The sequence below is a fragment of the Podarcis cretensis genome, assembly GCF_951804945.1.
Source record: "Podarcis cretensis genome assembly, chromosome: 14".
NCBI lineage: Eukaryota > Metazoa > Chordata > Lepidosauria > Squamata > Lacertidae > Podarcis > Podarcis cretensis.
In genome coordinates, this window is record NC_137183.1 from 7,229,815 (window position 1) to 7,373,993 (window position 144,179).

Sequence of the window (144,179 nt, forward strand, 5' to 3'; positions counted from 1 at the left end):
ATTCAAGCAAAATTGCTTTGAACATGGTTAATAATGATAATAGAGATGAAAGTGCTCACATTTTACCTCCCAGACAAGCATCCTGGAATTGCAGCTGCCTTGTCATAAAGCAAATGATAACATTCTCTACCTTTTCTATGGCTCAGACCCAGCTGGCTGTTGCAGAGGCCCTGCTTCACATCCCTAGAAAAGAAGACACAACAATCAGCTGTAAATATTAACCTGCGTATCAACAACTCATCTAAGAGTACCACTTCTGCATTTCAAGCAGGTCCAGTACTTTGTTCTCTGAAGCACACTCATATGTAAGGTGAATCTAAGCAGAATGATTTTAATTGCAGGATGCAACTCTGTGTCTCTGACTAGGGATGCGGAACCCACCCCAAATGAATTTATCTCACAAATTCTGTTTTTACAAAACCAAGCATAGAACATACTTCAACACAAAGGGTTGCATTCAACTAAGTCTAAATCAGAGTAGACCCATTGAACATAACAAGCCTAATTTAGTTGGGTGTACTCTTGAGTAGAACTAGCATGAAATGCCCCTATCCCTTCCTCTACCCTCACATCTGGGTTGCTTCTATGCAAGTGTCGGTTGCAGATTTTGTAGTTCTAAGGTTCTGTAAACACTTTTCAGGCACATTTCACTCACAGTCACAGTGCATAAGGGTGATTACTTCCAAAAAGGCTCCAAGCCAGTGCACTCATCACTCCTTGGTTCAATTAACACACAGGTCTCGCTTCCAGCTGCCTTACCTACTCCAAGAGCAAAGCAGCTTGCAGATCCCCCTAATATTTCTAAAACCCAGGAACCCTGTCTCAGACAAATCTCAGACAAATGCAGCCAGCACTTTCCAGGCAGTTCCCTTATAAGTTACTCAGAATGTAAAGGCAGCCTATGTTCCCCGAGTCTCATCTAGATCATACTGGCCCCTTACAACTCTGCTTCTAAATTTCCAAGCATCTAGGCACACATGACTTTCTTTAGGCACATAGGGATTCTAAAACCACTTCAGTGGTCAAATTATGAAACTTTATTAAAAATAAAAGGTAGAGGAAAAGCAGGCAGAAGGTCAAAACGGATTACAAAATCAGCAATGGCTCTAACACTGGAGTTATTCTAGCCTACCCACTAAAATATAACGATTCTAACTTAAAGAACATATCAGCATTTAAACTTGTGCCTTTCTGCAGAGATGATTTGATATAGATGCAAATCCCATTTGCCTTGTGAACTGTCTGGTATGTTAAATTGCTCTGTTGCCTATGCCTTCTCAAGTCACGCAGCAATCATCTACCTACAAATTTATCTAACCCTCTCTAAAAGTGTTTTCTTATTTTCAAAAGCACTTGTTTACTTGTTGGATTAGTTTTTCCTTCAAACAAACCCCTTCAGCTGGAGGGGCATTTTGAACTGACAATGTAAGGATACAATAATGGAGCGAGCCTTCCAGTTAGTGAGTAAATACTTTAGCTAATATCTGTAATCCAAAACTACCTTCACTCTAAAAGTTGGGGGTACACTCATACTCTACCAGGCAATAACACTGGATTGTTATAATAATAATGTGCAATGTTTTGCACATTCAAACTCTATTGAACTGGCCTGATGTGTTTTGAGGAAGATGGTGGTATGTGTCTGCATCTTGGGTCTCCAGTACAAGGCTGGGGCAGAAATCCATAAGAGGTTTGCATTATGCTGAGTCAGACCAATGGCTTATCTAGCTCAGCACGGCCTACACTGACTGGCAGCAGTTCCCAAGGGTTTCTGGCAGGTTTCAGTAAGGCTTTTGACCAAGTCCCCCATGATATTCTTGTGGAGAAGCTGGACAAGGTTACTGTGAGGTGGATTTGTAGCTCGTTGACTGACTGAACCCAAAGAGTGCTCACTAATGGTTCCTCATCTTCCTGGAAAAAAGTGACAAGTGATGTATCACAGGGTTGTGTCCTCAGCCTGTTGTTGTTCAACGTCTTGGATGAAGGACTTGAGTGGATGCTCATCAGATTTGCAGATGACAGGGATCGGGAAAACGGAAATGGCATTCAAGGTGATCTTAACAAATTGGAGAACTGGGATCAAACTAATAAAATGAATTTCAATAGGGACAAATGTAAGGCAGGAAGAACCAGCTGCACAAATATAAGATGGGGGACACCAGCTTGCAAGTAGTGCATGTGAGAAGGATCAAAGGGTCTTAGCAGACCACAAGCTTAACATGAGTCAATAGTGTCCTGGTCAAGCCAAAGGAAGAAATAGTTCTGCTCTATTCTGCCTTGGTCAAGCCACACCTGGAGTACTGTGTCCAATTCTGGGCACCACAATTTAAGAAGAGTGTTGACAAGCTGGCACATGTGAAGAGGAGAGCGACCAAGATAATCAAGGGCCTGGAAACCAAGCCTTATGAAGAATGGTTGAAGGAGCTGAGTGTGTTTAGTCTGGAAAAGAGGAGACTGATAGTCATCTTCAAATATCTGGAGGGCTGCCACTTGGAAGATGGAGCAAGCTTGTTTTCTCTTAGTCCAGAGTTAAAAGTGATACGGAGGGGGGGGGGCATGTCTTCTTCACCTTCTTCTTCGCTACAATATATCCATTTATTTCCAATTGTCAATGTCAAAAGGGACTAAAATCTATAAAATTCATAGAAACTCAACGTGCCAATTTGCTCAATTTCTCTAGGACTCCATGACACCTCCCCTGCCTCCATGATCCCTCGAGCGAGGTGTCACGTACTCAGGAAGACCCTAATCTGGTCAAATCGCTCTGCCCAGCCTTTCCTCCGGGCAATGCCAGGTGGCAGACTATACATATTTGGCCCATTGTCTTCTCATCACCGGTACTCAGGAAGTGTTTATCTGCGCATATCTCCAACTCTGCATATTCCTCCCTCCCTCCTTCATATGTTAATCCTGTGTAACCCAACCTCTTCTTAATGTATTCATGATGTAATCTGTGTAACCCAACCTCTTCTTAATGTATTCATGATGTAACTGGGATGTATTTTGCACTGTATTCTGGGACATGGAGGGAAGTTTCAAAAGTTCATCTCATCTCTTTCTCGCTGTTCAATCTCGCCTTGAACCTGTTGCGCAATAAACTTGGATCTTCTGCAGCTTGCTCCTGTCTCCGGCTGAGCTCATTTTCCTCCGCAGGGAACCGCGGACTTAGTCCGACGAGCTGGGTGGCAGAGCAGCCTCGCACCCAGATTTTACCGTAACAAAAGAAAGGACATACTGACTAAACACCAGGAATAAGTGCTGTTAGACAGTAGAACAGACGCCCACAAGAGTTGGTGGACTCTCCTTCCTCGGAGGTTTTTAAACAGAGGTTGGGTGTCCATCTGTCATGGATGCTTTAGCTGAGATTCCTGCATTGCAGAGGGCTGGACTAGATGACCCTCAGGGTCCCTTCTAAAACTACAAATCTATTATTCTATTCCCTCTCCAAAACTGCTATTTGGAGACCAGGCCAATGTTCTCAGCCCCAGCTGTGTTCCAGGTAGATTTCTTGCCGTGCTAATTGCTCATTAGTCTGCTTCTTCAGTCCACCCTGGCACTCCCCCTCCCCCTCCCCCCCCAGCCCCAGCCAGCAGCCAGGAAGTCTGCCACACTCAAGGGAGAAGGCAAGCTATCTGCCTCACTTGACAGAAGCCTAACAATCACAACACCCATTAACACACCAGCTGCTGCACCAAAGCAGAGAAGCTCTGGATTTCAAGCAAAAGAGCTGAGGTCACTGATCTCAGCTATTAGCAGATCACAGCAAAGGGGAATAAGCAGCACAGAACCCATCTATCTGAGTATCCGCCATGATTCTCAGTAAACAATGGCAATGCTTGGAGCCTATGGCTGCTGAGCATAAGTAGAGCTGGGGACAAGGCCATGCCTAGTGGCACGTGTTTGCTCCATATGATGTGATACACACACACCCAGAGGTCTCAGGGCGGTTCCCAAAAGATCAACATAAAAACAACTATCTATCTCTATCTATCTATCATCTATCTATCACCTTATCTATCTATATCATCTATCTATCTATCATCTATCTATCTATCTATCTATCTATCTATCTATCTATCTATCTATCTATCTATCTATCTATCTATCTATCATCTATCTATCTTATCTATCTACCTATCATCTATCTATATCTATCTATCTATCTATCATCTATCTATCATCTATCTATCTATCTATCTATCTATCTATCTATCATCTATCTATCATCTATCTATCTAATCTATCTCTCTATCTCTCTATCTATCATCTATCATCTATCTATCTATCTATCTATCTATCTATCTATCTATCTATCATCTATCATCTATCTATCTATCTCTATCTATCTATCATCTATCATCTATCATCTATCATCTATCATCTATCATCTATCTATATCTATCTATATCTATCTATCTATCATCTATCTATCTATCTATCTATCTATCTATCTATCTATCTATCTATCATCTATCTATCTATCTATCTATCTATCTATCTATCTATCATCTATCAATCTATCATCTATCTATCTATCTATCTATCTATCTATCTATCTATATCTTCAAAATAAAAACGGCAACCCAATACCCCCCCCCCAAAGAAGAGCCACATTTTAAAAAGAGCATAGGATGTCAATCAGATCAACCAAAGGCCTGGTTAAAAAGGAACATTTTTGCCAGGTGCCTAAAGGTGTATAATGAAGGTGCCAGGTGAACTTCCCTGGGGAGAGCATTCCACAGACGGGGAGCCACTGCAGAGAAGGCCCCATTCTCATGTTGCCACCCTCCGGACCTCTCAAGGAGGAGGCACACAGAGAAGGGCCTCAGAAGAAGATCTCAGGGTCCGGGTAGGTTCATGTGGAAAGAGGCAGTCCTTGAGGTATTGTGATCCTGAGCCATTTAAGGTTTTATACGTCAAAACCAGCACTTTGAATATGGTAGCTTCCTGTGCATGGGCTGCTGCAAGTTGGGTGACAGATGCTGTGAGGTAAGTGGATGAGGAACCCCAAGACCAGCTGCAGTGTATGGCTGCTCTTTGGGTGTGGCACAAACTGGAATTGGGGTCTTGTATCACTTGAGACCCCAGGAGCTTCCGTTTGGTTGAGCTACTCTTTGCTTCTGGCTGTTTTGATGGGGCAGAATCCTTATCAAAAGCTGAACCAGGTTCATCTGGCCAAACCATCTGAGTGAAGGGGTTTACAACAAAAACAACACCCCCACCCTGCCTGACAAAAAAAGGTGCCTTGAGCTGACTTTAAGGAATCTCAAGCAAGGCAATGCCAGCAAACTACCAGAGAAAGTGAGCAAAACAAGATGCCCATTGCATGTGGCTCTCTTCTTGTTTCTCCTTTTCTGCCTTCCCATCATGCAACGCAGGCAGGAAAGAGGAGAAGCCAGGCAGTTTGGAGGTTTGGGGTGCCAAAGAGGTGGTGTGGACCAGAATGCAGAATCTGCAGTTTGAATGGGCCAGCTAAATCTTTGGCAGCTGGCAGAGGAGCAAAGGAGTCGTGTCACTGAGATGCCACCAACATCAGAGCAAGACAAGAAGAAAGGAACAGCGCCCTTCCAGCCACTCTCTTCTCCTGAGCAGGCAAAGGACATCAAAATAGTCTGAGGACTGCTGGGTCAGGTGAAAGAGGACTTCTCTAGTCCAGCACCCAGGTTGCCACTGTGGACAACCAGAGGCTTCTGATACACACTTGACCACCATCATACCGTATTTGGTCCATACCTTTACTGTCTTCCAACAATCCTTAGATGGAAAGACTGACATACCTCACTCCCCCACAACTGAATTTCCTCAGTGCCACATGCCACATCCATGTGGACTACTGGCACCCAAAATGGCTTCCACAGTCTGGCTCTGACTGACGGAACAGGTGGAGCGGCAGAAGGTGGGGGGAATCAACAGATTTCTGACAGCAGGAAACTGGCTCTTCAGAAATACCCACTTCCTTCAGTGCAGGAAACTATTTTGCCTTGGATTTTGATAACAAAGAGCAGCAGCCATTAAGTAACACCACATTAACCTGCACACCTAGAGCGAGCTTGTGCTCTTCTCCTGAGTTCACAGCCCTACCCAACGCCAGATGCCTGCAGACTTTCAGTGATTTCCTTACAATTACCCAGCAAGGCATTTAGGGGGAATTCGCATCTGCTTTATGCTTTGTCATCTCGCAATCTCTCTCCCTGCTCCTCCCCTGGGAAGAAGATGTTTACTCCTGTCTGCATGGGGACCGACTGGAGAGCCACGTAAAGCAGCCGTGCTAAGGAAGCAAAGAGGCTGGCGGAGGCAGCAGTTTTGCAAGGCTGGGAGTGGGGACCAGCATCATGAATGAAGAAGCAATCTCTGTGTTGTTGTTTTTTAAAAACATACCCACTATTGCCAAATTGTGAGATGGGGGACGGGGGGGGGGGGGCGGGACCAGAAATCATTTGTGGGGGGAGGTGCAGTCTTGTGTTACCATCTCTCCATTGAAATACTCGTGTACAGAAATGATGTAATCCCCAAGACCATTCTGCAGAGATTGGGAAGGGATGGTTTTGGGTTTTTTGTAATTTTTAAAAATTAGTTTTCCAATATATCGCCCCCTCAAAATAGCCAAATGATAACAACAACAATTAATTCCCAAATTATACCATTATCAAAATGCCAATTAACTTCCACTTAATACAGTTTCGTTAAAGTAACTCCCTGTCTGGTGGATTGGGTGCATTTCCGATCTTATATCATTGTGTTCCATAATCTTAATTAATATCAATTACATTTCAGTTATAATAATAATCCCTTAGTCAACAGCTACATAATTAATGATTTCCATTCATGATGTTATAATATATAAATTTATAAAGCTTCAAGTGAGGAACTCAAACTATTATCTTCCTTCTGCCCTGCATGTGAAAGCTGTTATGTCCATGGAGATTCCTTCTGTCCATATATGTTGTTGCCTCTTTCACTTCCCAGTTGTTGTTTTCTCCCATAGTGATGTGGGCCAGAACTGAATCTTGAAGTTTCTCAGAGGTCTTATCTCTCCATCCCTTGCTTTGTTGTCTTGGAGCAGGCAACTGTCAGGTGAAAACCATTCTATCTCACTAGTAAAACATGTCACAGATCTTTGTCATTTTTTTCTCAGCCTAGGAAAGGGTGGGCAATTTTCAAATGTGCTAAAGATTTAATACTACTTTCCAACTCCCAGAACTTTTGCAGCATTCTTATCTCAGCCCCATAATTCTTTTCCTTTCAGCTAGAGATTTATGGCCCAATTAAACTTTATCTTAGATTACATTCGTCAGTAGCACAAACAAATCTCAGTCTCTTTTTCCTTGTCTGTTGTTTTTAAACAGAGGAGAGGGGAATTACTCCATCTTTCCAACACAGTAATACTTGAGCTTCCCCACTCCTCCTTTCTTCATTTCAAATCACACATAGTTTCCATTTTTGCTTGTTAATTTCAATATTATTCCAACATCCCTTCCTCACTTGTAAATATCTTTTTATTTTTTGTTCTGGAGAGGGTTGCCAAATCATAAATACATAAAAAAAACTTAGAATAAACAAACTGTGGGCTTCCCTCTCCCCAGTGGACTCACACTGAAGAAAATCTTATCTCACTCCAAACCTTTGATCCATGTAACTGATATGTTCCACAGTATGTTGTTGCAACCCTTTCCCATCACATGCTGGTACCTTAAAGTCAATTAAAAATCAAATTAAACGGAGAACCGCTGCTTCTTAATCTTAATCTTAATCTTCTTAATTCTTAAGGAGGGTTTTCGCCAGACGAAGTGCTTTTGCACTCAGCGCCTTCCTGCCTCCCACATTCCATGCCAGAATGAAAGCCAGGTACCGAGACGAACTGCGAGTGAAGCCCATTCCCCCCATCCCTGGGGGGGAATTTGCGAAGATGATTTACCCTCTGTCATCCTTGTTTTTCATTCCCCGACAATCCCCCACTATCATGGGGGCTGCCTCCATTAAGGCAGGCTGGACTGGAAGCCTGGAAAAGGATGGGTTTTGACCAGGGGTTGTATCCCATACCTTCCAACATTCCTCAGATGAAAGTAGGGACATTTCTCACTCCCTGCCCAAATGGGCCCTACTCAATGGAGAGCCAGTGTGGTGTAGTGGTTAAGAGCGGTAGTCTCGTAATCTGGGAAACCGGGTTCGTGTCTCCGCTCCTCCACATGCAGCTGCTGGGTGACCTTGGGCCAGTCACACTTCTTTGAAGTCTCTCAGCCCCACTCACCTCACAGAGTGTTTGTTGTGGGGGAGGAAGGGAAAGGAGAATGTTAGCCGCTTTGAGATTCCTTAAAGGGAGTGAAAGGCGGGATATCAAATCCAAACTCTTCTTCTTCTTCTTCAACCCCCCCATGCCCACCCCTGAGTACTTGTTGTCAGAAGAAGGGCAAGTGCCCCCAGCACTATACAAACAGGGCCCAGCACCCACCCACACCACTCCATCCAAAGAAAACTCCTTAATCCCAATTTTATTTCATTTTATTCTTTGGTAGATGTACAAAAAGAAAAACACACACCAATAAATAAATTTTAGAAAGTGGCAGGATTAGACACGGATACACAAAGCTTTTTTTTAAAAAAAAAACAAAAACCAAGATTCCTTCCGTTCCATTCTGCTCCACTCTCTCTTTCTTCCCATCCAGCCTAAAGCGGCTCTGCCCTCTGCCTGCCCCTTAGAGCCAGCGCATCATGTGGGGCTGGGTCTTGGTGGTGGCAGCCTCTCCTCCTCCTTGCCCACTCTCCAGTAGCCACTACGCACTGCCCAAGGGAGGAGCCCAGCAATGGTGGCCATGGAGAGGCCATGGAGGGGGAACCAGATGTTGCCTTGCACCTGCTGCCACCCGGGACAAACACCAGCTCCACTTCCTCCCCAAGCTTGGTGGTGGCAGCACTGGCGGGGGAAATAGGGACATTCTGGGATCAAATCAGAAGCCAGGATGGCTGTTGTAATTCTGGGACTGTCCCTGGAAAATAGGAACGCTTGGAGGGTATGGATCCTTAGATAGGGTTGTGTGTCAGACCCCCCAAAAGATGTTCCATTTTTCTAATATTTGTAATAAGCTTCCCACGAGTGTCTATCACAAAAGCTATTTCATTCCTCCTTTCTGCTTGATCAAACTGGGCCAGAGGTTGGATGTCCACTTCCTTGTTCAAAAGTTTCATCTTGGCAGGTTACCAAATTACCTGGTTCTCTGCCAGAGATGGCAATTGAATTCTTATCTCTCTTCTGCGGACATGGATCACAACTGCAAGACCGAGATAAGATAACGATGACAGGCGCCAGCCATTACCTTTGTGGTTTAACTTTGGAATCTTCATACTCTTGCGGCAAAGTCTTTTAAAATATTGCCCTGAAGGTATTTGGAGGATTCTAACATGGCAGATTAACATAAAGTTGCCACCTGGCTTTGGATTTTTGTCCGAAGGATCTTAGAGAAGCCTTCAAGGCCTGCAAGGACTTCATTTGCTTACTTCACAAGATTTATATACTGCCTGATTGAAATAGTAAAACCGCAAAGCTGTTTACAAGACCTGATAGCCCCTTTCTATCTGGTTAAGGTGACCAGAGTGAAGTTGTGATGAGAAATTGAGGTAGCGAGGAAATTGAACTGAGGAGTTGATTATATGCTCCAAAAGAAATATATTTTATCAGCAGAGGAGCTGGAGCCCCAGACAGAATCTGCCAGGCCCTTTCTAAGATTTTCTTGGCAGACACGAAAGCCGGCTGCCACACTCAATGCTGAATTTGTGACCCAAGAGGCAAACTTCTCCTCCCTCTTTGGCTCCCACAAGTCCAACTCTCCACTTCCCAATTTCTTTTCTCCACCCAGCTCCGAAATTAGTACTCAGGTTCCAAACTTTTGCTTTCTGCTGCCTGGGCTGAATCTCCTTGAATTAATCGTCTCCTGTAGAGCTAGGAACGAAATCCCCACTGACAGTGAAATGAACCACTTGTCAGAGGCATGAGACAAAACCCAGCCTGTGATTGGCATTTCTGGAAATCCCTGAGCCACCCGAGGCCTGACAATGTGCCCTCTTAACTTAGCAGCTAGAAATGACATTTCAGCCAAAAAAGCATGGGGGGAGCATCCACCCCACTTTCAAAATCTTTCATGCATCAGATTCAGGGCACAGAAATTTATAGAAATGTGTTTCTTTTGGACTGAGAGACATGGGTTGTTGTTGTTGTTTTGCTCTTTTTGCAATTTTTTTGAAAAATCTCAAAAAAAGAAGAAAAAAAGAAAAGTTTCTGAGCTATTTTTAAGGAAAATTGCAAAAATTTACACTTCCAACACAGGCGAATCTCTCTCTCTCTTTTTTTTATAGAATATTTATTAAAGTTTTCAAGAAATAATACAATATAAACTGAAAAAGAATAAGAAAAAATAAAAAGATAGCAACAATACAAAAAAGAAAAACACAGAAATACAAAAATAGTTAAAAACACATAAATTTTCCATCACTTATTTTCTTTTAACTTATTTTCTAGACCTCCTCATACCTCCCTTTCTTGTATTCCAGTTCAAATTGTTAGTTCAACAAATCCTCACCATTAGTTTGTACTTTTTTCTGAACATTATTTTTCATATCTCTTGTTATGGAAGGGGGGGGGCATGTCTTCTTCACCTTCTTCGCTACAATATATTTGCTCAATTTCTCTAGGACTCCATCACCCCTCCCCTGTCCTCCATAATCCCTCAAGGTGTCAAGACCCTAATCCTGTCAAATCGCTCTGATCAGCCTTTCCTCCAGGCAATGTCAGGTGGCAGACTGGACCATTGTCTTCTCATCCCCAATACTCAGGAAGTGTTTATCTGCGCATATCTCCGACTCTGCATATTCCCCCCTCCCTCCTCCATATGTTAATCTGTGTAACCCAACCTCCCTTTAATATATTCATGATGTAATCTGTGTAACCAAACCTCTCTTTAATGTATTCATGACGTGTTTTGCACTGTATTCTGGGACATGGAGGGAGTTTCAAAAACTCATGTCACCCCTTTCTGACTGTTCAATCTCGCCTTGAACCTGTTGCACAATAAACTTGGATCTTCTGCAGTTTGCTCCTGTCTACGGCTGAGCTCATTTTTCTCCGCAGGGACCCACGGACTTAGTCCAATGAGCTGGGTGGCAGAGCAGCCTCGCACTCAGATTTTGCCGTAACACTCTTAAGCATTACTGCTGGAAACCACTTAATTCCTGTCCAACATCATCCTAACATTCCTTAATTTTACAATATTTCTGCAAATAGTCTTTGAACCTCTTCCAATCTTCTTCCGCCAAGTCTTTTCCCTGGTCTCGGATTCTGCCGGTCAACACAGGTGAATCTCAGCTATGTCCGGGAATTTTGGACATACGGCAACCCTTACAAATGGACTTTTGCCCAAGGGGTCTCCACAACCAGCCATCTCCCTCTTTTTGTGGGTCTCATAGGAGCAGCCACCACAGCCCCCTCCCCTCCCCAGTGCTATTTTCCTAGAAAAAAGAGTTGCCTGAACTCACCATGAACACCTCTCTTGTTCTGTTAGAATGGCAATGGTGCCAACCTGAGAGGTGCCGGAACTGAGTTCCTCTGAGTTCCAGCTGGAGAAATAAAGCCTGACCCATACCTGAGGCACCATGAGGTCTTATGTAATGGAATTTTAAGGTCATATATATATATATATATATATATATATATATATATATAATAAATGTTCATAAATGTACCAATGTCTGGAGCAGCACAGGAAGACCTTCCTGAAACCATTTTCACTCCCTGAAACCATTTTGACTCCCAAACTAACCAAATGTTTTCTCTGCAAGGAGGGAGGAGGTGAGGGAACTTTCCCATTGTCTCAGGAAGTGGGTAATCACCAGGCAATCAGATAAGGCAGTATCAGAAAACCTGCCAGACAGGAAAAACAACAACACTCAAATTTCTGCTGTAGACCGCCTTTTCCATGATGTAGGTATGATGTTTGTGGGGGGTGGTCTTTGGTTACACCCCTTCTGTGATGTATGTATGATGTATGGAGGGGTGGTCTCGAGCTCCAGGGCAGGGAATTTAAAATGTCTATATAAGGGCAGGCACACCTGGGTTCAGGGTCCTCCTCCTTTCCTGCATGTGAGGGGAGCACCCTGTTGCAACAGATCAATAAAGATCAGGCTTACTAGCTGCTTTGCTTCTCAATATTCTCTGGTTGGCCTCTGTTATTTTCTCCTACCAATAGGGAACCCACGTAAGGACTCTATACGGGCTCTTGGATACCCAGTAAGGGAAAAAGGGCAGATTTTGTTTACAACACTTGCAACCTGGCTGGGAATCCTGGGGGCAGTGCTTGTGGCACTCCACTGCCCCTGGCTGACCCTCCTGCCTGGGTCTGTCCCTCCACCCACTCTGGGAACCTCCACCCCTCTTTTCCCACCAACTGGCCATTAATGCAATGCTGGCAGCTGAAGTGAACTTGGGCTGTGCCACCAAAGATGCCCTCTTGGGAAGATGAAAAAATGAAAAGCATCAAGTGGAGGGGTTGAAATCCCCCCCCCCACAAAGGGTAAGGGGAGTATATGAGACGTTCTGGGATGGCATCTGATCCGCTTCCTGCCTGACCCCTAGGAGGCAGTTGATGGACCATGCGAAGCAATCCTTGCTGGCTTGTCTGTGACATCAGTTGGACAGAGGAGCCATCATTGCTTCTTTATACACAAGAACCAAAGAAAGCTCCTCACAACTGAACACTGTGTGGAAAGCATCCTGTGCATCCTTCATCAGCCAGTGGTTTGGCAGTCTACCATGCTCTGAGTCAAAATAAGTGGTTGCTTCATGGCTGCCATCATAAAACAGGATGCAAGTTGCCTCATCAACTTCTTCAGAAGTTTCTTTCTTCCTCTCCCTCTGCCCGCTTCTCCCAACCCCCTCACTCCTGTTGTTTGGCATCCAGGGAGCCCTTTAACCAGCCCCTCATCTTTCCGGAATGGACTCAGCCTCAAGGAGTTACCTGGCAGGCCTCTGCTTTGAATGCTGTGCTCAGCACCCTCGAGTCACAAAGAACAGGGAGACAAAGGCAGTTGAACATGTCCAGGTTTTTGTTGTTGTTGTTGTCGTCCTGATCCAAGTGGCAGCCTGATAAATGGATAATGTAGTAAAGCTGGGGGTTGGGGGACAGGACACCCAATATAAAATCACATAGTACCCAACTGTGGATGTCCTGAAATGCATTGTGTAAACAAGTTTTTAAAATTATTATTGAAATGGGTGTGTGTGTGTGTGTGTGTGTGTGGTGATTTTGCTGGGCGCCATCACCACACCCCCTACTTCTGTTGGGGAGGTCTCCTTGGTGGAGCCCTGGTGGGGTGGGGTGTGATACACCCCTCTTTTTTAAACAACAACAACAACCACACAATGATAACCCATTGTTGTGTGCAAGTCTGGCATACTGAAAAAATTGTATCTCAAAAGTTAAAAACTTGGCCACAGACACAGGTAAGCACATACCTGCCGACATGCCTCAGGTTCCTAGAACATTGGAGGGGGAGATTCTAATTGAGGGGAGGGGTCCCCAAAGACACCCCATTCTAGCAATGCCTGCTACTGGGGACCTGGAACACTGAGATCACTCAATGAAAAATGCTCATTTGATAAGAGCTCAGTTGAAAGTGCTCGTGTGTGGATGCACATGCACAAAAGCGCATATGGGGGAGGGAGGCTCAGATCTTTGTGACCCACAGACATAATGAACCCCAGTGCTGAATTCCTCTGGCAAACAGAATCATGTCTCCCCAACTGAGCCCTCGAAAGGTGATGTCAGAGTGACCTCTGGTGGACCTGCAGAGAATTGTGCTTTCCAGAAGAAAACAGGAAAACAGGTTTAGTGAAGAAAACAAAGAGCTGCAATACAAATAATGCACAAACTCCCCCCACTCCTGCAAAAGAAATCTGTTTGCCAGAATGCTAAACGCAAATACATAGCTGGACACAATCCTAAATCGTATTCAGAGTAGGCCCATTGCAAAGAATGTGCTAAGTTATGCGACCCTCGAGCCAAGGAGATAAATAACTATACAACCTTTAGAAGACATCTGAAGGCTGTCCTGTATAGGGAGGTTTTTTTAACGTTTAATGTTTTATTATGTTTTTATATATGTCAGAAGCTGCCCAGAGTGGCTGGGGCAGCCCAGTCAGATGGCCGGGCTATTATTATTATTATTAATAATAATAATCACCATCAACATCATTGTCATGGAATAGTATAGGTAAAGGGACCCCTGACCGTTAAGTCCAGTCACTGATGACTTTGGGGTTGCAGCGTTCATCTTGCTTTATTGGCCGAGGGAGCCAGCATACAGCTTCTGGGTCATGTGGCCAGCATGACTAAGCCGCTTCTGGCGAACCAGAGCAGCACATGGAAACACCGTTTGCCTTCCTGCCAGAATGGTACCTATTTATCTACTTGCACTTTGATGTGCTTTTGAACTGCTAGGTTGGCAGGAGCAGGGACCGAGCAACGGGAGCTCACCCCGTCGCAGGGATTCGAACCGCCGACCTTCTGATCGGCAAGCCCAAGGCTCAGTGGTTTAGACCACAGCTGCCCCTATTTGCATCGGAAAAATGTTGGAAGGTATGTTAAAGAGGGCACTGATGCCAATGGTCCACTTTGAATATGACACAGGGACCCTCCAGGCATCCCTTGTTCTTCATGACGATTTGTGTTCAGTAGGGTATTGGTGAGGACTCACTGCCAATACTGCTTGAGCCTGCAAAAGGTTCTGGAAGGACAAACTGATCCATTTCCAGTTGGTGCATGCCTGGTAGCTTCCTGGCAGGAAAGGAGGGAGGGAGAGGGAGATTCTGGCAAGGTCAAGGCTGGGCTCCTATTCTGAGGCTCTTCACTGCAAAATGGCACATGCCGTTTCTCCATAGCTGTCAACCTTCCCTTTTTTTGCGGGAAATTCCCTTATTCCAGCGCTGTTTCCTGCTGCTTCCTGCTGCTATCCCAGACTGTTAGATATCCCATAGACTCTCCCCAGGACAGGTGATGCTGCTGATCCCTTATTTTTGAGGCTGCTGATCCCTTATTTTCAAATCTGAAAGTTGACAGCTATGCGTTTCACGCTTCACATTGCAAGGCACAGGCTGGCTGTGATGATGAGGAGAGATGCACCCACCCCCACCATTTGTGAAATTCTATCTATTATCACAAACAACAATGAGGGTTTATGCCCTGGAGGGTTTCCAGGGCGAGAGTTGGGGAGCAGGCCTCCCATTTATGTTTCCAAAACAAGGTAGAATGTTGATACAAAAGGGGGGATTTTTCATCAATACTCCATCACATTCTGCAAAAGATGACACAATAAATCCTTTGCCCTTGACATGTCTTCCCTGAAGGAATTTGAGTTGTTTTGTCTTTCAGTAGTGTTGACATCTGTCAACAAGGTTGTTAACCACTAATTAGCCGTCTGCAGCCCAAGAAGCTACCCCCCCCCAACTTGTGAGTGAGGCAAAAGTGAGCCAGCAAGGGAACCTTTAGTAGAGATCCTCAAGGTTTGACAAAGAGCGCTGGGCAAAGTCATACCCCCTCAGCCCTCCACAAATTGCCCAGTGTTCAAATATGGAGCTCATCACAAAACTGACCTCCTTTTCAGATGCTTGGAAAGTAGAGAAGTCTGCTTCATTTGAAAAGGTTCCAGGATACACAAAAGTACAGTAGCAGGAACAGCCAAAGCAGGTGCAGGGAAACATACACCGTTGCACAAACATGCACAAGAGGCCCAGCAGCTGATTTTAAGAGGTTTATGGAAGGTTTAAACAGGCAATAAAGCAAAGGCACATGAAATAAATAAATAGCTCAGTTCTATCTGTCCTGACACAGCTACTTCACAAAGAGACTTCTGATCTCCTCGTGAATTGCATGTTCAGAAAGACATTGAGGGGAGACAGGGAGTTGGCAACATGTCGGCTTTTAAGGGCCCCTGAACCTGTCAGGCTCTGATTGACAGGTGGATCTGTCTAGCCAGTAGAATGAAGGCCAAGGAAGGTGCTGTCAGTGGTCCATTAAGGCAAATGTGTGCTGCCCCACCAGCCTTAACCTGCCCTCGGCCAGCCCCCAACTATGTGCCTTCTTGCTTGTGCCAAGTCCAGGGGATGGTCCTGGCTGCCAGCTTTCTCCTCCTCCTCCTCCCTGTAGAACTCAGAGGATGAGGGCAAAATGAGAGCCAGTTGGCTCTGTCCGCCACTGACTCTGCCTCCATCGACTGTTGGTCTCCCTGCCTTCTGCCCACCAGTCACTGCTGGGTGCTGTTGGCCCCTAGGGAAGTGGAAACGGAGGCTGTTGAAGTATTCCTGTCTGCTGGATTTCCTCCCCTCCCCTCCTGAAGGGCAAAGTGACTACAGGAAACTTGGTGGGACTCCATGGGCTGTCTCCTCTGGGAAGCTGAGGGACTTGGAGGTGTTTAACTGCAGGTGTCTCAGGCCGGAAGGTAGCTGAGAACGAGAGGTGGCCCAGGATACAATATATTGTGAGACATTTGAGCAGCCCTTCAAATATTGCTGGTGGCCAGCATGGCCAATGGTCAGGGAGGGTGGTGGTGGTGGGCCCATGGTGGTGGACCCCATGGTATCTAGAGGGAACCCAGTTGGGAGGGGAGCATGTGGCAGGGGCAGAAGGGCACCAGCTGGGGTGAGAAGAATCTGACTTCCCCCTGTGATGTAATAGATGATATTACATGTAATAGATGGTCATTGGCCGGGGGTTTACCACCATTCCAACTAAACTTCACCTTTTCCAGAATCTGCTTCTCTTCACCCTAGTAAGGAACTGAACTCTGGCTGAAAAAGGAAGGCACCTCCATGCTGCTTCATTTGTCAGAATTATTATTATTATTATTTTAAATAATAATTATTAAAGTTTCAAAAAAATTACAAGAAGAAAAGAAGAAAAATCAAAAAATAAGCAAAAAATACAAAATACAAAAAAGTAAAAACAATTAAAAACAAATCAACCTTTCCATATCTTGACTTTCATTTACTTGTTTCCCTGACCTCCTCACACCTCCCTTTTTTGTATTCTAGTTCAATTAGTTATTTCAGCAAATCCTTTCCATTTTTACTTTTATCTTAATAATTTATCTTAATATATTATAACTTTACATTCTCACCTGTTAATAATCCATCTCTAAATACTCCTTTATAACATTACTGCTAACACCACATAACTTCATTCCAACTTCCTTCTAACATTCCTTAATTTTACAATATTTCTGTAGATAGTCTTTAAATTTCTTCCAATCTTCTTCTACCGACTCTTCTCCCTGGTCTCGGATTCTGCCAGTCATTTCTGCCAGCTCCATGTACTCCATCACCTTCATCTGCCATTCTTCCCGGGTGGGTAGCTCTTGTGTCTTCCAATACTTTGCGATGAGTATTCTTGCTGCTGTTGTAGCATACATAAAAAAAAGTTCTATCCTTCTTTAACACCAATTGGCCGACCATGCCCAGGAGAAAGGCCTCTGGTTTTTTCAGGAAGGTATATTTAAATACCTTTTTCATTTCATTATAGATCATCTCCCAGAAAGCCTTAATCCTTGGGCACGTCCACCAAAGGTGAAAGAATGTACCTTCAGTCTCTTTACATTTCCAACATTTATTATCGGGCAAATGATATATTTTTGCGAGCTTGACTGGTGTCATGTACCACCTGTATATCATTTTCATAATATTCTCTCTTAAGGCGCTACATTTGTCAGAATTAAATGCACCAGTCCTGAAGCCCTGTCTTTCATCTTAGGAAAGAGAGAGCTTGCACAGTCATCTTGTGGTAGTGGGGGCCAAGATCCACCCACCTCCCTGGCAGTGCCAAATCTCCTCCAAAGCAGGCTCAGCTATTCCACTGCAGCTCCAGGGAGAAGCTCAGGGCTGGGTGAGCCAAGCCCAGTTCCGGCCAGCTGGGACTGCTGGCCCAGAAGGTGCCCAACCCTCAGCCAAGGTCAGTCTCTGTCAGAGCAGGCAAGGGGGGGGGAGGGAGCGTCTTCTGGGCTCAGCCAGCAGCAGCAGGTGGAGACCCAGAGAGAGCTCCTCCTCCTGTGAACTGAGAAGAGCTCTAAGAACAGCAGGCTCCCCACAGGCAGGCTGGACCCATTTCCCAGCACCTGGCTGAGGAGAGGGAAGAGCCTGGATAGGAGCACACGTCCCCAGCACCGTGAAGAGCCTCAATGCTGGTGAGTTGGGGTTGCAGAACCCAGTCCTGGGAAAGAGTCAGAATCCCCCCTCCCTCCCTCCCTCCCTCCCTCTGTGTCCCCCTGCCCCACAAAGCCTCCCTGGCTCTGGGTCAGCATCAGCCCAGGGGAGTCAACAGAAAGGGGGTCCAATCTGGACACTGAGGGACTCACAGCCCACCTGATACCAACTGCCATGAGCTCTCCTCTCTTTCACTCCCAGTGGCTGGCAAGGAGGCTGTGCTAGTGTTGGGGCAGGGGACTCCAGTGTGGGTTCAGTGGAGGGATTTGTGCAGGCCCCTACCTGACCCCTGGGCCCTGGGCCCTCCCCTCCCTAGATCTTTGGGGTGGGCAGGGGCAGGCTCTGGAGAGCCTCCTTGCAGGGCCAAATTCAGGTTTGCCTTTCCTTGGAAACTTAGTGCCAGAAACCTGACACATACACTCATCTCAGTTTCTGGCACTATTCTAATATTCATCTAATGTTTAGTGGGTGGATTTCCCCCCTAAATTGATTTTTGAATTCTGAATTTATTGTTATTCACGTTTTATACTGTCTTTTATGCTGTTTTTTGTTGTATCAATTAAGTGTTTTAAATTTGTTGTTACCTGCCCTGAGCCCGGTTTTCTGAACCGGGAAGGCCAGGGTATTATTATTATTAATAATAATAATAATAATCCACCTGATTACAGAGGAGGTTGTATAGCTGCATCCTTTGTTTCGGGAGGGGGCTCCAGATGCTCTATCTGTCAGTACCCACCTGGGCATAAATAAAAAGGCCTTCGTCTCTGGGTCCTCCTTCTAATTCCATGCTGGTGTCATGGAGGGGCTGTGTTGGCAAGAGGTGGCAGGCAGGCATTTTCATTTTGGGATTCCCTTCTAAAAAAGGAGAGGTTCTGAGGCTTGGAGCTGCCTGCAAGCCCCATCCGTCCCTCAGTCCCAGACACAAAAAAGCACTCTGCATATGTAAAGAGGCACTCTGTTCTCTGGGATTACTGTTAAACCTCTGGCTTTCAAACTGTTCTTTGGGGTTGGGGAGGCAGGGAGGTTGCGGGCTTGTAGGGTGTGGTTGAAATGACATTCCAGCCCTTTCCCCCTCTTTCCTCCCTGTAGGCAGCAGCCCTGCATTAAGATGCCTTGCAAAGCCCATTAGTCATCCTTGCTGAGTGTTTACCCTAAACAGTGGCTGCCTAACAGGAAGAAGGAAGAGAAGGGGGGGGGGGGGTGAGAGAGAATGCAGTTCAGTCCCAAATGGAGAAGAATAAGAAGCAGGCAGAAAACTTGGGCCATGAGAATTGCCAGATCAAAACAGTTGAGTTCTGATGATCTGGGGATTCAGTTTCCCCTCCCCTGCTGGACAGAGCCACAAGGTTGTGTGTGTGTGTGTGTGTGTGTGTGTGTGTGTGTGTGTGTGCATTTCAGAAGTGTGGCCCAGGCTTTGCTTCCTGCTCTCCCTTCCTGATGGACCATAAATGCTGCTCTTGTGTACTGTTTCAACATGACCGGATGCTTCTGAGGAGCAGGAACCAAGACATGGCCTGTAAGATCTGCTTGGCAGGGTTTGGGTGTAAAGAGAGTTCAAGGTCACAGGAAGGCTCCTTCTGGCACCTCTGCTTGACATCTGGGAGCATTTGGGGTCTTCTCACTGGGTTGACTTGCTTCAGACCCCTTTGCTTTGATTATAGCCCATTTTGTCCATTTGGGGTGCAGATATTGCTGAACTCCAGCTCTCCTCAGCAACCAGCATGGCCAGTGGTCAGGGAAGGTTTCCAACAACCTCTGATCAGTCCCAGGATCCCTAAACCTGTGTACTGTTGAAGCCTGTGGAAATTCGAGGTCCCATCTGATAGCTTAAGCATTTGAGAGAACATTATTTTTCCTTTATGAGCTTTTTCTTTAAAAGTTCAACATTTATGAATCATCATGGGGGAAACACTGTTAAACAGCTGGACCCTTTTGAATCATTTACCGGAATTCATCATGTTCAACCTGAGGCATAGCTCAGTTGGTAGAGGATGAGACTCTTAATTTCAGGGTCTGGGGTTTGATCCCCATGTTGGGTGAAAGATTCCTGTATTGCACAGGATTGGACTAGATGATCCCTGTGATCCCTTCAAACTCTTATTTATTCTATGATCATTCACCTTTTTCTAAAGCATTTTGTGTGCAAAGAGGTCTTGTAACAATTGCAAAACTTTGCATGTAGCCATGTGTGGGCCGTATGTATCAGCCACAGTTGAATTATATGGCGAGAGAGAGCCTGGTGTGTGTGTGTGTGTGTGAGAGTGAGGGGGGGGGGGACTTTGGTAGTGCCTTCCTGCAGGCTTGTAGAAGATGTGTTCAGAGATTCTTCTTCTCTTTTCACTGCCCTGTTCCCCAGTTTAGAAGCAACATAAACTATTTTAATTAATATTGTGTCACCAAAAGGGCTTGAGATGGCCAATTGAATTCTACCAAGATATAGTATTTTGATGAAAACATATCTTTATTGATTGTTGAAGATGAAAATCATTCTTAAAATGCAATCCAGAGAAAAATCATATCCCCCCGAGAAAATTCCTGAGTGGCAGGCCAAGATTAACATCATAAAATTGAATTTGTGCTTCAAACCTTTGATGTAATCAGCAGCTGGAGGATGGTCTTGCCCTCGCGGTGCTCCTTCTGATGGTGGGGAATTATGGAGGGGAATGAAATAAGTGTTTCTGGTGCCACTCATCCTAGAAATACAAACAAGATATTACTGGCGGACCCTGGCTGGTTGAAATAGCCTATATTGATCCCTGGATCCAGCTCACTGTGAAAGAATGAGGGTGTGTGTGTGTGTGTGTGTGTGTGGGAAACGGCACCCATGGATGGCCTGGAGGTGGGGGAGGGAGATGGCTGTCACTCAGCAGGGACTCCTCTGGCCAATCAAAAAGGCAGCCATTGCAGGGCCCCAGGAGCCCAGCAGGTTGGAGCTTCAGGCAGAATCCGAGGAGGTCAAGAGCTCTTGCACATGAAACAGAGACGGATTTAGGGTAACACAACTGCTGTGGTCACCCCGAGTGCCATGCTGCAGGAGTGCCAAAACAATGCTATAGAACAGAGTGCACAGGGTGCTTTGTCACACAGGACACCACTGAAATTCAAGAACCCCAAGTCCACCACTGCACAAAAGGAAGTGGAAAGGCCAAGAGAATGTGGCAAGGGCTCTTTATGCTCAGCTGCTGAGCAAGAGGTGGGGCAAGATTTGGGGCAACTGACCCATCGCTGCACCATTGCACACATGATTATGCCCCCTTCCATAATCTGAAAAGAGCCCACAAGAACTCCGTGCCATTCCTAGCCTTCTGGTTATCCTGTGGGTTTAGCCTCCCCCTCCCAGGCCATTCTTCTGTCCCACCTCCTCAGAAATCAAAGCATTTCCATCACAGCAACAACAAGATGGTGGCGTGTGCAGATGCTGTGTCCCCAAACACCCCGGTAATAATATCATTAAGTTTGCAGATGATACAATGGTGGTTGGTCTAATCGCGGCTGGAGAGGGGTAGGCGGCCTATAGGAAGGAAGTCAAGCAGTTGGGGGAGTGATGCAGGAAGGACAACTTACTCCTTAACTTAAAGAAAACAAAAGAGATTATTGTGGACTTTAGGAAATGTAAATTGAATATTCAGCCACTCATTATTGAGGGGAAGTGTGTGGAACAGGTCTCGGTGTTTTGATTTCTGGGAATGGAGTTGAGAGATGACCTAACCTGGGGAGAAAACAGCAAAGACCTGATGAAGAGAGCACAGCAGAGGTTATATTTTCTGAGAATCCTCTGGAAAAATAATCTCTCAAACGACCTGTTGATGGCATTTTACCATTGTACTGTTGAGAGTGTATTAACTTATGGTCTCTCTGTGTGGTTTGGGAGCTGCACGGTCAGGGAAAAAACAATGTTGTCCAAGATTGTAAAAACTGCAGAGAGAATAATTGGGTGCACTCTTCCCACCTTGGTTCAAATCTATGCTTCCAGGTGCCATAAGAAAGCTGCAAAGATAGTTCAGGATAGTGCGCACCCCGGAAATGATCTCTTTCAGCTTCTGCCTTCTGGAAGAAGGTACAGGGTTATAAAGACTAGGACTAGCCACCTGAGAATAAAGAGTATTGTATTGTATTGTATTGTATTGTATTGTATTGTATTGTATTGTATTGTATTGTATTGTATTGTATTGTATCGCATCGTGTGACTTCTAACTTCTTCTGCCTCTGTAAATGAAAGCTGGTGTGTTCCATCTTAAAGTCCCCCAACTGCTCACTTCTGAAGACACACACTTCTTTGATATGTCCCTCTCATCTACCAGGAGTTGACGTAACAACTTCCCTTTAAGTTAACACCCAACCAGCTGCATCTCCTGGCTCCACAGGTCTTAAGAGCATCTTCCTGGCTAAGAGCAAACTCTGCCCATTGGCTGTGGCAAGCAGGCAGCTCGTCACTCATGGCCACCTGAGCTCAAACATCATGCATATGGCTTATGGACAGTGCTCCTTTCTTCCTGCCTTTGACCAGCTAAGGATGCTGCCTGCTTCATCCCACTCTGGAGTCATAGAATCATAGAATCATAGAATCATAGAGGTGGAAGAGACCACAAGGGCCATCGAGTCCAACCCCCTGCCAAGCAGGAAACACCATCAGAGCACTCCTGACATATGGTTGTCAAGCCTCTGCTTAAAGACCTCCAAAGAAGGAGACTCCACCACACTCCTTGGCAGCAAATTCCACTGTCAAACAGCTCTTACTGTCAGGAAGTTCTTCCTAATGTTTAGGTGGAATCTTCTTTCTTGTAGTTTGGATCCATTGCTCCGTGTCCGCTTCTCTGGAGCAGCAGAAAACAACCTTTCTCCCTCCTCTATGTGACATCCTTTTATATATTTGAACATGGCTATCATATCACCCCTTAACCTCCTCTTCTCCAGGCTAAACATGCCCAGCTCCTTTAGCCATTCCTCATAAGGCATCGTTTCCAGGCCTTTGACCATTTTGGTTGCCCTCCTCTGGACACGTTCGAGTTTGTCAGTGTCCTTCTTGAACTGTGGTGCCCAGAACTGGACACAGTACTCCAGGTGAGGTCTAACCAGAGCAGAATACAGTGGCACTATTACTTCCCTTGATCTAGATGCTATACTCCTATTGATGCAGCCCAGAATTGCATTGGCTTTTTTAGCTGCCGCGTCACACTGTTGGCTCATGTCAAGTTTGTGGTCAACCAAGACTCCTAGATCCTTTTCACATGTACTGCTCTCAAGCCAGGTGTCACCCATCTTGTATTTGTGCCTCTCATTTTTTTTTTGCCCAAGTGCAATACTTTACATTTCTCCCTGTTAAAATTCATCTTGTTTGTTTTGGCCCAGTTCTCTAATCTGTCAAGGTCGTTTTGAAGTGTGATCCTGTCCTCTGGGGTGTTAGCCACCCCTCCCAGTTTGGTGTCATCTGCAAATTTGATCAGGATGCCCTTGAGTCCATCATCCAAGTCGTTGATAAAGATGTTGAATAAGACCAGGCCCAAGACAGAACCCTGTGGCATCCCACTAGTCACTCTTCTCCAGGATGAAGAGGAACCATTGATGAGCACCCTTTGGGTTCGGTCAGTCAACCAGCTACAAATCCACTGAGTGGTAGCATAGTCAAGACCGCATTTTACCAGCTTCTTTACAAGAATATCATGGGGCACCTTGTCAAATGCCTTGCTGAAATCAAGGTAGGCTACATCCACTGCATTCCCTTCATCTACCAGGATTGTAATTCTGTCAAAAAACGAGATCAGGTTAGTCTGACATGACTTATTTTTCAGAAATCCACGCTGACTATTGGTGATCACAGCATTCCTTTCTAGGTGCTCACAGACTGTTTGCTTAATGATCTGCTCCAGAATCTTCCCTGGTATTGATGTCAGACTGACTGGGCGGTAATTATTTGGGTTCTCTCTTTCCCCCTTTTTAAAAATAGGGACAACATTTGCCCTCCTCCAGTCTGCCGGGACTTCGCCTGTTCTCCAGGAATTCTCAAAGATGACTGCCAGTGGTTCTGAGATCACATCTGCCAGTTCTTTTAATACTCTTGGATGCAGTTCATCTGGCCTTGGAGACTTGAATACATCTAGACTAGCCAAGTATTCTTGTACTATCTCCTTAGTTATTCTGGGCTGTGTTTCCTATGCTGAATCATTTGCTCCAAATTCTTCAGGTCGGGCATTGTTTTCTTTATCGGAGAAGACTGAGGCAAAGAAGGCATTGAGGAGTTCAGCCCTTTCTGTGTCCCCTGTTTGCATTTCACCATCTTCTCCTCTGAGTGACCCCACTGTTTCTTTGTTCTTCCTTTTGCTACGAACATACCCATAAAAGCCTTTTTTGTTGCTTTTAACCTCTCTAGCAAGCCTGAGTTCATTCTGTGCTTTAGCTTTTCTGACTTTGTGTCTACACGTGCTGGCTATTTGTTTGAATTCCTCTTTGGTGGTTTCCCCCCTTTTCCATTTTTTGTACACATCCTTTTTTAGTCTTAACTCAGTTAAAAGTTCTTTAGCTAGCCACCCTGGCTTCTTTAGGCACCTTCCATGTTTCCGTCTCATTGGTATTGCCTGAAGTTGTGCTTTTACAATCTCCCTCTTAACAAACTCCCAGCCATCATGAACACCCTTTCCTTTTAGTATTACTGTCCATGGGATCTCACCCAGCACTTCCCTAAGTTTTATGAAGTCGGCTTTCTTAAAGTCAAGAAATTGAGTCCTAGTATGCTTGGCTGCTCCTTTCCGCTGTATAGTAAACTTCAGAAGAGCATGATCACTCGCGCCTAATGATCCTTCCACTTCTACCCCACTAACCAGGTCATCAACATTGGTTAGGACCAGATCTAAAATGGCTGTTCCTCTTGTTGCTTCTCCCACTTTCTGGACAATGAAGTTGTCTGCAAGGCCAGTGAGGAATCTGTTTGACCTTATGCTCTTGGCTGAGTTTGACATCCAACAAATATCCGGGTAATTGAAGTCCCCCATTACTACTATCTCCCTTCCTTTTGCATGCTTGGCCATCTGTTCCAGGAGGGCATCATCTATGTCCTCCGTTTGGCCTGGGGATCTATAGTAAACTCCAAAATGAGGTCACTGTTATTCTTCTCTCCCTTAATTTTGACCCAAATGCTCTCACTTTGGCTTTGAGGTTCTAAATCTTGGATCTCTTCACAGGTATACACATCCCTGACATATAACGCCACTCCTCCTCCTTTCTTGTCTGGTCTGTTTCTCTGAAATAGATTGTATCCCTCCATTATTACATTCCAATCGTGGGACTTATCCCACCAGGTTTCAGTGATGCCTATTATGTCATATTTAGTTTGCTGTACCAAGAGCTCAAGCTCATCTTGTTTATTTCCCATGCTTTGCGCATTAGTGTACAGACATTGAAGTCCATTAATCATTCCCCTGTGTCTCTTATTTAAGGATTTTTTCCTCCCACCACTAGGTCTGCGTGCTGTTTGCTCTATTTGGTCTATGACATTTGGATGATCATCTTCATCAATTGATAGACTCCTGCCTTCAGGAGCACTGTCTCCCTCCCCCACATTAGTCGGTTTAAAGCCCTCCTGATGAGGTTTCTGAGATTTTTGGCAAAAACATTCCTCCCAACCATTGTGAGGTGCAGCCCATCGCTTGCCAGAAGTCCATCTTCAAGAAACTGCAGTCCATGATCTAAGAATCAAAACCGTTCCTGTTTATACCATTTGTGAAGCCAGCTGTTCACTTCCACTATTTTTCCCTCTCTCCCTGGGCCACGTCGTTCAACTGGGAGGACAGATGAGATGACAATTTGTGCATTTAATTGCTTCAATTTCCTGCCCAGAGCCTCGTAGTCTCTTTTGATCTTCTGGAGGCCATTGCTTGCAGTGTCATTGGTTCCCACATGAACCAAGAGGAAGGGGTATTTGTTAGTGGGTTTTATGATTCCTTGCAGTCGTTCAGTTACATCTTGGATCTTAGCCCCGGGGAGACAGCACACTTCCCGAGACATCTTGTCAGGCCCACAGATCACTGCTTCTGTTCCCCTCAGTAGGGAATCCCCTATCACTACTACACGCCTCCTCTTAGGTCTGGTCGGGGTTCTTCCGTGAGCTGTCCGTTCCAAGGTCGAGGACTGACTTTGCTGCTCGTCTTCATATACCTGGTCGACTGTAATGAGGGAGAGATCCTCAAATGGAGTCTGCTCTTCATCTTCCATGCTAGGGGAGAGGACCTCAAAGCGATTGTGTATTTCTAAACAATCAGAGCGAACCCTGGGCCTCCTACTTCTTTGAGTCATGTTTCTCCATATATCTGGCTCCTGTGTTGGTGAACTAGCCTCCTTCTCAGGGGAGTCCCCTGTCTCCTCCTTGGTGGAGGCGGTGTGCTCTGTTGCTTCCAAGAAGAGCTCCAGCTCTCTAATTCTTTGGAGTGTAGCTACACGTTCCTCCAGTTGCTGGACTTTGTCTTCTAAGAGGGCAATCAACATGCAATTGCTGCAGGTAAAGCTGCCTGCAACCTTTGGCGAGATGGCAAAAATTGCGCAGGAACCGCAGGCAACTGCAGCTGTTCCCTCACCCTCCATCTTGAGAACGTGTCGTTGGGGGTGGCTACAGCGGTCCTCCATCATAAAAAGCGTGAAGACAGGACAAATAACTCCCCCCCCAAAAAAAAACCTAGGTCTCCCCCAACAAACGTTTGAGACTAGCTCCCCTAAATCTAAAAAATGGATCAAACTGTGCACGCCGCTAGGCACGCACCGCTGCCCTGCAAGCTCTGATAAGCTTCTCCCACAGCTAATCACCTGCCTCAACATATGAGCATTTTGGGACTCTCTGCTATAGTCTGCAGCTAGATAGCTGTATATATTCTTTTTGTCTCTTAGATCCTATACTTAATTCTGGAAAAAAATGTTTCTTTCATCTGGTATTGAAGTGAGTTTCTGATGGGCTCCTTCACCAACTAAGGTGGGGCAAGTCCATGAAAAGTGAACTGTGTTGTGGCCTGCAGAGCAGGAAGGGAGTTGTCCTCATCCAGGAAGGTAGTTCTACCTTCCAAGTCAAGAGTGAGAGGACTAAGGGAGGCAGCGGCGGCACAAACATTGCCTTGCTTTTGTTGTGCAATTGGTAAGCACCTTGGTAAGAAGATGGACTCTAAATATATTCAGCAATTAAGAGAGGTCTCTGGAATAACCACATTTTCTTCCTCAGGTGCCAAACCACCCAAAACAATGGGGCCAGGCGGAGGGGAGAGAGTTCCAAGGGGTGGTGCAATGACCGAGAAAACTAAATAATAATAATCTCTCTCTATTCAACTGACCACTGAAAGCCCTTTCCTTTTGTTTTTAGGTTAGCTCACCATGAAGACCTCAGTTCAGCTTGTCACGTTGTGGGGTAACCGAGCCCCAGCTCACAGCATCACAGCCATCCTGATCACGGAAGACCAGAGAACCATTGTTACTGGGAGTCAAGAAGGACAAATCTGCCTCTGGGACCTGTCATCATCAGACCTGAAGGTTTGTGGTATTGCAGGGGAGTCAGCCACCTTGCTGCCCCATCCTATCCTGTCTTCCTTTCCTCTTTCCATCCCATGAGGCCTCTTATAGCTACCGTGCCCAAGACATGACACATCCGTGGTCAGAAATCCCTGTGGAAGAAACCCTTCTCAAATAATATTTCCCATGGTATATAAAACTATTAGCAGTACTATTTTTGAACAGCCACTTTAGAACACGGGCTTGTCGTGAGATACCAGAGGTTGTATGAATCTCCTTCCCCAGAAGGGCTCATAGTAACCCCAGAAGCACCAGTCCCCCTCTCCTCCTCTCAGCAGCAGGAAATCTGCTCTGTGTGGCCGAAGAAAAGCCACTTCCGCCCTTTGGAGGAGTTGGAGTTGTGGGCTTCACGGCCCCACCACACACGCGGTAGCTGGAACCCAGCCCCCATGCGATTGGGGGGATTCCTGGCCGCGTCACCTCCTGGCCAGCCAATCGGCTGGCTCTGGGGGTGTGGCCTGCCCGATTTAAACCAGGACGCGGCTGGGGATCTCCCTCTTTGCCGCCTGCCACCTGTTCCTGCTTTTCCCACCCTCCCTGCCTATAAGGTTTTCGTTCCTTGACCTTGCTATGGACCTTGGTTGGTCGCTGTTGAGGGGCCTGGTAGGAATTTTTCCACTTAGCAAATTGACACCAGCCTCTTGGTTTTTGCCTACCTTGTAGCAAATCGTCACAACTTTCTTGGTATTGGCGGTTAGGCATTGGTATTGCTCTGTAGATGGAAGAGGGGAGGTAGCGCCATCACCTGCCCCGCATATTGAAGGGTAGTCTGATAAAGGATTCCAGGGGGCGTGGCCCTGTCCAAAGCCTGGGGAGGTGGGGACTAAGGCACGCCCCCTGTTAGTGACCCCGGGGGAGTTTCTAGTTGATGTGCATCAGCAGGACTCCCCCTACTGGTGGTTAACCCTTCCTGGACTTCAAGTGGACGGGCTGAAGTCGGATATAGTCGGTTATGACCAATGCCTAAGCCAATACTGCTCATCACCTGTAACCAATAAAGTTGTGGCCTTATTTAGCCCATTAACCTTAACAATTGTGTCATGTGTCATTATTTCCATGGGGGGGGGGCGGCGGGAACTCGCCACGCAAGAATTTTTACTCGTGTGTCCTTAGAAAACAGCCACTCTGACATTGCTGCATGGTTTTGCTATTCTAGATTTCATCAAAGCAAATGCTCTTTGGTCACACGGCGTCAGTGACCTGCTTGGCCAAGGCGAGGGACTTTGAGAAGCATCCATACGTGGTCAGTGCTACTGAGAACGGGTCAGTCGCTTTGCATTTCCCATGACGTGCAAACATCTCTTCATTTCAACGATGGGAATTCCCAGAGTGGCAAGGAAGGATACAATCTCTTCTTGAACAGTAGGCTGGTGATTTGTGGCTTTGGGGAAGAGCGGTCCTTGCTAGACAAGATCCATCAGGAACATCTGGAGGAGCCCCATGGAAGATGGTTCTGCTACTCCTTCCCCAGGGGACAGTCTTGGGGGGAGAGTCCTTAGAGCATGAAGGTCTGGCAGATGTAGCAAAACAAAATGAGCTCTCCAATATGCCACAGCCTGTAAACATAAGTGCATATATAAAAAGCATGTTTTTGAGCTCTTCGGTCTCTGAATATGTGCACCTGAGAATGATGAATGCTTGTGTGAGATAAAATATTTTAAAACCACCCTTCACCCAAGGAGTCCTAGGCAGTATACAATAAGCATGAATAAAAGTATTCTTACACAACATAAACACAATAAAATCAGTGGCCTTCATAGCAAACAGAAAGGCAAAAACCCTAAAAACTACTGAGCAGGACTAAAGCAACATAATAATTTAAAATTCCTGGGCATATAAGAATGTCTTCTTAATCTAACATCCAAAAGATGTAGAGACAGCCCCAGTCTTACCCCTTTGGGGAGGGCATTCTGAAGCCACCACAGAAAAGACCAGGTCCTCCTGTCTTCATGCATCAAGAATGTTTGCTAGAGCGTGGTATTGGTTGAAGATTGTGAGACATTTTAAGTCAAGCTGCTGGCACACCCAGAGGTGCTCCTTCGGGCATTTGGGTTAATGCCAGCTTCTTGACCTGAGCTCAGAAGCCAGCCAGCCAATGTTGTTTGCTTTCAAAATATGAAAATACCTGGATGAAGCAGTTTAAGTACTGTAACGTGCTTCCATGAAGTAGCTTGTGTAGTTATAATTGTATGTGTCCTAGCAAATGTGATGAAAGTTGATGTTTACCAATAATGTGATGAGATAGGAAATAAATGTTTGGGCTTTGGACATTTAGATAAACCACTGGATTTCATCATAATAGTCATCTTGTCTTCCTAATCTCACTTTTCAAAATGAATTTCATAGTGGCATTAATAATAATAATAATAATAATAATAATAATAATAATAATTTATTTATACCCTGCCCATCTGGCTGAGTTTCCCCAGCCACTCGGGGTGGCTCCCAATTGAGTATTAAAAACAATACAGCATTAAAATTTTAATTGAAGGATTATAAAGGGTGAAGATATTTAAACATGTTATTGAGGCCCTTCACAGAGGCTGGTGCATCTGTGGACATTTCTAACAGAAGGTCATTCAGGTGGTCGGTCTGCAAGGTCCAAGATGTATCTTTCTGGATGTTTGTGATGATGCTGACAATCCACATAACATCACAATGGGCTGAGAAAGAAACAGAGAGGCTGCCAGGGGTTTGCGTGTATGGATGCACTAGGGTTTTCTTGCTCTTCAAAAGAATAGTGCCAAATTAAATAGATTTAGGCTGCATTCCTATACTGCACTTATTTCCAAGTAAATGTGCATAGGATTGGGCTGTGAAAACATTTTGATAGACCTAACAGAAGGCCTGTTTACTAAATTTGAAATAATTTGCACATAAAACAATAAAGCTTCAGCAGTATGAGCTCACGACCCTTGAATTCACATTGATGGTTCTGCAATGAGGTGCACATCTCACAGCTGTCCTCAGGGTGTCACTGTTTGTTCTTTGCCCAGATTGACACGTTTTCTGAACAGCCCTGATCCTGGGCAGAGAGAAAGGGGAGGGAGGATGCTTTGCAAAGCAGGCAGTTCAAGTTTAGTGAAATGAAAATCACTTTCTGCTCTTCCAGTAAATGATAGCTGCAGTGACAAGTTGACGAGCTGTAATGGGAGCCATAATGGCCGCTTTTGTCACAGGCCTGTCGTGCCCTTGCAGGTAGCTATGGCAGCAGCCAGCTGCAATTTCCAAAGCAAAGTGAGGCTGTGCTGCTGCTGCTGCTCCTGCTGTCTGGCCTCCACCCCAATAAACAGCAGCAGTTTCCCTCAGGTTTCCCTCTGCAAGCCAGCCACACAAATGGTCGGTCCTCTGGGCCAAGGAAAATCACCCAAGCCAGAAGAAATTATTATTCTGACTGGATAAAGGTAAAGGTACCCCTGACCGTTAAGTCCAGTCGCGGACGACTCTGGGGTTGCGGCACTCATCTCGCTTTACTGGCCAAGGGAGCTGCCATTTGTCTGCAGACAGCTTCCAGGTCATGCGGCCAGCATGACTAAGCCGCTTCTGGCGAACCAGAGCAGCGCACAGAAAGGCCGTTTACCTTCCCGCCGGAGCGGTACCTATTTATCTACTTGCACTTTGAGGTGCTTTCAAACTGCTAGGTGGGCAGGAGCTGGGACCGAACAACGGGAGCTCACCCGTCGCGGGGATTTGAACCGCCAACCTTTTGATCGGCAAGCCCAAGGCTCTGTGGTTTAACCCACAGCGCCACCCATGGCCCGTTATTCTGACTACAAATCCTATCGGATGGAGAGTAACAACAAAGTAAATTTTTTTTTACAGGGAAATGTGTGTCTGGAACGTTATCTGTGGGCAGTGTGTGGAGAGCACGAGGCTTCCCTTTCGGCACACAGCGATTTGTGTAAGTACAGCCAACTTCACGGTGAAGAACTTCTGTCCATTTGCCCATTGGGACTCTCTGTACTCAGCCTGGATGATGCTTCTTCCATAAGTTTTTTTTAAATAAAAAACAGATCCACTGAAATGCTGTTCTTCCTGGAGCAGATTAGGTCACTAGAATCTTAGCTAAACAGCCACCATTAGTCCTAGCAACCTGAGCTGTCAGAATACAGGCTACCTCTTTATTTGCTGTTCAATGTCTCATTGGTGCAGCTGTTCCTTTTCTGCCTGCTGGTCCTTGTCCTCAGTGCCAGGAGTTAGCTGTTCCCAACACTGCAGGGGCAAATCATTGGGCTGGGTAGAGGTGGAAGCTCCACTGGTGGCCCCCTCCCCCCCATCAGGCCAATGAAGGCCAGAGAGGGAGGGAGGGAGGGAAACAGGTCAAGCTGGGCAACTGCTAGAGAGGTGGCTGGTGTGGATGCCACTGCTGAGGAAATGTATCAAAGTGCCACACCTTTTGCCCCTGGATATCCTCTCCTTCACACCCATGGGGCAGAGCAGATGCACACCTACTGGCAAACTCAGCTGAGGACCTCAGGATATGGCAAGGATGAGCACCTGGACCAGAGGAACCTGACAGTCTCTTTCCAAAGAGATCAAAGCAAGCCACAAGGGAGTCTCCAAAACCTCTCGGGGGCCATGCAGCAGGCAGGCGAGAAGTCTTACCTGCTGGCACCAATCCAGCTGCTTGCAGGAAAGCTGCAGGTGCCTTTTCTATGCAGCAGAGCACCTTTTAGCATTTTTTCGTAGGCTTTGAAGTGTGTCCAGTGTGGCTTCTGCCCATGGATTTGGACAGGTTGCAACCATTTCTCTACAAATGTCAAGCGTACGCAATGCTCATGCTGTTTATATGAGTTGTATTCCATTTGCCGCTTTGTATTCCATTTGCCACTTCCATTTGGGTCCTGATTCTGTCATAAGCTGTACAAGTCTATTGTACGGTGTTGGAGAGGGCTGGGGGTGGGCAGGGAGACGCACGAGCCATTTCCTCCACTGCTTGCACAGGACCTCTCTGCTCTGGGCACCAATGGGGTGTAAATCCATGGCATGGGCTTCCCTATGGAGGTCTATTCATTTGCCAGGGAGGTGCCAGGAATCTCTTTTTTGTCCACCTTTGTCACAGCACAAGAGGTTTGGGCTTTGGAATAGGAATGGTCACCCTAGGATAGTGGTGGCAGTTTTCCTGGGGAGTTCTCAGTGCAAACCAATGCTTTGGAAACCCTCACTGGAGTCAACCAATTCCCCATCTCCAGATCTGCACCTAAGAGTAGCCAAAAGGCATTTTAATGTGGGTGACAACATTTTGCTTTCTAGCATGCACATCAGACCCCCATGACCGAAAGCAATCCCTCAGTGGTCTTCTTGTGGCTAACCTGTTGTGGCTTTCCCCTTTGCTCAGTATTACCACAGCTCATTCCGCATGACAGGAGAGGGTTGGCTCCTCTGCTGTGGGCAATATAATGATATCCTCATCATCGATGCCAAAGCGCTGTCTGTGCTTCACACCTTGACGTCCTCCCAGTCTTCGGATTGGATCAGCTGCATGTGCTTAGTGCATTCCCCTCGCATCCAAGGTAGGTCAAAGCTGTGGGAATGTTCAGGGATGCAGGAGAGGATATATTGTCTGATTATATCCTTTTCCAACTTGTGTTAACAAGTTCACAATTTAGCAGAGTAACATTCCCCTTTTTAAACTTGCAGTGGATGTGTTTGCTCAGACTTGCTAAAGCCTCTATAATAACTGTGCTGGTATTTCCCCCCTTATTCCCTCATAAAAGATAAGACACGACACAGTCTTCTACAAAAGTATAAAAATAGTTTACTCACATATCATTCTGTTCACAATAGGATCCCGAAGGCAGACTTAGCTTAGAAAAGTAACTTACACTTGGAAACTATTCCATAAAGAGACAGTGCCTTTGTCCTCTCTTGGCTGGAGGCCAAGAGAGCATCTTTGGCTAAGCAGATGTTGCTTCTTTGACAAAAGTAGTCATAGAGAGAGAGAGATGGCTGCCCTGCCATGTGCTTTTGTCATTACCTGCACAGGTGAGGCCACGCCAACCTCTAGTCACATGCAGAGGAAGTCTGTCCCAGCCCAGAAGGAAACAGGAAGTTTACCTGCTGGCTGGACAAACATTCTTCCCCATGTGTAAACATGTTCACTCTAGGAATGTTGTACTTGGCTGCTCCTGTGTTTCGCATCCCACAAAAGCTGGATGTTTCTGTGGGACTGAGGCCAAAGGTTCTTCACCAGGCAGGGCCAGGACCAAAAGGACAGGCTGAGGCATCCCTGCTACAGACCCTGCGGCTGCAAAGCAGGATCTCAGCTGAGTGGGTGTGCAACTGCTGGCCAACCAGTCTGTTCCTTTGGCCCTCCCAGCTGGTTTCCACCTGAGCCCTGCTTTCTCCAGGCCTTCAGCTTCCTCCTTGACACCTTTTGCTACTCTCTGTTTTTTTTCTGTTTTTTTAAAATAATATTTATTAGTTTTCCAACAATTTAAACACTACAAACAATAAAAAGGGGGGGGGGAGAAAAAAAGAACAATACAATACAATACAAAACCACTACCTAACACAAACACATTAAACTAACAAAACAAAATAAAAACAAAGACCTTAAACCTTTTGCTACTCTCTGCTGCCCCCTCTTCACCTTTCTCCCTAGTCCCTGCCCTTCTTTCCCCACTTATTCCTGTTCCTTTCTGTAAGAATGGATTTCGGCACTAGGAGAGGATATATGGCTTAGTTCTTACTCTTCCTTGCTCATGTGAGTGAGATCAGCAGAGTACCGTACTTGAAAGCTAAGCTTTTGGAGGGTCTGAAAGGACCTTGGCCCCCATGCGTTGGCTTGTATGCTTGGGAGGCAGCTGTTGTCAGGGGAACAATTATGAACGGGCAGCTGCAAGAACCAATATTTCATGCAACCATAAGGAAAGAGCTGGGGGAACAGCTTCCAGTCAGGAGGAAAGGCATTAGCTAGAGATCCTGTTCTATGGCTTCATCCTATCAAGCATCTTTGCCCCTTCATTTCACGCAACCAGCCCATTTTCTCCTGCCTCTTCCCCTCGTCCATGCCCCTTGCCCTTTTGTTTCGGCTCTATCCCCTTGTTGTGTGGATTGCTCTTCCCATTGAAAATATGTCTCTGTTGCTTTTTCTCACAGAGGACTCCTTAATAGCTGTCTCTGCAACAGGAACCCTTAAAGTCTGGGATCTGTCCTCATCAGTTAGCAGGATACGGGTAAGGAGCTACAGTCTGGGCTGGCAGGCCCCATATGTCAAAATTCTAAATTCTATCCCTTGTGAAATGCTGTACTCGTTTTCTGCAGCTACTTGGCTTTTATTGAGGATCAGAATTTTTGACTCATCTGCAATGAGCAGTGGCTAGAAGAGGAGGAGGAGGAGAATGCAGATTATGGCTAGAGGAACGAGGAAGGGCCTGTCTGGACCTAGGACTCTTACTGCAGTCAGCACAGTATCACAATTCTGAATGCTAGATTTATATTTATTTATTTTCATCCAGACTTTTAGGGTCAAACGTAAGGAAGCCTAATTAAAACATTAATATGATTAATAGCAAAACAATCCATAAAATAGTAGTCTGCCAGCAAAAACATCACTCAATGGAGTCAAGACTTTTTAAAGCACCCATTTGAAAAGTACAAGGGAGGCAGGGGAGGAGGATATAAAGTGCTGGAGGGGTGTGGAGTCACCACCGAAAAAGCCCTGCTAACCTGATTGTAGCAGTGGACCACCAAGCTGGACCTCTAGGCTGGACAGCATCGTGTGGCTCTAGGTGGTGCTTCAAGTGGCCTGATCCCGAGGCATATTACGGAGCATATAAAGTGTCATACCAGCACTTTAATTTGAGCCTGAAAATAAATGCATTGTGTGTGCAATTCTTGCAGTGTGTGGATTGGGAGGGCCTTGAATTCAAAAAGTTGCGGCAACTTTCTCTCAAGACACCTTGGGATGCTGGGCTTTGATAGTCAAGAATCACATGAAAGCCTTGACTGATCCACTCAAGCCACAAATAGTAACTTAGATTGGCCTCTTTAATGAGAGAATTCCTCATGGAGAGCCACACCTGAAAAGGCTCTGCAGCTCCCTGTAACAACTGGCCCTGAGCACCTGGGGAGAGCCACATGGGAGCAAGAGCATCATCTTCACGGCTTCTTGCAACTTCAGAGGAAAGGATGGAGATGTGAGGGAGAGTTTAAGCATTCATGATGGAGCTTCAAGACCTTCCTCCTCCTCAGCCTCAGGCCCTCTGGCTACTTTTTTGCTAAAGGTCTGGTGCTATAATAATAATAATAATAATAATAATAATAATAATAAACACAACATAAACACAATAAAATCAGTGGCCTTCATACCAAACAGAAAGGCAAAAACCCTAAAAACTACTGAGCAGGACTAAAGCAACATAATAATTTAAAATTCCTGGGCATATAAGAATGTCTTCTTAATCTAACATCCAAAAGATGTAGAGACAGCCCCAGTCTTACCCCTTTGGGAGGGCATTCTGAAGCCACCACAGAAAAGACCAGGTCCTCTTGACTTCATGCATCAAGAATGTTTGCTAGAGCGTGGTATTGGTTGAAGATTGTGAGACATTTTAAGTCAAGCTGCTGGCACACCCAGAGGTGCTCCTTCGGGCATTTGGGTTAATGCCAGCTTCTTGACCTGAGCTCAGAAGCCAGCCAGCCAATGTTGTTTGCTTTCAAAATATGAAAATACCTGGATGAAGCAGTTTAAGTACTGTAATGTGCTTCCATGAAGTAGCTTGTGTAGTTATAATTGTATGTGTCCCAGCAAATGTGATGAAAGTTGATGTTTACCAATAATGTGATGAGATAGGAAAGAAATGTTTGGGCTTTGGACATTTTGATAAACCACTGGATTTCATCATAATAGTCATCTTGTCTTCCTAATCTCACTTTTCAAAATGAATTTCATAGTGGCATTAATAATAATAATAATAATAATAATAATAATAATAATAATTTATTATTTATACCCCGCCCATCTGGCTGGGCCTCCCCAGCCACTCTGGGCGGCTTCCAAAAGAATATTAAAATACTATGATACATCAAACATTAAAAGCATCCCTAAACAGGGCTGCCTTCAGATGTCTTCTAAAAGTCTGGTAGTTGTTCTCTTTGACATCTGATGGGAGGGCGTTCCACAGGGAGGGCGCCACTACCGAGAAGGCCCTCTGCCTGGTCCCTGTAACTTGGCTTCTCGCAGTGAGGGAACCGCCAGAAGGCCCTCGGTGCTGGACCTCAGTGTCCGGGTAGAACGATGGGGGTGGAGACGCTCCTTCAGGTATACTGGTGCTATGCTGGTGCTATGCTGTGGGGGTTTTTTGTGTGTGTAATTATTGGTATGTTTTAAACAGATTTTATATATGTATATAGTTCTAATTCTGTTTGATTGTGTATGTGAATTTTTTTTAAATTAAATTTCCAAAAAAAATCCAAAACATTTATCGTCATATACAATTTCTCCCCAACATAAATTTCTTCTTGATTCCCCACCCCTCTTTTCCCAATGTTTGTTTTGGGTTGTTGTTTTTATTTTTATTATGTATTTTGTGGTTTTATACAGTATCTTGATTTTATTCTGTGAACTGCCCTGAGACCCCTGGGCATAGGGCGGTATATAAATGCAATTATTATTATTATTATTATTATTATTATTATTATTATTATTATTATTATAATAATAATATTATTATTATTATTATTATTATTATTATTATTACTTCTTATCATCTGTTTTACAAGACATATGTTTTTATTATCTAAACTTCACTATCATTAGATCTTTCAGTAATCTACTGCTTATATTTCAAATCCTGCCGACGACTTCATGTATGAGTGATAGATAGGGAAGTGTTTAATTGCTTTTTAATGATTGCCTTTTTTATGTTTTCCGCCATTCTTGTTTCTATCTGTAAGCTGCTTTGAGTCTCGTTCGGGGAAATGGCAGGGTATAAATAAACATACAATGTTGTTGGCATCTGTCTGTCTCAAGGGACAATGGAGGAGTGTGCCTTTGGGGCTAAAGTCAAACCATTGAGAGTTACAGTGCCTGCTATGGCTGTAGATATTGATAGCGGAGAGACATGTTTTATTGCAGATGAAGGGCGTCTGGTTTCACTGTTACCAGATACACCATGGCATTTCTCTTCTCTGTGCTCCTCCTAGCAGACAACAACAACAACAACAACAACAACAACAACAACAACAACAAATGTCTAGCGGAAATAATAATAATAATAATAATAATAATAATAATAATAAATGTCATACAAAATTAACTGCTATAATAAGAAATCAGTCAAATCAAAAATTTAAAAAGGAGTGGAAATGTTTTGATGAATATATGGCAAAATATTGCTAAAAAAAAAAGATACGCTAATACAGTATGCCTAGATTAAAATGTGAAGTACTGGATGGAAGAAAAATTAGTAATGAAAGATAATAAGAATATATAGATGATATGAGAAGGTTGTAGAATGCAAAGATTATTGTCAATTGTATATTGTGGAGGAAATCGAGTGGGGGTGGAGGGAAGTGGGAGGAAGGAGAAAAGAATAATATGATGGATTCAGGAAATATAAATGTAAATGTATGGAGGGATGGGGAGGAAATGGTGTTGGCTCTGGCTTTGGCACATCTTTATTGTAATATAATATGAGAAAACCAATAAATAAATACATAAATAAATAAATAAACTCTGAGGATAATAATAATAATAATAATAATAATAATAATAATAAATGTCCTAGCATTAGAAGAAGAATATTGCAGGGGTGGTTGCTGGGAGCCTTAAAGGTGGGGACCCCCCCCCCTCAGCCTGTGCAGATGCAGCCTGTTGCAAAGGCAACCTTTACATCTTCCTGCAAGGAACCACCTGAGTGGTTGGACACCCCTCCTGCTGCCTCTGGGAGTTCTTTGGCTGCCCTGCTGAGAGACGGTGAGAGTGCCATTTGGCTCATGCAATTCTGTTTGCAGACTCTGGAATGCCTTCAGTTGTTCCCTCGTTCTTTTCATAGCTAGGCCAAGGTCTTTATACCAAGAGCACCCTTTTATTAGGATGACGACTGGCTTTTTCTTGTTCAACGCAGCCATGCCTTGTTTTATTTTGCTTTCAGGAGAGGCAGAATATTCATGAAAGGGAATCCAAATCTCTGGACTGTGCTCCCTGCCGCACCGTCAGATTTTGCACCTTCACGGAAAGGCTTCTTCTCGTTGTGTTTTCCAGCTGCTGGAAGGTACATGCTACAGAATCGTGTCATGGAATATTCTCTTTCTCTCTCTCCTTTCTGTAAAACTTCAAGAGCTTGTGGAATACCAGATGATTAGTGAACTCTCCATGGGTGAAATTGCAAAATAAAACCCCAAATCCATATATGTTGACAAACTCATGCAATCTACTGTTGTTATGTTGCTTTAATTTTAAAAAAGATCAACATTTGCCCAAGTTGGAAAACGAAATAAAACCAAAATAAAGGCTTACATCTTCAGTTGCCATTTCTTTATCCATCACTGAATTGAAGCAGACTTTCCGCTACGTGAACTGTATCAGTATTACAAAATCAGGCCTGTGACTCTGCACAGCTTCTGTGAGAACCGATTAATGAGTTGCACAAGAGGTTTTCACCTTGACTTGGCAATTTGCTCTGTCCAGTGAGCTCAAATGTTTGCATGATGCTCCCTGGCCTGAAATAAATACCCCCCCCCCTTCTCCCACCTGCCCCTGTTAAGAGGAGGAAAGCAGAGGAGGCAGCCCAGCAGCTCACACAAGCAAGAGCTACAAATTATTATTTATTAGCTTACATACCACTTGTGGAGCTGGGCAAATACGTTTTGCCATTGCCAGATTTCACTTCTTTATGGACACTGAATTATCCATGGAATGATTATAACTGCTCCTCCTGATGTAATGAATGAATGAATGAATGGAGCAGCCATTGATAAAGATCCTCCATGTGGGGCTCTAGGTACCAGACATCCCATTTTACATGGAGACTATTGAGCCTTTGCTCATCAGAAGCTGCTATTAATCTCAGTGTCTCGATGGGGAAACCAGTATTTCTTTCTTTGACTTTAGATATACGATTACTGTGACTTCTCCTTGCTGTGGACTGAATTCAGCCCGAGTGGACAGTCCTTTGCTGGAGGCGAAGTCCTCGCCGCTCACAGGCTCATCATCTGGATGGAGGATGGCCGTGGCTTCATCTACCAGCTGCTGAACAGGTGGGCTCAGATGGGAAGCCCACAAAGAAGTTTCAGGCACCAGATGAACTTGGGGAGGCTCATGATGAAAAGCCCCCAGTCATAGCAATGGAAGCACAAGAAGCTATGCTCAGCCGCCAGTCTTTGTTTGGCCTGGCAGGGGGTGAGATTAGCCATGTCAGGAGCCATGTCAGCTGGCCAGGGGTGGGTGTATGCCTCCAAGAAGGAAATGCCCCATAATTACTTTTAGGTGAACTTGGGAGTCTCAGACACTCCGTAATTGTCGTCTTGATGCATTTCCAAACTTTTGACCTTCACTCCTCCCACCTTTCTCTTTGACTTATCCAGTGGTCTTTCGCGAAGCATCCAGCCATGCAATGGACGACCGCTCAAAGAAACCCTCCACCCTCAGTTACTTTGTTCTACTGATGTGGGAGATGAGAAGGTAATGCAGTTGGGCTCCAGAGCCACCTTGGCAGCAAGTAGCAGCAATCTGTGGCAAACCAAAGGCAATTCGGCTGGGGCACTGCCCACCAGCTTAGGGTATCTTCTTCATTAAGGACTTTGAGATTGCTTTTTGAATATCTTGCCTCCATGCATGGAAGTAAAGAGCAACACTGAACACAGCCCACCTCAGCTTGAAAAGTGGCTCTCTTCTTCCTTTGTGGAAAGAAGAGCTACCCAAATGATTTCTGCATTAAAGACTGAAAGGTGACAAGAAGTCATAGGTGCCAGCTCCCTGGGGCCCTGGGTGCGTGAGCACCTACAAAATTCCCCATCAAGGGGCTGGGCACCCACAAATTTCAGTGCCAGGGCCATGCACGCTGCTTGGCACCCATGGCCCTGGGCATTCACGGTCATGGGGCCAAGCTGGCACTCCTGCCTGAAGGTGATTTCACAGGTGGCAGACTCAGACATCGACCCTTCCCAAATAGGCAGCTGATATAGAGCTCTATTTTCCCCCTTGAGGTAACACCTAAACAAAGAAAAACCCCTCATCCTGAATCCTTTTACCCCCCCCCCCCCCGTGAATGCAGAGTGGGAGTGGGATGCTCTTTGACCACCTGAGCTGTGTAGTTATGGGGCATTCTCTGGTATAGGTGGGTTGCTTCAAGAACCCTTGGCCTCCACTGCATGCGATGTTCTCAGATTCCATGATGACACTGGTGAAGTCAATGTGGGATCAGAGAGTTGATGCTGGGCCTTGCTGCAAGATCTAATTCTTGGGCTTTCAACTCTGTTAGGCGGTCCATTATGGGTGAAAAGTTTCTCCAGACTGGAAGACCATTTGCAGACATGTGCTGGTCTTCCTTCTAGGCTTCTGGGAGGGAAGGGTAATCTTCCAAGAGAGGCTATAGATCCTTTTAGATGCACTGGAGAAAACTTCAGCAGGGGGGGCTCTAGCATACCCTCCAACGTTTGACAGAGGAAAATAGGGAAATGCACAGGATGGCTTCTGCATTTCCAGGAATGCCGTGGTTAAATTGTGGCAGTTGGAAACTATACTTCCTCTTTCGGGCTTGTCGTGGCAACTTGCTGGGGCTACTGTAATTTTAAGAATGCTGGAGATAGATTCTCCAGGTGATTGTCCCAAACATACTGCCCTCCACCTTAACTGCTCATGAGCAGCAATGGGCCATCCCATAGAGATAGAGACCTACAACCCCCCCGCCTTGCAACAAACCCCAGAGCCGACTCCATCCCTGCCAATAACTTGTTCTTTTGCACATCTTCTAGCATGATATATGCCATCATATGTGCAAGCAGGGACCTCCTGCTATTTACATTGGCCATACCATTTACATTAGTATTTACATTGGTCTATTATTCAGTATGCATTATGCAAGAGAATAAATGGAGGCAAACGAGACATTAAAAATGGTGATACTCGGAAACCATTTAAATCTCCCTGGACATTCACTCAGAGACATCAGAGCTGGCTGGGCTTAAGCAGAAAGTTTCAAGAGGAGGCTCGTGAGGTGCATTTCAGATGCAGGTTAGAGCTCACGCAAGACTGGCAATGGCTGCCTCACAGTCACTATATCTGGGAGTGGTCCTGCAGCAGGTGTTTAGCAAATGGTGTTCATCTTGCTTTGGCAGCTTATTATCCACTGGGAACAGCCATTTCACAGTGGTAGACCACTGTGCTTTGCTTTGCTTTGCTTGTGAGAAGTCCCAGATTCAATTCTTGGCAGCCCCAGGGAGTGTTGGAGAAGACTACTGTCCAGAACCCTGGAGGGTGGTGATACATGATGATGATGTTAGGTGGTCCAATCACTGAGTTAGCTGGGCGGCTTTCCTGTGCCCCTGTGATTGGATCTTCCACCTTTTCCACTGGACTTTATTGGCCTTTGACTAGGCGTAGTAATGGGGCATACATCCCTCTTGAGTTGCAAGCAGTGGCGTAGCGTGGGGGGTGCAGGGGGGGCCAGCCGCACCGGGCACAACATTTTGGGGGCGCGCGCTCGCACTCGCAGCTCTCTGCCCCTACCTGGCTCACTCACTCTCTCTCACTGCAGTGCTGGCTGTGCGAATCCAGTCCGAGCTGCCGGGTCGCTGCCCACTGTGGAGGGGGAGGGTGCCAGGCGTGCGTTGCGGTGCGGAGCGGAGAGAGAGCGAGGGAGGGACTATCTTGGGGAGGGACAGTGCAGCGGCCGCCCAGCGCAGCACTGAGCGCGGGAGAGAACCACACCCGACCAGCCCAGGCAGCAGCAAGAAGAAGCTGGCAGCGGCGGCAGGTTAGGGGTTAGGGGCGCAAATTACTTGCCTTGCCCCGGGTTAGGGGGCGCAAATTACTTGCCTTGCCCCGGGTGCTGACAACCCACGCCACGCCGCTGGTTGCAAGGTCTTTCAGTTTCACTTTGTAAGGACACACCTCATGCCATCTTCTGTGTTCATTTGATAGGAATAAGGCCCAAATAGAATTGCAAGACAAACTGTTAGAGTATATAGAACTGGCTAGATTAACAGAGGCAATTAGAGATCACGCTAGACAAGAGTTTCAAAAAGCATGGGGGAAAAGCAGCGAACACTTCGCAAAACAGTGCCCTAAAATACATACCTGGACTTGTTTCAATTAATGTCTGCAGGAGACTTTGTGGATATTTAAGTTATAATTAGAAAAATCTTAATAATTATTCATAAAGGAAACAGCTTATAAGAAGTAAATAAGGAGACCAGATACAGGATAAAGGAAGTATTTTATCTGGTTGTTTGTATTGTTGTATGTTATGCTTATTGTATTTCTGTATTGGGGTGGGGGTGGGGGTTTATGTTATGTTGTAAATGAAATTTTCAATAAAAATTAAATTTAAAAAAAGGAATAAGGCCCATATTGATGTGACCCTTTAGCCATGCTCCCGGGACATCTGCACAGATGCTGTGGGCATGACCAGTTGAGCATGCTCACAGAAGGGAGAGGACTAGTGGGCAAAATCCTGCTCCCCATCTGAATAGGGCCATGGATAGATATAATATGGATAATTCTTCATGCATCTGATAAAGCGGCCCACAAAAGCTAAAGCAACATTAAATCTGGTAGTCTTTAAGGTGCCACAGAACTCTTTGTTGCTTTTGCTGCAACTGACTAATACAGTTTAAACGTGTGGTTTGTTTGTTTGTTTTTAATAAACAGAGTTTTTCTTACATTATGGGCTTCATCAATGAAAGAAAGGAACCTTTTTATAAGATCCTTTACTGTGGAGCAGCATCAGGCAGAATCACTCTGTGGCATATTCCAGATGTGCCAGTTTCAACTCTGGATGGCTCTCCAAAAGGTTGGCTCAACTTTTGAATCATTCAGGAGGGCTGGGGGGGGGGGTTTAAAAGGATTGTGAAATGGGAAAGGTTGGGGTCTCCAGAAGGGGGAGGAGGAGGAGGAGGAGAAGGAATGCCACCTTGCCCTGATTTGATTGAAGGCAGGATGATGACTCAAACAAAGGAAAACATTTGCAAATTTTCAGACTCTGGGATCCCACTGCACTCAAACAACGAATGGCCTCTTGTCAACAGATATAATATTTTATGCTTCATTTGCCTGCTTTACTAAGGAGTTCCTCAAATTGGACACAGAAGACTGTTACATAATACAGAGGGTGGCTATTACTGAAAATGAGTTGTTCACATATCACCAACATGTCATTGAAAATAGTGTTGTTGTTTTTAAAGACCTTGCTGGATTTAAATACAGAAAAAATACAGACTGGCATACTGATGCCAGCAATGTCCTATGAGTTTTATGAAAATTATAGAGCTGGAAGGGACCCCCCCCCCGGTCATCTAGTCCAACCTCCTACAATGCAGGAATCCTGCCCACATGTGCTCCCACCCCACCTCACCCACAATCTGGAAGCAGCACTTAGAAAGAAAAACCTGCTGGGTTTTCCCGGAGGCAAAGAGGCATAATGCTTCCTTTGAAAACAGGATCAGAAAGACCCCCATCCTAATTTCTATAGCCGTGGCCTACAGGTTGCAAAGCAAACATCAGCAAGGTCTTTGAATTTTGCCTCCGTCTTCTCAAGCAGTTGGGCTCTGTGGACAACCCCCTATTTCTTTTTCTCCCTAGAGATCCCTATAGCAACATCCTGGACTCTTCAGAACAGCTTTGACAGCTGCATTCCTGCGGCCGAAGGCATCATCGACCACCTCTGTGGAGCTGAGAATGGGATGGGGAGTGACGCCATCACTTCCTCCATTTATATCCCCAGCCTTGATAAACTGGTGTGCGGGTTTGCGGATGGCAGGATATTCATCATGTTGGCTCTGCAGGCTGCCAAGGCCAGGCTGATGGGAAAGGGCTCCTTGCTGAAAGGTGAGTGAGAATCCTGCAAACACTCCGGTTGCCTGAGTTTCTGGCTGGCATGGGTTGCTCATTTTATTAACTAAAATGCTACACTGCTTACTATATATCTGTCTAAGTGCTTTGCATAGGTTTGTGTCCAATGAAGCTCTACTCAGAGTAGACCCATTGAAATCAATGGGCCTGTCAGTTACGCACATCCATTGTTATTATTATTTATTAAATTTACATACTGCCCGTCGTCAAGAGACCACAGTACGGTTTACAACGTAGAATTTCAGTATGTCAAACGTTGAAGACAACACATTAAAATGACAACAGCATTCCATAAAAATTCCTAACAACTAGATAAAAATGAAAGAAAACCCAAATGCACCTGTATTTAACAAATAAAGCTGAGCAGTGTACAAAAGAATTAAAAATAAAGAGTCAGGGTCCAGGAAAGCTTGGGTGAACAGGCACATTTTAAAGAGGCATTTAAAGGTCATTAAAGGTAAAGGGATCCCTGACCATTAGGTCCAGTCGCGGACGACTCTAGGGTTGCGGCGCTCATCTTGCTTTATTAGCTAAGGGAGCTCCCATTGCTCACTCCCAGCTCCTGCCAACCTAGCAGTTCGAAAGCACGTCAAAGTGCAAGTAGATAAATACTACTTCCCAGTGGGAAGGTAAACGGCGTTTCCGTGGGCTGCTCTGGTTCATCAGAAGCGGCTTAGTCATGCTGGCTACATGACCCGGAAGCTGTATGCCAGCTTTCGAACTGCTAGGTTGGCCAGAGCAGGGACCGAGCAACGGGAGCTCCCAAATTACCCAAGGGAGGGTATCCCAGAATCCTGTTCTGTTCTGCTTTTGGGAGTGAGAGCAAGCTGCTCTCCCCCATGGCAGCCAAAGCACCAACCTGGGTGGTCACCATCCTAGTCCTGGGCAAACACTTGGAGGGGGTCTACTCCTCTTTACAAGAAGACGTAATCACGGAATCATAGAACTGTAGTGTTCTAAGGGACCTTGAGGGTCATCTAGTCCAAGTCCCGGCAATACACAAATCCTTTACCCAACTTGGGGCTTGAACCCACAACCCTAAGATTAAGAGTCTCATGCTCTACTGACTGAGCTAGGAAGAGAGAGGGATGGACTATCCTATTTAAAGCAGGAAACATTTCACTAATTTTACAATCATTTCAACATTTCAAAACTTGACTACCTTCCCTCTCCTTCTGCGGCTCCTTAAATTTATTTTTAATATCTTCTGCATATCCAAATTAACTTAATTTGCTCATATATTCATCTACTTTCAATATATACTCATAAACCTGCAGGTTATTACAATAATCCTGCCAATGTTCTTATCTGTTTACAACAAACCATTTCCATCCTTTTATAAAAAGTTTGTTATCTTGATTTCTTATTCTCTCGGTAAGTTTCACCATTTCTGCATATACCATAAGTTTTTGTATCCATTCTTTCCTTTGCTGGGACTTTTTCTTTTCATTTTTGGGCAAGTAACATTCTTGCCGCTGTAGTCGTGTACATAAATAAATTTCTATACAATTTAGGTAGTTCTAGGCCTATAATTCCCTATACAGTCCTACCTCGGGTTGAAGTTGCTTCAGGTTGAGCGCTTGCGGGTTGCACTCTGTGGTGACCTGGAAGTAATGGAACGCGTTACTTCTGGGTTTCGCCACTTGCGCATGTGCAGATGGTAAAAATGACGTCACGCGCATGCACGGAAGCAGCCAATCGTGACCCATGCACGCGCAGACGCACAGACGCGGGTTGCGTTTGCTTCTGGATGTGAATGGGGCTCCAGAACGGATCCTGTTCATATCCAGAGATACCACTGTAATTCTTCTTCTGCTAATGGTGCATTATTAACACTTCTCCTGTGCAAAGGTGGCCACAGTTTCTGGCCAGATGACCTTCACTCTTTTCTGTCAGGAGAGAGTTAGCCCCTGTTGGACTCGTTGTTGACTTCTCTCTCTGTCTCCTTGTTCTTTCAGACACCCTGCCCCACAGAATACTCAGCCACCACAGCACCAGCGTGACCTCCTTACTTTACCTCCATGGCCGATCAGCCCGGTTTGATCCCAGCTGGCTGATGTCCGGGAGCCAGGACTCCAGTGTGGTCTGGTGGGACATTTTTACCGGGGAATTATTGCATTGCTTTTCACTGCAAGCTGGTCCCGTCACAAATCTGCTGTTGTCTTCAGAGAACTACAGGGTAAGTAAAGAGCATAAGGGAGATGGGTCTTCCTGGAAGGAGAGAAGAGACAGGGCTTAGTCTACCCTCCTGCCTGAGTTCTTGGGCAAGACTTAGAGGACAAGAGCAACAGGCAGGGTCAGATTTTATTTCCCCCTGGGGAAACTCAGCAGCACTCAGCAGCATGACAGGTGATGCAAAGCCCCATTCTTTGCACCCACCAGTCAGTAAACAAAATAAATTCAATTAATAATAATAATAATAATAATAATAATAATAATAAAAAATAGCAGCATGCATTGTCCACACATGACACTACTGTTTGCTCAGCTCACTGACCTAAGATTTAATTGCATCTGGCTTTTGACATATGCCATGAAGCTTGCAATTAGTTTTTGGTTTTTTGTTGTCCTTAATTTTATTACGTATTTTCTACTTTTTCTATTGTAAAATAAAAAACATTTTTATCTGTCTCTTCTTTGCGTGTAGATGACCAGGGATGCAAACTCTGCCAATTAAAAGTGCCTCTGTTTACTAAAAATCTGTCAGTGGCACCCCTCAGTTACCCCAGAGAAGCAGCCCATACTATTTAAAGCAATTTCTCTCTGCCTCTCAGCAAAAAAAAGAAAGAAAAAGAAAAACAGCAAGCCCAAGGCATTCCCTACCCACTGCAGATAATCCAAAGCACAGGGCATGGGGATCCTGCCAGGCCAGCTAGCCCCAAGGGGTTGGAGGTGGTGAAGACAGTGAGCTTTGGGTACAATGAAGTGGGAGGGGAAAGAGGGTGGCCACCCAGACCTTCATCTCACCAGAGCAGGCCCAGTTGGCTCTAAAGCTGCTTTTGCCTCTTTGTTCTGAGCCCTTGGCACAAGGAGGTCTATAATCAAAATATGGGTTGAAGGGCAGGGTTTCATGTGGAATTTATGAGATGAAGCCTTTGCGTCTTCCTGTGATTCAGCCTTGCCACAGTGCCCTCATCTGGCCAGATTTAGACTTCACAAGGCTTTAAATTAGATTTCACAGAACCAACCAACAAAGGAGTGTTCTTAGGGAAGAGAGAGGTGTCTGTCATCTTCTTGCCATTGATGGTTTCTTTTCTACTGAGAGAAGGAGTCAAGCAGTTCAGATGTGGGGTCAGTTGCTAAGGGTGTTCAGTGGCACTGTCTCTTCCCCTGATATTTCAAGAAGTGGAGGGACAGGCAGTTGCCCAGTGGGGGAGCTTTGTATGGAGCTGATCCTGTCTTAAGGCAAGGAATGAGCTTCACAATTGCATTTCCAGTGCCTCTAGAAGACTAAAACCCCGTGCTCAGCATCCATTAGGTAAAGCTGTTAAGGGTGTGAAATTGGACTCATTTTGCACAAGTGTGCTTTGTTTACAGGTGTGTAATTGGAATCCCAGTGTTACGGCTTTATTATTTCCCCTCCTGTCCTATTCCAAGGGCAACAGGCTGTATGTATACATTTCCTTGTAGCAATTTTGAGAGGGGGACAGGAGGAGCAGAAATCTGACTGGATCCTGGGAGACAGAAACAGGCAACCCTCCTCAGACCTGCTCAGGCTGCCTCTGCTACTTGTAAATGATAATGATGATGATGATGATGATGATGATAATAATAATAATAATAATAATAATAATAATAATAATAATTTATTATTTATGCCCCGCTCATCTGGCTGGGTTTCCCCAGCCACTCTGGGTGGCTTCCAACAAAGATTAAAAACACATTAAAACGTCACACATTAAAAACTTCCCTAAACAGGGCTGCCTTCAGATGTCTTCTAAATGTCAGGTAGTTGTTTATCACTTTGACATCTGATGGGAGGGCATTCCACAGGGCGGGTGCCACTACCAAGAAGGCCCCCTGCCTGGTTCCCTGTAGCTTTGCTTCTCGTGGGGAGGGAACCACCAGAAGACCCTTGGTGCTGGACCTCAGTGTCCGTGCAGAACAATGGCGGTGGAGACACTCCTTCAGGTATACTGGGCCGAGGCCATTTAGGGCTTTAATGGTCAGCACCAACACTTGGAATGCATTAAATGCATTTCTGTTCCACCTGGAGTGTCATGCATAGCACAGTCCATTCAGAAACTCTAGCATTTGCCTTACTTACAGTGGTTTCCTACTGAGAAGAGAAGTCAGCTTCCTTTATATGTTTCACACATCCACACACACTCCCCTTAGCACACTTTGGTGTTTGTGGAGGCTTCTGAATGACTCACCTTGGCATTATCCTTCTTTGCAGTTCAGAGGGCACCGGATCGTGTGCTGCTTGTGTAGCGATGACCATGCTGTGGTGCTTCTGCACATACAAGAGCGAGCCTGCCTCATGCATGCCAGGAAACACCTTTCCCCTGTGAAGAGGCTACGGTGGCACCCTGTGGAAAATCTCTTGGTGGTTGGATGCGAAGATGATTCCGTTTACGTCTGGGATATTGAGACCGGTAAGGCCTCTCTCTTTCCCCTCCATCTTTGTAAAACACAAGGGACCCCACCAGCCTGGAGAAGCAGCTAGCAGAGGCAAACTCTGTTTGAAATGCCAGAGTTAGAGAAAAGGCCAATCATAACTGTCAGCAATTTAACTCGGACTCTGGATAGTGAATGATTAGCTAGACTTCAGAGGCCTTGCTGTGCTGGCCAGTTGCCTGAGGTAGAGTGAGAGGCACAAGCCCTCTCCATTTCTGGTGGCACTGAGTTAGTCGACACTGATAAAGGGTGTCTCCAGGCTGGCCCTTTATTGCAGGAGTGATTCAAGCACATACTGGAACTTTCTGCATTTAAATCAGGGGTCGGCAACCTAAGGCCCATGGGCCACAAGCAGCCCACGGGGGTTGTTTAACCGGCCCACAAGCTGCCCCTGAACCAAGCAGCCCGCTCGGTGAGTCCCCCTGCACTGCACTAAACTGGCATAGCACAGCACGGGGACTCGATTCCGCAGTGCTGGAAATCGTGTATGCACGGGTGCAGATACCGGAAATTGCAAGGGCGCATGCGATCTGGCCCACGGAGGGATCTCCGCTGGAGCAAACCAGCCCAGGCGAGGTAAACCTTGCTGACCCCTGATTTAAATTAAAGCACTCTTGACACCCTGCCATAACAAATCCACTTTAAAAACACAACAAAACACAACACAGACTTTTGGGTGTTCAGAAAGCAATGGGGAAATGCATTGAAAAGTGTGTCTGAATGAATTAATAATGGGAAGACGAGTAAACACCCCATAAGCAACTCTGCAAGATGAAGACTCATTGCTGTATAGGCATCCCTTAGACAAATGCTTGGAAAAGGCTGAGCATTGGGGTCCATCTAGCGTTTTCCCTCTCCTTTGGGTGCATTCTGCAGCACTGTGACACTGATACAACAATAGTGCCTCAGTGGTAGATTTATACTGGATCATCCACATGTCATTCTGAGTTGCTCTGCAGTGCTTCCCCAATGCTATCATGCTCTTGCTATCTGGAAGGGCACCAAAAAACCCCTTCAGGATGAATTTGAACTAGTTCGTTTTGTAAAAAGAGGAACTAGTTCCTTTTTGGAAAGGATGAACTTGAACTAGAACCAGTTCCTTTTTAAAACATACTTTTCAAGTATTGTGTGCAGACAGTCTGCTCTGCTGCAAGAATCCATGGATCAGGGCCCCTGGCTGTATTTTGCATGGGAAAGAAGACTGGTTGAGAAAATCATATCCTACATAAATATAAAATTTGAGTCCTTTTATAGTCTGAATGATTGCTATCGAAACAGTTTACTTACTGTTTTGGACATGCTTGCGTATCTACTACATAAAATATAGACTTGTAACAATGAGCTTTTTAAAATAAATAAATAAATAAATAAATAAATAAATAAATAAATAAATAAATCCATGTATGTTCTGAGATGATTGTGACATTTCCTGCCAATTTGCAAACATCCAGCGACAGACTCATTTGAGCTACAGTTCTCCTGGTTCCAAGTAAATGACAGGCCTTTATGACAAGCCTAGCAGTGGGTGAAAGAGTCAGACCTCCGCCATATCACACTCAGGCTGTGTTTCTAAATGAGAAATATTGGGGTGCCCAGGAGGGGGCCACATGTTTGGGGCTTATCATGCCCACCCCATCTGCGAGACACTCTGGGACCCTAAGAAGAGGCATGCAGGAGCTGCTTGTTTGCAGTCAGCACTTCAAACTGCCCACCTTCTGATCAGCAAGCCCAAGCTCCTGCCAGCCTACCAGTCTGAAAGCATACCAGTGCGAGTAGATAAATAGGCACCGCTGCAACAGGAAGGTAAATGGCATTTCTGTGTGCTCTGGCACTCGTCACAGTGTCCCATTGCACCAGAAGTGGTTTAGTCATGCTGGCCACGTGACCCAGAAAGCTTGTTGTTGTTGTTTAGTCATTTAGTCATGTCCGACTCTTTGTGACCCCATGGACCAGAGCACGCCAGGCTATCTGTGGACAAATGCTGACTCCCTTGGCCTGAAAGTGGAGATGAGCGCCACATCCCATAGTCAAGTTTGACTGGACTTAACCATCCAGGGGTCCCCTACCTTTACTTTACCTAGTCAGCAGCGAAGGAAATTAACTCTGTACATGCTCAGATTTCTGCTATTATTTCTCATGCTCTGGACCCAAGAAAGGGTCAGAGCATGGCACCAAAGTAAATTGCAACATCCCTTCTAGGAACCAAGGGAATTGTCTTTAGAAACTGGGCACATGCCTCCATCTCTCCTCCTCCTCTCCTCACCCCCGCCCTCTCCCTCAAGTTAACAAACTTTGCCTTGAGGGAAAGCTGACATTCCTTTAAAGAGGCATATAATCCAATTATGGAACCATTAGGTGTTTTCAGGGAGCTCTGTAAGCTTATGGCACCTTCCTGCACTCTGCTTTGGTTGGAACGAGCATGAAGGAAATATCTGTGCTGGGATGTTTGGCTATGAGTCTGTCTGCATTCTGGACATTTGGGTTTGCGGGATTTTTAAATGACTTCTTTGCACTTTTTGCCATTATTTGATCATTTGTATTATCAGTATGCATGTACACACACACACACACACACACACACACGAAATACAGAGGGCTCAACGACAGTTCTGCTTGTCCCACGCCTAGAAAGCACAGGTCTTTCTGCTTGTCTCGCCACTTTCCCAGGGGAAAACCCACTCTTTAGTGCTAAATCAGAGCAAACATTCCCTGCACACTCACTGCCCTGTTGGAAATGGAAGCCCATGTTTAAGAAGAACAGAAGCTGGCATCCGTTTGTCTCAGGAGACAATTGAAGAGTACACCGTTTGGGAGGGTGAAGTCAAACTGTTGGAAGTTTACAGTTTCTGCTGTGGTGGTAGAGACTCATATGAGAGAGACATGTTTTGTTGCAGCTGAGGCAGATAGAGGCGTCTGGTTGTGCTGCTGTAGATACACCATGGCGTTTCTTCTCTCTGTGCTCCTTCCTCTGGTCACTGCTATGGATATATGACCAGCAGGGCCGTCTTAAGCATATCCGGTGCCGTGGTGCAAAGCTCCCTCCGGTCCCCCTCCCCCGGTTTCTCCGAGGTTTTTTTAGGGAGGATGGCACTGCCGGCGGGGCTGAAGGAGGCAGACAGTGGCTGGAGGGTGACTCCTCCGGCGGGGAAGAGGCGGAGGCTGGACGCAGCGCTTCTGGCTGCTTTGTGCCGTGGTGGCCATGGCAGACAGAGGCTCCAGCTTGGCTTTGGCGCAGCATGGCAGAGGCGGGTGAGGGTGGTGAGCTGATGATGGGAGGTGCTGCATCCAGCCTCCGCCTCTTTCCTGGCACCCTCCAGAACTTGGTGCCCTGGTGCCCTGCACCACTAGGCTCTATGGGTAAGGTGCCCCTGATGACCAGACTGTCAGTCTCCAGATCAGCAGAAAACTCGGCCATTTCCTCTGCGTTTTAGTTTTAACTGAAGGCCTTTTGTCTTACTGGTTTATTTTCCTGTATCAAAACTTCCTTAAATGGATAGATAAGTGCTTGGTGCCTTCTGAGATAGTTCACTGTTGTGCTATGATTTTCATGCAACAATATTTTTGAAAAGAAAAAAAAAAAAATACCAGCTCAGAATGGCTGTAAGAAAGTCTAGCTGAATAGAGGGACCTTCCACATTTTCATTTGTTCCATGATTTCAAGTGATGGGTCTGAGTGTTTTGTTTGTTTTGTCCCACTGCTTTCCCTGGGAAAACCCACTGTTTGTTGCTGAATCGGAACAACCATCAATCGGGTTTTCTGTGGGTTGACATTTGTTCCGATTCAGCAGTAAATTTCAGGTTTTCCTGGGAAAAGTCACAGGACAAAAAAAAAAAATACCCTCTCAAATTTGTGACTTGAAATCAGGGACAAATGAAAGCGTGCATGGTCCCAAAGAGGAAGAGAGGAGGAGGAGGAAAACCTCTCTCAATGAAAAGAGGGGTAGGATATTACAGAAAGGGAGGGAGGAAAATTGAGGCCTTCAATGGCTTTGGTCTTCCAGTGAAAACAATTCAAGGATTCAGCCAGAGAGTCTTGGTTTCCTGAAGTCAGAGGCCTGGTCCCTCCTATTTGTGCAAATGTAAGCAGGATGGAGCATAAATGAGTGATGGGAAAGATGCACTTGTGAAGAAAAGAAACAGCAAAAAAGGGACCATCTGCCTCTTGTCATTTGACACCTGGAACACTAGGGGACAGTATTCAAATGCTGAATGGATGCTGACTATTGATTGGAGTCTCCAGGCTAACCTGTAAGTTATGAAGTGTTTCTGCTGAGAGACTGAAGGCGATTTGGGCAGGCAGCTTTCAGGGTAAAAAATAACTGGGAGAATGAAACAAGCCTCTCTTACACTCTGGTTGCCTTGAGCAGCATTTCAGATGCTGGAGAGCCCCTGGAAGCACACAGAAAACATGGAACCAGGTGCACCAAATGTAAATGGTTCCAACTGCTTTTAATGTTGCATTTCTATAGAGTTGCAACCCACCCAGGGACCTTATAAAGGGTGGGTAAGAAATCCTGTTGTTGTTGTTGCTCGTTACAATATTATTTGATATAAGGTAGAATCCTATGCTGCTTCTACATTACAATTAAATTAATCAGCTGCTCACCGGAAAGGAATAAAATGTGATGATTATATCCATTGATTTCTTATCATTTAAGTGTGCGTCTATAACTATCCTCTATTACAGTTATTAATTATGCCATTCACAGCATAATGTGTATGGGGACCAACCATGTGGGTGACTTAAATGGTGTGATTCCTGGCATAAACTGGAGGCAGGAATGGCAATCGTGAGGGGTGGTTCTTCTTAACTTTGTGACTGTAGTTATGCTATAGGCCTTGTATGTTTATATACCTGGCATGGGTTCAGCTTTTGGCAGAGAATCCCTTTGGGAAGTTCTTTAAGCCCCTTACAGAGCTGACAAAATCCTATACCAACTTCCTTCAGAATATTGCGCTCAGTGGGACTTCCCATCTGAGCAGGCAGGTGCAGTATGATTCTGTAGCTGGCTTTTTGCTTGGTACCATTAAACAGCTATCCATGGAGCAGTCTTAATGCTCACCTTGGTGAATGAACTTGTCCAGCTGCAACTTACCTTCTTGGCCCTGATTCTGCCCCGGAGCTCCTGCTCTGCTTATGTGAAGTCATGCTCCGCTGCCTGTAAATTTCTCAAACCACTATTTCTCCTCTGCCCAGGAAGTCTCGAGCGTCATGAAACTGGGGAAGTTGCTCAGGCAATCCTTGCTTGCTGTGAGGACTCAGTCATGGCAGCGGCAGATTCTCTGTCGGCTGTCTTTGAAGAAGACACACCTAAGCAGGAAAACCTGGATGGCCAATCTTCCAACTCCTATAAAATCGGTACTCTTTCCTACAGCAGCCTCGCTCATCGAGAAAAGTCTTCCCACCATCAGGTGAGTGCACAGAAAGGGGAGACTTCGGATCAAAGAATTGCAGAATTGTAGAGTTGGAAAGGCCCTAAAAGGCCCCCTGGTCCAAACCCCTGCCACGGATCTTGGACAGCACTCAGCAAACCTACCTTGATGCCACATGACCCAAAGTTGCTTTCCCATCCCCCTCTCTGGAAGGGATGGTGTTACAAAAGCACCATTCAGGAGAACATTAAAACTTTAAAGCAGGTTTTGCCTGCAAGAGCTGAGGCACGTGCTGATCTTGTTACTGGACACTTTAGCCCAGGCTCCACGCTGGCTAGAAGGCTGAATCCTTATGGGTTCAGGATGTTGGCTGGGAGTGAACTTGCTATGTAAATTGATAACAAGTCCATATACTGTATTTTTCTGTGTATTACACAACCCCATGTATAAGACGACCCCTATTTTTGGGAGCCCTCAACAGTTGTTGAGCTTCTTTTGTAAGTTCGCTGAGCTGTTGAGCAGCTTTTTGACGATCCCCCACTCTGGCTGACGGAACTGGTGCCGTAATACACCGCATACTGGCACTCACCAAATACTCTTCCTAAGCCAGGAAGAGCGGGTAAGCAGCCTCCTCTCCGACATTTCCCTGCTACTGCCGCAGCACCAGCCCTTACTTACTTAGCATATTAACCCGTGTATAAGAGGACCCACAATTTATCACACAAAAAATTCAGAAGAAAGGTTGTCTTATACATGGAAAAATATGGTAAATGCTACTTAAACTATAGAAGCCCCTCCAATTTGTTATTGATCATGCCCCAGAACCACCAACTACAGATGAAACTAGCACTTCTAACAAGACATCTTGACCAGTAAATATATGAAATATAACTATATTGTGCTTGATGAAAAGTAAGTCTATGAGTTTTACATATACAACAGTGGCTCAAAAAGCTTTGGCTTTTTGGTGGGGAAGGAGCCTCGATTGTTCCCTATCTTTGCACATGTAGAAGGATCATTTAGTATTTAGGTATTTAATGGTGACTGCCCATCATCTCCTGTTGATTAGGAGCAGCTATTAGACATGATAATCACCCTATTTGACATAACACTATTTATATAGACTAAACGATGAGTGATGAAGAACAGTAGTAGTAGTAGTAAGATGATAACACTATTTAAATGTATGTGGCTAATGAGATTTCGAACCAGGTTCGGTGCTTAATTCTGCAAATCGTAAAATGGATCTGCTGGGAGACTGAAAAGGTCTCCACTGAAAACAGAGCTCTGAAATAGCAAGGAGTGACCTAGCCACACTCCAGCACTTTAAAGTCTCATTGAATTCCAGAAAAGGGAGAGTTAACCATGTGCTTAAATGCCTCCCATGGAAAACAATGTTTAAGTGCTTGAGGCAGGCTGTGTGGCACCTTTCTTGTACCTCATGGCTGGCCAGCCTCTGAAGCAGATTCTCTGTATCAACATATTTGTCCTCATGGAAATTGCAGCCACCAGGACCGAGGGCTGCTTGGGTGATTTTTGGTGTGGAACTGGGACGTGGGACAAGTGCCGTCAGTGCAAAACGAAGCATGCGTGCCGTCAAATTCCCTTGATATACAGTACTTAAACAGGTTTTAATTATTTCCAGCATCAAAAGGCCCCCTCATGTGCGGCATCATTGTTTGCCAGAGAAAGCGCCACTCTGAACAGGGGTGAAAGGGTCTCTCCCCAAAATCAGACCCTCAGCATTTGCCTCAGTCACTGACAGGGGGAGAGGCGGCAATTTGTGTGGTGAAGCCTATTTGAATAGGGTATTGTTAGAATACTTATGGTCCACTTGACAAGGGCTCTTGCTGTAAATAGCACAATTTGACTCCAGCTGTTAAAGGGAGGTTTTGACAGTCGCTGAATGGGATTGGGGGGGGGGGAGGTGCTTTGCTGCAGAGGAGAGAAAATCAATACTGGCCTCTCGTTCAAAGCAACCTGCTCTTTTTCTTGTTCAGTTCTCCTTCCGGGTTTATATAAGGTGATCTGCCATTTAGAAAGGAAGACCTTTCTGTTTAAAAGCAGGGTTGGTTTGTGTGTGTATGTGTATGTGTGCATGTGCAGACTAAACCAGGCAACAAATGCTGGCAAAGTAGATATTTTTCTATCGGTAGAGCTGTGATCCTAAACGAAATTGCACATAAATCCACATGAAAGCAAAGAGATCCACTGGGTTTCAGGCATTACAATTGCACTTCTGCATACAATCGGTTGCCTCTGTACTTCAGTTTTGGAGCTGGAACGACTGTCTAACTCTGCTTGTTTTTCCCCTGGCTGTTATTAAAAGTCCTACAAAATCCACAGCTGGGCAGTAAGACATTTATTAGTACCAAGCAACTTTCCAAAAGCCTGCCACTATTCTGTGATGCTGTCATTGGCCCTAATAAAGACATCACCCAACTGTGGATTTTTGAATATTTTACTGGGCGATTTTTGCTTCTTAGAACAGATTCCTCTTCTGTGGACCTCTTGGGCTCCCTGACAGTGTAGCTTCCTCTATGGCCTGGTGCTGATCATTGCCATCTAGCCAAGCTGTGACCTGACACTCCTTAGTGACAGAATACCTGGCTAGGGGTAGCAAGAAGGCTTGGGCATGGGGCTTCCATGGCACCACATGAGGGGTGGTCTTTGGTAAATTTTCATAATATGGCACCCTGTGCGAGGCCAAAAATTGATGGACCCAAACTGATCTCTCAATTATGGATGTGCTCAATTATATGGCTCTATGCTCTGTGCGGGGCAACCATCTAAATCATTTTGCAGCACAAGGGCTTGATTGTGCAGGTACCAGCCTACCTTTAAAAATGATCGCTGCTCCCCACCACCCAAAAAAAGAGGAGGAGTTCCAGTGCTGCGCATGCAGCAGAGGAAAATATTTACTTTGCTCAATTCTTTGCTCAATCCAGTTTCCATTTTCTGCTTCTATGTAATGAAAAATGAAAAACACAGAAGCATAGCAATAGGGAGAGGACTCTTGGTTTAAGAGATTTTTCTCCTAAACAAAGAGTCCTGATTTTTCTCCTAAACCAAGAGTCCTTCCCCTATTGTTATGGTTCTGTGTTTTTCATTTTTCATTACACAGAAGCAGAAAATGGAAACTGAATTATTATTATTATTATTATTATTATTATTATTATTATTATTATTAATGCTTAATTGTGAGTGAATTTAACATGTAATAAACTGCAGCTTGCATGTCAGTGCATTGATATAGTTCTCTAACACCCCGGAGTTAAAATGGCTTCAGAAATAAATGTGTTCAGCATCTAGGCCCACAATGTAGTGGCACTTCCAAGATTCAAAGCTCCCAATTATGAGCATCTCTTTCTGTTGTCAGGAGCTGCTAGCTTTAAGTGCCTGGCTGGGGAGGAGGTGTGTGAGCCTCACTGAGAGAAGGAAGGAAAGACTATCCCTGACAGCTTCAGACAATGCAAAGGGGGGAGGCAGCAGATCGATGCTCCCTCCCCCAGTCTTGGAAGCCTCTGCTGCTCCTCGCCCCTCCACTGTCCCGCCCCCACCCCCGGTCAATGTAATGACAAGAAAATTGGTGTAGAGGCCAGTCTTGCAGCTAGATCATTTTAGACCCTGGACTTAATGGTCCTCCAGCGCGCACACACACACACACACACACACACACACTAAACAGTCATGTGTGTTACTCTGGTTAGGAAGCTGACTGCTCTTCTTTCTAGCCATGCCAGGGTCTGCAAATGCTCCTACATTCTTGGCACAAGAAAGCAAAAAATAAACAGCCCCCCACCAAAACACACACACTAAAGGTTGGACAACCTGATAAAAAAAAGAGAAATACTTTGAGCATGTGCCGTTTCATATTGTATACTCGCTTCAATCTCCAAGACTACAGGAATAAAACAAGGTTTGCTTCTGCAGCCCTGAAGCTACGCACATTTACTTGTAAAAAAAAAGGATAATAAGTATTTTTAAAGTGAAAAGAAAAATATAGAAATGGGCATCTGTAATCGCCTGCTTGCCTGCCTGGCTCTCCCTTCCCCTATAAAATGGTTTTAAAGGTATGAAAGGCTGCCGTGGGAGTAACCACTGTCAACCTCGGTGGGGCTGAGACCAGGCCTGCTTGCTGCTGGCCCCCCCTGCACAATCTGTTGCTCCCCGGGTGGTCATTTGGTAGTGGGGGGCAGGGTGGAGGCTGGACTTTGGCCCCAGGTCTAGCCTGAGCTCCACCCCGGGTAGAGCCTTCAACATTTGCATGAATTCTGCTCCTATTCCTAAATGTGTGCTAAATGAAGCAGAGCTGTTTTGCATTGCAGTGTGTGTGGAGAGCAGCAGCAGTCAATGAGAACATAGAAGCCTCTCAGATACCCTCCTGTCTTAGCTCTGCGCTGATAGGCCTGCCGCTCCCACCTTGGGTGCCAACAGCCAGCAGCTCTGACGTTTTGGGTGCTGGACAGCTCCCACACCCATATGCGCGCTGGGGAGCTGTCCAGCCTCCTGGAGCCTGACAGCAGGACTGGGTAGGTGCCTTCAGAGTTGTCCCCAGGATCAGGTTGCTTGAAGGTTGGCAGGGCGGGCAAGGGGGTACATGGTGTGCATGCCCTATACTCCTGCCCCTGGTCCCCCACAGCTTCTTGGCACAAGGTCCCATGTCTGCCCCGCTGCCATGTGAGCCCACAGGGAGACTTTGGCTGCCAGAAGGTTACACAAGGGTGCTCCCCACCCTTCACAAATGACTAGGAACTTTAAAAACAAATCAGAACCCTTCTCTTCAAGGGCACGGGCATCTTTGAAAAGGAGAAAGTTGTACCGACATTCAAAAAACCTGGTTTTATATGGAATTTTACTGTCACTGAAATTAACTCAAGTTTCATTTGAAGATAATGCAGCACAGCTATTTAAAGCCTTCTGAATGCCAAACAAAGGCTCATTTCCATGCTCAGTTATTACTGGGCCTCTGAACACTCTATGCTAGGTCTGGGATTATTCTTTTCCACTTGAAAATGTTTATATATTAATATAAGCAATTTGTAGATTGCCATTTATATTTCTTTTTTTTAAAAAAGCATTACTGTGCTGCCATAACTTAAAATATCAGGGTGATGTACAACAATGAAATATAAAACATAATTAAAAACTACAGAAACCATAAAAGGGAGCGCGCTGAGGGCAGAGCAGTCAAAGCAGCCTTGAAATACGCTTCTAACCAGTGGCGTAGCGTGGGGGGTGCAGGGGGGGCCGGCCGCACCGGGCGCAACATCTGGGGGTTAGGGTTAGGGGGCGCAAATCCACGGGTTAGGGGACGCAAATCCACGGGTTAGGGGGCGCAAATTACTTGCCTTGCCCCGGGTGCTAACAACCCACGCTACGCCACTGCTTCTAACAAGTAGAACTTTCTGTGGCATAAGAATCTGGACCCATTTTTGTGATATCAGTTTAAATCAAACAAACAAAACACACCACGCCACCGAATGCAATTTCTGCCAGCCTCTGTAATCAAGCACAAGAAGCTCACTAAGCGGTGGCCTTTCCAGTCCAAAATGTTTGCTGATTTTGTGAAGCAATATTTTATGCTCATAAACTGGCTGCAAGGTGGGAGTGCAATTCCATTTATCTTGATATTCTTTGGCTTTATAGAGCCTGCCAAAGTGTCCATCTGTTCGGCGGAGATTGCTTCCCCTCGCGAGTGGTCAGGGGGAGTGAGCCGGGAGAGGTCAAAGGAGCTTCTTGACCTCGGGTGTTTCTCGCCGGAGCAATTGGAGTAGAGGGAGCCGGGTGCCATTACGAGGTGCTGCTCAGCAAAGCAGCCCCCACTTTAATTGGTAATGATAGCAGGGAAGACACAGCGAAGCCACAGCCAGGAGAAAACAAAAGGCAGCCAATATAGTAATTTATTACCGGTCGCTGGGTTTCAGCCGCTTGGTTGTTTTACTCCTGCGGAGAGCAAAAAGAGGCTCCAGCACTTAATGCAAAATGGAGGACTGGCTGCCGGCAGGGCAGCGTGGGGCTCGGAAGAAGATTGCCTCAGCTATTAGTTGGATCATGGATTTGTGCTCGTTGGCTCGGCTCTCCAGGCTTTTCTCTCCAGTGTATCAGCTGCAATTTCCGGCATGCTTCTTCGCCTACAATTTGCCTTGCCAATCTTCAGGCTGCTGAGCTGGTGTCAGCACTCAAACATGGTGAGATGTTGGGGCCCATGGAGCCAAAAGAGGTGCATCTGTCCACTGTGTTGTCCCAGGATGCCCCTGGCCCCACATTTACAGGGTGGGGTGGAGGAGGGCTGCAGGTGGTTGGCACCAGTGGGGGGTAAGTGAGGGTGCTCAGCAGAGAAGGGCCAAGGAAAGCACTGGGAGTAGCTCATAAGGCTGTTGTCCACCAGGCACATCTTAAGGAACCTGCTTTGCATTTTTGCTCATTGCTTCCCAGAGCCAGCAATATAGCCAGTGGTTGGAGGGACTTGTTCCCTTGCCAACCATTTTGTATGATTCGTTTAGTCCTACTTTGAATCCTGTCCATGATTCAGCTGCCTAGTTATTCCAGCTCTCTGCTTTTTGTTCCTTAAAATAAAGGTAAAGGGACCCCTGACCATTAGGACCAGCCGTGGCCGACTCTGGGGTTCTGGCACTCATCTCGCTTTACTGGCTGAGGGAGCCGGCGTACAGCTTCCGAGTCATGTGGCCAGCATGACTAAGCTGCTTCTGGCGAACCAGAGCAGCGCACGGAAACACTGTTTACCTTCCCGCCAGAGTGGTACCTATTTATCTACTTGCACTTTGATGTGCTTTCAAACTGCTAGGTTGGCAGGAGCAGGGACTGAACAACAGGAGCTCACCTCGTCGCGGGGATTCGAACCGCCGACCTTCTGATCAGCAAGTCCTAGGCTCTGTGGTTTAACCCACAGCGCCACCCGCGTTTTGTTCCTTAACCACTTGCTAATCCAAAAGAGGACCTTCCCTCTTATTTCATGTCTTTGAAGGAGTCTTTGGTGAGGAAGTTTTATAAAAAAGCTTTTTGAAAGTCTAAGTTCACAACTGTATCACCCCTCTCAACATGCTTGTTGACACTCTGAAAGAACTTGAAGAGTTTAGTAAGATAGAACTTATCCTTGCAGAAGCCCCACTGCTTCCATTTCAGGACTTATTCTTCTATATGCTTTGTAGGTCTTAGTTTAACAACACTATCCACCAGTTTTCCTGGAATAAACTCTAAGCTAACCAGTCTGTAATTTCCTTGATCCTCTCAGTATTCCTTAAAAAAATGTTGCTACAGTGGCTGCTTTCAAGGAAGACTGAAACAGCCCCAAGAATCATTCAGTTTTTCAAATAACGCATCCAATGGAAAAAGCATAGCACCAATATCACTTGAGATGTAGAAGAGGCATCTCTAACCCTGGTGCCCTCCAGATGTTCTGGACTACAACTCCCATCATCATCATCATCATCATCCCTGACCATTTGCTGTGCCAGCTTCTAGGACCAATAGGAGAAATGTTGGTGTGGAATGTGTGATTATTCACGGTGCATATGAACATCTAATGAATGTTCAGATTTGTTGGGAGAAAATCTTTCAGGCACATATGAATATTCAAATAGCATCTGGAAGATCTCTCCAAGGCAGGATCTGTGAAATGTGTACTGGAGAGATGTGTGCTCGATCATAGCTTTGTAGAATGTGCAAGGACTTGGCCTCAGATTTACGCCTGAGTAGAAATGAGTTGGTAGGACTTCCGGTCGGCGCCAGCGATTAATGGCGGACTTTTCCCGGAGCTCCGGCAGAAGCCTGCTCCGCGGGTTCGGGTCCTGCCGCTACGGCGAAGCGGGGACCCTTAAAAATTACAGGTGCAGAAGCCTGTAAACAAGGAGGCTCGGCGGGTACCATTACGACCCCTCCGAACTGCGAAAGAGCCTTTTTAAAGGCTCCGGAACGGTGTCGGGGGGAGCGCGGTGCTGAGAGCCGCTACCCAGCCTGTGGAGCGAAGCCGCGTCGCCATTATCGGAGAGCGCTGATTTCTTCCGGCAAATTGACTCTGAAAGCATCTACTCGTGAGTAGGATTAAAAGCTTCTCCCGAGAAGACATTTATCAGATAATGTAAGGAATATAATAGACATTTTGGAAATGCTAGAAGTAAATATAAATACATAAGCGGTTCTGATATTTGTAGACGCGGAGAAAGCCTTTGACAATATTTCTTGGACCTTTATGAAGAAGAATCTCCATGGATGGGGGTAGGCCAAGGTTTTGAAAACGGTATAGGCGCAATTTATTCTGAACAAAAAGCAAAGCTAATTGTAAATAATGTTATTACAGAAGAACTTAGGATAGAAAAAGGGACACGTCAGGGGTGCCCAATTTCCCCACTACTTTTTATTTCGGTCCTGGAGGTGTTGCTGAACATGATAAGAAAAGACCAGCTGGTTAAAGGGGTTCAGGTCGGAGCGAGACAATATAAATTGAGAGCATTTGCAGATGATTTGGTACTTACATTGCAAGAGCCGGAATCTAGTACGAAAAGGGTTTTGGAATTAATTCAAGAGTTTGGCCAAGTGGCAGGATTTAAATTAAATAAATTAAAGACTAAGGTATTAGAGAAAAATCTAACAGTAAGAGAGAAGGAGAGGTTTCAGGATGAAACAGGTTTAACTGTGGTTAAGAGTGTAAAATATTTGGGGATTAATATGACAGCTAAAAACTTGAACTTATTTAAAGACAATTATGAAAAATGTTGGAACCAAGTGAAAAAAGACTTAGAAATTTGGTCAAACTTGAAGCTTTCTTTGTCTGGTCGAATAGCAGCTATTAAGATGAATGTATTGCCTAGAATGTTATTTCTGTTTCAAACACTACAAATTGTTGACAAGATGGAGTGTTTTAGGGGATGGCAGCGAGATATATCTAAATTTATCTGGCAGGGCAAAAAACCCAGAATAAAATTTAAGATTTTAACTGATGCAAAGGAAAGGGGGGGATTTGCCCTGCCAGACTTGAAACTTTACTATGAATCAGCAGCTTTCTGCTGGTTGAAGGATTGGCTGCTCCTTAAGAACACAGACATTCTAGACTTAGAAGGTTTTAATAACTTCTTTGGGTGGCATGCATATTTGTGGTATGACAAAGTTAAGGTTCATAAAGGCTTTAAAAATCATATTGTCAGGAAAGCATTGTACAATGTGTGGATCAGATATAAAGACCTACTGGAGAACAAAACTCCAAGGTGGCTTTCACCAATGGAGGCAAAAGCTGTGAAAAAACTTAATATGGAACGTATATGGCCGAAATATTGGGAACTCTTAGAACAGGAGGGTAGTAATTTTAAATTGCAGAGCTTTGAGAAATTAAAGGATAAAGTGAGAGATTGGCTTCACTATTACCAAATAATGGAGGTCTATAAGATGGATAAGAAAATTGGCTTCCAGGTGGAGAAATCTAAATTGGAAACAGAATTGTTAGAACCCAATACTAAGAATTTATCAAAAATGTATAACTTGCTGCTGAAATGGAATACACAGGATGAAACAGTTAAATCAGCTATGATCAAGTGGGCGCAAGATATTGGTCATAACATTATGTTTGCTGACTGGGAAAGGTTGTGGACCACCGGAATGAAATTTATGGCGTGTAACGCCTTGAGAGAAAATATTATGAAAATGATCTATAGGTGGTACATGACCCCAGTCAAGCTTGCAAAAATTTACCACTTGTCAGATAACAAATGTTGGAAGTGTAAAGAAAATGAAGGTTCATTCTTTCACCTCTGGTGGACGTGCCCAAGGATAAAGGCTTTCTGGGAAATGATATATAATGAAATGAAAAAGATGTTTAAATACACTTTCTTGAAGAAACCAGAGGCCTTTCTCCTGGGTATGGTCAGCCATGTGGTGTTAAAGAAGGACAGAACTTTGTTTTTATATGCAACAACAGCAGCAAGGATCCTTATTGCAAAGTATTGGAAGACATCAGACCTACCCACTCTGGAAGAATGGCAGATGAAGATGGCAGACTACATGGGACTCGCAGAGATGACGGGCAGAATCCGAGACCAGGAGAAAGAGACAGTGGAAGAAGATTGGAAGAAATTTAAGGACTATCTTAACAAACATTATAAGATTAAAGAATGTTAGATTGACATGGATTTAAAAACATTGTGGTTTTCAGAGACATTAGAGTAAGAAAAGGAATGGAATTTATAAAAAAATTTGGGGAAATAAGGGAATGGAGTTGCTGATGGGATAATGAAACTAGAATACAAAACGGGGAGGTATGAGGAAGTCGGGGAAATTAGGTTGAGAAAATAAGTTTTAAAAATATACTTGTTGTTTTTTGTTTGTGTTTGTTTTTATTGTAGTTGTTTTGTATTTGTATGTTTTTATTGGAAATTTTAATAAATATTATTTTTAAAAAAATAGAAATGAGTTGGTAGGCCTGTAGGTTGCTCACCTTCAGCATTCTGATTCCCCCAAGTTTTTTGGGCGTGACAATCTCTGCAGCCTTTCTGCCCTGTCCTGATTCCATAAACACACAAGATATGGTATGTACGGTTGTTGTTGGTTTTTATATTATCTTTGCTGTAAAAATGTGTGAGATTACAATATTGTATTTATTTGCATTACCCAGAGTTTGAACTACTGATGAAGCTTAGGATGGCGAAACAAGGCTAATATTACGAAAATCCTTGTCTTAGACTCTGTGAAAGGATTCTGTGGAACTGCAACAACCTTTCATGTGGATTGTTGGACTCTATGAACAGACAGGTGGAACAGACACTTTCACATATATGGGCCTTATGCATAAACTGATTAGAGAATGAACTGATCCACTGGGTCTTCTACTTTCTTCGTTGAACTTTATGAGCTACTTCTGTTGAAATCTACAATTCAATACAATGAATAGAATATATTATTTTTTAAAACATACAGCCGGTTACATCTTGTGTGTTTATTTAATATGTTTCAGATAACCAGAGGTTTGTTGTTGTTCTGTCCTGACTCCAGACAGAGCAGCCTCATTGCAGCTTCTGACTTTTATTTCCTATCCAAAGTTTCTTAGCAAAAGGCAACAGTTTCTCATTTGCAGACTTAGCAGACCTAGGTGTAAAAGCATCCAGATTTCCTTGTTTTCCACAGGTATGAATAACCATTCCAGTGTCCGTGCCACTGGGAACCAGGCCTTTATTTAGAGAGCACTAGGGGTGTGGTGACCTCTCCCTTTAATGGAGAAGAGAGGATGGTTTTCTTTGCAAAACTACCACATGATTCCATTTCTTGGTTCCCTTGTGGAAGGAGAAAGCTTTGGTTGCTCCTGTTGTCTCTCGATTTAGCACTAATCCTGCCGTAGGAGCTTGGCATCAGGAAGCTGGAGTGCCTGAAGAATTCAAGTGCTCTGCTTCCTAATGGACGTGTGCATTCTAAGTGGGCAAGACATAGTTCCTAGAAGCAGGTGAATCCCAGCGGCAAAGAGCCTGCAGAGATGAAAAGGTCACCTGGTAAAATAGCATTTCCATTGTACTTTCCATAAAATGTTTGTGTGGTGGGTCTGGCTTAGACCAGTTAAGGTTAATAGCCTGTGTTGATGTATTTGAGGATGAGGGGGAAGAGAAGAATGACCTTTCCCTGGAAGCAGGGGATTAGCCTCCTCTCTCTGCTGAGTTTTGCCAGAGACTCTTTCCCCCTTTTTAGTCACTGAGTCTGCAGTGAACACTAGCAGAAGCAGCGAAGTCTTGGCTCTTGTTGAATTGCACATGGTAGTTCTACATGGAGGAACTGAAGCAGAAGGAGCAAAAAAGGGGAAAGAGACTCCCCCCCCCCATTGCAGTCGACACAGGCACCATTTGCACCCTTTCAAATTGACTTCACCTCTCACAATTAAAATGTGAGGATTGCATTTTTATTTCACTCTGCCTGTTTTTAAAAGGAGCTTCCAAAACATTTCCCAAAACTGTCTTACAAGGCATTGGAAGTTGTGGTAGTCATCACAGAAAGTAGTTTGCTTCGGGTGAGTATGAAAGCATTCCTCCTCTGAGCTTTTCCTAGCATACTTTTAAAATTTATACTTTCCCCTTCAACAGGTTTCCCGGGCAGCTTACAGAAAGTGAACATTACAATAGAACACCACCATACAAATCCATTTTGCCACCTGCTCACCTCTGAAATGCCATGCCCTGGTTGAGGTTGCTTTGCTCTCAGTGCCATCTTGGAATATGTAATAATATTAATAATAATATTTATACCCCACCCATCTGGCTGGGTTTTCCCCAGCCACTCTGGGCGGCTCACAACAGAATATTAAAAACACAATACAGCATTAAACATTAAAAACTTCCCTAAACAGGGCTGCATTCAGATGACTTTTAAAAGTAAGATAGTTGTTTATTTCCTTGACATCTGATGGGAGGATGTTCCACAGGGCGGGCGTCACTACTGAGAAGGTCCTCTGCCTGGTTCCCTGTAACCTCACTTCTCGCAGTGAGGGAACTGCCAGAAGGCCCTCGGAGCTGGACCTCAGTGTCTGGGCTGAATGATGGGAGTGGAGACGCACGAGAGACAGGGCCTTGCCTGGAGTGCTCTCCCAAGACTCCTTCTGTGGGTCACCAGAGATTGAAGATGCTTTTATTTAACAGTTTTGACTTTTGGTTTGCATTCGCTTTTGGTTGTTGGTTGCATTTTGCTTTTAGAAATGGTTTGTTATATTTACCCTTCTGTTGACTATACTATGTGCTGTGGGTAATTTTCATTATTGTACATTATTCTTGTACATTCTTGTACATTATTCTTGTTCTTATTATTTTCAGCTACCCACTGCCTGCCATAGCCAGTGGCCTTTTACCATCCTGCCTGTGAAGACAGAGAGACAGAACATCCATTTTTATGTCCTTCTCTTTGATTTGGAAAAATTGGCCGAACTCCTGCATTCAGCCCAGCTCAAGGGACTGAAGTCATCCAGCTCATTCCACAGCTATGATGCTCTAAAGAGAGCCAAAAGCACAGCTGACAAAAGGATGCTAATGATGAAACGAAACAGAACTTCTGGGTCACTCTTTCCATTGGATGGGCAAGTCAAAGCTCCAGCTGAAGAGCAAACATTTGGAGAGAGTAATGCAGTTGGCTCTTTGGAACAAAGTGGCGGCATCAAAAGACACAAAAAGCCGAAGAGTTCAAAGAAGGTTCGGAGGCAGCCATCAGGAAAAGTCAATGTGAATGTTGTCATGGATGCAGCAAAGCTCCTCTTGTCTTGCCTCTTGCCTTGGGGTGTGGATGGGGAGTTGGATGATCTCTGTGTTCAGTATTTAGATATCTTGAGACTTCTCTATCCAGTCTCATTTGGACTTATGTCAAGGAACAATCATCTCTCTCTGACACTGCCGGGATGGCGCAATGCCAGTTCCCCAGGGGCGGAACAGCAGCAGGAGGCAAATCACTTGTTCTCCAGAAAAGTGCCGGATTTGTGTCACAGGTACATTAGTGTGGCTCAAGAGCAAACCAGAAGGGTCAATGGACACACAAAAAGCATCCGTACCACAGAGAGATCCCTGACTCTGAGTTACTTACTGAGAAGGATATATTTAGTTCAAAGGATATTTGGCAGGCCCTTAGAAAAGACCAGGTAAGAACTTTCATTTTCTGGTGTTTCTCTAAACCCAAGCAGGCAAAATGTTAGATGGCACAGATGGATGGGCAGACATTCCTTTGTCAGCCTATCATTTGTCATTCATAGTGTAGCCTAGTGCCATGCCCTGGAAACCCATTAAGAGTGTTTCCAAATTACTCTTAATTAACCCACATTTACATCCTTTGGTGTACCAGTTAGGATTTAGCTCCTTCTCATTTCATCTCCATGAAATGAGAATAATAATTTGCATCATTTATTTGTTTTGCTTGCTCTGTTTATTCCTTGCTTTCTAGAGGGTCTTACAGACGGTTCTCAGTTGGTTGACTCCCAGCTAGGCACTGTTCAGGGGCAGAAATCCTTTGCTTTAGTCACTGAGCTTTAGTCACTTTTGCTTTCAGACCATTTTTCTGGGCCATGATTGTGATGGAACTGTGTTTTACAGTGCTTATTCCACATATTGCCATGTCCCATAGGCTGCCACAAAAAAGGGGAGCAAATGTCTCAGAAATTACGAAGGGCAGCCCCATATAGCTTAGGCTTCATTTTATGACATCTAGGCTTGAAGACATGAACAAAGATATATTTTGTGAAACAGATTCCAAGCCACTGTTGAAAACTGGGGTCTCCACATAACCTTGATTTATGTGGGAGGCTGAACTTTGTAAATAACGATTGGGCTTATATCCAAGGAACTAATGACATCTCCCATGCCTAGATTCAGTTTCAGGTGCTGTCCCAATTCTCAACTTCACTGAAGCCATCAACCAGATTCTTTCTTTTCTTTTTTAATGAGGAAAGAAGAGCTGGATACTATTGGTATCATGGCAGCATCTCACATTAAATACTTCTGCAAAGTCCTTGCAGGTAGGGGAGAAGAACATATGGAAAAGGCTATGAGGAGGAGAAAAGTAGATCATCATCAATCATTCCTTGCTACCAGGAATGGAACCTGAGAGTAGTTAACATTTGCCATGCTATCAACACTTCCTGCTCAAAAGTGTCACAGACCTTCGAGTTGGGACCTAGTGAGCCTAGGGCTTGCTGATCAGAAGGTCGGCGGTTCGAACCCCCACAACGTTTAGGATCTCAGATCTACTGATAGAAAAATATCTACTTTGCAATCATTTGTTGCCTGGTTTAGTCTGCACAAGGGACTTGGGTGGCGCTGTGGTCTACACCACAGAGCCTAGGGCTTGCCGATCAGAAGGTCGGCGATTCGAATCCCCGCGACGGGGTGAGCTCCCGTTGCTTGGTCTCTGCTCCTGCCAACCTAGCAGTTCGAAAGCACCTCAGAGTGCAAGCAGATAAATAGGTACCGCTCCAGCGGGAAGGTAAACAATGTTTCCATGCGCTGCTCTGGTTCACCAGAAACGGCTTAGTCATGACCTGGAAGCTGTACGCCGGCTTCCTTGGCCAATAAAGCGAGATGAGCACCACAACCCCAGAGTCGATCACGACTGAACCTAATGGTCAGGGGTCCCTTTACCTTTAGAGTCAGTCAATAGGACAGAGCTTATCTATTACCCATCCCCACTCACCTCAGACATCGTTCAGCACCTCTCCCTTATAAGGCATCATAAGCCTGGAAACTAGCAAAGGTCTTGAAATTGAATATCATACAATATTTGTACTGCACATTTGAGAAACCTCAGTTTCCCTATCTTGATAGATATAAATATAGACCAGGAAATGCCTGGTTGGGGCACTCCTGGTTTTCTATTTGCATTTAAAAAACTGGACCTTGGAAACTGGCATTTCCCATAATTAATTAACCTGAGGAGTTGAAATTGGCAAGTTGCAGGAGTCATCTTGCCAAGTCGCAGTAAGAAGGCTCTTGGGAAGGGATAGTTGACAGACACTTCCTCACACACCATGTTTGGTCTACCCTTTTGAAAGTCCACCATTAGTTGCATTTTTATCACTCCTGCCCATTAAACAGGAATATCAAAATGAAGTTGTTTGGCTGGTTTGCTTGTTCATACCCACTCAAGGGCACATTTATTTTGCTGGCTGCTCCTTCAGCATCTGGGCAGGAGAGAAACAATATGTGCTGTGTTTTTGGCCGAGCCAAATGGAGCATGCTAATTAGACAACTGGTGTGGGTGATCATTGTCCTTCAAGAAACCTGCATGGCTCTTGGGTCTGGCCTTCTAAGGACAACTGACTTGAAAGCTGGGGGGAGGGGAGAGATTGTACTGCTGATTCTGCCAACAGTCAAGGCAAGACGAAAGGTGGCTGTGAGGGAGGAGCCTGTGGCAGGCAGGCATGAAGTCTAGATGGCAACTGTGCAGCTGCCAGTCATTTCAAAGGGCCTGCTTTATGCCAAGGGTCTCCCATGACTGGCAGCTTATATTGATGAGGAGCACAGTCCTTTCCCAGGCCTGCTTCCTTGGATGCTGCGAACTGAGCCTGACAAGTCAACACATGCAAGAGGCTGGGGGTTTGCTTTGCTGTGGACTGTGGGCAAGAGAAGGGCCAGGCAGATGATTTTTCACATGGGATCCTTGTTGCTTTAAGCAAGTGAGCCTGCTCTCTGTGCCAGCCACTGAGGACAAATGGCTCTTGCGAAGTCTTAGCAGGCTGCCCAGCTTCACACCCTTCGATCATCTGAAAGATAGCTGTACACTAAGGTAGGGTCCTCCTCCAGATATATATATATATATGGTTAGAGCCAATGCTAGTCCTACTCAGAGTAGACCCATTGAAGATAATGGGTATGACTAACTTAGGTCCATAAAGGTCAGTAAGTTTACTATAGCCCAGGATTGCTTAGTGGTATCTCTGCTTGCCTGCACTGATCTCTCTGACTGTTATAACATTTCCCCTCAGTCGCCAGAAACTGGAGTCTGCACGCAACAAATGGAGACCCACACCATCTCTTGGGACCACAAGCTCTTATGAAGAGTCCACTAAACGTGAGTATCAGGAGACAGTGCAGAATTACGGCACAAGACACAACCCATGTTTGTTTTCTAGGCATGACAGCATTGAAAACACATTTCGAGGTGCTGAAACATTAATGTCATCCTGTGAGTTGTGAGAAGGGAGCCTGAGTTTCCATATGTTCCCCTAGTGCCTTCTGAACTTTGAACTTCTCACAACACTCAAGATGCCCCGGATATCCTTACTTTCATTTAAAACACTGGTCCATCATGCTCTCAACTATTTTCAACTGGTAGGGCAGCTAAGCCATGCGCCTGAAGCACTGGTGTGATGCACAGCAGTTGTTTCTCAGCCTCTGGCTGAAAGATGTTGGGCCAATAAATCATTTCAGCGCTGCTACAAGTGGGCTTTCCTTCTGTTTTGTGAGGTATGACTGCTAAGAGATGCCATTTGGGGTTTTTACTTATGGGTGGTGAGTGACACCACCCTCTACATGAACATTTCAAACTTCCATTATCATAAAAGAGAAAGACCTAAGTTAGCGCTCCTTCCAGCAAAACTGTTGTATGAGTAAGATCCCTCTCCAAATAGGCTTCTGGTTTGTCTGCGAAGGGAAATGGTGGCGTGGTATTAGTCGTCCGTCTAAAAGACGACCTCTACTGGGGTTTTTGAGCGGTGGGGGTGAGTGCCAGGGTTAGACACCCCCCCAAAAAAGCCCCACAGGCAGTGGGGTGTCGAGGGGACCATTTGTTGGTAACAAATTCTTATCCTAGTGACCATCAGGAGCTTCATCATTTTCATTGTGACTTGACTTCAACTAGAACTGGACTTCTATGCTTTAATGCATGGGTAGGCAAACTAACGCGGGTGGCACTGTGGGTTAAACCACAGAGCCTAGGGCTTGCCGATCGGAAGGTCGGCGGTTCGAATCCCTGTGACAGGGTGAGCTCCCGTAGCTAGGTCCGAGCTCCTGCCAACCTATAGGTACCGCTCTGGTGGGAAGGTAAACAGCGTTTCCGTGAGCTGCTCTGGTTCGCCAGAAGTGGCTTAGTCATGCTGGCCATATGACCCAGAAGTTGTACGCTGGCTCCCTCGAACAGTCCGGGAATCAGCATGTTTTTACATGAGTAGAATGTGCCCTTTTACTAAAAATGCATCTCTGGGTTATTTGTGGGGCCTGCCTGGTGTTTTTACATGAGCAGAATGTGTCCTTTTATTTAAAATGCATCTCTGGGTTATTTGTGGGGCATAGGAATTTGTTCATTATTTTTTTTCCAAAATATAGTCTGGTCCCCCACAAGGTCTGAGGGACAGTGGACTGGCCCCCTGCAGAAAAAGTTTGCTGACCCCTGCTTTAATGTCATGATCATATAAACCTATGAATAACCTGTTGCAGGCAGAAAAACATACAGCTGATGTAAGAAGAAGCTGGCCAGTTTCACTTCTCCCAGTTCCTGGCAGCTGCATGGGCCACAAGATGTTTTTTTGTATTTCACAAGCAACAGCTTATCTCACCCCAGAAGCAGCATGCCATAAACTCATAAAATCTGATCATGTCTTTGTCTTCATATCTTTTAACAATGAGTCTTGTAGCACCTAATATATTTATTGTAGCATCAACTTGGTCAGATGTGTTTGATTTTTCAGTATACCCATAGACCTTTGGCTCAGAGCTAAATGAAACAACCTCCCCCTTTTGAGAGTTTGCCCAGTGTGACCTGCAAAAAGTCAATATTCATTTGTTGTTATTAACAGCAGAAGAAATTTCAGGAGTGGACAGGCAGGTGCCAGATTCCTCAAGGAAATGCAAAAGGACTACATCACATCCCAAATTATAGTCAGATGGGGAATCCTTTAAATAACCAGTCTCCTTCCTCCAAAAGGATGCTGAATATGAATGTTGGAAGCTGGTTTTCTGAAAGGGCCCAGGGAACAAAGCTGCTCAATTTTTACCCAGAGTAAGCTCCATTTAATACAGTGGGACTTCCTTCTGAGCAGACAGTGTAAGGCTTCATTTACAATAAAGGAATCAACATTCCAAGTGTTTCCTAGTAAATGGCTGCCTACAGAAGCATTGCAATTAGAGTATTTAAAGTGGATTGGTGACCTTTTTCTTCAAAACTAAAGGAAGGTCTTCATATGCCAGCTTCACCATTTCCTTCATTTGGTGCAGGGATTTTATTTTCCATATAAACAGGACTCCAATTTTGCACCCACCCACCCACCCACACCACTTTTAATTGTTCTCTGAGAATATAGATGGAAAATAAGATCTGGGCATGCATAAATGAATAATAAATGTAATGGAACCATGGAGAAGGTAGAGGGAAGTCAAGGGATTGGATAAATCCCACACTGCGATATTGTATTGATGTTTATTTTATATTGTTTGTTATGAATAAAACCAATAAAAAAAAATGTTCTCCGAGACATAAAGGTAAAGGTACCCCTGCCCGTTCGGGCCAGTCTTGACAGACTCTAGGGTTGTGCGCTCATCTCACTCTAAAGGCCGGGAGCCAGTGCTGTCCGCAGACACTTCCGGGTCACGTGGCCAGTGTGACAAGCTGCATCTGGCGAACCAGCGCAGCACACGGAACGCCGTTTACCTTCCCGCTGATAAGCGGTCCCTATTTATCTACTTGTACCCAGGGGTGCTTTCGAACTGCTAGGTTGGCAGGCGCTGGGACAGAACGACGGGAGCGCACCCCGCTGCGGGGATTTGAACCGCCGACCATGCGATCGGCAAGTCCTAGGCGCTGAGGTTTTACCCACAGCGCCACCCGCGTCCCACGTTTCCTTCCTATGGAGGGAAGGAAAAAGGAAAACCAGGACATTCCAGGATCAAATCAGAAACTGGGATGGCTTCTGTAATTCTAGGACTATCCCTGGGAAATTGGGACACTTGGAGGGTATGTGAGGATTGAACATGGAGCCTTCTGCCTGCGTGGGGCCTCTGCCCTGCCATTTAGTCACAGCCCCGCTTTGCTTCTCCGCACACCAACTTCTCCCATTTTCTATACCAGCTCCATTAGCAGTTCCAGCATCCTCAAGATATTCCTTACTGCTCTTTTTCTGTTTAGCTTTATATAGCTCATATGTGGGTGATTTATGGGTAATTTAGTTATATCCTTAATTATTTACTGATAAGAAAAATAGCCATTGGTAACCAAGACTAAAAATAAGGTATTGGTTTTTTAAAGCTGGAAGAAATAGATACCGTACTCTCCTACGCTGATATTATGTAAGTAAACTGGAGACCATAGAGCATATTGCATTACACCCCAGGATGGATTTTCTTCAGGGGAGGGACCTTGGAAATCAAAACTGAGGAATCCGGAACTTCAGTTACATGTGATTTGATATGTGTATTGTCAAGTGGATTAAATTTAAGTGGGCTGTATATTGCAAACAGAAAGTTCAGAGGTAGTCAACAATACCAGGATTGTTAGCTTGTGTACAAGCTTCCGGTTTAGTTGCAAATGCTTCATGAAACTTCTTTTCTTTTCTTTCTTTTTTTAATTACTTTTTTATTCAAAATTAAAACAAAACATATTATCCAGAAACATATCATCCTTATTTTCCCTCATTTTCCTCCCTCCCCTCCCTCCCCCCACAGAACCCACCCACCCCCACCCCCCAACTTCCCTCAGTTCCAGTCTTTGATTTCTCTAAAAATGCTGTTTTCTGCATGTTACACAGTTGTATAGATCCTCAAACTATTTAGCTGATAATTATCAATAAAAAGTTTGTGAATGTTTATTCAAAACTAGCCAAGGAGTCCAGTTCCCTTTGTTGCGTCTTCAAATACTTTGTAAAGGGTTCCCATTCATCTTTAAAGTCACAGTTATCCTTGTCCCGGGACAAGGATGAAACTTCTTTTCTTAAACTGCCATAATCTTTTACAAGGCCTTCAAGACAAGTGGTTCTGTTTTAAAGGCCTGGGGCATTGTTATACTTCAACTGGATGCAGCCTAACAAAGAGTGTTTCCTCTATTTTCAGACATATTGGGGTTTCCTGTTCATGAACCAGAGAACAGTTCACTTGTCAAACTTATTTCTTCTTGGAGAGACCAATCCATAGAGGTAGGAAGTGGGTTACATGTGTAAGACGATTGTGTCAGGGAATAGGCTGGCCCTGAACCTTTCGCATATTGTGTTAGTTCTGCATGTATAGAAATTATCTGATATGGATGACCATGCAAACATCTGAAAGAGCACTCTGCATGTAAAAAGGTGATGCATCTAGGGGGAAGTTTTGGCCTAGCCATTCATTTGATGTGTCAGTGTGTGGAGAGGTCTTTTTTTCTTTTCTTTTTGACTGTTCAAAGTCAAAGAATATCAGGAACTGGCTGCTGTGTATGTGACAAGTGGTTGAAAAGTTCCCAGCCTCTCCAGTCTGATGGGCAGGAGAGGTTCTGGTCACCTCCTCAACCGCACCCAACTTTAGCACCCCCAGGCCCCTCTTCTTCACCCCCTCCTATCATGAAGCCAGTTGCCACTGATAGAGCAATGCAACAGGGCAAAGGGTCAGCCTAGCTTTGCCTTTCCTCTGCACTGAGCATCCTAGGCCTTCCCTGCTCATTGCCCCTTTCCTGAAGCACTGTTTGGGAGAAGAGGGGTGGGGGGAAGGAGGCCTGGGCTTGGGGCAGGACAGCCTAACACCCTCCTCACTGACAGCCTGCATCTCTGGCAGATGACTGAAGCCATCCAGGCTGCTCTGCTGGCTGAAGTTCGGCAGGGCCTGAGAAACCGTCGGAAGACCTTGGCCAACGGTCATGGGCAAGCAAGTGCCAAAGTGGAGGAGCAAAGGACCGAGGAGCCAGAGATAATAAAGAGCCACCCCTTGCTGGGTAAGTGTCTCATCTGTTGGTGTGAGGGCAGGTTAAGGTGGATGGAGAAGCGTTTAAATTCTGAGATAAGACCAGGGTTCTCCATCCCAGAGTTCCTGCTGCTGCAGATCTCCCTCAGGTAGTTGCTGCTACTATTCCTGTTCATCATCTCCATATTTAAGGCATGGAGGGGAAAGGGTGTTGCTTTGTGTAAATGTTCAAAATGCTTCTAGTATTTCATTCTTGTGTATATTGGAAATACGATTGCAAACAACTGGCGCATGCCATTTTATAGATAACATTAGTGAACAACAAATTATATGGAAATGAGCAGATGTTTTCAGATTTATCTTTTATCAATGAGATTAGACTTATACTAAAAATGTTGCTGCTCCAATTTTATAACTTCATACTATGAAATGTGGAGTTTTTATGCTTTGGTGATAGAATAATCCACATTGTGGAAATTAGTTTTACAGCTGCATCATTTCATTTTACAGCGGGCCTAGTTGCTGTTACTTTTAATGGTGTTCCTGTTGATGGGCAGGAAACTCTGATTCAGAATTTATGTTATGAGATGATATCCAATTTTCTTTAGGCCATTAGCTGAGCCTTAAAATTAAGTGACCTGAAGTTTACATCCAATTTTATTAGTGAGTCTTCTCTGTCATAGCTAATTCATAATCTCGTGGTGTGCATGTGTCTGTCATGAAGATTTGTGGCTAGCACGTTTGTTCCAGGAATCTAAGAAAAGTTAAAAATTTTCAGCCATAAAGAACACAGTTGATAGTTTCAGTTGTGCTAAGATGGACATGCATGTGGGATTATCTTTTGTTTTATAATGGGTTCCCCTCTCCTGTCCCCATTCTACACCAATATTTTGGTATTAAGATTTTTATTAAAGTCATAATACCGTAAGATATAGAAAACTAATGTAAATTTTAAAAGAGACAAAAACAGCTACCAAAAAAGAAAATAATATTTGTCATGTCAGGTTCCCCCAGGTGCAGGTTACATCAGTGTGGGACTCCTGAGCATTCATGGAGTCACAGTTCACCATGTGTAACCTGCGTTTACTAGAAGGTTGTTTGGTTCGAATATTTAGGAAGTGGTGGTGCATTGTGAACTCTGGAAGGCACAATTCAGGAAGAGCGTCTTGCGTCAACCCACTTGGAAAGAAAGGTGTTGACAGCTGAATCTCAGCAAGAAGTGGGCAGTTTGTTGTTCACAAAGACAGATATATGCTAATACATTAGAAAAAACTTGTTGAAATATATAAGCAATTTCCTTCTTTCCTGGAATCTCTTCCTTTCCCTTCCTTAGCTATTTTTCTACCAAGGCTGGAGAGGGATCCATGTTGTATGTTTTCAGGCATAAGGTGTCCTGCTTGAGGATGAGGATAGTTGGGCTTGGTGATCCTTTCATCTGCCGTTTGGTCTTTGCACAAAACCCAACTGGGCCAATTGGCATGACTCTGTCTTCAGTTACCGAGTCAACACTGGTATGTTAAAAGAACCCTGTCTAGGTGCTGTAAGTTCTCATTAGCCAAGCTGATTCGAGCCAGAGCTCAAGGGGACCTTAATGAAATCCACAAGCCTCACCCATAAGTACCCTCCCATTTTAGGCAAATGGTGCCCCCTCCCCCTGTGGCTAATGTCCTAATAGAAAAGGTGACTAGGAGGGACCTGGGCCACTGTCATTCCTACACTGAGCCATGGCCTGCCAATCTTCTTATGCGGAGGTGAATATCTGTGTTCACTCTCAGGTTCTTCCTTGGCTACAGAAAGGGGATGTGGCAGAATAGAGGCGGAGTATTCTGAGCGGCTGAGGTGTGAGATTTCTCCTGCCACCAGAAGTGGTGAAGGCCACTTTACTTCAGTGGCTCTAAAGAAGGGATTTGGCAAATTCACAGAGAAGGAAACAGTTTGACAACGGTCCTTAGCCATGATTGTTCCATGGAAGTACTGTGCACTTGAACTGCCTCGGTAGAGGTCCCTGCCAGCACATTTCTCCTTCTCCTCCTCCTCCTCTTATGGAATATGCATCACTGAAAGACATTACACCCTTGTTTCATATTACAGCCCTTTCCTGTAAAGGAACACAACTCAATTTTGTATTTTATCATCCAACCTGTGGTTTAACTTGGCTACTGTATCATCTCATAGACATTCACTTAAAACTGTACCTTGATCCAATATTCTCTAATATTAGTGGTCAAGTATTGAAGGAAGCAAAATGGAAGACTCTGTAGAACTGCAGCTTATTTCATTCTTTGCTTCATATATTTTACCAGACATAACTCCTTAATGCAACAGAAATCAGATTTGTTGTGTATTTTTACACAAAATCCAATTGTGCAGGCGCCATACCAGGCTCATCCAAAACATTAGAAAGGATACGGTTCTGCTACAATATTGTTGAAACTCCACACGGAAGCAGCAACACTTTGGATGCCAAGGCACAGGAAGTGCCACTGTAAAAGGTGGTGTTGACTGCTCTCCATCTCTGGTGGGTGGTTTTGGGGAAAGGTGAATGATCCCGATAGCTATTATTTATTTATTAAAATTATCCCACCTGATGTAACAAAACAATAAACACACAACATTCAATGAAACTTGGTAAAAACAAAACACAACTCTCTCATACAAATAACACTGTTATTGTTGTTGTTTAATCGTTTAGTCGTGTCCGACTCTTCATGACCCCATGGACCAGAGCACGCCAGGCACTCCTGTCTTCCACTGCCTCACGCAGTTTGGTCAAACTCATGCTGGTAGCTTCGAGAACACTGTCCAACCATCTCTTCCTCTGTGGCACCTTCTCCTTGTGCCCTCCGTCATTCCCAACATCAGGGTCTTTTCCAGGGAGTCTTCTCTTCTCATGAGGTGGCCAAAGTATTGGAGCCTCAGCTTCAGGATCTGTCATTCCAGTGAGCACTCAGGGCTGATTTCCTTCAGAATGGAGAGGTTTGATCTTCTTGCAGTCCATGGGACTCTCAAGAGTCCCCTCCAACACCATAATTCAAAAGCATCAATTCTTTGGAGATCCCAACCACCCTTATTTTTATGCAATGCCTCCCCAATTTCACCCAAGGCTACTACCGCCCCCCTGGATCGTTCCAGTGCCCCCCAGGGGACAGTATCGCCCACTTTGGGAAACATGAACCTAGATAAACCTAAGTTTTTAAGAGGCATTGAAGGTTGTTACTGTGACTGTCTCACAAACTACCCGATGGAGGGCATTCCAGAGGCTCACTTACACATCATCAGCAAGTGGCAGTCCACCAAGGACTATCCACTTGGGAAGATCTTAGAGACTGGCTTGGTCTGTACTAAGTATCCTGGTCCCAAATGGGGCTTTAAATGTTGAGAACTAAACCTTGAACTTGGCTCAGTAGCTAATAGAACTTTCAATGCTGATGGGTAAAGCTGGGTGCCCCACTCCCAGAAGCTGCTGCAATTTGCACTGGTTGTGCTTTCTGAATCAAGCACAAGGGTAGAGAAGAAATAACTAAAAGCCGGAGCTGAGGTCTTATGGGGGGTATTTGGGGCCTTCCTGCTTTCCTACACTTATCTTACTATCTTCTCCCAATGGGGGCTGGGCAAGAGAAGAAGAAGCCAAGTTGCCCTGAACTTTTTATGCTTAGATTTGCTGCCGAACTTGCTGCTTCTAGTTCCTTCATCTAGCGAACATGACTAGACCTGGTGTTGCGTTGTGGCATCTGAAAGCATTGCACAGATTTTGGCCCACCTGACATTTGGTGGGGTCATCAAGATCTGTGCTTTGTGCACTCCATGCATTTTTGAAAACCTCAACTAAGCACCTGCCCACGTGGGCCTGATATCTGCTGCACATAATGCACCCGTCAATCCATTCCGCTAGAAACTCTAAAAATAAATTACAAACAAGCAAACAGAAACTGGAGATGGGAAGCTCCTTCCGCCGTACCTCGGCTGCTGCTCTCCTTCCACAGCTAACCTCTGTCTGTCTCCACTGCTGAGCCTCATCCATTTCTCTCTCCCCCTGACATTTTGCCTTTGCTAGATCATGAACTGCCTTTTTAGAATGCATCTTGAAAGGGAATGCCTTTCTTCTGTGCCATAACCAGCATGAGCAGAGCTGACGGTTTAGGATTGCCAGCTTCAGGTCCTACCTGGGGAAGCCCACTTGCCTCTCAGCCATTATGAGTCATTTGCAGGAGCATAACAGCAGCAGTTTATGGCTCCATTTCTCTTAGAAGCTCCCAGTCGTCCTCTCCTTCCCAGGTCAAACTGGGGGTCTTCTTCCTTGGGCCTGATCCAAATGGCTGTGCTCTCCAGCATATGGGTTTTAAGAATGGTTGTGTGCCAGAGGAGCTGAAGCTAGGAACAGAGCTTGAAGCAGGTGACAGCTCGGCTGCTTGGAAGGTGATTTGATGTGACCATTGTCTCACTGCTCCGAGGAATGAGAAGAGGCACCAAGAGACTCACCCACCCACCGATGTACACAGTTAACTTTGCCAACAACCCACTGGAGCAGCAAGCCAGCCAGCCAGTTAAGGTGCCTTCTCTGCTGTGTCCACCTGTGTTTCCCAAAATCAAGCTGGTAGAGCCCATTAAAATTCTTGTTTGTTGAATTCTCTTAGCTAAAATTTCCAGTCATAAATTGCAAAAGGGACAACAGTGTGTGCTAAGAGATATGCCAGTCAAGGACTTGACTTGCTCACAGAGCCATTACTCTAAAATAGGGGTCTAGTCTGGAGGCCTGATGCAGCCCCCCTGACCCCCACCAAGTGGAGTGGAGTTAGCAAAAAGAGCCCCCCCCCCCAGAAGACATGCCCCACAACATCCAAAGTGACTTGCGAGGAGTTCCTGAAATCAATGCCACTGGAGCTGCAGCACAGAAACTTGAGATTCACCTCTGCCTTGGAAGATCCCTTTATGGTGTCCCTTAGGTATCACTCTCTACAGTGGTACGCTTCAGGTTACAGACTCCGCTAACCCATAAATTGTGCTTCAGGTTAAGAACTTTGCTTCAGGATGAGAACAGAAATCGTGCTCCGGCGGCGCGGCAGCAGCAGGAGGCCCCATTAGCTAAAGTGGTGCTTCAGGTTAAGTACAGTTTCAGGTTAAGTACAGACCTCCGGAACGAATTAAGTACTTAACCTGAGGTACCACTGTATTGTAAAATGGCTTAAAGACAAATAAAAACCCTGCATGTCATAGAGGCTGACAATGTCAATGTTTCAGAAGGTGTAAGCACAGCTCCCCGATATTCTTGCCTGGTCCCAGAACAGCATAGTACAGATTGACTATATTATTTCCAGTTACCGGTACTTTCGTTGCATGGGGGGGGGGGGGGGGAAGAATCCCACCTTTGAACCAACGCAATCTGCTGTCCCTTTAAATCCTACGAAGTCTGCAGACCCCTTAAACGCACAGGGGGTTGTTGGCGAAGTTAACTGTGTGCATCGGCGGGTGGGTGAGTCTGGAGCAAGGTGCAACCTTTCCCTGCGCTGTAATAAAGTAGCTGTTCATCTGTGGTCAGGGATTGTCAAGAAAGACCTTGAGTTCCCTGCGTTATTTCACAGAGAGGCCATCAGACAGCTTTGCATCATCTCACTCTATCAATCAAGGGCCTCAGCCACTGCCTTCTGCGAGAACTCTTCCTGTTTTTCACAGACAGCTCAATAACTTGTCTAGGGGTTGTGATAAATGCCCTCCATGGCTCACAAACTGTCTCCTCCATCGCCACCTGCAGCTCGGCTTTGCAGAGCTGGTGCTTCCTCCCCCCTCCCCCCCATCCAGTCCATTTCATTTCTTTGCACTTTTGAATGAAAGAGCCACTGCATTTATATATCTGGCCCAGCGGAAAAGCTGCACTGCAGATTCCCCATTTGTCCCCAACAGAGAAGATTAGATTTCCGCTTAGGAACAGTAAGTGGAGAATAGACGCAGGCAAAATGATAGGAACTGTTGTTTTTAATCCCTCCTCCCGCCCTGCTTGCACTGAAACAAACACTCATTTCCTTTAATTTCACACACCAGTCATATTTTTAAAGATCAACTTTTGCAGCCCCAGCTGATCCAACTGCAGCCTCCTGCTGGTTCTGGAGCTGGAAGCCCCACAGAATCCCATCTGGGCACAATTGCCAGCCGTTGCTCAGGAGGCTATTACAGTAAATGAATAACTTCTCTCTCAGAAAGAAGGTGGCTCTTTCAGATCAGGTTGAAGGTCAATGGCAGGGGAGGACGAGGAGGCTCTCGTGTTGCAGCTGTCTGCAAATGCGCTTGGCTTCAGATTCAAGAAGGTCAGAAATCTGGAAAAGAACCAGAACTCTTGCGGGGTGGGGGCACGCACAAATGACCTAAACCACAAGGGGAAAACAAACTGCTACAAATCGCTTTAATGAGGCTTAGGGGTTCCATAGTAAGGAGACAGGGAACTTTTAAAATATAGTAGTTATTCTAGTTTGAAGATCTGCATTTAGAAAATCCTCCCCTCTATGGGAAGCTGGAGCATCTGCTGTAGCAGGGAAGGCCAAAGCGTTTGGGGATTTTTGGGTTTAGAAAACAAAGCAACTAAGAGAGGACATGGTGGAAGGATGTAAAATCAGGCATGGTGCATAAACAGTGGGCAGAGAGGAGTGTCACTTTTGTCAATCTTCACACTCATTCATGCACTGCCACATGGTGTGTCTACGGCCACAAGGTCAGGTGGCTTTGAAAAGGGAATTAGACAAGTTCATGCAAGAGGCACGTTATGACCACATGGATGGACTTCCTGGTTCATGAGATGTGTGTGCCACTGAATGGCATTTTCTGAAGGGGAAACAACAGGAGGGGGCCTGTTGCCCTCATATCCTTGAGGGTCTTCCATTTGGGCCTGTGGCTGGCTGCTGTAGGAAGAAGCAGGATGCTGAACTCGATGGACAACTTACCTTAATTAAATCACCTTAATCACAGTGATTATATAGATAGAAATTACAGGAGCTGAGACCATTTGATGTTTAATGTTTGGCTGGAGACTAATATGGTATGTGTGGGTGTGGATGCAGCTATTTCCATTCTGCTGCAGTGCTGGGCTTCCCTGAGGTTTCTAGCTGATCCCCGGATCTGACCCAACTCAAGAAGATTACAAAGAGCCTGTCAGTCTCTTCCTGACACATGTGGGATGAAGAGGCTGAGCATCAAGGAGCTAACCAGCAAAAAATCACACTGAGTAAGTGAACTCAACTCTATTAGAAGAAACAAGACTTGCTCATGAGTGCCAGGCCTAATGAGCTCGGCAACTCTTCTTGGTAGGTCTTGCGCCTACAAGGCAACTGTGGAGACTGAAGTTCCTCATATTCCCCCACCTGACTAAATCTCCTCCTCACCAGGGTGCTTCCCAAGCAATCTGAGACTACACAGGCCCCTGTCTTTTCTCTTTCCACTTGATACCTCTCTTGGTCCTGGGATACTGGGGGAAGGGGAGCTTGCTGTAGCAGGAGAGGGAGACACCCTGGTATCTTCACCAGCCTAACTCGTCTCTGCCTCTTGGCCTCTCTCCTCTTCTGCTTCCACTTCTGCTTCTGCACTTCTTTCTGCCACAGCATCTCCCTGCTCACTAAACCCTGTTACCTCTTCCAACACCAACACCTCCCAGTCTTCTGCCTCTGACCACTAATCATCATCCACTTACCAGTCCACAGGCTCTGAGCCTCCTTCTCTCGGGGTTCCCCCACTGGTGCCTTCCACCATTCCTCTGCATCTAGCCAGTTCATGACACTGAGTGGGAGCTAAGGCAGCATTGCAGATTTGTGCTAGTGATCTTTCTCCAGTGGACCTGGTGACGTGCTACCTCCTCATGAGATCATGCCCACACTGGGATTGGCCTTAGGAGGAACAACAACATTCCGGATTTCCTTGACCCCCTTGGCTTCCACTTTCAGCCAAATAGAGCATCACTTTACTCTTCCTGTGAAGCAGCAGGCCAGTGACCTCCAGATTGGCAATTGCTCTATCCAGGAGCTCATTAGTGGAGCTGTCTGTGTCTCTGCCATCAGCATTTGGTGAAAAGGGCTGCCACTGACCCTGCCAGACTTGGGTCAGGAGGTCAGGAGGTCTCGTTTATTATTCAAAATTGCTTTCTGACCTTTTCTCCACTAGGCCAAATGAGGTGGGGTGTCTTCTGGTTGGTTGGAGGAACTGTAACCAAATGCTGGTTTCTTGTGTGATTGATTATTTTATCACTGCTCTAAATTGGTGTTTACTTGTATATACTTAGTCATAGGCACAGTAACCTGAAGATTCTTGCACAACGATTTATACATCTTGCCAAATATGTATTTTGAAAATAATTGCAGCGCCATGGAGTCTGTGTATTGCTTCACCTGCAAATCTACTGAGTGATTCAGTAGATTGATAGATATGATAGATAGTTTGTAGTTATAGATCAAGTCCAAGTCTTTGCAGATCTCCATGGTCTGAAGTTTTACTGTTTGACACTGACGGTTGTGGCAGTTGACCACCACAGTGTCCCTATGATGATGCACTATGATGACATTTTGCAGATGACAGCTGCTTAAGCCTCCTCTGGCTTTTGATAAAACTCAAAGAGAGCTCTCAGTTTGAATCAGATGGAAGTCTCATGCTCATTGCTCTGATCCTCAACAGAGATCCCTGCTCTGTCTGCTTGTAAGGCTAATCTTCTTGCATACAGCTCGTAAGTCTGATGAACAACCAAGAGTCTTGTGGCACCTTAAAGACTAACACATTGATTGTGGTGTAAGCATTTTGGACTACAGCTCGCTTCATGAGATATGTACGTTTGCATGTTTATAAGGCTCTGCTTATGAACCACTTGCAGTTTGAACAGAGACAGCTGTACTATTAGGCAGAATAAGGTGACTGCCTCAGGCAGCTGATTTGGCATATTATGAAAAGACAGCAAATTATTGATTATTCCATTTATTATTGTAATTTTATTGCCAGGGAAAAAGAGAAGAGCCTGTTGGGTTTTCTGCATCAGGTTCCAAAATAAGTTGAGTCGTGTTCAGCATATTCACCTTGACTTGAGATGGAGTCCCCATTTGCTAGAGGAAGCAAAATATCTTGGGCTGGCCTCAAGTTTGACATTAATTTAAAGGCTGTGTTGGGGCACCTGTTGTTGAACTACACCTCCCATCCTCCTCCCTGACCATGGCCGTTGCTGACTGCTGGGGGTGATGGAGGTCCAACAACATCTAGAAGACCACTAGCTCCCCACCCTAGTTTTTGGATCATATGTCCTGTTCCCCATCTCCGTAGGCCTTTCTTGGGTTCTGGCAATTACAATAAAATCAATTCCTGATGTCACAGCCTGCTGTCTCATGCTGATTTGGGAGAGATCGCTGCCTGGTCTCAACACATCTGCCTCTTCACCAGAATTAACAGGAGGCTAGTTGTCAAGTCAGCTGCATTAACAGCCAAATGAATTGGATCAAATCCCTTTGCAACACGGTGGATGAATGGAGACAAAATCAGGGCATTTGGGAGCAGCTTAAGTTGCCCAAGCTGGGGGCGGGGGCAATGATCTTCATCTATAAGGCAGTCTTGCAAGTGCTCTCTTGCTCTCTCCCTCCTTCCCTCCCTCCAGCTCCATCCCAGCTCTCTGTGGTTCAGTTCCTCATTAGTCCTGGAAAATACTGGTCCTGGCCTGCCTCCCTGGGTCCTTGGGAGGGGAAACAATAACTAAATGGGTTTGCCCTGAAACTGGTGTCAAAAGTCAGAGAGGAATCAAATGATTTTGAGACACTTAAAATAAACATGGTTTAACAGAAAGTAGAGAAGGTAGATTTTATCATGGACTGAATGTCTTAAATATTTTGTTCTTTTTTTTTAAGTAACTGGCAGATGGAAAAAGTCCTTTTTATCTTTCTTTATTGTTTCTTTCCCTTTTCTCTTTTTCCTCTTCTTTTTTCCTCTCTCGCTTTCCTTTCTACTTGCTGTTTCTTTTCTTTTTATCTCTTCTTTCTTTCTTTCTTTCTTTCTTTCTTTCTTTCTTTCTTTCTTTCTTTCTTTCTTTCTTTCTTTCTGGTTGTCATCTCTCTTCTTTGTTTTCTTCTCTTTCTTCTTTGGCGTACTCTGCTTGGGGCCTATATTAAGGGCCAGAAAAATGTGTGCTCGTGGGGGTGGTAGATGGTTGGTGGAGGGGCCCTGGCTGGGAAGGCAGGGAAATGTTGGTCTCTGCTTCCAGCATATGGGCATGGCAGGGGGGCAGCTGCCACACCTAAACCAAGTAAATAAATAAAATACTTAACTAACTGACCAAATGTGTCACAGATAATTCAGTTCTGCCTCCCCAAAACACATAAAGCCTGGCCCCCCCAATAAATCCAGCAGCATCAGCTCCTGCTTGTGGAAACAGCATTGAAAGCTTTGTTTGGGGTGGGAAAAAGGGAAAGAAGATTCCAGTCCTGTAATTCTGCTTGCTGTTGATGTCCTTTGAATACACCCCCAGGCTGTTTTGGTGTGTTTATATATATATTCCCCACCCCACCCTGCCAGCACAGATGACAGTAGAATTAAAGATCACATTGCCATTTACATAAAGTAGGGACTTCTTTTAAAAGAGCACTGAAACCAAATAAGTATTCTATTCCCTAAATGCCACCAATTCATTATGAGACTTAGTATGTGAAATGAAAATGATTTTAGTCTGCAGTCAAGGGCTGTGCATAATATAACACTCCTGCTGTTAAACAAGTCACTCCAGACCATTTAAATGCCTTGTTCATTTTGAGGCATACTTGGCATTTGAAAGAGTCCCTCCTCCATAATGGGTTTCTCCAAAGCTGGAAGGAGGTTTGGTGAAAATTATTTTAAAAGGGTAAAGGGACCCCTGACCACTAGGTCCAGTCGTGGACGACTGGGGTTGCGGCACTCATCTCGCTTTATTGGCCGAGGGAGCCAGCGTACAGCTTCTGGGTCATGTGGCCAGCAGGACTAAGCAGCTTCTGATGAACCAGAGCAGTGCACGGAAACGCCGTTTACCTTCCCGCCGGAGTGGTACCTATTTATCTACTTGCACTTTGACGTGCTTTCGAACTGCTAGGTTGGCAGTTAAACCCAGTCATATTCTGACACACACATCCCTCCCATGTCATGTGATGGTCAAATAGGATCTCATAAGGTGGAGCCCCTTAGCTGGCAGGGCTGGCTGATCAAACTCTGCTCTGTGGCTCACTCAGAAACTTCAGACTTGCCATAGAGGTCTGTTCAATCAGCCCATCCTCTGAGAAGGGAAATCCCTGGATCTTTGCCAAAAATCTAGACCCAGTCACAGGCTTTTAGGATTACAAGTAATTTAATAAAGGATAATGACGACCCCCAAACTGAGCACACCAGTATCACAAGCCAGCTTAACCAAGTGCACTTATAAAGCAGCAGGTTGATATTAGGTTTTAAGTCAGATTAAGTTCTTGTATAACCTACAATTACATGGTTTTTCAGTTTAAAAAAAATGGAGATGATTGGGCTCAATAGACCCTTCTGTATATTTAACTTCTGTTTAATTGGATTGGGAGTTGCTGAAACATCTTGGAGCTAGAGCCTCTAATCTGAGGAGATGATCCCAACAGTTTTGCAGAGCTTAGGGCAGCAGACAGATAACAAAAGCATGCGAAGAAGGCTCACACCGTGGCCCCTTCATCATCCCAGTTTTTCAGCAGCTTGTGCTGCCACTGTTGTTGTTTTTTTAAATTACAAATGTATCTATTAATTGTGCTCCACTTTGCCCACATTTGCAGGCCAAAAAAGTGAGTTTGGCTTTAGTTGCTCTGTTTATTTATTTTCATGCATGAATCACTTCCTGTACAACACCTCAAATTTACATATGCAGTTGGTGACATATATTTAAAACAAAACAATTCCAGTTTCAAATTCATTACAAAGCCTTAATTATGAGAGCTGTTTCTTGTCCCCTTTGCATTTTGTAGGTGCCAGAGTCCAGCTAACCACCAGTGTGTTGTAGTGGTTAAGAGCAGTGGACTCATAATCTGGTGAACCGGGTTCGATTCCCTGCTCCTCTACATGCAGCTGCTGGGTGACCTTGGGCCAGTCACACTTCTCTGAAGTCTCTCAGCCTCACTCATCTCACAGAGTGTTTGTTGTGGGGGAGGAAGGGAAAGGAGAATGTTAGCCGCTTTGAGACTCCCTAGGGTAGTGATAAAGCGGGATATCAAATCCAAACTCTTCTAATGAGAGGAGCAGGTGCTTCCTCTTAGGAGTACAATGGCTGTCAGAAAATCTGTACTTCCCTAATGAACAAGTCATCTTCTCTTGAAATCTAGGGGGAAACTGCCACCCCATCCACAGTAGGGTCATCAGTTGCAACTGGATCAGCTGTGTGGTGTTGTGGCTGGAGGATCAGAATTGAACTGGGGAGAGCTGGGTTCAAACCCCCACTTGTGAAGCTCCCAGTGTGGTTTTGGGTTGGTTGGCCAGTCATCTTATCTTGTCTACAGGGTTGCTCTGGGAAGAGGGATCACTGGACGGTATGCCTGAGCACGTTGAAGGGGTAAATATATAAGACCCCTCCTTAAGAATTGAATAAGACCTAAGGGGTCCCTCAGCCTCTCCCAATCAAATGGGCTCAAAATTTAATGTGTTACATAGATCTGGATTGTGCTTCAGGCATAATTGGCATGGATCTTCCTCCATTTTGCAGTCTCCACTGCCCAGGCAATGGCACTGGCCTGGGATGATACGGTGCCAGCAAAGCCTCAGCTGGAACTTCCTTTGCTTATTGCCTTCGGGATCCTGTGAGTCATTCCTTTAGCCATTTAAATTTCATTTACAGGTTACACTTGCACTCCAGTGTCCTGTTTCAGGCAGAAGACCCTGCTGGGGGGGTTGGTTGGGGGGCACAGCTGGGCCCTGGTTCCAGAGAAGCCAAATCCACCCAGGGTCTAATGAGCAGAGCCAGAGTCAAAAGTCCAGAAAAGCAAGTCAGTGGACAGGTGTCTTGTACTCCAAAATGTGTAGTCAGATCATAGTGGAATGCCAGGTCTCAAACACACAGAGCAGAGAAGTACTTATCAGCACCATGGAGAGCTCTAGCTAAACTGAGCCCAAAGGAGGGTTTTGGCTTATGGCCCCAGTATGGTCTCTATTAACCTTAAAAGGGACCTGATTGCTTTAGGGCAGCGGTTCTCAACCTGTAGGTTCCCAGATGTTGTTGGACTACAACTCCCATCATCCCTGAGCTCTGGCCTTGCTAGCTAGGGGTGATGGGGGACTTCCGGGTTGGCGCCTTCGGTAATGGCGGAATTCCTCTGATCAGGAGGAATTTGCCTCATGGAAAATCTGGGTCTGGCCGCCACGGCGAAGGCGGAGACCCACTAAAAATCACAGGCGGGTGAAGCCTGTGAACGTGGGATTCGGCTGGCACCTTTTGCGCCTCCCCCACTCACAGGGAAACCTGGTTTCGGGGATCTGGAGCGACGTGGGGTGAGTGGCGCGGTGCTTCAAATTGACTGCTTCTTCCACGGAGTGAAGCCGCATAGCTGTTGCCGGAGAGCGCTGACTTTTTCCTGTGGACAATTTGATTTTAAAGCAACTACCCATGAGTAGAGCAGAGAATTGGATTTTTAAATTTGGCACCGAAACGGGGAGGTTCAAAACAGGAAGTCCGCCTTCCCCTTTTGTAAATAGACTGAAACAAAGAGACTGTAAGCTAAAGTCTTGGAAAGCCTACTGTAAAGGACTAAATTTCCATCGGTAGAAAACATCAAACCCCCCTTGGAAGCAGGAGAAGAGGGGGGAAGTTTTGGATTGTGTGTGCCTGCAGGAGAGAGCGAAGAAAGTTAAAATCACCGCTCCGAACCTGGAAACGGGCTGCTAGTAAGATTGACGTTTTTGGATTGTTCATTGATAGTGAATAGAACGTTCGCTGACAGCTAGCTAAATAAGAGAGATACATTGTTTCAATTCTCTCCGTCTGCTCTTAAAAAGGAGTAAAAGTAACTGAAAATTGAAACTACCGTATTTTTCGCCCCATAGGACGCACTTTTCCCCCTCCAAAAATGAAGGGGGAAAGTGTGTGCGTCCTATGGGGCGAATGCAGGCTTTCGCTGAAGCCTGGAGAGTGAGAGGCATCGGTGCGCACCTCCGGAGGGCTCCCCATGCTTTGGGCGAGTGTCTGCAAGCCTTGCGCGCCCGGCAGGAGCTCCCGCCGAGCGCGCAAGGCTTGGGGCGGCAGCCTGTTGCCCGAAGCACAGGGAGCCCTCCGGAGGCCTCCCCGTGCTTCGGGCGAGTGTCTGCAAGCCTTGCGCGCCCGGCAGGAGCTCCCGCCGGGCGCGCAAGGCTTGGAGCGGCAGCTTGCCGCCCGAAGCACCCGGAGCCCTCCAGAGGGCTCCCCGTGCTTCGGGTGAGTGTCTGCAAGCCTTGTGCGCCCAGCAGGAAGCCTTTGAAACTGTTATAAGAGCTGAGCTGGGGGAATTTCCAGCTGTAAGATAAAAAACTGTGAGATTCTGGGACTGACCTTGAATCGGTTAAGAATGTTGACAGAAGAGGCCTTAGTGGCTGCATTATGTAAGATAAATGACTCACTGGAACAGCTTCACAAGAAGCTGGATTTAAATATAGAAAGTATAAATAATTTGGGACAAAAGGTGAACATCAATATAGAAACTATCCAGAAATTGACACAGGAATCTACTTTGACATTGCAAACTGCAGAGAAGGCTAGGGAGAAAGCTGTTGCCGTTGAACCTAAAGTAACACAATTGGAGAGAGAAAGAGTCCCAGCCTCACAGATGCAACTTGATGATCATAAGTTGATGCCTGTCATGATTGAATCTAAAGAAAAACAGATTTTGAGGATCAGAGCCCCTCTTGAACTGGATTTGATGGACTTCCTCACACAGGAATTTGCTGTTTCTTGGGACCTGGACTTGGGTCAAGAAGAGACTAAAATTGTGAGGGCCTTCAGACTTGGAAGAGGAGGGAAAAAAGAGAAGAACAAAATAAGAGACTGTTGGAACTACCAGAAGAACTTAGAAGAACAACAGTCAAGAGAGGAAATTTTTAAAGACGTTCTGAAATACCTTTTGGATCTTAGGTCTAACTATGGAGATTTGGTTGCCCTGTCGAGAAGGAATAAAATCATCTTTAGGAGGGAGTTTCCCCGAGATCTGCTCTTCAGCCTCAAAGGAAGGAAAATAAAAATAAGATCAGTAGAAGACAAAGCAAAGTTCCTGTATAAGCACGAAGAAGACTTGCAGAAGGGACTTGGAAAAGAGTTAAGAGCCTTGGACAGAAGATCACCAGGTTGATGGACTGTATGGAATTGGCGGAAATGACTGGCAGAATCCGAGACCAGGGAGAAGAGGGAAAAATGAGGTTAGAATATGTTAAGATAAATATAGGACAGAAAACAGAAAGATGGAGAGGAATTGCTGAGACAATTAGCAGAAGTGGAATACAAAAAGGGAGGTATGAGGAGGTCGTTGAAACAAGTAAGTGAAGGGTATGACATTGAAATTGTATGATGTGTGTTTTAAATTGTTTTTGTTTGGCTTTATTTAGTTTATTGTGTTAGTGTTGTGTTGTGCAGTGTTTATACATTGTATTGTATTGTTTTCTTTTTTCTTCTTTTCTCTTTCACTTTTTTTTTGTAGTGTTTAAAAGTAATAAATATTATTTTTTTAAAAAAAGCCAGGGGTGATGGGAGTTGCAGTTCAACAACATCTGGGGACCCACAGGTTGAGAAAGGCTGCTTTGGGGGCTTTTGACTGCACCAACATGAGTGGGGATTTGGCATTATATGGCTTTGGAGCTTGCGCCCTTGGCATCTGTGGATGGCAGTGGTGAAGGGCAGTCGGGGGTCTGGCTTCATGGAACTACCTCCTGGTGACATGCGTTCTCAGGAGGTAGGGGGGCTGATGACTTTGTCATACTTGCTTTATATAGAACATACATGAGGTGTTTTGGTGTCACATTAATCCCATGTTATAGACATAGGTAACCAAGGCTCGAATTCAGCCTTCTTGGAATCATGTGTCACTTCCTAACTGCAGTGGGTGTCTAATAAGGGGTTAACATGCTCCCCTTCTCCTCTTCTATCTCTCTGACTTCATTCAGGCCATGTGCAGCTGTCAGATATGGTCTTTGTATCCATAAGGAGGAAGAAAGGTCATCTTGCTCTCTGGAAATTACACAGAGTGCCTGTTGGTGTTTGCCGCTCTGCCCTTGCTAACTGTTGACACTAGTCTCCTGGCTGACCCCATCTATGTCGGTGTCTCTAAGAGATATTCCCCACTGCCATATGGTGCTCTACTCACTTCAGAGTCCTAATTTCAGGGCCTCTGGTATTAATTCTTTAATCTGCTCTCCAAAAATTGTAATGAAGACGCTGACATTTAATCAGTATAACAGCAAGAGCTTACTACACATCAGACCACAACTCTACATTTCAGTAACCTCCCTACCTTTTAAAAACTACACCACCAGATTACCAAGTGCCCCAGTACCAGGACTGAGCCACTGACCAAAAGAGCCTTACAGCTCACTTCCAGCTGTGATTTCCCAGCCGTCCTTTGATCTGTGCCACTGCATGAGGCCTTCAGCATCTCTCAAATGATACAGTGCAGCTATTGAGTTCCTCTGGAGATGTGGAGCAACCTTGAGCAGGTTTCACCTGGGAATATTTGCATTCTGCTCCCTCACAGAGAAGTCAAAATGAACACAATCACTCTAGACTTCATTAATGGTTTTCTTGCAAGCTTTGGTGGGAAAATGGTTTTGATGAATTAGATTTGAAGCTGCTCAGAAGTCTTGCTGAGCTTGTAACACAACTTAAATTAAGTTATAGCTACAAGTGATAAGCCGTGCTTGCTAATTTACAATTATATTTATTCACTTTGTTCCCAGAAGCTTCCGAATGCTTTCACTAGACCAAGATAGATTTGCCTGTTTACCAAATGCTCCTGACTTTCAAAAGGTGTGCTTAGCTGTGTTGCAGCCTGAATAGAATTATGATCTGCTAAGAGCAGCAAAACAATCAGATTTACCCTCCCCCTCCTCTCCTCCTTCTCCTGAGGTGACCCATTCAGGCTCTGAGGTGGATTCCTGGAAGGACAGTCTTCCGAACCTCAGCTTAGTCCATGTGCCTCTTGCTCCCCTTGGCAGCTCAGACTATTATCACAGTGTGACAGCAGGCCAGCAAAAAGTTTATACAGTGGTAGCTTGGTTCTCAAACGCCTTGGTTCTCAGACAACTTGGAACTCAAATACTGCAAACCTGGAAGTAAGTGTTCCAGTTTGTGAACTTTTTTCAGAAGTCAAACATGCTCCGTTTTACGCTGAGGTCTGTCTGTTTTTGCTATTTATTTTGCATTTTTGTGGCTCTTTGTGTGTGTGACTGTGTGGAACCCAGTTCACCTATTGATTGATTGTGTGACTGCAGTATATTGTTTATTGCTTTCATTTTAGATCTTGTTAGATAGTAAAATTCATGTTAAATTGCTGTTTTTGGGGTTGTTTTTAAAAGTCTGGAATAGATTAATGAATTTTGCATTACTTTCTATGGGAAAGCGTGCCTTGGTTTTGGAACGCTTTGGTTTTGGAACGGACTTCTGGAATGGATTAAGTTTTAGAATCAAGGTACCACGGTATAGAGATGTAGATGTTAGGATTTCTTTCTCATCTTGTTTGTTTCCCGTACAATATATGTTGGTATATATGCACTAGAGGCTATGAATGTTGCCTTCTCCCAGGTTCCCCCATGAATTTCCCTGCAAATTGTTGGGCACCTCCTCCACTGTGGTGCTTCTTTCTCCATTGCCCCATAAGTTCTTATTCCTAAAAGCTGGCTCAGTTCTTAGAGCGTATCAGTGACTGGGGAAAACAGTTGTGCTGGGTGCAGATACTGGGAAAGAGAAGGAAGAGGAAGGGTTTCATATTTGTTTCATTTCTGGTTTGACATATATTCCCATTTATTTTGTTAAATCTTAAGACATTTGGGATTGGGAGGGCTTAGTATCCAAACTAAGAAAATGTGACCTCACCATAGACAGAGCAGCTGAAAGAAAGTTAGCTATTTGCTAGAGTGTTACTGTTCTTCTCTTTTTTCTTTTAGCTGCCACCAGTTGTGACAACTGCACAACACCTGCAGATCTCCAAGAAGGAAAAGACACGGCTGAGAGGCAGGTCTTGGAAGAGTCGGAAAATCCAGGTGAGAGAATCCCAGGTGCTTGCCTGGTGCAGCCGTGTGAGAAAGCAGGCAAGGCAGAGGGGTCAAGGCAATGTGCTTTCCTTTGGGGCAGTGCCTGCATCTGGCCAGTTGTCTCTGGAGAATTTGGAGCCCCTTTCATCCAGGTCCAGGCAGGGCAAAGCTGATAGAAGAAGTTTGCCATAAGAATTCGTGATAGACTCAAGATGAGAAGCTGGATGGACCAGATAGTGATCTCTTCTTTCCCAGAAAAAAAGGACCAGGGCGCTGTTCAACTATCAATCATGCTGCTCTTGAGAAAATTTAATGGGAAGCATTTCCCGTTTTCTCCAGATCAGCAACTACTGTATTTCTCCTTCTCTCTCTTCTCACATCCATCTTTGGATAGATGCCAAGTTCTCTCCATTGTTTCATCTCTCGTCACATGTCCTGCATATGTCCATTTTAACTTCCCACTACATCTGCAACTTTTGATCTTTGTCATATCCATTTATTATCTTTTCTATCTTTTAATGATCTTTCTTAGCTGGCTTGTTCTATGGCATGCTATGCCGTTCTTAAGCTGTTCACGTTTCTCTGTGTCATGGTCCGGTTCTCTGCTCCATCACAGATAAAATGTGCATATCAAACACTTTAGCTTTCAAATCTAAGGTTGTATTTTTTTTTTTGATATAAAGCTAAATTTTCCAACAGCTGCTCGTGATTATTTTAGCCTCCTATTTATTTCTGCTGTTTGTGCTTCTCTTCCCAATGCAACCTTTTTCCTAATAGTATTTTCCTAATATTTTAATAGAGGGGGGAATCTCCTGGAGCATCCTGTGGACCGATATATATTTGTGCACAAAGTACTGAAGTTATGACATGTCCCTCCTTCGACCCAGGTGGCCAGGGCTGTATTCCGGAGAATTTGCAGAGTGCTGTCTCTCACTCATGAAAGGGCTAAGCAGCCTTGTCCATCCATTCCCTCCCCCCTGCCCTCCTGCCACCAATATATTTTCTTCTCCTACATCTTTGTGTGCCAATCTGTGAACCATAAGCTGAGTTCTGTCAGCTTAGTTAAAAGCTCCCCAAATCTAGCCACGCATGTGTGCTGCTGAGAGGGCAGCTGCCGAGCGGCCTGATCCTTCCCCAAGGAGCACTGCTGAGATTTAATTTTCAGTGAAAGGGTGCAGCAGCCTGAAATCCATGTCAGGTCCCTGAAGTCATCTCAGACCCCACCTCAGGCTGTGGGCTACACGATTGGATTTCAGAGCGCAGGATTCTCCAGGAGGGAGGTGAAAAGGAGCCGGCCACCATTTACCTGCTCTGAGCTGGGCTTGGTTTCTAGCGCTGCCCAGGAATGCAAGAGGAACAACTCTTCTTGTGCCATAATAATAATAATAATAATAATAATAATAATAATAATAATTTATTTATACCCCGCCCATTCGGCTAGGTTTCCCCAGCCACTTTGGGTGGCTTCCAACTGAATATTAAAAACAATACAGTGGTACCTCGGGTTAAGAACTTAATTCATTCTGGAGGTCTGTTCTTAACCTGAAACTGTTCTTAACCTGAAGCACCACTTTAGCTAATGGGGCCTCCTGCTGCTGCGCCGCCGCCGCTGCACGATTTCTGTTCTTATCCTGAAGCAAAGTTCTTAACCGGAGGTAATATTTCTGGGTTAGTGGAGTCTGTAACCTGAAGCATATGTAACCTGAAGCGTATGTAACCCGAGGTACCACTGTACAGTGTCAGACATTTAAAACATCCCTAAACAGTTGTCTTTTAAAAGTAAAATAGTTGTTTATTGCCTTGACATCTGCTGGGAGGGTGTTCCGCAGGGCGGGCGCCACTACCGAGAAGCCCCTCTGCCTGGTTTCCTGTAACCTCACTTCTTGCAATGAGGGAACCACCAGAAGGCCCTCGGCGCTGGACCTCAGTGTATAGGCTGGATGATGGGGGTGGAGACGCTCCTTCAGGTATACTGGACCGAGGCCGTTTAGGGCTTTAAAGGTTAGCACCAACACTTAAGTTAAAGAAGGGCAGGAGCTTCTTCTGAGATTTGGCTCAAAAACAATAAAAGTCAGCAATTTGAGTAACAAAAAGAGCATATCCTGTGGCTTCGTTTGGTTGTAACAACGAACAGCCTGCAGTTGCAAATACTCTCCATGATCTGTTTACCTTTGAAGGAAATGTATATTCTGGCTTTGATTGTTTCTGCCATTAGCTCCCTTGAAATGGAGCCCATTCCCCCTCTCTCAGAGATGTGCAGCTTGAAATCCAAGAGGTGTCAGGCCAGCAGCAGAGGAGTTAAGGGAGATTTCGCCCACAGGCAGAGGTGCGCCAGAGAATATGTTTACTGCTACAGCCTCTCCGCTGCATCTGAGAGCTCTGCCTGGCTTGCTCTCTTTGCAATCATGAATTTTCCCAGCCTTGGCCTCTGTCCATTCCTGCATTTTAAAGAACTTTCCTCCTCCTCCTCGGTCAGGAAACCTCCAGAGAGTTTTCTATCGGGCTCGTTGCTTCCCACTGAGAATTTGTAGCTTGGTTGTCATGGCAACATCGTATTTCTCCAAGAATTGCTCATATTGATCCGTGGACAGGCGTAAATGGACAGGTGAGAGTGAAGAATAGAGAGGGCGGCTGGGAGTCCTCTAATGTGGCCAGAGGTTATGGGGCTGGAAATCAGCTCATAGCCAGCATCTAGAGAGAGAGAGAGAAAGGGACAGCTTCATTTCATTTCAGGGTTTTGTTTTCACACTTTGTGCGATTGTCGACTTTCCCCGTTGACTGGGCGGGGGGGGGGGGGGAGGGATGACGACTTGTTAGTCGCCTTGTCACGCCAGATCTTCAGCGCTTGCCCTGACACAGCTGTCAGCCTCCCCTTGCCGGGCAGTTTGGGGACCCGCAACAAAGACCCGGGGACATGAATTATTTATTGCCGCTTGTAGGGATGGAATTATGTGATAAGAAATTGAGACACTTCTGACAGAAGCCCTTGTTTGAAAAGAGAGGTCTGGAGAGAGGAGCCCAGGTCCTTCTTGATGCCTGCCTCTTAATCTGTGGGCAAGCATTTCACCTCAGGTGGTGGAACAGGATGGTCCACCTCTAGAACTGGGTGTGATGCTCAGATCAGCTGCTTGCAAAGCTGAACAACACCCAACCCCAAAGAATAGGTCCTATGCAGGCAGCAGCAAGGCCCCAAGGACTGGTTAGCCTTCTGGGCTGATGCTGTTTGGTCCTTATGCAAAACTGGAAGAAAACATGCCTCATTTATTTATATAATGCTTTATACCCCACCTTTCTAATGTATATGCATGATTTGTGATGGCTCGCGATAATTGAAATCATAATATCAAAGGCAAGACAGCAGTATCAGCAAAACACAGCAAAGGCAGATAAGAACATGATCTTCTGATAAAGCATTATCTGCCTAGGAAGGCAACAGCCTGCTGGAACAAAAAGGTCTCCACTAGCCAGTGGAAGACAACCGTGGTCCAAGGTGTCCAGAACTCCACTGTGGGACACAGAGGATACCCCCTCCATGTTATCTTTAATGAGTTGGCAGGCTGGTCAGGGGAGAGGGAGACCCTCAAAGGACCTTGCTTTGGAAATGTTGGTCAACAAGCAAGAAGGCATTAATGGGCTGAAAGGGGCATGTCTTGCAAACAAAAAGCAGGCATGACACATTTTAGGAATGGCAGGAGAAGGAGTTCCTTCCAAGGAGAATTGGCATGACAGCTTGGACCTTGCATGGCCAGCTGAAGCCTTTGAACCAAATGAACTGGCGCAAGAGCAGAGATGGAGGGGTATTCAGTATAAACTCATGGAAGTTAATTCCATGCAAATAGAATTTCCATGGTCAGAGGCAGTATAAACCCAAGTGCCAGGGGCAGGGCAAAAATCAGGGGTTGGTCATCATCACCTTCAGGCCTTGCACGTAAGCTTCAGTAGGAAGCATCTGAGTGGCCACTGCGAACAACAGAATTCTGGGCTAGGCTGACCATTCATCTTATGGCTGTTAGCCACAGTGGGTATGGGTCACCTCCATTTGCAGGAGACGCTGTGAACAGGCAGTGAAAAAGAGAGCTCTTGCCTTCTTCATCTGCTGCTTAGAATCCTAGAATTGTAGCATTGGAAGCGACCATGAGGACCATCTAGCCCAGCTCCCTGAAATGTAGGAATCTTTTTCCCAATGTGGGGCTTGAACCCACAGCCATGAGATTAAGAGTCTCTTGCTCCACCAGTTGAGCTATCCAAGGTCCCCCTAGTGGCATCTGACTACTCTCTGGGCGATTATGGACCTGTGAGGAGAACCTGAGCTTACAGGGTTAAACAGCTCAGAATGTACGCCCTGCCTACCATGGGGAGGGGGGAGATTCTGCGCCATATCCAAGAGTCTCCAGCCTTTGTTCTTTTTCTCTACTTTCGCTTTTGAGGAGAGAGGACGTGTTTTCACGATGCTGTTCGCTGTGATAGATAATGGATAGTTTCTGCTTAAATAAAACTGCTTTTAGCTGCTAAGATCCTGAGTGGACTTTATTTAAGCACACTGAAGAAAACACTGATGTTTGCAGCTTTCTCTTACCGCTGCTGATCTCTGCGTGTTGCTCAGAGCCTTTGGAATGTGGCCTTTGAAGTCCGGAGGCCTGGCTGGTAGCTGCGCAGCCGAAGCGGGCTGGACACCAAGGCTTATCTGAGCAACACGCAGAGATCTCTGGGCGATGATGGACCTTTGGTCTGATTCAACAGGGGGCACTTCTCTGTTATTATATATCAATGCTTTTTATGTTTTCATTTTCCTGTGTGTTAAGCTCTTCAGAAATGGCCAGCCTTACCCATGGCTTTTTAAAAAAATAATAATGAAAACATCATCACTACCTTTCTCTTGTTGTAAGCCTATCAGCCAAGCAGACAATTCACATGACATTTGAATAATTTGAGGAATGCATAAGGAATGTATCGAGCTGGCATTTCAGTTTGTCACACCCAGGGATTTTGCACAGCATCCAACCAAGCTTGAACAATGCATTTGAAACAATAGCCAGATTTTGGTAAATAATGTGCGCCGACCACATAAAGTCAAATGATAATTTGATCTATTGGTATTATCTAGCTTTTCTGTGGAATTTCTGATAATCCAGATAATGTGTCTGCCATCCATCTGTTGGGCTTTGAAATCAATTTGGTCAAGCAAGAAATTAATCCAGGATTTATCTGTGATCCTGACCCATCAGATCCCATAGGCTACAGTAAAGCAATTAAAAAGTTGAGGAGTCTATTAACCATTGTCCCACCCTTTATGCCACGTACCACTCCATTCACCATTATGTGGCTTTTTGCCTCTGCAGGTGACCTAATTTCAGGTCTTGACCTCTAGAGTGAGGGGGAAATATTCACACACAAACACTTCTTAAGCTGGACTTTCCTTGCCCCTCCATTTTCTAGGTATATGAGAGGTGAAAAGTTGCACAGATACCAGTCTGTGGTATGGAGGTGTGTGTGTGTGTGTGTGTGTTGTTTTGGGCCACAACGCTGTAAAATTTATGCAAGGCTTAATTTCTGCAGATGTTTGTTAAAGGTTATAAAAATGTGTTGTTCTAAAGTCAAGTGGCTCTGTGTGCCTGCATGTGCATGGGAACCTTTTAAAAACATGCAAAATGGATCAGAAGATGTTTTAAAATGTGGCATTTTTGTTTTGCAGATGAGAAGAAGTCGCATCCTTGGCTGTTCAAGGTGTGTTCTTGCAAACTGTGTTAGAGGTCGGTCACACCCTCCTAAGGAAGGCAGAAGATGGAGAATTGTAGCAAAAGTGGAAATTCACGCTGTGTTTTGGTGTGGCTGCCTATTTCTTGGGCTTTGCATTAACCATATTTCATGGCACCTTCTGACCCTTCCATGCCTCCACTCCCTATCCCACTCCCCATTATTACATTTACCTTAAATTACCAGGGCAGAGTTCCTGTTTCTGCTGAGGACAACATGTACTATTTTTCTCCCCATTTACTTTCAACTTTTCATTATTTAGGCACCCCACTCCCCCCTTTAAAAAGGCAATGGTGAGACAGTGCTAAGATGTTTGAACCACATGACAATGCAAAAGTGTTTATCTGAGTTTACCACACACACAAAAAAAGGTTTTCAGTGTGAGCTGCTTTGGATCATTATGTTTTTCCCCCAAAAGGCATAAAAATAAAAACAGAATTTCAAGGAGAACATCAGTGTCATTGGAAACCTTGGAGATGTCTTGTGAGAAATGCAGTTTCAGAACCAACACCTGATTCTGCATGTTTGTTTTTTTTATAAAGGTATCTGTATTAATCTAATATGCAGAACTAAATTTGTTAGGTTTTTAAGGTGCCATAAGACTTTGTTGGGGACGCAGGTGGCGCTGTGGGTTAAAGCCTCAGCGCCTAGGGCTTGCCGATCGAAAGGTCGGCGGTTCGAATCCCTGCGGCGGGGTGCGCTCCCGCTGCTCGGTCCCAGCGCCTGCCAACCTAGCAGTTCGAAAGCACCTCCGGGTGCAAGTAGATAAATAGGGACCGCTTACCAGCGGGAAGGTAAACGGCGTTTCCGTGTGCGGCTCTGGCTCTGGCCAGAGCAGCGATGTCACGCTGGCCACGTGACCCGGAAGTGTCTCCGGACAGCGCTGGCCCCTGGCCTCTTAAGTGAGATGGGCGCACAACCCCAGAGTCTGTCAAGACTGGCCCGTACGGGCAGGGGTACCTTTACCTTTACCTTTAAGACTTTGTTATTTATAAAGGTCAGCGATTGTGCATTCACATTTCCTCTATCTTCATAGCAACCACCCTGTTTCAGAATCTGCTGTTTTTAAAACTTTGAGTAACTGGGCAGCCTGTCCTTCTGAATATCAGTTGCAATTGTGGGGCCTCATGGGGGGGGGGGGCAAGTGCAGATCTTTAACTCGTGGCACTTCTTATTGGCTTTTCTTGGGGCATCTGGGAACTGACCCAGCTGCTAGGCTGTTCTTTGAAGAAAAATTTGATACAGAAGTTTGACTTGAGTTTAAATAAAGTATTGTTGCAAAAGTTGTGTGCCACCCCTACTCTCTGCAAGATTCCTGGGGGTACCAGATGCTCACCCAGGGTCTCTGTTCCTTTGGAGAATTGAGACATGGCAGAGACTGTTGCAGCTTTAAGAATTATGGTTTATTCGCCTATTTACACCTTTAGTCCTCATGTCATTTCAAGAGGGGCTTGTCGCCCGCAACAGTGCAGCCCTGGAGTCCCGGGCATCTCTCCCAGCCAGCCTGCAGCCAACCTGCCCAAGATGGATCCCAGTCCTCCTCCTTCCTTCCTCTTCCCAGAACATCTTGCTAAAAAACTCTCTTTTCCTGTCACCGCAGACCCAGTTAACCTGGCAACCTTCCAGCCCTCTGTCTCTGTTCATACCTCAGGGCAAGGGGGAAAGGACAGTTCTCTTGCATTGCCAATGGCTTTCAGTGGCCCTGTATTGTTTCTTAATGGTCCTAGTTTGGCCAGGTCACTTTGCATAGGCTAGCTCAGGAATTCCTCTGCAGCTTGTATTTCTCCCTTCACACCCCAAATAATCAAAATCCTACCATTTATTAATTTGTGCTATCAGAAGTCCTTCTATGGGCTTCCACTGGTGAGGTCATTTAGTTGAATTCGGGCCCTGGTCTCTGACCAATGCAATGCATAATATATGAAAAGTGCAATTCCATTCCAAAGGCAGTCTTTCCCTGGTGCTCAGAATCCATCAGGCCTGGCAGTGGCCAAGTCACAACTGGCAGTTGTCCACAGTGTTCTTGGGCGTCGTGGAAATAATTACATTGATGCAACATCATGTTTCACAGCTTGCTTTTAATTTTACATCCCAGCCATTTGGCAACAATGCTTTGGAATGCTTCCTGCAGAGGTGGCCCAGCTCCAGACACTGCAGGGGGCTGCCATAATTCAGGCCGTGTGTGAGCTTTCTGTGCACCCGAGAAAAGTAGGCAGGTTGGCCGGCTGCAGCAACAGCAACCTCAAGAACCAAGAGAGAGGTGCAGGTCATGGCTGCTGCTCATAAGATGAGGGCAAAAGTGGCAGAGACCAGACCCCATTGGCTAATGAGTGTCTGAATGCTACCTATCAGGAATTCATTGCTACCTTATTACCAGCTCAGTGTGTTTGTTCTTTGTCCTAACTAATAGATGCTGTAAATGTTTGATTCATGTTACCTTTTAATATGAGAATGTTAGGAAATGTTCCTGAACATAATCTCAACCAGATTGATTTCCTATGAAAAATTAATAGCTGACTAGAGGACAGTAATATGGGGTGGGGAGAACATCAGCCCTCATTATATCCAGGCTTCATCTGATTTTCATCAAGGCCAGAGATCATGTTACATGTTGTTGCCCTGTTTAGGAAAGGCAAGGATGTCTCTTATCCACTGGCCAAAGCCCAAAGTGTATACAAAACACCATTGTGGATCGATGCAGGATGGAACACCAGATTAAAAGATTGAAGGGAGGGGAAAGTGGAGCTGAACATTCATGAGGTTGAGCATAGGTAAAGGTACAGGGACCCCTGACCATTAGGTCTAGTCGTGGCCAACTCTGGGGTTGTGGCGCTCATCTCGCTTTATTGGCCAAGGGAGCCGGCATACAGCTTCTGGGTCATGTGGCCAGCATGACTAAGCCGCTTCTGGTGAACCAGAGCAGCGCCCGGAAACGCCGTTTACCCTCCCGCTGGAGCAGTACCTATTTATCTACTTGCACTTTGACGCACTTTCGAACTGCTAGGTTGGCAGGAGCAGGGACCGAGCAACGGGAGCTCACCCCATCATGGGGATTCGAACTGCCGGCCTTCTGATCGGCAAGCCCTAGGCTCTGTGGTTTAACCCACAGCGCCACCCATGTCCTTGAAGTTGGCATAGCCAGGAGCAAATACCTTGACTTCAGAACCAGTGGCGTAGCGTGGGGGGTGCAGGGGGGGCCGGCCGCACCGGGTGCAACATCTGGGGGTTAGGGTTAGGGGGCACAAATCCACGGGTTAGGGGGCGCAAATCCACGGGTTAGGGGGCACAAATCCACGGGTTAGGGGGCGCAAATTACTTGCCTTGCCCCGGGTGCTGACAACCCATGCTACGCCACTGTTCAGAACCCAGGGTATTTCATTGCAATCCAGACAGCAGCTGGTTCTTTTGGGTGTGCCTGAAAATGCTTTGGTTCAAATAATATCTTATTAATATGAACCAATCACTAGAGGAGGGAGGTCAAAATAGGACAAGATGGGAGCCAAGCAGCAGAGCACCTGTTCTGCATGCAGATGGACAAAGTTCCTTCCCAAGAAGCATTTCCGGTTGAAAGGCACTCAGGGAAGAGCAGCATATCGGTGGGTAAGGGGTCTCCTCTCTGCCTGAGATCCCAGAAAGGTCACTACAAGACAGAAGACAAAAATACTGAGCTGAATGGGCAAAGATTTGAGTAGTGGTGTTTGCCAACACCCGAGGTTCACATGCTGGACAGGGGAGAGGCGCGGAGGGTGAACAGAGCCCTCTGTACAAGTCTATCTTCCACTACTGGACAGTGGTGGAGCTAGCTACTCGGGCACCCAGAGTGGTGCACATGCCATTCACCTAGGGGGCAGGTTGAGCCGCCTAGGGGGGCAATCGGCATGGCAATTGGCGCCCACTGGTGGCAATCAGTGCCCAGGGGGGCAGCCTGGCGATCCACCTAGGGGGGCAATTGGTGCAGCGATCCAGCCAGGGGGGGTTGTCACCCCCCCTGCGATGACACCTGGATCAGAGTGTCCCCACCGCCCCCCTTCCTACATCCCTGCTACTGGAGCCAAGCGGGGCTGTCCTACACTGCCTGCCTGCACAGCGGGGGAGCCTGGCTGACCCCCCGTGGCCTTTGATCGGCAAATCCTCCCTGACCCCTGTGGCATGGAGAGGAGTGCCAGGCAAGCCACTCTACAGGTCAGCCCTTGCCCATCCACCTCCATTCATTTGCACTCGCTCACCCTCCAAGCAAGGAGAGAGAGAGAGAGAGTTGGTTGGACGGCCGTTCAGCAATGGTGCCGGGGACACAGTGGCGAGGCCATTTGAGGTTCTGGGGCCCATAGACTGCTGGCAGCAGGCAGGGTGGGACAGGCATCCCTGCATGGGGGAACCTGGTTCACGCCCCCTCAAAATTGTGTGTCTGGGGCCATGGCCCCCCTGCCCCCACTATGCTCCTGGATTTGGACCTGGCATAAGGCCACTTCCTATGCTCTGTGAAGGCCTGGGGAAATCAGGAGTTCGTCTTTCTTGGGTCTTGAAAGCTGATCAGATGGGGTGTATTCCAGGTGTGCATCCCAGAGCCACAACCAGGAAGAAGAAGAAGAGAAGAGTTTGGATTTGATATCCCGCTTTATCACTACCCAAAGGAGTCTCAAAGCGGCTAACATTCTCCTTTCCCTTCCTCCCCCACAATAAACACTCTGTGGGTGAGTGGGGCTGAGAGACTTCAGAGAAGTGTGACTAGCCCAACGTCACCCAGCAGCTGCATGTGGAGGAGCGGGGACGCGAACCCGGTTCACCAGATTATGAGTCTGCTGCTCTTAAACACTACACCACACTTCATTCTGCCCAGCCTCACCTCTAGCTGCAGGTGGATCAGAGGAAGGGGGGCTACAACTCCTTCTCTTACATATAAATATGTGTATTGAATCATAGAATCATAGAATCATAGAATCATAGAGTTGGAAGAGACCACAAGGGCCATCGAGTCCAACCCCCTGCCAAGCAGGAAACACCATCAGAGCACTCCTGACATATGGTTGTCAAGCCTCTGCTTAAACACCTCCAAAGAAGGAGACTCCACCACACTCCTTGTCGAACAGCTCTTACTATCAGGAAGTTCTTCCTAATGTTTAGGTGGAATCTTCTTTCTTGTAGTTTGGATCCATTGCTCCGTGTCCGCTTCTCTGGAGCAGCAGAAAACAACCTTTCTCCCTCCTCTATGTGACATCCTTTTATATATTTGAACATGGCTATCATATCACCCCTTAACCTCCTCTTCTCCAGGCTAAACATGCCCAGCTCCCTTAGCCGTTCCTCATAAGGCATCGTTTCCAGGCCTTTGACCATTTTGGTTGCCCTCCTCTGGACACGTTCTAGTTTGTCAGTGTCCTTCTTGAACTGTGGTGCCCAGAACTGGACACAGTACTCCAGGTGAGGTCTGACCAGAGCAGAATACAGTGGCACTATTACTTCCCTTGATCTAGATGCTATACTCCTATTGATGCAGCCCAGAATTGCATTGGCTTTTTTAGCTGCCGCGTCACACTGTTGGCTCATGTCAAGTTTGTGGTCAACCAAGACTCCTAGATCCTTTCACATGTACTGCTCTCAAGCCAGGTGTCACTCATCTTGTATTTTTGCCTCTCTTTTTTTTTGCCCAAGTGCAATACTTTACATTTCTCCCTGTTAAAATTCATCTTGTTTGTTTTGGCCCAGTTCTCTAATCTGTCAAGGTCATTTTGAAGTGTGATCCTGTCCTCTGGGGTGTTAGCCACCCCTCCCAGTTTGGTGTCATCTGCAAATTTGATCAGGATGCCCTTGAGTCCATCATCCAAGTCGTTGATAAAGATGATGAATAAGACTGGGCCCAAGACAGAACCCTGTGGCACCCCACTAGTCACTCTTCTCCAGGATGAAGAGGAACCATTGATGAGCACCCTTTGGGTTCGGTCAGTCAGCCAGTTACAAATCCACTGAGTGGTAGCATAGTCAAGTCCGCATTTTACCAGCTTCTTTACAGGAATATCATGGGGCACCTTGCCAAATGCCTTGCTGAAATCAAGGTAGGCTACATCCACTGCGTTCCCTTCATCTACCATTTGATTTGTTGCAAAGAAAAGAAAAGTACAGTATAAGCTAACAAACCAAAAGAAAACAAGGGATAAAAAATGTAAACCATAAAGCATCACAGCCTAGAAGGACAAAAGTTCAAAGATACAGCACAGCTCCAGAGGGATAAAAACGTATTAGCTCATGCAAAGGTACCCCAAACAAAGAACGAAGGTACCTACCAGTGTGGACTGGCAGATGAAACTACTGGACTACGCAGAGATGGCAAGATTAACCAGGAAAATCAGAAACCAGGAGGATCAAAACTTCAATAAAGATTGGGACAAATTTATATTATTTGAAAGACCACTGTAAACACTTGAACCTCTTTAGCTGGTTTTTAATAACTCTTTAAATAATTTCTGATACAATGGAGGACAGTAGATTGGATGGACTTATGATACGCAGTTAAAAAGTTACTCAAAGAACCCACGGAGGGGAGGAGGGAAGTCTTGAAATTTGGAAGAATCTTGTGATTTTTTTATTTTTTATTTTACTATGGATTAATATGAACAAATTTGTAAAACCAAATAAAAATTATTTAAAGAAGAAGAAGAAGAAAGGTATATTAAAATAAGCTTATACTCCATCTGAAAGAGCAGGTTCCAACAAAGGAGGAGTGGCTTTTGAAAGGAATAGACTACGCAGAAATGACAGCAGAATTAAGAGATCAAAAGGATGAACTCTCTATAGAAGAATGGAGGCCTGTCCTGAACTATTTTAAAAAAATTACAGTCAAATGACATCGCAGGCAGGATTTGAGATAGAAGCAGTGGAAGAAAAATGATAAAATAACTAATAGGGAAACATTTTGTAACGGATGAAGATATAATACAGTGGAAAAGGTTTGAGCAGAAACACTGTGGAGGTGGAAAGTTAATTTATGAGCAATGTAATTATTTGATATGAAGATTATTGTGAAAATGTTTTGGGGGGAATAAAATTATACGGTAAAATTCAGCTACCTCTCTGCAGTCCCAGAGGAGACTTGAAAAGCATATTTGGTACTTAGAACTAAGGGAAGGAGGGAGGGAGAGAAAGAAAGAAAGAAAGTAGGGCTTAGACAGTCAATTTCTCAGTAGTGTTACCAGCATCTCAAACTGATGGTGACTGGAAATACTTAATCAAAAAGAAAATTGGGTGAAGGATCTACATTTATTTTTATTTTATTTTTGAAGAGCAACTATACCTGGGGGGAGAGGGGGCGTTGCCTCACTCTGTGTTGAGGTTTCTTCTACCCATCATTTTCGCCATACTTTCCCATTATTATCTGGGTGATGGCAGTGACATATTGAGCATACGTGGCAGTGAGAAAATTGATTTCCCACAACAGAAATGCTTCCAATTTTCCCAGGGCCATAATTTTATGTCCACAACAAAATAAAAGGGTTATTTTCCTTAAGATTAAGGGAACTGAAATCTTTGATAAAAGCCATGGTAAATGTTGTACTTTCAATTGTGAAAACTACAGTTTTCAGGGACGTTGGAGCCTATCTGGTTTGTGAAGAAAAAGCAAACCATACAATTGTGAAAAGATTTGAATCTGTCCTCAGGTATCCGGGCCAATTCACAACTTTTTATATCTGCTGGGTCAACAAATTGAGCAGTGGAAGGAAGGAAGGAAGGAAGGAAGGAAGGAAGGAAGGAAGGAAGGAAGGAAGGAAGGCCAGTCCTCTAGCCAAAGGACACTCAGTTGCCATCACTCTTGTGTGTTGTAAGCTGCAACAGGGTTCGCTTTTCATCAAAAAGCTGTCACTTAGGGTCTTGTGTAATCTTTTAATTTCTTTTTTTAAATATATTTTTATTAATTTTGACATGAAGTTTCCAAAAAAAATACAACATATTTTCTTATCTTAGTCAGTGTTTTGGACTTCCATCAACCACATCTGAAGATTTTTCAATCTTTATCACTTAATCTGCATTTCATTAATTTCACTATTACTTTTAATAGTCCTTCATTAACTTCTTGCAATCCTACTAGCGTAATCTGTTGATTACAATTGCTTTTCAAATAATTCACATATTTACTCCAGTCCTCTGAGAATCTCTGATCCCGCAGCTTTCAAATCCTTCCTGTCATCTTGTCTAATTCTGCATAGTCCATTGATTTCATCTGCCATTCCTCTTTTGTCGGTAATTCTTCTTGTATCCATTTCTGTGCCAATAGTATTCTTGCTGCCTTTACTGCATATAAAAACAGTTTATTATCCTGTTTATTAATGTCCTCCCCTACAATGCCAAGTAGAAATGCTTCTGGGGTTTTTTTTATAAATGTATATTTCAACATCTTTTTCATCTCGTTATATATCATTTCCCAGAAGCTTTTCACTTTCTTACATTCCCACCACATATGATAAAAAGATCCTTCTTTTTCTTTACATGTGTAATCTTTTAATTTCTAATGGGGAGGGTATCTGGGAGGTTTTCATCCAGGCTTCCTATTTCCTCACTGGCCTCAGTAGCATGGATGGGAGAGCTGGGTGCTCATCTAAGGTACTAAGCTGAGCTCAGTGGCTTTTTCTTCTTCTTTTTAATGTACTGTCTGAAGTGAGCTAGGTTAGCTAATGGCTGTTCTGAGCTGAGGGAGGAGTCCCATTGCACTAGTAGCAACCCTTGTGCTGACAGGATGAGTTAGTAGAACACTGCCCTTGAAGTTTATTTGAAATTGCTGTGTTCGTTAGTACAGTTTCCTTGTGCATACTTCAGCAGTGTGCTCAAGTTTTCAGCCCACAGGTCATGTTTCATGCTCCGAAGATTGCATGAACCTGCTGCCCTGAATAGCAAGTTGCTTCTTCCAAGAACCCTGCACCAAATGAAGCCAGAGAAGGGCAGAGGGAGGCACAAACATTTGGATGCCTTGCTGGAAGTTGTGGAGCAGCTCTGGAGTATCGGAAAGGACATGGAAGAAAACTGTGTAGCAGCACTGCGTCTACCTGCATCGTCATCATCATAAATTATTATTCTTTATTCTTTATACCTAGCTCTCAACAGATTAAAAACACAATAAAACATCAAACATTAAAAACTTCCCTAAAAACTTGCCTTCAGATGTCTTCTAAAAGTCTAATACAGTGGTACCTCGGATTAAGAACTTAATTCGTTCTGGAGGTCTGTTCTTAACCTGAAACTGTTCTTAACCTGAAGCACCACTTTAGCTAATGGGGCCTCCTGCTGCTGCGCCGCCGCTGACGCGCAACCGGAGCACGATTTCTGTTCTCATCCTGAAGCAAAGTTCTTAACCCGAGGTAATATTTCTGGGTTATCGGAGTCTGTAACCTGAAGTGTATGTAACCTGAAGCGTATGTAACCCGAGGTACCACTGTAGTTGTTTATTTCCTTGGCATCTGATGGGAGGGCGTTCCACAGGGCAGGTCCCACTACCGAGAAGGCCCTCTGCCTGGTTCTCTGTAACTTCCCTGCTCGCAGGGAGGGAACCACCAGAAGGCTCTCAGCGCTGGACCTCAGTGTCTGGGCTGAACGATGGCAGTGGAGACGCTCTTTTTCCTGTAATTTCAAGGCATGGGTCCCCAAGGTTTTCCTTTGTTCTGCTGCTTTCCCCAGGAAAACCCTCCGCATATTGCTGCATCCGAACAGGTGTCTGCAGAAAACCCAACTGACATCTGTCCCAATTCAGCAGTAGACCATGGGATTTCACGGGGAAAGGGGCAGGGCAAAAGAAAAACCTCTCGGACCTGTTCCTAAAAATCATTGACAAATGGAAGTGTGGATGAGCCATGTAATGTCATCATGAGCCCACAAACCATTTATTTAAGCACAGAGGTTTACATTTAACTTTCACTGACAAGCACCAACTTCTTAAGTTCTCCTTCTGGGTGTGGCAAATGACAGCCTCCTTCAGGCTCCACCCACCATCTCCTGAACCCCGTCCCTGATGCCCAAAGCCCTCTTGGCCATCCTGCCTTGGTGACATCCAGGATCATGATGAATCGTCCCCAACTCTGGCCTCAGATTGTTTTTTAACATTTAATTTAGTTTCTTCCTGTGCTTAGATGAACAGGGCTGCGTTATGGATTTCTGCTCTAATGTACACCAGCAGGTTGGAAGAACAAACCTCAGCAAGCTGTGGAAATTAGAGAGGGTGGATCAATAGAAGGGAAGGTCGTGACCCCGCCTCTGCTGCTGTGCACTGGCCAGGGATTTTCTGCCCCTTACAAACCTCTGGCTGCGCGCTCTCCACATCCAAGTGAACACCTAGCAGCAAAATCACACCCATTGCCACAGCCCCAGACGTAAAAGGGCAATTGCACCCATATTGCACCCTTAGCTCTCTTGGTCAATGTGGAGGTGCATTCCTTCTCCTACAAACTGAAAGCAGCTTCGCTAGCCAAGGCAGAGAGAGCCATAGTGACTATGGTCTGCCTCCACAGTTGGAGGCAACAATGCCAGTTTCTGGAAACCACAGGAAGGGAGAATGCTCTTGTGCCCAAATCCTGCTTGCGGGTTTCCCACAGGCATCTGGGTGGCCACCCCAGGATGGTGGACTAGATGGTCCGTTGGCCTCACCCAGCAGGCTGTTCCTATGTTCTTATGTTAGAGCCTTGCAGCCTCTGGCTGCTGCCACTTGGTATCCTTTTTGAAACTATTCCCTGTGCTGGAACAACAACAGAATCTTGTTCACAGATGTGCTCCATAAATATATGCATCAGAGGAAAGGCAGGCATGAAAAACCAGTGCAGGAGTTGCTATTGACTTATCTGGTTCCCTCCTTTTATCTCATTAGCAAGACATTACTTGCTGCAAGAGTCATGTCAATGCAATTTACCTCAGGGGTATTCTGTTCTAAGTTCCTTTACTTAGGCCAGGGAAGGAAGATAGACAAATCAGAGCGCAGATGGGAAGGTGAGGGTTTCACGCCACTTTGAGGGCCTAAAGACAGTAGAAAAAGAAATACTCAAAGACCGAGGCAAATCATCACATCCTCCAGGCAATTCTGCTTCTGCTGAGAAGCAAGGAGGTTGCTTGTGTGGGATGTAATCCATTGGAGCAGTCAAATACAACATTCCTTGTTTCCCTAGAGTGGATTTTCTGTTCCACCTGGACTTTAGCATCCTCCCCTTGCATGTGACCAGGTAGGTGGGCGTGACCCTTGCAGACCTAACATAAGGTCCAGTCATGCAGCCATCTTCCTCTCTTGATGCTCTCTCTTCCATTATGGCCACTGCTCCTGATGCTGTCTGCTGGCTCTCTGCCAGCAGCACATGGGCCCATCCTTACAAGGATGTAAGCCACACTGTATCACAAGCTAAAGCCTGCCTTCAGGGATCATACTGTGAACTGAATGTGAGAAAACTTTTCATTACTTACAAGGAAGACTCTTGGGTCTTTATTTTTTTAGGAGGGAATCAAAGGGGTCTTACCAGGGATATATTCCAATGCGAGCATGCCAGATTGGTTTGCTTAACTAAAGAGATTCAAACAAATCCACAACTAGTTTCTTGCTGTGTAAAGGGGAATGAGCTCTGCTATATATGTATGACTCAATAGCGTGAGTTAGGAAGGATAATATATATAAATACAGTGGTACCTCTGGTTGCAAACGGGATCCGTTCCGGAGCCCCGTTCGCAACATGAGCAGAACGCAATCCGCATCTTCGCGTGCGTGAGTCGCGATTCGCCGATTCTGCGCATGCGCGTGATGTCATTTTGAGCGTCTGTGCATGCGTGAGCAGCGAAACCTGGAAGTAACCCTTTCTGGTACTTCCGGGTCACCTCGGGACACAACCTGAAAAGACGTAACCTGAGCCGAACGTAACAAGAGGTATGACTGTATATCATCTCCTACTGTCCCCAACACTCCCACAGGTTGCCACAAGTGGTGGAGTGTCTGCCTTGCAAGTGGCAGGACCCAGGTTCAATCCCTGGTATCTCCAGTAGGAATGGGAGAGACTCCTGCCTGAAGCTCTGGAGAGCTGCTGCCCTTCAGTGGAGACAGTACTGAGCCAGATGGACCAGAGTTCCCAGCCATGGGCTCCTGTTGCTGAAGCAGCTTTGGGAGAAGCTCCACCCACATGGCAGCTAACCTGTGAATGAAGCTGAAAGCTGCACATCACAAAACCTGGCATTTTTTAAAGTGTTCAAAGGACTCCACTCAACACATTCCAGCTTAAAAGTCTGCTGGTGAATGCAGGTATTTCCCTCACCCAAGTGATTCAGAGATTCAAGAAGTATTTGACTGACGGAAATTAAGAAGTACCAGTTGGTTCAATCAGGTGGTGGGATGGGGAAACTAAGGCTGGTACCTATCAATTTGTTGGCTTCAAGCAGCAGAAACTGAGCTGTGGGTCTCAAGGCAGAGGGAGCCTTGGAACTTGCTCAACAGGTTTATTTCATCCAATCTGCATTATGAAATTGATATGGCAAGAAGATGTGCTAATGCAAGGGACTCAACGTGCCGTAAACTCATCTTTTTGGACTGACTTATCTATTGCTAGTTCTTTTTTGGCTGCTCCCAGTTGGAAGGTCCAATTGCTCCTTTGAATGAGTCTTGAAGAGAAAAGCAATGGCTGTTGGCAGGAAAACAGCAGCCCAGTCAAGGAGCTCCTGGTAGGCCAAGCAAGCCCTGCCATGTCATCATAGACATGGGTAGGTGCCAAGTTCTGACTGCAGTCTGCTGCTCCCTTCCAGCAAGTCCACATTTAGTTTCTTATAGTACCAACCTGATTTCCCACTGGTCTCTCAGGCTTATTCTTTATGAAACCTTTCCTCACTCTGGCTTTGGGGTGGAAGGTTTCTCTATGCCTACTGATTCCTACTGGGGACGCGGGTGGCGCTGTGGGTAAAACCTCAGCGCCTAGGGCTTGCTGATCAGAAGGTCGGCGGTTCGAATCCCCGCAGCGGGGTGCGCTCCTGTCGTTCGGTCCCAGCGCCTGCCAACCTAGCAGTTCGAAAGCACCCCCAGGTGCAAGTAGATAAATAGGGACTGCTTACCAGCGGGAAGGTAAACGGCGTTCCGTGTGCTGCTCTGGCTCACCAGATGCAGCTTCATCAGGCTGGCCATGTGACCCGGAAGTGTCTGCGGACAGCGCTGGCTCCCGGCCTCTAGAGTGAGATGAGCGCACAACCCTAGAGTCTGGCAAGACTGGCCCATACGGGCAGGGGTACCTTTACCTTTACCTTACTGATTCCTACTAAACCCTTTGGTCCATATATCACCTAGGTCCTGTCCTGCTTAGCCAGAGGCAAAACGCTGGAGGGTGGTGTGGCGATCACACAGGGTCCCCGGACGTTTCACCGTCTAGTGATCCCTGTGCCACCACTTTATTTCTCGCTGCCACCACCCAGGCCCTACCTGGTACAATACTGAGTCCAGTCAGGTTTAAATTGGAACATAAACTTCTGTTTATTTATTGCAGTTTAACAAGCGTGTGGTTTCATAAACGATATCAGTCAATTACAATCATAGGGTGCCTATCCAGACCTATAACTTCCACTACCTGCTCTCAATCACTAAACCACCTCTCAGATATTTACTTGTCTTCCTAGCTCCTAACTGTTCCTGACTCAGCTTACAGTGGTACCTCGGGTTAAGTACTTAATTCGTTCCGGAGGTCCGTACTTAACCTGAAACTGTTCTTAACCTGAAGCACCACTTTAGCTAATGGGGCCTCCTGCTGCTGCCGTGCCGCCAGAGCATGATTTCTGTTCTCATTCTGAAGCAAAGTTCTTAACCTGAAGCACTATTTCTGGGTTAGCAGAGTCTGTAACCTGAGGCGTATGTAACCTTAAGTGTATGTAACCTGAGATACCACTGTATTTCGCTACACTAACTCAACCTACCCACAGACTCTATCCTAATTCACTCCCACTCCAACCAACCATCGAACTCCTCCTTCACCCCTCCCAGAGCTGGTTTTATAGTCCCTCTGACTCCACCTCCTCCCCCCCCCCCCCGGTTTAGATTGGGTAACTTGTTTAAGTATTTCACCTCCAGCACTCTCATATGTTAACGTCACAGGTGGTGGCAGCCACAACTGGCCTGCACTTCAGAAATGGAGACAGATCTCCCTAATTCCCTAGTACCAATTGACTCTAAGGGGGAGGGCTCCCCTGTCAACTTTCTACCTGCTTTCCTGTTCTACCTTGAGCCACCTGGTGGCCCAGTCAGTGCCGCCCTCCCCCTTAGAGTCAAAATGGAGGAGGTTAAGGCATATTTTGTGCTAGAGGCGTGTTATGTATTTTGGTGTTTTTATATTCCTGCATTTCAGGGGGTTGGGCTAGATGACCCTCATGGTACCTTCCAGCTCTGCAATTCTATGATTCTATGAACTGGAGATGCCAGGGATGGTTTCATGTGACTTTCTGTGTGGTCTTTGGATGAAGGGTGGTATAGAAATTTAATAAATAATAAGAAATAATTATAATATGTAGGGATTAGGCTGCCAGCTTCTTATGCAGGCCTTTTCATGCCATCATTACGGAGTGCCCCATTCTTGGTGACAATTATACATTTGTGCATTTCACAGGGAAGTCCCTTCTGCTGTTCTTGTGTGGCTTCTCTGCTCCTCTCCAGGGCTCTTCCTCCTCCTTCCAACACTGGCAAAGCCTTGGCACCTCAGTGGTGATTTTTGTCAGTAGGGAAAGTGCCCCTTTAACAGCTATGGCAAGGTTAGAATCCTAATTTATAGGATTTTACCATTTGATGATCTTCTTTAAGACATTACAAGTGATTAAAAGGACCATAACAGATAAATGCAGCCTTTAAAGCTACTCATGCATTCTTAATGGGCAGCCTGTTAATCTGAGGTCTGGGTCATGAATTTGAATGCTCTTCACTAAACACCTCTTTGGCAAGGAAAGCCAATTTCCCCTCAGGGTAAACTGTAATTCATTAATTGTAATTAAATTAAACATCTGTGACTAACTGGGAATCCCAATTTGTCTCCTGCACAGGGCAGAGCATGGCATCCTCAGGCTCTTTTGGTCTCCCTCTGCAGAGACAGGGAAAAGGGGAGGGTGTTGTGTGCCTGACCAGGGCACAGACAGAGGAGCCCTATTGTTTAGAATTTCTATCATTTGCTTGCTGAATCCACAGCTTGCCATCTGCTTATTTCCTTTCATAAAACAGCAGCATCTATGTGCATGCCAAGACTGACGTTTCCAATTTACTTCCTTAAGAAAAAATAAACTAATATAAAACCTAGAAATAAAATGCAACATGGTTTACCTCTGTCTTACCCCCATCAGAGGAAAAGTACTGGGCTAGATCAACCACAGGTCTGGTCCAACCATGTGCTTTGGAATTTGCCTCTGACATCCCTGGGGTCTTTTGGAGCTACTGAGGCACTTCCATGTGCACTGCCCCACCAGAGTAAAGCTTGTTGGCCATGGCTTCTGCTTACTTCTTTCTTTGCAATTTCCTCTACAGCAGTGTTGAAGTGAAGGGCCGTGAGGGCCGACCAAAGGGCCAACCAAATTTGTTAACCTTTGTTGAGCTTTTTTTAGGCTTGAAATTGTTGAGGGTTTTTTAGGATTTGACTGCCACAAGAGGGACGCGGGTGGCGCTGTGGGTTAAACTACAGAGCCTAGGACTTGCCGATCAGAAGGTCGGTGGGTTTGAATCCCCGCGAGGGGCTGAGTTCCCGTTGCTCAGTCCCTGCTCCTGCCAACCTAGCAGTTTGAAAGCACATCAAAGTGCAAGTAGATAAATAGGTACCACTCTGGCAGGAAGGTAAGCAGCATTTCCGTGCGCTGCTCTGGTTCACCAGAAGCGGCTTAGTCATGCTGGCCACAAGACCCAGAAGCTGTATGCCAGCTCCCTCGGCCAATAAAGCAAGATGAGCGCTGCAACCCCAGAGTCGGTCACAACTGGACTTAATGGTCAGGGGTCCCTTTACTTTTACCTTACTACCACAAGGGCTGGATTAAACCGACCGGTTGGCTGGATTAGACCCCCAAAACGGACTTTGGACATGCCTGCTCTACAGGCTTCCTCACAGTGAAAAATTGAGTTCTGCCTGAACTCTTCACACATTGTTAGACAAAAGGTGTGGGTGGGTGTAGAGATGGAATTGCTTTTTTTTCTGTTCTACATTTGACTTGTTGAGACCAAACCCATGCTTTATTCAAGAATCTGGTAAATATTGTAGCCCCAGAAGGCCCCTGCCAATAACCACCCAGCCACCGTGGCAGAACAATGGGAATTGTAAAAGTAGAAAGAAGAAACCTTTCACACAACAGCAAGTGCCGCGAGGCTGAGCAAGCCCTGTTCACCACATTGAGTCCCATTTCTAAGCCCATCGTAACCTTGCCTTTGTCTCAAGGCACAGAGCAGGTGCTCAAGGCTCACAAGACAAATGCAAACCACTGACCAAGAAAACAGGTGCTGCACTGTGCTCACGTGGAAGTGAAGGTCAAAGGGGGTGGGCAGAGGTGGCTGAGAGAAGAGGAGTGGAAGCCATCCCTCTTGGAGCCACAGCCAGTATGTTTATGATCATTTCAGAGCACAGAAAATGTGTATTAACAATGAACTAGAGCAGTGGTTCCCAATCAGCTAAGTATGGAGGACCCCCTGTTTTTCAAAAGCCAAACCATGCACCCCCTACTTTTGAAACTTTTGATATCTCTATGGTAGTTTTTGTTATGTGAAAGGAGCTTATAGTTGATGGCTAATGCCTGGTATGTTCTTCCTAGTGGTGCAGCAATAAAACTGCTGGCACATTTGCAAAGCTAATCAGGGTCCAGTATGGTTTCTAATTGGATGGGGGACCACGTGCTGAGATTCCTGCATTGCAAAGGGTTGGACTAGATGAGCCTCAGGGTCCCTTCCAGCTCTACAATTCAATAATTCTATTATCCTGGCTCAAATATATGTTGGAAATGCAAGGAAAAAGAAGGGACTTTTCATCATATGTGGTGGGAATGTAGAGAAATTAAAAAATTTTGGGAAGTGATATATAATGAGTTGAAGAAAATGTTTAGACTAACGTTTGTAAAAAAGCCTGAAGCATTTTTGTTAGGGATTGTAGGGAAAGTCTGGCCAAGGAAAATGAAGAATATATTTATGTATGCAACAACGGCGGCAAGAGTATTAATAGTACAAGGATGGAAGAATGAAGACATCCCGACAAAAGAACAGTGGCAAGACCTACCCACCTTGGAAGAATGGCAGATGCAAGTAATGGACTACATGGAAATGGCGGAAATGACTGGCAGAATCCGAGATCAGGGAGAAGAGATGGTGGAAGAAGATTGGAAGAAATTTAAAATCTATTTACAGAAATATTGTAAAATTTTTGAATGTTGATGACATTGACATGAAATGAAGAGGTTCTAGTAATAAGGTATAAGAATATGTAAGACTGGATTGATATTAGATGAAAATTTGAAGTTATAATATGTGAGGAAAAATAATTAAGGATAAACTAACAGGATATGAATTTGCTGAACCAATCTTTAAATGGAATACAAAAAAGGGAGGTGTGAGGAAGTCAGGAAAATAAGTTATTCAAAGATGAGAAATAAAAAAGAGGGTTTTTTGTTTTTTCTTTCTTTTCTTCTTGTTCTATGTTAAATGTTTGTATTTTTGTATTTTTGTATTTTTGTATTTTTGTGTTTTTGCATTTTTTTGTGTGTGTCCCCCCCCCCATATATTGTCTTATAACATTTTTACTGTTAAAATGTAATAAAATATTATTATTTTTAAAAAAGAGAAATTAATGGACCATGCGGAACTGGAAAAACTGACGCACAAACTATGTGACAAGGATAACTGTGACTTTAAAGAAGAATGGGAACTTTTTACAAAGTATCTAAAGAATCAACAAAATGAGCTGGACTCCTTGGCAGATTTTGAATAAACATACACAAATTTATTTGTTAACATAATAGATGGATAGCTTAGAGATTTTTACATTTTTACTATATGCAGAGAACAATATTTGTTAATGAACCAGAAAGAGGAACTGAAGGAAGTTGTAGGGGGGAGGGAGGGAAAAAATGGGGGTAAATACAGTTGTTAAAATAATTTGTTATGTGAAAACTGACAATAATTTACAAAAAAAAAAAAAAATCAGAGATTTGCCGCACCAAAAGAAAAAAAAAGGGGGGGGAGATAAAAGATAAAAGAGCAGGTAAGGCTCCAGAATAAGCATCACCAAAAAAAAAAAAAAAAAAAAAAAGGCAGAAAATGCTAGAAAGACAATAAGGGCTCTGCAGACAAGACTGGTTGTGTTTTGGCCTGATCTCTGCATTTGCAAGACATGATTGAGATTAAATACAAAATACACATAATTCAGCAAAGATGAGTATGGTCCTGTGTTTGTGTGGATGTACAAGGTGGGAACTGCGGTCAACAACGGAACAATAGAACTCAAGAGGTGGTGGGCTCTCCCTCACCAGAGGATGCTCTGGGTCAAGGTTTCCAGCAGGGGGTTGGACCAGGTTGGTGGCATGCTGTGAAGCCCTAAAAGCTCAGTCACTTCTACTTGAAACCCAAAGGGCACAGGCAAATCCATGTGTGGATGTGATCCTAGTCTTTGTGTGGCAGTGACTAGAGCATCGTGTGCAACAAACATTCAATGGGGCCAGATTCCTCCATGTCTCTGGTTCAATCTTTTGAGTTATGGGATCAGAACAAAAGCAACTGTTTTTCTGGCTTGTAAATATGTGACAAGTGGCAGTGTAGGAGCTCTTGATTCCCATTACAGTGACGAGGAAACAGCTTCATAGTCAAGACTAACTTTGCTCTAAAAAGGTAAAGGACCCCTGACAGTTAAGTCCAGTCGTGAACGACTCTGGGGTTGCGGCACTCATCTTGCTTTACAGGCCAAGGGAGCCGCCATTTGTCCGCTCCCCAGACAGTTTTTGCAGGGCATGCGGCCAGTATGACTAAGCCACTTCTGGTGAAACCAGAGCAGTGCCTGGAAACGCCGTTTACCTTCCTGCTGGAGTGGTACCTATTTATCTACTTGCACTTTTTGGGGTGCTTTCAAACTGCTAGATTGACAGGAGTTGGGACTGAGCAATGGGAGCTCACCCCGTCGCGGGGATTCGAACCGCCGACCTTCTGATCGGCAAGCCCAAGAGGCTAAGTTCAAACACCTTAAAATTCAGCAGCAAAGCCCACTCTGAGAGGTGTGCTTTGAACTGCCTTGTCAGCTTGCCAAAGCGCTTATCCTGGCACTGCCCTTTGAATTTGAACACAGAGCTCAAAATGGGAGCCAAACAACATTTAGTCGATGAGCGAACTTCAGCACCATGGATTGGAAGCAAGCACTAGCTGGGCTTCTGTGTCTCGTTCTGTCCCCCACCACACCACAAAAAACCTACTAATGTGGGGTGGAGGACAGGAGTTCAATCTATGTCCCCCAAGCCTACTCTACTGCGATGGATTTCTAAGGAATTCATTAAGTGGAACTTGCTTTTAAGGAAATGTACGTTGAGGTCTAAAATATTTTAAAGCAGGGGAAAGTGCTCAATATAATTTTCAGGTAGGTCTGTTATGTTTTAAATTTGGAGGAAGGTGACAGAAAACACATGAAGCAGAGTGACATGGCCACTTGACAGGGAAGCAAGATGATGCCCATTTAATTTATTATTCCTGTATTTTTGCTTTCAGGCATGGTGGGGAGAAGCCCTCGGGGAAAATTCTGCCTCTGGTGCACAAATACCTTGACCAGCCCTGAGTATGATGAAGCAAACCTTGACTTGGAATTGAGGGGGGCATTTTCTGCTCAGCCTCTCATGCCTTGCAACGTCTTTCTCCTCCAGCCCTGAGACCACATCCCTTTTGGTCAGCAGGAAATCAAAGAGGACTGCTGAGAGTCCATCCAGCAGGAAGTTAATGGCCGGTTTAACCTTCATTTGGCTGCGGGGGATTAGCTAGCAGCATGGATAAATGGCAGGGACAGGTTTCTTCCAGTTGGCCAATGTTGTCCCCTGCTCAGGGCAAAGAGGGAGTTACAGCTTCCCTCCAGGTTTAAGCATTTCTGCCTCTCTTTATTTTTATTTTTTTATAATAATATTTATTGAGTTTTACAGAAAAAAAAGATTCACAAAAACAGAAAAAACACGTACACACATAAAAAGAAACAAACCCAAAACTTAAAAAGACAAATTAAAAATCCCTTTTTCAAATATCATGCCATTCATTAACTTATTTTCATGACTTCCTCACATCTCCCTTTTTTGTATCCCATTTAAAAATTTAAACAGCAAATTCATATCTTCTTAATTTTACCCTTAGTTAATTATCCTCACGAATTTTAACTTCTAATCATATTGCTAGAACCACTTCATTTCATTCCAACATCATTCGCATTCAAAAATTTTGCAATGTTTCTGTAAATACATCTTAAATTTCTTCCAGTCTTCTTCCACCCATTTCTGCCCCTCTTTACCTGCTCCACAGTTACCTCACCACCCTATGGAACACTGTGGAGCAGGCCCCATTCACAGGGTAAGGGATTCCTGCCAGCTCAGCCCCATCTGCGGCTTCCCCAGTGATGGTTTTTCCTCAGGCTCAAATCCATTTCTTGCTGCTTCACTTGGCTGATCAATGGGCGCCGTTCAGTGGTAATATTGACTTAGAAAACTAGCTTGGAATGTCAGATGAAGTTCAAACTGCTCCAGTCAACAGGAGGGCAGCAATGATCAGGGCCACTTTAGAGCATCACAAAATTGCTAGGGTGTTGTTGTTTTTTAATAGAGGCCTCTTGGAGCTGTATGTGAAGTGACTTCACCTCTTTTCTTGTGTACCAAATAACATTGTGTTTGTCTCATTTAAGGCAGTACAGCCTCATGCAAGCACGTATTTCTGTAAAAATACTCAGATTTCCACACGTTGAAGTGCTGCTGTGTTAGAGCCAGAAGCACAGAGGGGGGTTCAGCCATTGATTAGCCTGCCCATTTCTTGAGACCGGAAGTAGTCTTGAGTTCTGCATCAATCTGTTTTTTTAAAGGTCTCATGAAAATTCATGTGTGTGTGCATTCCTTTTAATACATGTGATTTTGTATGCAATTTCCCTTAATGTGAAGAATTTATGTAGTCAACACCACTTTTGCACACAGTTTCCACTAATATATGTCCTTTTGCACACAGCTTTTGGTTGGAGAACTGTATCACAAAGTTTGGAGGAGTTTGCATTTCAAAGGATTGCTCCCCATTGTTTGTGTCTGCAAATCAGTCAGGGCTTCCCACCCCCAGACCCATCTGTTTTTTTCTAGACCACCATATTGCAGCATGTAAACCAGTGTTTCTCAAACTTGGGTCTCTAGCTGTTGTTGGAATGAACTCCCATTATCCTAGCTAGCAGGACCAGTGAACAGATCCCAGGCGCACCAACTCTAGCGGGCGGAGGTGTCTTCTGCCCTCTCAAGATTTGTTTGAAGGAGGGCCACCCCTAGGGCCACCCCCCATATTGAGGGGGCCCGGCCCGGCATAACATCGTGGAAGGCTGCACCTGCTTGCATGGTGTCAGGAGATGCCATAGGAACTGATGTGCATGGTGTGAGGTCACACCAGCCTTGAGAGATGCTGTGGGGACCGACACAGCCAAGTGGAATGCTTCACTAGCCTATGCGGCATTGGGAAACATGTGTGACATCACACAATGCACACATGACATCACACACACACACACACACACACGTGTGATGTGGGCAGGCCAGCCCCCCCAAATATTGGGGGGCAACCCGGTGTCACTGGCACATCTTGAAAGGCACTCAATATCTCCTTTCCCAAATAAGGGAATGCTTTAAAAGGTAATGTGAACTTGTAACATAGACTCTGTGGATGGGGTTGAGAGGGCAGGATGTGGAAGGTCCCTGTGCAGCAACAGGATCCCCAACCTCTGCATAACTGCTGGTGCTGGTGGCACTCTCTTTCTGCCACCAGATGTTTGCCTCTTTCACCTGCTGTAGTCAGAATATAGAGATCAGCAGTGGGTTGCCCACTGTCCTCTGCAAATGTTGTAGGCGGTGGGCAGATGGCTGCATGGCTGCTGAATGGACTGTGAGCTGAGGGGGAATAGGGGAATTTCAATTGCAGAAGTACAGTGCTGGTTACTGGATATGTGAATTTGCCCACAGTCAGCCAACTCTTGCAGAGGGGTTGGCTCACAGACCCCTGACAGTTAAGTCCAGTCGCGAACGACTCTGGGGTTGCAGCGCTCATCTCACTTTACTGGCTGAGGGAGCCGACGTTTGTCCACAGACAGTTTTTCCAGGTCATGTGGCCAGCATGACTAAGCCGCTTCTGGCGAAACCAGAGCAGTGCACGGAAACTCCGTTTACCTTCCTGCCGCAGCAGTACCTATTTATCTACTTGCACTTGAAGTGCTTTCGAACTGCTAGGTTGGCAGGAGCAGGGACTAAGCAACGGGAGCTCACCCCTTTGCGGGGATTCAAACCACTGACCTTCCGATTGGCAAGCCCAAGGCTCAGTGGTTTACACCACAGCGCCACCCACGTCCCCATGGTCCGTGTTACTGGACTCCAAACAATGGAAGTGAATCCTATGCCATCCACAGTTTCAGAAAGTTCTGCTTGCAGTTTGTGTCCAGGTCTCTACATGAGTGTAGTTAACTCACTTCCATGAGCGGAGAATGTGGTCATTGGGCTCTTTCTATCATCACAAATTGTAGGAGGCAGTGGCGTAGCGTGGGGGTGGCAGGGGGGGCCGGCCGCACCGGGCGCAACATCTGGGGGGGCGCTCGCCGCCTCCGGAGTCGCCGAAGAGCCTTGGGCGCAGGCTGTAGCAGAGCCCCATGTCTCGCGGAACCGACGAGCTGTGCGCGCATCCGGGCTGAAGGTGTCCAGCAGGCAGCGGCTCTCAGCACTCGCTGCGGTCCCCGTGCATCAGGGCCGTGGAGGGCGCGCCAGGCAGCCCCTCCTCACAGCCCCGCCGCCGCCGCCGCCGCAGCTGCTGGGCCATGTTGCATTTTCCTCGCCTCTCTGCCCTCCTCCTCCTCTGGGCAAGCGGCGTCATTTGGGCGGCAGCGCCAGCGGCAACTCGCCTCAGATCACCTGACACGGACCCGCCGCCGCCGCCGTGGCTACCTTACTGTAAATACCCCAGCCCAGGCAGCAGCAAGAAGAAGCTGGCAGCGGCGGCAGGTTAGGGGTTAGGGGCGCAAATTACTTGCCTTGCCCTGGGTTAGGGGGCACAAATTACTTGCCTTGCCCTGGGTTAGGGGGCGCAAATTACTTGCCTTGGCCTGGGTGCTGACAACCCACGCTACACTGCTGGCAGGAGGCCAGGATGCAGAAAACAGACAAAATTCTTAAAACACATCACACACCTGTCAGTGGTAAAATGTGAGAGAATTGTCATTGTCTGCAAACTTTCAGAGAAAGGACCAGTAAATGAAAGTGTCCTCATGACAGAAGCTGTTTCTGAGATCCAGAGTGAAATCAGCAGCTCTAAGGAGTAAACAAATGCCCTCATATCGTTGTCAAGAGGCAGCTCTCCTCTGTCTTTGCTTCCAAGTCTAAAGTTTTGGATGCACATTGTGCTCTCATGTGGAAACCTGGAATGTGACATTGTGTGGCAGGCCAAGCGAAGGAAGGTGAACACACAGGCGGAGGGCACCACTCAGGCACTCTGCAGGGTCGGCTGGAGTGGAGGAGGAGACTGCCGCAGGGCAAATGGCAGCCAGCCAGCCAGCCTTCTGGAGCCAGGCCAAGTAAGCTGGAGGAGAACTCTGCCATGGGAGGACCTTCCCTTCAAAGCACAGGGGGCTCCGGGGGAGAAAGGAGGGGAAGGAAGGAAGGAGGGGTACTGCTAAGACTGTAGCCCAGAAAGTCAGGTCTGTGAAAGTCAATAAGGGGTGTGGACCAGGACTTGCCTGGGAAAAGGGATGCACAGGCTCAAACTTGACTCTAAACTAAAGGTAAAGGTACCCCTGACCTTTAGGTCCAGTCGCGGATGACTCTGGGGTTGCAGCACTCATCTTGCTCCATAGGCCGAGGAGCCAGCGTTTGTCCGCAGACAGCTTCCAGGTCATGTGGCCAGCATGACTAAGCCACTTCTGGTGAACTAGAGCAGTGCACAGAAACACCGTTTACCTTCCCACCAGAGTGGTACCTATTTATCTACTTGCACTTGATGTGCTTTTGAACTGCTAGGTCATGGGTAGGCAAACTAAAGCCGGGGGCCAGATCCGGCCCAATCGCCTTCTAAATCCAGCCCGCGGATGGTCCAGGAATCAGCATGTTTTTACATGAGTAGAATGTGTCCTTTTATTTAAAATGCATCTCTGGGTTATTTGTGGGGCCTGCCTGGTGTTTTTACATGAGTAGAATGTGTGCTTTTATTTAAAATGCATTTCTGGGTTATTTGTGGGGCATAGAAATTCATTCATTATTATTTTTTCAAAATATAGTCCTGCCCCCCACAAGGTCTGAGGGACAGTGGACTGGCCCCCTGCTGAAAAAGTTTGTTGACCCCTGTGCTAGGTGGGCAGGAGCTGGGACCGAACAATGGGAACTCACCCTGTCGCAGGGATTCGAACTGCCAACCTTCCAATCGGCAAGCCCTAGGCTCAGTGGTTTAGAACACAGCACCACCCGCATCCCAACTCTAAACTAGGCAAGAGTAAAACAAAGGACATGAACAAACACCTTTGCACTTCTTGGGTTCTGCCATGGTGGCGCTTGCTCTCAGGTAAATGCACCCTGACTGGCTTGTAGCAGCTTTACAACCTGATGCTTCCTAATGTTTTTTGGGATTGAGTCTTCCTGGTGAATGTAGGTAAATGTGCATGCAGGATCATGTGGGTTTAACCATTGAAGTACCCCACCCAAACAGAGGAAGCATATATGCATATAATTCCTTCAGGTAACACCAAGCAGACGTTATGGATTCCATTCTGTGTTGCTGCAAATGCATCTGAGGAGACCCTTTCAAAGCTCATTGCGAAAGATGCAACCCAGCACAGACACAAACTCCTTGTTTCTCTTCTCAGCAGGACTCCTCCAGAAGGCATGGCAATCTGCGTGGTTCCTCTCTTCATAACTGTTACACCCAATTCTGGCCACAAATGCATCACAATGCCCTTGTGGCCTCAGTCCAACCCCTTCTGCTTGCTCCTGCTCCAAGAACGGTGATGGAGAGGCACCAGCACACTGGCAACCTCTCCCTTGGACCTCGTCTTGCCCACCCCGCCAATGTGGTTGCAATGGCTCCTGTGTTGGGCCACAGAAGAAGGTGTTCTGGGAGATGGGCTGGAAGTGGATGGATGGGAGGTGAAGGTACCTGTGATCAAGCAGTTAATTTGTTTCCCTGTCTTATCTGCTCATGACGAGGCATTAAGGAAGGTTTCCTTAATATATCTTAACTCCATTGTTGGCAAGTTAAGCTCAAGAGGCCGTGTGTGAGAGCTGGGAATTCCACTGATGTAGTCAGGATGTAATGTGCCCTGTACTCCCATCTTCTGCTCTATCTTTACAGCAGATATTTAAGCCTAAAAAGGCTGACACATTTCTAAATAATCCCCCAGGAAACAGTTTAGTGTGGGGCCATTATCTTGATAGTTCATAATTAGGTTCAATAAGAAAGCTTGTTTTGCCAACCCAGGTCAGATCCCCACTGTGTTCGCCTGTGCCTGTGCTCAGTGACCTTGTTCCAAGAGTGTATTGTTAGAAAATCCATTATTATCATCACACACACTTTGGAGAAGTGGCTGTTTTGCGAATTGATGGTGTGATGTTGCCACTTTAGATAAAAGAATCCATGAATTATTGACTTAATGAGTTAATGTTGCTTCAGTCTCCAATGAGACCTTTATAGGCTGGGTGCTATTTAACGGGAGAAATCTGAGGCAAATACAGAGAGAGAGGGAGAGAGTATGTCCTCTGCAGGGCATGGAGGACTTCCTTAGAGCAGGTTTCTATCTTCTTGGACAATTCTGGGATTAAAACGCTTGCAAGGCAACCAGATGCCCAACTACATTCATTTTGTTTAATGCACAATCACAGCTTGCGTCTTACTCATTTATCATGGAATGCTGGGGCAGGAGGGCTTCTGCCCCGTAGGAATGTCACTGATAACAGATATAATATGAAAATCATTGAGACCATGTAGGGCTATCAACTCCTGTGGTTTGGATGGTGAAAATGTGAGCATGTAAAATACAATTTGGGTGAACTACAAACTCCCATCCATCTAGACCAATCTACCAAACATAAAGCTCCCACGTAGAGATCCTTTTGCAAAGGAGCAAAATGAAGGTTCCAGCCAGCAGAGGTTCCTCACAGCAATTCCATAGTTCCAGAAAAATGTGAAATTCTGGCTCCGAATAGGCCATCACACAGAAGGCTCACAAGCCTTCCATGTAAGAACAACTTGCCAGCTGAAGTCTATCTTATCCAGCATCATATTCTCAAAGCCTCTGAGAAGGCCACAAGTATCTTCTCCAAATGGGCCTCTGAGCACCTGTATGCCCTTTAGCAAACCTTTTCCTCCCCTGTCATCTAAAAGTCCAACCACCTCCCTAGCCAGTCTCTTGTTACTAAGGCCTCTGAAGAGCTTCTTGTTGGTCTTCATGTTTCTAGCACGGTGCTTCTCCAGTTACCTATTTGCCAATGTTTGTGTTCCTTTTTGGTTTCTTCATCCACACATTGTTTTAAAGGAAGGGATCCTCTTGGCCCTGGTGGTACTTTTCTTGATCTGTGGCAAACATTTCAGCGGAGCTTCTAATCTTGTGGTTTTGAACAGCTCCCAAGCATTATAGAGTGCTTTGACTCTTTTGACTTTTCCTTTCAACTTTCTTTTCTCTCTCTCTCCCCCCCCCCCCGCCCCCAACCTTTCTTTCAACTTCCTGGTGCAGTCCATGATCCCAGTGAGAACAACGAAGGAGCTGCTTCAACAACTTCAGTTCCTGTGGGGCTCTTCTTGTTGCATTTGCTTCAATGACTGAGCTGAGCTCTCCTTAGGAAAACTGTACTGGAAGTGTGACAAATGAAAGGAACCCTTTCTTGCATCTTTGCTTCATTCTTCTCTCTTTTTCCTTCCTAGAAAAACATGAATACTGCTGTTGATACACTCTCTGTTGAGGCATCTAGTGCCCTGTTCTCTGCAGTCAGTTGCAGTTAATGATGCCTGAGAACACGAACAAGACGCCCCTGTTTTTATTAAGCTTTTAATAGGTTTTATTTGATTGTTGTATTTTTATATGACTGTGTATTGATGGTGAGGATTTTATGTCAACTGCTTAGATATTTCTCTTCATATTAAGCCATTTATAATTTTTATACATCAGTAATAAAGCCCATCTTTGAATCTACTCCTGCCAGTCCCACAATCTTTCACTGTCTTTGGAATTCCTTTAGACACACATTTTAGCGTCCTGCTAATGTCACATTAGCAGATTGCAATCACAGTTGTTAAAATGAATACAAATGAATTAATAATGATTATCTAATTATTTGAAAGTGTCATCCTACTTTAGGAGCCATTTCACAATGTTCCCAGGGGTTAATGACGCCACTCACTTCCTGTTGTAAATCATACAGCAAAAGTGAGGGGGATGAAGGGGTGTGAGAAAGGAAGGCACTAATCTGACGGGTTTCACACCCTCCTTGGAAACCATGCAGGAGTGATGGGCCCTCTGCTCTGTGTCTGCTTGCCGAAAGTCTTCCTCCCTCTCTCTGTTTATTGTTTTTACCTTGGCATTTTATTAGAGCAATTTTAAAGTTCAAAGAAAAAACAAAATGTCAATCAAAACTATTAAAAAAACAGCTCTTTTTGTTTGCTGCCATTGTGGTGAGCGGTTGGTGGAGCTCGAGTATGTCTTCCCACAAGACGTTCAAGATCAAGCGGTTTCTTGCTAAGAAGCAGAAGCAGAAGTGGCCCATCCCGCAATGAATCCGCATGAAAACTGGCAATAAAATCAGCTACAACTCCAAAAGGAGACACTGGAGGAGGACCAAGCTCAGACTGTAAAGAGAAGCAGCTCCAATCTTACCGGCACAACCCTGTATCTTGCATCAAACTCTCGAGCACCAGAATGGCCTCTTGCTACCAATCTGCCAGATTATCAGGGCTGGAATTCTGTCTTGTGCTGTGCAGTCTCCCCCCTTTGTAGAAATCTTTATTACAAATATTAATGAAGAAAAAAACTGAATGATGGGGGGGGGCTATTAAAAAAAACAGCAAAAGACAGCCAGTCTTCAGGGGGGGTGTCAAAAACCAACTAATTAATTAGCTAATTAACTATTAGCTTGGCTAAAATGACTTTTGCCAACTGCTGAAAAGGGTAGCCTGGCATGTTGTCACTGCCAGGGGGTCCTTGTATCCTTTCACTGTCTCCCAAATAGTGGGGTCTGACCAAGGCAGAATACAGCAGGACTATTACTTCTATACTTCTGTTGATGCAGCAAACTCAAGAGATAGTGTCCATCCTTAGAAATAGCTAATTGGTTGATTAATTGCTGTTTTCAGCCCTTCCCACCTGGTAGGGTTGAGGTAGGAAACCAAAACACAAGCAGCATGGGAGAGGTTATGGAACTGGGATTTAAAGTTTACAGCATGCCGTACTTTGAAAGAAAATGATATAAAAATGATGTATCGCTGGTGTTTAACCCCTAGTAAATTAGCTAAGGGTTAAACCACAGAGCCTAGGACTTGCTGATCAGAAGGTTGGTGGTTCGAATCCCCGCGACGGGGTGAGCTCCTGTTGCTCGGTCCCTGCTCCTGCCAACCTAGCAGTTCGAAAGCATGTCAAGTGCAAGTAGATAAATAGGTACCGCTCCGGCGGGAAGGTAAACGGCATTTCCGTGTGCTGCTCTGGTTCGCCAGAAGTGGCTTAGTCATGCTGGCCACATGTACGCCGTACGCCGGCTCCCTCGGCCAATAAAGCGAGATGAGCGCTGCAACCCCAGAGTCGGTCACGACTGGACCTAATGGTCAGGGGTCCCTTTACCTTTAAATTAACTAAAATGTATAAAGCAAGGTGAAATACGTGCTGGAAATGTAAGGGAAAAGAGGGCACCTTCTACCACATGTGGTGGAGCTGTAAAATAGTAAAAGAATTTTGGAGGGGTGATATATAATGAACTGAAAAAAAAATGTTTAAAATAATCTTTTCTTTAAAAAACCAGAAGCTTTTCTTCTAGGATACTGGTGGATACTGGCATGGTGGTGGAGCCCCTCCCACACATCCCCAGCAGGTGGGCCTGCCACTTTCTGCACCAAACTTAGTCCAAGGGCACCTGTCACCAAAAACCATAGGGACATTTAAGAAGATCAGCAGGGATTCGTAGAAATAGAATATCCATATAGTTTGAATTTAAAATGGCTGTTTCCTGTGCCCCATTAAACTATGAACTGCATTCAACTGAAAGACACAGGATAAATGAGATGCAAAATGGCCTTCTCAGCACCACTTGAAAAAGCATCCTGGGTCTCTTACTGCTGCAGGCAAGACCACCTATGGTAGGATGGAGCTGCACATGGAAGCAGCTCAGTTTGCTGATGGAGATGATGGAGATGTCAAAAGGCAACCTGCAGCCAGAATGACAGTGTGATTAACTGAAATGAGGCTGAAGTCACAAGCAGCTCAGGCCACTGGGAAATTAAGGCACCAATTCGAACCATCAAGATCAGCAATGATATTGTGGCATATCATATCCTAGCAACAGCAGCAACATTAACCTTGCCATCCTAGACAGTGAACTAATTTCACAGCAGCAGCAGCAACAACAGCATTTCAGCATCTTTTAATCCCAGAACTTTTTGAATGAATGCTGATATTCTCCAAATGGACCAGCTTCAGTCCTTTTCTTTAGGAGCAAATGGAATGAATAATAGTGGTTTCCTCCCAAACTGTTCCTGCAGGAAAAGAGCGGTTGTACTGGTCAAGGAATCCACATCCAGGAGAGAAGGTTCGTGGTGCAGGAGCCACACAATTGCAGGGGTGAGACTTTGGGCATCCTTCCCTCCCTGAATGAGGTATTAATAAATGACAGGAAGCAACTATGTGGGTGGCCATAGTTTGCATCCCAGATAAATCCATAAGTGCTAATGAGGTGTATCCCCCAGCAAGGGAGTCGCTTCCTGTTGTGCAGCTGGAAGTATTTCTGTGCTCTCCAGTAAGTGATCTGAGGATTTCTCCCTTTTCCAGTGTGATCCAACCACCATACAAAACAATTCAGCTCCATTAAGGCAAAGTCAGCTTGGTGGAGAGGAGTGGCTACTTGGGGGCAGGGGTGAGAGGTACTATGCCTCTACTCCAATGGGTCACTAAGATGAAGCCCCCAACCCCATGTCAACCAACTCTTTCACAATTAAGTTTGTACCCTACACTGAACACCCCAAATCCTGAAGAAACAGTGTTGCAGCTGAACTATTAAAGACTGTGATCAGCATGTTGTGGGGTGGCTGCATCTGATGCTGAACTATATTGCTGCTACAAATTTCTGCTGCTGCCTGCCTGGTTCTGCCTGAAAGGCTCCTCCCAGTCCTGTGGGCATTAGATGGGCACCTGGTTGTCCCCAGAGACTTGGAGGTCTTGTTCTGACCCATCGCAGCCCATGAGACAAGGTGGGCATTGCAGTTGCAGCACCACGGACAGCTCCAGGTGAGCCACAAAGGAGCTTGTCTGGGGTTGGGGTCTTTGTGTTGTTTTGTTTCATAAATCAGAATCATAGAATTGTAGAGTTGGAAGGGGCCACGAGTAGCATCTAGTCCAACCCCCTGAAATGCAGGAATCTTTTGCCCAACATGGGGCTTGAACCCATGATCCTGAGATTAAGAGTCTCATGCTCCACCAACTGAGTTTGAAGCTGAATCACTAGAAGTTAGGATTATGCACATAGCTGTCAACTTTCAGATTTGAAAATAAGGGATCAGCAGCCTCAAAAATAAGGGATCAGCAGCCTCAAAAATAAGGGATCAGCAGCCTCACCTGTCCCAGGGACAGTCTACGGGATATCTAACAATCCGAGATAGCAGTGGGAAGCAGCAGGAAACGGTGCTGGAATAAGGGAATTTCCCACCAAAAAAGGGAAGGTTGACAGCTATGATTATGCATCCTGGTTCCTGTTTTGACCTGAGAAGCTTCATGGTGCCTTGCTCTGATTTTGGTCAAATCTCTCCTCTCCCCTTAGACTAGTGGAGCTTTTAAAAAGAAGAAGTTGTGAAATTAGTGTCAGCTTTTAACAGCAGAATGTGTATTCATGAAATTATTTATACACCATATTTTGGGACATAGCCCACTCAGCTGTTGTCCAAGTGATACAATCAGACGAGGTTTATTAATACCAGAACACAAGAAATGTTTCCAAGTACTTTGGTAATAATGGGGTTGGGGGGGGGGAGGCCTGAATGTGCCTGCTGTGCACAAGAGCAAAAGCTGTGATTGATCTCAATGTAAACAGGGTGATTTTTCTTTCTCCAACATGATATGGAGCCCAACCGTGTGTGATGGATTCTGTCGCTGCCCCTTCCCAACCATCATTCTCGCTTTTAATCCACTCAGTGCTCTTGTTGGGCTTTTGCCTGCTCCCATTTCATTTCACCCCCTCTCCAAACAGGATGCATGTTCAACAGCAGTAAATAGTTTCCTTTAAGAATTCAGGAAAATATGTGGTGCCCCGGGGGGCAGGAGAATAAAAGCTACCTGCAAGAAAGTTTGATTTGACTTCAAATGAAAGTGATGATCTGTTGTAAGCACTTTCAATCCCTAGAATCTCATACGGTTTCACTCCTCCTCCTAATATGCTAGTGCTAGTCCTTTTTGCAGGAAGCAATCCAGATTTCCTGAACCTTGTCAGAGTAGAGATAAAGTGGCCTTTACTGGCCATCTCTTGCACGGGGTTTCCTGAGCACCTCTCCTTGGGAAATGGGTGCCCAAAGCTTTCTTAGATAGAGTGCTGTGAAGGTCAATATCTGATAGATTCCTGACTGCTCTGGGGGAGTTTTCAGTGGATAGAGCAGGTAATCTTGTTGAGGCTCTTGTCTCGCTATGGAATGGCAAAATTCTTAGGGCATCAGCATGATCATTCCTGAGGCTCCGCTCCAGTCCTGCAAAGGCCTCATAGCTCCTTAGTATTCTGAGAAGCTGCAGTTGATGAAACAGCCTTGGGGGTTGGGAGAGAGAGAGAGAGAGAGACTGGTGGAAAGCACCATTAAAGATAAAATTATCAAACCTAGGAAAGGATCAGAGTTGCTGAAGAAGAATCAATATGGCTTCTGCAAAGGTATGCTCTGTCTGCCTAACCTTTGAGAGTTCTTTGAGAGTTCCAATAAGCATATGGGTAGGGGTGATCCAGTTGATAATGTGTACTTAGTCTCTTGAAAACCTTTTGACAAAGTAGCTCACCTACTTAGTAAGCTAAGCAGTCATGGAATAAGAGGGAAAGTCCTCCTATGGAACAGTTACTGGTTAAAGAGCAGAAATTAGAAATAAATAAACAATCAAGGGATGTAGAAAGTGAAGTCCACCAAGGATCAGTACTGGGACACATGCTTTTTAAGTTCTTCATAAATAATCTAGAATTAGAAGGGAGCAATGAGGCTGCCAGGGTTGCTGGTGATTCCAAATGGTTTGAGGTGGTTAAATTACAAAAGGAACTCTCCAAACTGGATGAGTGGTGATATAATCACAAATACAGTTCAGGACTTATCTACACTTAACTTTCCTCTGCTCTTTCCAGGCATGGTCCACAATTTGAAGGTCTGTGTCCAAGCACCTGAATTGATGTTTGCTCCGACTGAACACCAAAGATCAGGTTTTTGTGGGGAAAGCTCCAGGGCAAAAAAGAAGAACTGCTCAGACAAGGAGCTTCAAAGTGCAGACCTGTGTCTGGAAAGAGTGGGGCAAAAGCTAAATGTGGATAAGTGCTCAGTGTAAACAAGTTTAATGTTATGCATGTTGGGGCAAAAATTCTTAATTTCACATATAGTCTCATGAGGGCTGGTTAGGCACTGACTGCCCAGGAATGAAACTGTGGGATTGCAATAGAAATGTCAACCCAGTGTGCAGCAGCTACAAAAAAGATAGGTTCCATGCTGGGAAGATTGTGTGTGTGTGTGTGTGTGTGTGTGTGTGTGTGTGTGATGACACAAGAACTGAAGTTCTAGTGAAGCTGACTTTTGAAAGATTCAGGAAAGACGAATGAAAGTACATATTTACACAGTGCCTAGCTTGACTATTGAATTTGCTACCGCAATATGTGACTTTGACCACCAACCTACAATGAAATCTTAACATGTCTACTTACTTCTAGGTATGTAGCTACAGTGGTACCTTGGTTTAAGAACAGTCTTGTTTACGAACTATTCGGTTTATGAACTCTGCAAAACCGGAAATAGTGTCCTGGTTTGTGAACTTTACCTCAGTCTAATGGTGGAAGAGCACCAGCGGTGGGAGGCCTCATTAGGGAAAGCGTGCCTCGGTTTAAGAACGGTTTCGGTTTAAGAACGGATTTCCGGAATGGATTAAGTTTGTAAACCGAGGTACCACTGTATAGGGTTGCAGCCTTAGATGACTTTAAAGGGGGATTAGATAGAATTATGGCAAATAAGGCCATCATTGGCTAGGAGTCACTATGATGTTGCTCTACCTCCAGGACCAGGACCAGCAACAACCCTCTGAAGACCAGATGCTGGGGAGCAACAGCAAGAAAGGGCTGTCACCTGCATGACCTACCTCTGGGTTTCCTAGAACGGGCTTCTGGTAGGCCATGGTGAGGAATGGGGCTGCTGAATTAGATGGGCCCCCTTTGGTGAGATCCAGCTGCTGGAAGAAGAGTTTGGATTTGATATCCCACTTTATCACTACCCTAAGGAGTCTGTCTCAAAGCAGCTAACAATCTCCTTTTCCCTTCCTCCCCCACAACAAACACTCTGTGAGGTGAATGAGGCTGAGAGACTTCAGAGAAGTATGACTAGCCCAAGGTCACCCAGCAGCTGCATGTGGAGGAGCGGGGAATCAAACCCGGGTCACCAGATTATGAGTCCGCTGCTCTTAACCACTACACCACACTGGACTCTTCTTCTAGCCCAATCCAGGAGTACAGCAGAGAACAACATCCAAATTTGGAGCTGGAGGGCTGCTGTTGCAAACACAAGGACAGCCAGGCCACATTTCAGGCTACAAGACCCCTTTGCCCTCCCACATTTCATCACAGAAGGCAAAAAACAAGGCAAAGCCTTCTCCATTGTGATTATCTGCTCCTCTGTCCCACTGATTTATTTGGTGTCAACCAGCAGAGAGCTTTTTATATAATGAAACACTGCCTGCATGCCATCTGTCATCCATCACCCAAAGTGGCACGCCATTTAAAAGGTTTTTGTTGGGGGGGGTGGATGGACAGACAGGCAGGCAGAGTGGGTGCACCTCCTACTAATCGCCTGATTTCAGGAACTGGGCTGGGCAAAGACCCTGAAATGCACACATGGAATGTGGTTGCTGCAACCATGGGCCACTGTGGTCGTGGTGCTCAGTCTTACTATCCCATGGCAGGATTATTCTGCTCACAGCGGTTGCAGCCTGATAATTATTATTGATTCACTCTCAGGCTGTCAATCTGGGAACAGCTCTAAAGTAGTCCATGATGGACAGAGAGAGAATTGGACAGCCACCATCCAACGAAGAAACTTCATCTTGGAAATGAACTTAGATGAGATGGTGCAGGTGGATAAGGGTAATTGATTATTGTTTTAGAGTGGAAGAAGGAGATATTTTTAAAGAAATATCTCTTTGGTATCCACCCTAAGAAATCTGCACTCCTCATAAGACTGTGCGCAAATGTCATACACTTTTAAAATTCTGTGTAAATGGTTTACTAAGGGTTATTTTATCACAGAAATGCAGTTAAGATTCCCTGGTTTGCAGAACGCACAAGGCAGTTTACTCCTTGGAGTGATACAAGCTGTTCCAAGCTACATGACTTAGTGCCACAGAGAGACTAGCTAGTACCCTGCACCGTTAGGGACAGTAAGGGGTCAAAGTTGCTAACACAAGAGAACTTCCTCGTCATGCCCATGTTATAAGACAGCAGTTCCCAACCCACCCAGGGGGCCCATGGCACCATTCACATAACAAAAACTACCATTGTCAGGGGTTCAGGAGCAGAAGCACAGGGAAGAGGGGAGATGGAGAGCGAAGGGGAAGAATCTGAGGGCAGCGTAGGAGAAGATGACAGTGGCCCGAGAGATTCCATGAGCCTCTCCAGCGAATCGGAAGATTCACAGAAGGGGGCGCCGGTGGCCAGGGCAAGGGGGGTCCCAAGGGGGACACCCCAGAAGCAAGGGGCCAGCGGGGACTCCCAGAGCAGCAGTTGGAAATCAGGACCAGCTTCCCCACCAGAGCATAGTGGGGGGGAAGAGTCACAGGTATCGGGAGTAGCGTCTCCCCCAGCAGGGAGAGGAGAGGAGTCAGGGCTGACCACACCTCCATCGGAGAGTCAGACAACGGAGGGGAGGTCAGATCCGGCCAGTATCCCGGAAGAGGGAAGCAGTGACAGAAGTAGTGTAACGGTCAGGAGGAAGGTCACTGGGTTGGCGCGAGAGGCAAGTTCAAATGTACAGGAGCGTGGGACAGCAGAGAATGAGGATTGGGAACCGGGTCCTAAAGCCCGCCGGAGGCAGGGGGAGGAGCTAAGCGACTCAGCGTCTGAGGAGTCCAGAAAGGGGAATGCCCCAGCGGGCAGGAGGACCCAGAGGAGAAGAGAGCAGCGGAAAAGGTGGAGCAGGGTTCGGATCTTAAACTGGTGTAAGAGGGGAGGAGATTCAGACGGGACTTCGCCAATCTAGGGTTTAAGATGTAGGGCTGCGCGCTGCGGCTTTGAAATGGAAATTGAACTTCAGTAAAGACTTTTGTACATTACGACAGCCTAGTGTTGGTCCTCTGTGAGCTGGGACCTAGAGGCAGCTCTGACAACCATGGAGATATCAAAAACTTCAAAAGTAGGGTTCCATGGGCTGACTTCTTTTGGGTGGGGAGAGGGGGTCCACTTAACTTAACTAACTGGGAACCACTGTTATAAGGGATTCTGTGCAAAGTGTTTTAAACCTGATGTTTTGCTGTGTTGCCTAACATTCTGTGCTTCAGCTGCACAAGCCAGATCCCAGTGCAAGGTGTTGGCCATGGGAAGATGCCTTCCAAAAGAGACACGACGGCAGACACAGACAAATGTGCATTATTTCTAAAAGGCAGGGCACAAATATGTCCATGAATGACTGACTGACTGAATATGAAGCCCAGTGAGTGAACAGGCTAACCTCCTTTGCAGGGTTGTTATTATGAGGATAAAATGGGGCAGCCTCTAGCTCTGCTGTCCTCTGAGTGCCTTTTGCCTTGGTGAACCTCTCCATTTGCTAACATCTACAAGGGGAGTTGGGACGCGGGTGGTGCTAGGGCCTAGGGCTTGCCAATCAGAAGGTCAGCAGTTCAAATCCCCACAATGGGGTGAGCTCCCATTGTTCAGTCCCAGCTCCTGCCAACTTAGCAGTTCAAAACCCCATCAAAGTGCAAGTAGATAAATAGGTACCGCTCCGGCGAGAAGGTAAACGGCGTTTCCGTGCGCTGCTCTGGTTCGCCAGAAATGGCTTAGTCATGCTGGCCACATGACCCGGAAGCTGCACGCTGGCTCCCTCGGCCAATAAAGCGAGATGAGCGCCGCAACCCCAGAGTCGGTCACGACTAGACCTAATAGTCAGGGGTCCCTTTACCTTTTTACAAGGGGAGTTTGGTGAGCTGTGCAATGCCATCTGTGTGGCTCTACGTACAGCATTTAATAACAAGATGTGATGGCACTTGTCGTTCATTTCTCTCTAAGTGGAATGCCACATTCAGGTTTCTTTCTCAAGATTGCAAAAAAAGCCTTCCCAAGGTTCCATCATCAAGAATGAAAACCCCTTTTCCTTGGGCTCTTGACTCCTTGTAATCATAAAATGCCTCTTGGAATCTTCAATGGGGTGACAATTTACTGAAGATTAATTCTTGTGCAGGAGTCGCTGGGGCTCAAGCCAACACTTTGATTAGCTGCAAATGACATGTGTTGGTCGAAATGAGTCTCCTCCTATTATCTCAGAGCCCATTCCCAGGGCCAGCACTCCTGCCCCTCCAGATGCAGCTGTTGCTGTATTTGCTTCCCAATTACATTGTGGGTGAACTCAAGAGAACACAAACCAGCGGAAGAGAAATCTGCTCAGTCTCACCACAATTAGGGCTTATGCTCTGGTTCAGGAAAAGGCAGACAGACAGGTCACTCGTATTTGATTTTTGAGCATGTTATTTAGGATTTGGCCACAGACACAAACCATTGCACACAAATCTGTTCATTTGTTTTTTTAGGGAAAGATCTTCCAGCAGTGGTGGTATTGATTTCCCCACTATTATGACTTAAAAACTAATACACACATACACACACACACACACACACACACACACACACACACACTGTACACACATACACAGTGGAGAGAGAGAGAGAGAGAGAGAGAGAGAGAGAGAGTAAGAGTACACGGCCTGCAGCACAGAGACCATTTTCTGTTTGGTCTTTTGCCAGGCAGGGGCATTCCTGCCCCTTGCAATTATATTGGAGCGCAGAGGCTGACGGCTCCCTCAATCCACCACATGCTACTTTCTCCTCCTGAATTTCACCATGAGGACCTCTTCACTTCCTTGCATCCAGGAGGGGGCAAGATGAAGAAGACAGAGCCAGCACAAGCTCCTTCCCCATTTCTTTATTTAAAAAAAAAAATTAAAAGGAAGGAAAGGGTCCTTCTTGCAATGCTTGATTCGCTTTTGGGATCCTTAACCACAATATGTGATGATGTGTCCCGCAGCTTGCATGGACTTTTCAAAGCACAAGACAAATTCTTCTAGAACAAACAGAGACATCCTTAGGAGCTTGGAAGCTGGGCCTTCCAGCTTATCACTCGCTGTGCTCAGGCAACCAAAAGGCTTTGGAACTCAAGCCGCTTTTCAGAAGTTGCTAACAGATTAAGAATAAGGATTTATTTTAGCATCTAGAGATGTCATGAGAGAGTACTGCAGATATTAATAATGTGCAGCTTGAAGCAACTGGATGCATAAAAAATGACTCCTTTTGGAATAAAACATTGTCCAGACCCATAAGTATTGTTCAAAACTTTACTTGCAGAACTTCCTTGGAAACAGAACAAAAACCACAGTGATACATCAAAAATAGTTGCATACAATATTTTGCGCATGTCCAGCGCAGGCTCAGCATCTTATAAGAAAAAAAATTACTTCTTCCAGAAATAAATCTGTGTCTCTTTCCCATTCCATCCTGCCTAAGGCTATGCAGCTCCTGGACAGCCATTATCCCATCCTTTGTTGTCTCTGTGGCATCAGAGAAAGACTGACAACTCCCTTAAGGTTGGTGATTTGCAACTGAATGCCTTACTCATGTGATCTAAGGTTAAACACTCATGTGTCAGAGCAGAGAACATTCTCAGTTAATCATGAACTTGGTTAAAGCTCAGAGAGCTGCCATGAAAAATCCTGAATGTTAGCAATACACATTCAGGCATTCTCCATTTCAGTGTCAGTTAAACAGAGAGGAGGCAGCATAATCATTTGAAAAGGAAGCTAAAGGGAGGGGGGAGGCAGAGTGGTGGGGAAAGGGGCCACTGTGGGTAATGCAAGGGAAGTGGGAAGCAGGGAGCCTTTCTTTTTTATATATAGAGATGGATGCAGAAATGACAGGAAGAGAGGCAGTACTAGCTGCTCCACCCCAGGCTTACCCCGAGGGCCAAAGCATTCCACACAGACCCAACCAGAAGGGCTGTTGTGGCATTCCACTGCACCACAAAGTGATTGGGCATGCCTGGGCTTGAGGCCTCTGATGCCAAGTACAGTACTAAAGAAAGAAACCTGCTCCTTGGCTGTAGCTTTAGGAAGGAGCTTCTACAGCTGGCACAGCCCATCTCTGTTGGCACAGAGCCCCCTCCCCTATCAAGGGGAGGGGAACACGCAGCCCTTGGCCATTGCACAGGCCAATGTCAGGCATGATTTCCCTTTTGCCTCGGGTGTGAGAATTGCAAGAGCGCTTTGGATGCCAAGACAATACTCTGGCACCATGCATTAGAGTATAATGATGCTGTAGTCACGGCAGTTTTTGTTAACCTTAATGAGCATGTGTAACATCTTTGGGCGAAGGGCATCGCATTACAATGTGTGATGAATTATGCAATAACAGAGTTCAATACACACCCTCTACTTCACTCAGATGTTAAACAATGCAGGAAATCAATCCTGAAGTTTAACTGTATTAAAAGGAAGCCAAATATCATTCTCCCCACAGAATGCCTGCAATAGGCTTGCTTGTTAGGGCAATCTCAAAGTGGCTGCAAAGAGGGTGATGGTTGGAGGAGATAACCACAAGCTGTGCCAGTTCACACAGTGAGCCCTGGGCTCTGCAGGGTCCCAGAAAAACTGGGCTCAAAAGGCACCCTCCTCCTCCTCCTCAGCCTGCTTTCAGGCAGGACACGTGGGAGGAGCACTTTCTGCCACCCCCCCAATCATATTGCAGCAAAAGGGGGCAGGTAAGAGGAGCTTCATAGGAACCTGATGAGCGCCTGGCTTCTGCAGCTGGATCAGGCCAAAAGGGAGCCCATCTAGTCCAGCATCCTCTTCTTACAACCCCGGAGGCTGTCAAGGTAGGAGGAAAGAGAAACAGGCAACCCCAGTGCCTCCCCTTGCAGGGAATGTGACGTCCCCATCACATGAAGCAGCAAGCCTTGGCAGGACTGAAACTGGTAAGTGGAGCAGTCTGTTCTGTTTTCCAGATGCAGCTTCTGCAGAGTTATGAAGAGCCTGGTGCGTTATCTCAATGAGCTCCCAGGCAGATCCCTTTGCAAGCTGCACAAAGATGTACAAGGAACTGAGCAACAGGCCAGACTGCAGGCTAGGAGAAGGAGGTGGGGACACCACTTGCTAATATACAGCTTCCACAGAGGAGGGACTGCGAGCTGTGGGTGGAGTGCAAGAGTCTATTAAAACCCAATTCTTACACATCCTGCTAACAGAGGGGGATTTAGGGGAGCACGATTGATTCGGTTGCACAGGGTGGGGAGCCTTGGAGGTGCCACAGCGGGTGCCACAACTATTATTTAGAATGGAAGGCAAGGGCCAGGGGGACCAAATTTTGGCATTGCACAGGGTACCACTGAAATTTGAGACCCCAAGATCCGTCACTGCTGCAAGCCCTTTTCTGCATTTCACCACTTATTGTTCAACTATTTCTAAGCCGCAGCCCATGGTCATAAGGACTAGAATCTTACTTTTAAAATCATCATCATCATCTTACTTTTGGAACACACACACACACACACACACACACACACACACACACACAGAGGCTCTTATGCTGTCAAATCATACTGTGGTTTCGAGAAGTACACACATTTCTCGGTTAAATTCTTCAGCTGTTGCAAGAGCAACATTTCCTCTATTGTATTCATCAGCCTGTTCTCCAATCACTCTGGATCAGTGAGCCTCAGGTGGCTAATTTGTGGATTAAAAGGAATGGCCCTGGTAGGAAAAGGAAATGCAGTGGAGGATGAAAAGCATCTTCTGTGCTGCACTCTGCCGTTACACCCGTTGCCAGCACAAAAGGAGGAGGCAGTGGAAAAAACATCAGCTAGGATGTTTTCTTTGTATTGTGGGAAGGATGGTGGAAGGGCATATTGCCTACTCTGAGCACAGAGAAGTTGTCACTCTCTAAAGGAAGCCTTATTGCTTCTAATAGCTTCTTTGACTCTGCTCATTAACCACGCTGGCATCCTTTTGGCTCTCATGGTACCTTTCCTGGTCTCTGGGTTACACTCCAGTTGAACGTCTAATAATGTGTTTTTCAAAGCATTTTGTAGAGATTTGACTCTCTTAATTTTGCCTTTCAACTTCCTTTTACCCAACCCCACTCATTTTGGAGAAGTTCCCCCTTTTGAAGTCAAATGTGAGCATGTTGGATTTTCTTAGCAATTGCTTATTATCAGGGACATTTATTTTAATAGCAGTAACGTCACTGTTCCCATTTGGTTCAGCAGCACCTACATCTTGCTCCAGGTCCTGGGTACCAGTCAAGATTAAGTCCAGGGTCACCTGTCAGTTCGCGCACCAACAGATCTAAGGCACAGCCATTTAGGGTATCCAGATATTTTTCCTCTTCCTTGTAACTGGAATACATATATAGCCAGTCTACATGAAGGGGATTGAAGTCACTCACTACCAAAACATTTCCCCTTTCATTTTCTTCCTTGATTTCATTCTCCATCTGAAGATCTTCCTGAGCATTTTTGAGCAGGGTGTGTGTTTGTGATAGCATTGCCCCAGTGCTGAATTTTTCTTAGGGCCTGGTATCACCACCCACAACAACTCTGTGGGAGAGCCTGCCCCTTTGGGGATTTCTTGCTTGTTGGGCCTGTTTGATGTAGCTCCAGTTTGCCCTCCCCTGTTCTATTTTACACCGAATTTAGTGGTCTATGCAGGCAGAGAGATGAGAGGCAATTCTGCAAGGGGATTTTTTTTTATTTGATGCAAAACAGTTTAAGATATCAAGTTGTGATTTACTCTACAATCTGCCCTGTGCATGAATGGGAAACCTTAATATAACAAGTGTGGGATGTGAAACACAAGAGCAGTCAAGTACAACATTCCTAGAGTGAACATGTTTACACATGGGGAGGAATGTTTGTCCAGCCAGCAGGTAAACTTCCTGTTTGCTTCTGGGCTGGGACAGACTTCCTCTGCATGTGACCAGAGGTGGGCGTGGCCTCACCTGTACAGGTAACAAAAGCATAGGACTGGCCGCCATCTCTCTCTCTATGACTACTTTCGTCGAAGAAGCAACATCTGCTTAGCCAAAGATGCTTTCTTGGCTTCCAGCCAAGAAAGGACAAAAGGACTGTCTCTTTATGAGATAGTTTCCAGGTGTATGTTACTTTTCTAAGCTAAGTCTGCCTTCTGGGATCCAATTGTGAACAGAATGGGAGTGAGCAAACTCTTTTTATACTTTTATAGAAGACTGTGTTGTGTCTAATCTTTTATGAGGGAATAAGGGGAAAATACCAGAACAGTTATTATAGAGGCTTTAGCAAGCCTGAGAAAACGCATCCGTTGTGCAGTTTAAAAAGCGGAATGTTACTCTTCTAAACTGTGGAACTTGTTAACACAAGTTGGAAAGGATATAATCAAACAATATATCCTCTCCTGCATCCCTAAACATTCCCACAACAAGGAGGAAAAACAAAGACCAGGAGAAACAAACAATGCACAGCATGTGTCATAGCATTCCCAGGACATAAACTGATGGGTCAGGCAGCCTGTTCTGACACCCAGCAGGGCAGCCTGCAAATAATCAAGTGGGTCCTACGTTCCTTCCCAGCAGTTTGGAAAACATCAGACTTGCTTGGGGGAAACTGTGAGGATGCAGGAGGACCAATAAGAGCAGGATGGGGGGGTGGTTTAGGATAGGGGGCTTCCTGCTCTTTGGGGTTGACGGACACAGGCAGAATTAAGGCAGTGAAATGGCCACATTTAGCACATTATTTAGGGCAGCTGCCTTGTGACAAACCCATTAAAAGCCCAAAGGATTACAAGGCACTATTAATATTTCCTCGGCTTTAAAAAACCTCTCTCCTTACATGGGTCAGCCTGAGGAGGCCAGAGCAGATGGGGCAGGGCTGATTTGCCGGTTTGATTGTGACTCTACGGAAAAGGAAGCGGAGGGCCAGCCGTGGGCCAGCCCCATCCAGAAGGCACATATCCTCGGAGGCAAAGGGAGCAGAGGTCATTTGCTTAAGGTCAGCAGAAGCCTGGAGGGCAAGGGAGGCTGAGGGAGCTGATAGAAGCAGCAGCAGAAGCAGCCACAGGCCAAGGAACCACACAGAGGTCAGGCCATTGTTGTCTCCGTGGGCAGAAGGACTCGGTGGGGTGGGGAAGATTGTTCTCAGAAGGGGTTCACGAGAGAAGTGAGAGGGATCGAGACCTAGGTTGGCCAAAATGACTTTTAATGTTGTGTTTTAAATGGTTGTAGCCTACCCTGAGACCGCAGGGTGTAATATATATAATGGGGCAATATAATTATATATTATAATCTAAAATTGAATTATAAACAATAAAATTAAATAATAAAATTATAACTGGGCAATATAAAAACAGCAACAATGCAGCAGAGCATAAACACATTATGCTTGATCTTGTAGTGACCTTAATACAGGAGTAGGCAACCTTTTAGGACCAGAGGGCATAGCTGGAATTTTGAGAGTGTGCTGTGAGCACAGCTCACAAAATGGCTGCCATGAACTGGGGGGTAGTGGGGGCAAAATGGCTGCCGTATCTCAGGGGGCCAAAAAGAGAAAGGACCACAAAACCCCGGAAATAGTAGGGGCATGCCCTTCACCCTCATCAGTCGTCCCATCAAGGGGGGGTGGGGAGTGCAGCTATTTCAGCCACCGCCAGACATGAGCTCTTTGTCCCTCTCCTCTGTAGACAACTACCAAGCCTGGCATCCAGTTAAAAACATGTTTGAAGGGGTCCTGTTCAATGTTAGGGCAGCATAGCCAGTACAAACAGGAACTGAGCAGGAGGAATAAGCCAACTCTCATGTACCATGGATTTCTGAGGGGATATTTCTTGATAGATTTTGTAGGCACCTGCAACCACCACGTTGACAACCCCTCCTTTAAGAGCATTTATGCTGGATCAGACCAAATGATGTCCCACAGGATCCAGCCAGATTCTGCTGTGAAGCCCACAATGAAAGCACAAAGGCAGCAGCCCCCACCTCACATAGCCTCTGAAGACCCACATGCTTGTCCCATGAAAGGTCCCAGGTTCAATCCTGGAAACATCTCCGATGGACAGAGAAGACCTTCCTCTGCCTGGGAGCCCCCCGGAAGCACCCTGCAAGTCAGAGTGAGTGATCCAAAGGGTTGGAGAGTTTGGCACAGTTGCCTGCCCTCCTGGCATAAGACGCCCCATATGTTAGTAGAAACAGCCCAGCCCCCAGCAGCCATCCAGACTGGGGGCTACCAGTCACCCAACTGGCACCAGCTGCCCACTCACCAACATCCTCCAAATGCCCATTGCTCAAGATGCCCCACAGCGGCCTCAGC

General features: G+C 45.6%; 1 protein-coding gene and 1 pseudogene across 2 annotated transcripts; both read left to right on the forward strand.

Annotated features, from left to right (window-relative positions):
* The first annotated feature begins 18,116 nt into the window (after positions 1–18,116).
* WDR72 (WD repeat domain 72) lies at positions 18,117–100,475 on the forward strand. Its single transcript, XM_079953204.1, has 20 exons — positions 18,117–18,216; positions 27,570–27,736; positions 28,932–29,038; positions 31,598–31,676; positions 33,114–33,288; positions 34,877–34,953; positions 38,875–38,994; positions 39,834–39,979; positions 40,307–40,403; positions 43,593–43,734; positions 44,523–44,768; positions 46,751–46,971; positions 49,192–49,390; positions 54,610–54,824; positions 67,583–68,394; positions 71,230–71,315; positions 75,284–75,366; positions 75,977–76,133; positions 94,193–94,288; positions 99,972–100,475. The coding sequence occupies exons 2-20, from the start codon at positions 27,581–27,583 to the stop codon at positions 100,025–100,027; spliced, it is 3,270 nt and encodes a 1,089-aa protein (XP_079809330.1). The 5' UTR covers positions 18,117–18,216; positions 27,570–27,580; the 3' UTR covers positions 100,028–100,475.
* Positions 100,476–123,580: 23,105 nt separating this feature from the next.
* LOC307203007 lies at positions 123,581–128,200 on the forward strand (annotated as a pseudogene). The gene is made up of 2 exons (XR_013843921.1): positions 123,581–123,771; positions 127,827–128,200. The product of XR_013843921.1 is annotated as an uncharacterized misc_RNA (transcript).
* Positions 128,201–144,179: the final 15,979 nt, after the last annotated feature.

Bases quoted from the DNA above. Each gene is read 5' to 3' on its own strand.
- WDR72 (XM_079953204.1), top strand. From the start codon at position 27,581: ATGAAGACCTCAGTTCAGCTTGTCACGTTGTGGGGTAACCGAGCCCCA. The intron at 71,316-75,283 runs GTGAGTATCAGG...CTCTATTTTCAG, and splicing joins TTATGAAGAGTCCACTAAAC to ACATATTGGGGTTTCCTGTT. The intron at 76,134-94,192 runs GTAAGTGTCTCA...TTTTTCTTTTAG, and splicing joins AAAGAGCCACCCCTTGCTGG to CTGCCACCAGTTGTGACAAC.